General features: G+C 42.1%; 1 long non-coding RNA gene across 2 annotated transcripts; it reads right to left on the bottom strand.

Moving 5' to 3' along the window:
* Positions 1-61,240: 61,240 nt before the first annotated feature.
* LOC115088783 lies at positions 61,241-109,699 on the bottom strand. Of its 2 annotated transcripts, XR_003855873.1 has the most exons (4): positions 109,633-109,699; positions 76,261-76,345; positions 62,819-63,102; positions 61,241-62,665 (listed from the first exon to the last, which is right to left on the bottom strand). It is a non-coding gene; the product is annotated as an uncharacterized LOC115088783 (long non-coding RNA). The 2 variants fall into 2 exon arrangements; XR_003855874.1 differs by lacking the exon at positions 76,261-76,345 and having other exon boundaries at positions 109,633-109,697.
* Positions 109,700-144,179: the final 34,480 nt, after the last annotated feature.

Here is a 144,179-nt window from a genome sequence, read left to right as displayed (position 1 = left end):
TTCCTGGTCTTTGTTCCTGTGTTCCTGCCCATTGTCTTGGCAGTTCCTGGACTTCTTCCTAAGGTCTTCATCTTCATCCAGTGGTTAGTCTTCAGTTCTTCGTCTTCATCTTGTGGTCAGTCTTCAGTTCTTCAGTGTCATATCCTGCCTGCCTGTGCAGTTCCTCACCTCCCTGCCTGCCTTTCCATCCAAACTTTCCTTGGATGAATCTCTGGTTTTGACCATGGCTTGCTCAACTCTTGACTATGACTGAAATCTGCCTGCCTCTGACCACTACCAGACTATCAACCACGCTTGACCCTATCCTGCTCCACACTCTGGCCTGTGACTCGCCCATCTCCAAGGACTTCCACTCATCAACAGAGGCCCACGCCTAAGTTATGCCAGCCCTGGCATTTGAGGGCTCAACCTAAAGGGAAAGAAGGCTGGTATAGATGAAGCTCCAGATGGACCTCTGCCACAGCCAGCTCCGCCAGCCGACGGTGGGGACCTGCAGAGCTCCTCCCTGCAGGTTGCATCAACTCCACCTCAGTACAAGGATCCACGCACGCATCACATTGTACCTGCTGTTATGCAGGTGCAAAGCACATACTATAGGTGAAAATTACATGCCCATGTTTTGTGTGTGGCAAGTGCAGGATTTATAGCAACAAAGAGAATTTTTTATCAAAATTGAAGCACAGAACTTTCAATTTAGGAAAGGAACATGTCTGATATATTTAATTAATATTGTATTACCATCATAAGCACACCAGTGGACTGCATTAATTTCTTGAATGACTCACGTCCCCAGTGAGCATAGTGAGTGAAATCATAGGCCATAACAGAAAATAAATTGCTTTTTCATGGAACACTTGTATTACACTGTCTTTCAACTTGTGCCGAGAAAAATAATTTTTTGAAATTTTTAATATGCAAATAAAAATCTTAGCATTAAGCTTAGTTCAGGGAAAAAAGCATAAGCACTTATCTGAAAAACTCCTGGCATTTCTGGCATATGAAGATGAAATTCATGGAGGATATGCTGGAAAGTGCTGTATCAGAGCCATACATGATCTGATGCTGCAATGTTTCTAGAGAGTTTTCTCTGTCTCTCTGCTTCAGGGATCAGAAAATCTCCAAGTATCATCCTTCATTATATGTAATCCATAACTGGGGCAATGCTTCAACTCTAAGTAGAAAAATATAATATTCCTTCCTCTGGCAACAATGGCTGGTCTTGGTTAAACCCAGACAGTTAGGTCCAGGACCCTTGTCTTCTTTTACGGGGAAGAAGGGAGGAAGTAATGGGGTTGTACAGAGCCGTGGAGACCCAGGTTAGCTTTTTTTGGGAATGGGAGGGGGTTGTGGGAATGGGAGAGGGTTGTGAAGGCTTGTTTCAGTTTTTTTTGTTTTTATTTTTGTTTTGGGGTTTTTATGGGAGGGGTTAATGTTTTATTTGTTTGTTTTTTTTAATGAATCGAACAAAAAAAAACCCAACCCATTAAACAGAATGAATAAACAAACCACTAGTACTAACCTGGGGACCCCATCTACTTCTCAAAACAGCAGCACTAGCAAGAAAGTCAGAGAAAATGAGAAGTCTATTGCCTAAGCTGATGCCCCAGCCCCTTCCTTCAGTGAACAAGCAGCCACCAATCCTATATCAGTGGCAAGCCACCATGGAGTGGATGGGGTGTTTTATAACACTACTTTCCCATACTAGGAGGCAGGCAGCATCAAAGGTAGTGACATGGTGCCCTCCCTGCATTTCAGAACTATATTGGGCTGTTTCACACTCTGCTGCCTGTGTCATACCTATGGACTGTTAATAGCAGGACTTCATAGTACTTTGCTAAACAGATATATAGGCATGATGTAGTCATGGGACTAGTGCTCTCATCGACAGGATTGCCGCTTCCATATAGTTGTGCTTTGCTCTTTGTGTTCACCTGTCCATTTATAGATAAGATCACATGCTTGCAATGTAACCTTTGTTCAGTAGGCCAACTGTGGTAGACTGTATCCGTTTTCCCACCATTAAGGCCTAAAGGTAATCTTGGCTTTTGTCACTGATCCTTTATCTGTATGGTGTTCCTGCAAAGAATCAATGTTAACGTCTTTGTTTTTAGAAATGTCTGACAATAAAAACCCTCTTGTTTTGTACTCTAATCTGTGGTCTGGTATGATTTTTTTTTTTTTTTAGTGATAACGAGGTTAATATTCTAAGCCATTTAGAGAGAGAACTTGTGAATTTTCCATCTAAATGGATAGTTTGGAATATTATCCATTCTTAGCCAACTTAAAGTAAACTAGATAAGTCTGTACATAGCTAAGAAATAGCTGAATAAGAAAGGGCATGCTGGGGGCATTCTGGAGCATGGCAGGATTAGGCAAATAATTATGTGACTAACTCATGATATTGGAAGTTAGTCAGATATTGTATTACCCTAACTAGAGATGTGCCCAAGAACAGGTCTAAAGTTATTTGGGAAAGTGTTCTTAGATCACTTTAGTCTTAACCAGCTATATTCCAAAGAATTTAGGTGATTAAGACGTGATTTGAAGGAAAAAATAAAAATGGTGCGGGCCTACTGGTCCCAACAGGCCCCCCTCCTTTCCCCTCAAAGTCCAAAGTCCAAGCCTGCATCCGCACATTAAACCCCTCCATCCCTGGAAAATAAAAAATAATGATGCTGGTCTCCCATGCTTCCAGGCCCCACCTCTGCCTGACTTCTCCCAGGTCAAGCAATTTATTAAGATAAAAAGACCTCCAGGACCCCAATCCAACCCCCCCCCCCTCCTCCAACCCTAACCCCCCTACCCTCCTGGTATCTACTGGCTAAAAGATCTTCAGCCTGGATTGTGGTAGCAGCCTATCACAACTTGGGCTTGGAGCTTCTGCAGTTGTAAAGGGAAATATGCTGGGAGTGTATTGTGGAAATATTGCTTCAACAATAAGGTTGTAATGAGTAACGTAGAACGGAACCAGACATTGCATGTCTCTCCATGCAACACCTTGCTTGTACTGTGTTCCTATATCTTATATCAACTTGTCAACTCCTACTTTGCCAATCATCTTTGATTTTCAAATGCTGAAGAGCTTACTATGTACTGAATCTCTAGCTACAGCACACAGAGATGGTGGTGGATGCCTGGAATGCCCTTTGAGAAGTAGTGGTGAGAAAGAAAACTAAATGAATTCAAAAGGGCATGGGATAAACACTGTGGATCCCTAAAGACTAGAGGTTGGAAATGAAGAAAAGGTTGCATGGGGATAACCTGCATGAAGCAGCAGACACTACACTTCACAGAAGGTACTTGGATTACTACCCTTAACAAATTAGTGTTGATGCTGTGATGCAATTGCAACATCACTTTCTGCGTCAACAGCAGGGGGAAAAGGAGAATTGGATTCAGAAGCAGCCAATGCTGGGCTCTGACTTTTATGGTCCTGGCTACTGATACACAGATATTAGGGGTAAAGCACAGGACTGTTTGTACAACCAAGTCCAAAAGCAAAGCACATTCAAGCAGCTTTGTTTGAATGATCAATTATTAGCAATAATTTTGTTATGGGTTTGACAGTTGCTTGATTTTGATTGTAAATATTGCTACCCTTATCCTAAGCCTTGGGGGTAACAAGCATGGCATGACAGTTACTAACATTAACTTAAAGCTTGGGGAAACCTGCATGGAGCTGCAGTTACTACCCTTAACAGAACACATGGGGTAACCTGCATGGAGCAGCAGTTACTACCATAAGAAACTTGCTGGGCAAACTGGATGGGTCATTTGATCTTTTCCTGCCTTCATTACTACTGTACGATATAACAATGAGATTATAGAGGCACATGTGTTATACTGATCACACAATAAAAGGGTTGCCCCGCTACATTAGGACCAGCTCTGTGTGCTGACTCTAATGGCCCTACTCACAACAACCTTTAATCTGTATATTACTCTGACAAAATAACAAATGTGGTAGATTATTGGCCAATTATGTTCAGAACAAATGGGAGCGGACTAGAATTTCTGTGATTAATTATGGTTCATCATTTCAAGCACTCAGGGATATAGATATATTGGAACAATTTAGAAAGTATTATACTGAATTACACTCTTCACAGAAGAGTGGTAATTTCCAATCTTTATAGACTTTTTTGTCCACCTTAGAGCATCCCATTTACCTGAGGCTGATAGTGCCTATTCTGAATCTTGTCTATCATGTGAGGAGGTCACAAAGGCTATTTTTATGCTACAGATTGGGAAGTCCAGTCATGTTCTCTGTCAAGTATTACAAGGCATTTCCTTAACCTTCAAGACCTTTTTATATAAATATCCTAAATGGATCCTACACAGTCAGATTGACTGAGGCAAGGATTATAGAGCTACCCAAGCCTGGTAGAGGGCCAACATGTGTTTTAAATTACAGAGCTATATCTTTAATTAATGTGGACTGTAAAATTATGATGGAAGTATTGCCCCAACATTTGGAGCTACATCTAGCCACATAATTAGTTGCTAGGATGAAGCTGCATAAAACAGGAGCAGGCCAGGGCAGGCAGGAAGCATTTCTGGGAGGAGCGGAGTTAGCTGAATAATTATGTGGCTTACTCTCGTCGGGCTGTAGGGCTGTCCTAAAGTTAGCTGAAATGTTGAGTCAAGTGGCACGTTATAAACTGACCTATTTATGAAAGCATGAGCTTTCGAGGACATAGTCCACTTCATTGCATCCGACAAAGTGGACTCTGTACTTGAAAGCTCATGCTTTAATAAATTGGTTAGTCTATAAGGTGTCCATCATGTCAAAGTTATACATAACTGGCTAACTTTAAGATAGCCGGGTATATTCAGTGGCACAACTGCACCATCAAATATACCCTGCTAGTTAGACAGATATGTTTATCCAGCAAACTAACTGGGCTGCACAATAGCTGAAAATGTACCCCATGGTCTATGTCCATTATTCTGCTTCACCTTACCAGTTTATGTGCTTGCGACTGGTTCCTGTATAACTCACTGTATTGATTATTGTGTGTTTTTGCTGTATTTTTCTTTAAAAATAATAAAGATATATGAACTTAAAAAAAAATAAACCTTTAATCTGTAGCTGGGATAGGCAGTGAAAGGGATTTCTTTATTTTATTATTATTTAGCCATTTTATATACCATCATTCCAAATGAAGATCACAACAGTTTACATCATGACATACATAATATGAATTGATAAATATATTCACTTAAGGTGTTAATCTAACATAAAATTTAAAGATAGGCATATATGTTGGCTAAAGTTCTCATGGACACATTCGTTGACTAATGTTAGGGGTGAGGAGATATGCAGGGATGAGCTAATATTTGGGGTGGATTGGAATGAGATAAGGTATAGAGGGTTGGAAAGTAAGTGTTATTGAGTTTGCTAGCTAGGTTCTTCAAGAAATTTGTCCATGTAGGAGTAAGTACTAATATCAGAAAGGATTAAGTTATGTTATAGGCATTTTGGAATAACCATGTTTTGAGATCCTGTTTGAATTTCTTTGTTTCTGGAGACAGTCTAGGGTCTCAGGTAGAGAATTCCATGTGCATAGATAGCCTCCTTAGGCACTACATATTATAGCTGATCAAATACAAACTTTTCTTCTAGCCATATGCCAGAAAGCCTTAAAACAGAACACTCAAAGAAACAAGTATTAAAGGGTCTTATCCAGTAGCTATCCATCGCCGTACCTTCCATCCTCAAAGTTCTGCCAAATAGCCAGGCCTTGCAGAATATCGGCATCATGGGTGGTCCCCAGGAATCTCACCACCACATTGAGGATATGCATGTGTTCATTATACATAACTTGCATGCTGAGAGAGTAGAAGAGCTTGAGCTTGCAGTAATACTCTTCCCTCTCATTGAGAGCCATGTGTGCCCCTTCTAGGGAACAGTGCTACAGCATAGACATCCATCTTCACATCCTGTAGTTCATGCTTCTGTGGGAGAAAGACACCTATTAAACCTTGTTAGTGATATGCCCCCTATAACACTGACAGTTGTTTGGAAGGAGCCAGAAGTCATGAAATGCAGGGAGCTCAGTTTAACAAGGCTTGGAATGACATGGAACCTGGTTATGGCAAGGTCCAGTTCATCTTTCAGATCCTCATATAATGCTACGATGGCGTATGAGTTCAAATGGTACCTCCTGATCACCTCCTCTTCAGGAAGACCAAGCAATGTGGTACAGATATGAAATATTTGCTCATACCAAGCCTGGCATCTCCTCCTATGTGGTGAGAGAGAGCTGCAGAATCCTGAGGCCCACCTGTCCCAGTTACTCAATGGCCTCTGTGTGGCTCATATATGAATGCCATTTCAGACTCCCTGGCCTCTCAATGATGCAGGTTTGTTTCCCTCAGCTGCTATGCAGCCAAAATCAAGCTATATTGGCCAAATATTTTCCCAGAAGTAACTAGGCTAGCTAGGAAGGGTTTTTTTTTTATTGGTCCAGAGCTTGGTTGATGGGGCATGAGGGTGTGGACCAATAGAAACACAGTGAGATAAAAGTGATTTCTGAGCAATATTTTATGTCTTGGCCCGAACAACAAAAAATCTCATAGAAGAAAAGTTAAAGTTTGGATCTGATTAGCTATAATATGTAGTGCCTACAGAGGCTATCTATTTACATTCCCTTCACTGCCCATCTCAGCTAAAGATTAAAGGTTACTTAACTCTGGCAAGACTACAGTGGAACTTGGGTCTTGGCCAAGACAGCAGCATCGCGCTTGGGCCTACACTGAATCCCCTGCTTTGGGCCTCAACCTGTGCCCTAGGTGATTCCCCGGCCTCAGGCCATAGCCTAGACTTAACCGGATGTTTTAAATGAATTACACAAATAAGGTTCATTTCATTTGGGGGGACCTCAATTCATTTTAGAGCCCCCAAATAAAACAAATTGTCCTTATTTGTCACATTTTCCAAATTCTCTTAAAATGATTGCATATCCTTACTAGTCAGACCATCCATCTAATTTATCTAGCCCTTACAATTCCCATCACTCTCAGAGATATCCTACATTTATCCCATGCTTTCTTAAATGTATATACTGCTTTTGCCTTCCCTACCTCCACTGAGAGTCTGTTCCATGCATCTGCTACCTCTCTATAATGGGAGATGGGATAATAGCAGGGCAGGTATGTTCCAATGAGGGTATTTTGAGGAGTGGTGTGATCACAGCATGTCTGAAGAAAGTAAGAACAGTAGTAGTGGAAAGTGATAGATTGAGGATGTGACAGATGAAAGGGATGACTAGCATTGGAATCAGAGGTGAGAAACTGGTTGGGCAAGGTGCCAGATGAACAAATACTGAGTTTGAAGGAGGAAAGAAGATGGGCAGTTTCTACCACTGTTACTTCAGAAATGGAGGAGAGAGTGGTAAAGGCTAAAGAAAGGGTAAAGGAAGAATGTGAGAGATAGAGGTGACCTTATTTAGAACTCCAGACTAATTTATTAAATTTTGGCATGAAAGTAATCAGCTCTAGTCTGGGCAGAGAGTGAAGAGGAGGAAGGAGACAAAGGAAGTTAGAGGAGGGAATTGAGTGTGGTAAAGTGACAGTCAGGGTTGGATGCAAGAGATTTTGTCAGATGGACATAGTAGTCTTGTTTGCCAAGTACAGTAGCAGACTGGAAGGAGGTCACTCAGCATGAATTAGAAATGGATGACTTCAGTATGAGCATGGGATTTTAGCCAAAGATTTTCTGCGGAGTGGGCCCAGAATGTAGGAAACAAATTATAGTAGTAAGCTAAGGCTGGTGTGCCTTATATGATATGTAATGGGAGAGGCATGATTGTCTAATGTTGGAGGAAGAAACTGATTTGTCAACAGATTCAGAAAATGTAGTGGAGAAAAGGAGAGATCAAACAGTAATGGAAAAGATACAAGGGTCTACAGTAGAGATGTGAATCGGAACCGGAATCGGTTCCGATTCACATCGTGAACTTTTTTTTGTGCGGCCCGATCGGGTTTAGTTTTATCGGCTGCGCCCGAACCGATAAACAAAAAACCCACCCGACCCTTTAAAACATCTCCCTTAGCATCCCCCACCCTCCCGACCCCCCCCCCAAAAAAAAAACCAAACCCATTTTAAATTACCTGGTGGTCTAGTGCTGGTCTCTGGAGCGATCTCCCACTCTCGGGCTGTCGGCTGCCACTATTAAAAATGGCGCCGATGGCCCTTTGCCCTTACCATGTGACAGGGTATCCACACCATTGGCCAGACACTGTCAGATGGTAGGAGCACTGGATGGCCAGCACCATTAAAGATGTGTGCTGTTTTTCCTGCCCTCCCCCAAAATGATAAGAGAACCCCACGAACAATTTCGTGGGGTATTCCTATCGATAGCCTTTGCCCTTACTATGTCACAGGGGCTACCTATCGATAGCCTTTGCCCTTACTATGTCACAGGGGCTAACGGTGCCATTGGTCGGCCCCTGTCACATGGTATGGGCACAAGATGGTGCCAGTCGTCCATTGCTCCTACCATGTGACAGGGACCGACCAATGGCACCGATAGCCCCTGTGACCATAGTAAGGGCAAAGGCTATCGGCACCATTTTGAATACCGGTAGCCGATAGCCTGAGTGCAGGAGATCGCTCCAGGACCCCCGCTGGACCACCAGGGACTTTTGGCAAGTCTTGGGGGGGGTCAGGAAGGTGGGGGGTTATAGTAAATTAAATTTAAAGTGTTGGGATGGAGGTTTTTTTGGGAAATTAATACATATGTAACTAATGAACAGATCGGGGTCCCCCGAGAATGGATGCAATGGATTTGGGTCCCGACAAATCCGAATACCAAATGGGACGAATCCGTCCCTGCTGCACATCCCTAACATTATCTCTGATTTTTGATAGTGAAGTTATCTGCATATTGATATTTTAAGTTAAATCATATGCTTTTTTGAAGAGCAATGTTTTCAATTCATGTTTGAAAATGTTCTTTCTGTTATTAGATGTAACATGTTTGGTAAAGAATTCTACAACTTGGGACCTGCTATAGAAAACATTCACTGTCTTATTTGTGCTAGATGTAGGCACAGTTAATAGCCCTTTGTTTTGCGATCTTAGGGCTTGTTGCAGAATGTATGGATGAAGTGTCACTCCTATTAAGCAGGGGTTTATGTCATTGATGATATTAAAAATTAGTGTTAATACTTTATAATGAATTCTGGATTGTACTGGCATCCAGTGCAGTGCTATCATTGAGGGGGTGATGTGGTCAAATTTCCTTGACACCCTAATAAAAGTCTTGCTGAGGCATTTTGTAATAACTGTAGTGGTATTAATAGTCTTGAAGGTGATCCTAGTAATAGGGAGTTGCAGTAAACTATGTTTGAAAATATTAGTGTTTGTAAAACAGTGAGGAAGTCTTGTAATGTTAGTAATGTTTTCAACCAATGTATTATTCTCAGCTCGGAGTATCCTGTTTTAATTAATTTACTTATGTGCTTTTTAATTGTAGGTCTCATACTTGATCTGAGGGTGTAATGTTAAAATTGCACAGGTCTAGAGATGGCAGGTTGACAATAGAGGAGTTTCTCCTTAACCACACAATTTCAGTTTTTTTCTTTGTGTTTAGTGTTAGTTTCAGCTAAGATCGTTCTTGTTAAGAACATAAGAACATAAGAAAATGCCATACTGGGTCAGACCAAGGGTCCATCAAGCCCAGCATCCTGTTTCCAACAGTGGCCAATCCAGGCCATAAGAACCTGGCAAGTACCCAAAAACTAAGTCTATTCCATGTAATCATTGCTAATGGCAGTGGCTATTCTCTAAGTGAACTTAATAGCAGGTAATGGACTTCTCCTCCAAGAACTTATCCAATCCTTTTTTAAACACAGCTATACTAACTGCACGAACCACATTCTCTGGCAACAAATTCCAGAGTTTAATTGTGCGTTGAGTAAAAAAGAACTTTCTCCGATTAGTTTTAAATGTGCCCCATGCTAACTTCATGGAGTGCCCCCTAGTCTTTTTACTATCCGAAAGAGTAAATAACCGATTCACATCTACCCGTTCTAGACCTCTCATGATTTTAAACACCTCTATCATATCCCCCCTCAGTCGTCTCTTTTCCAAGCTGAAAAGTCCTAACCTCTTTAGTCTTTCCTCATAGGGGAGTTGTTCCATTCACCTTATCATTTTGGTAGCCCTTCTCTGTACCTTCTCCATCGCAATTATATCTTTTTTGAGATGCGGCGACCAGAATTGTACACAGTATTCAAGGTGCGGTCTCACCATGGAGCGATACAGAGCCATTATGACATTTTCCGTTTTATTCATCATTCCTTTTCTAATAATTCCCAACATTCTGTTTGCTTTTTTGACTGCCGCAGCACACTGCACCGACGATTTCAATGTGTTATCCACTATGACACCTAGATCTCTTTCTTGGGTTGTAGCACCTAATATGGAACCCAACATTGTGTAATTAAAGCATGGGTTATTTTTCCCTATATGCATCACCTTGCACTTATCCACATTAAATTTCATCTGCCATTTGGATGCCCAATTTTCCAGTCTCACAAGGTCTTCCTGCAATTTTTCACAATCTGCTTGTGATTTAACTACTCTGAACAATTTTGTGTCATCTGCAAATTTGATTATCTCACTCGTCGTATTTCTTTCCAGATCATTTATAAATATATTGAACAGTAAGGGTCCCAATACAGATCCCTGAGGCACTCCACTGTCCACTCCCTTCCACTGAGAAAATTGCCCATTCAATCCTACTCTCTGTTTCCTGTCTTTTAGCCAGTTTGCAATCCACGAAAGGACATCGCCACCTATCCCATGACTTTTTACTTTTCCTAGAAGCCTCTCATGAGGAACTTTGTCAAACGCCTTCTGAAAATCCAAGTATACTATATCTACCGGTTCACCTTTATCCACATGTTTATTAACTCCTTCAAAAAAGTGAAGCAGATTTGTGAGGCAAGACTTGCCCTGGGTAAAGCCATGCTGACTTTGTTCCATTAAACCATGTCTTTCTATATGTTCTGTGATTTTGATGTTTAGAACACTTTCCACTATTTTTCCTGGCACTGAAGTCAGGCTAACCGGTCTGTAGTTTCCCGGATCGCCCCTGGAGCCCTTTTTAAATATTGGGGCTACATTTACTATCCTCCAGTCTTCAGGTACAATGAATGATTTTAATGATAAGTTACAAATTTTTACTAATAGGTCTGAAATTTCATTTTTTAGTTCCTTCAGAACTCTGGGGTGTATACCATCCAGTCCAGGTGATTTACTACTCTTCAGTTTGTCAATCAGGCCTACCACATCTTCTAGGTTCACCGTGATTTGATTCAGTCCATCTGATTCATTACCCATGAAAACCTTCTCCATTACGGGTACCTCCCCAACATGTATGTTGAGAGTATCGATGCAGTTTTGTCAAATGATTTGGCGAATGGAATGTAGAACTTTATATTGTCTGCATATAAAAAGAAGTTGATTCCTAGTTCCACTAGTAATGTATACAGAAGCAGCAAATAAATGTTGATTAGTGTTGCTGAAGGTGCTGAACGCTGAGGGACACCTGTCTTGATTGGGAAGGTGTCAGATATGTGATTGCCCAGTTTGACTTGCAATGTTCTATCTGCTAGGATGGAAGAGAGCCATTTGAGAACATTTCTGTCTATTTCAATTTTTCTCAACTGATGGCATTGCAGGGTATGGTCTACTGTGTCGAAGGCTGCTGTTAAATCAGTTAGGATATAAGATTCATCATTGTCAAAACCCCTGTAGTACAGGGTCCATTAAATAAATAAGTACAGTTTTTAGTGAATGATATTTTCTGATTCCAAATTGGTTTGGATATAGAATATTATTGTCTTCTATGTGGTTTTCTAATTATAACACTGCTTTTAATAGGACTTTTTTGATAAAAGGAAAGTTGGATATTGGTTGATAATTGTCCCAATCATCAATTCTGTCAGATTTATTTTCTAGGATTGGTTTAATCACTGCTTTCCTTGCCCCGGCAGGGGACAATCCTTCTGATAGCAAGTGGTTGATTATGGTTGTGATTGTCAGAGTGATTATACTATGTACTATTTTCAGGGAACTTGCGGGGATTGGGGCCAGTGGGTGAATAGCAGGCTTCATTTTTGTAATGATTTGATTAATTTTGAGTTTAGTTAAATGTTGAATGTGTTCCATTTTCCTGCCCATGTTTTTCTTCAGGTTCTTTTGTTGGTGAGCAAGTGGAGCATTGTATTTTTAACCTATTGATTTTATCTAACAAAGAAGTGGTATATTATTCATTGCAGGAATTCTTTGAAAAGTAGTAGTTATTCAAGATGGAGGAAGATGGGTTCTTGATTAAGTTTTTGATGGTTTCAAAGAGTAATTTGGAATTAAATATTACACCATGGATCTGTTGAGTATAGTAATCATTTTTTGCTTTATTGATTTGTGCATGGTATTTTGTTAGGCGTGATCTGTATTTTCCTAGAGATTCTGCGAATGGGCATTTCCAGTTCCACCATTGTTTCTGTTTTTCTCAGTGTCTGTTTAGTGTGTCTAAGCTCTTCGCTGTGCCATCGTTTCTATTGCTTAGAGGTATTCCATTCTTTTTAGAACATTTTTGTCTGAACTGGGCTTAGGGTATCTGCTATCTCATTGTCGATTTTATCCCATGAGTCAAAAACTGAGGAGGCATTAGCTTGGTTAAAATCAATTAACTTATTTTTAATTGATTCTTCAAGAACTTCCGGTTCTATATTTTTTCTAAAGGTGAAAGTTTGATTACTCTCTGAATTTGTTTGTTTTGTGTTGAGGAGGGTCATGTCCACTTTTATTAATTGATGGTCAGGCCCGGGCAATATTTTATGGCATGTATTGATTATGTAATTATTGTAATTGGCAAATATTTGGTCAAGCATATGTCCTACTTTATAAGTGCAGTTGGTTACAAATTGTGACCATCCCATTGCTTCCATTGTATCTAAAGTCTCTTACAATTTGAGTAGTGGCAGGTGAAGGAAATGCTTTAGTGAATAATTTGATTAGTGGTAATCAGAAAGATAGTTGGGTAAATAGGCAGATGGCATGGACCTCAAAGGAAGAAAAAAGTAGGACTGAGGTAGTAGAATGGGTTGAAACCTATGGGAGAGGGAGAGCAGCAGTCAACACCTCCACTGTGGCCCACTGTGCAAGGGAAATGGGAGAAAAGATAATCTCCATGACAGAGAGCAGCAACTAAAGCAGAGTCTGCAGGAGAAAGCCAGGTTTCAGTTAAGACAAGAAGATGAAGAGTATGAGGGATAAAGAGTCAAACTTGTTGGAAATAGAGTAGGTTTTCTACAGTGAAGATGAGTATGAAAGATTGGAGGGATAATGATTTGCTATGCATAGATGGGGCAAGATTTGCTATGCATAGATGGGGCAAAATTTGCTTTGGAGGGCAAACATTATGATTGAAATCCCTGGCTGAGAGTAGGAGGAGGAGCAGAAGAATATATAGAGTTGTGAAAGCAACAAGGATGAGATGCTGTTGGGGAAATTGTGGATAGCAGGATAAGACGAGGAAAACTTTGAAGCTGAAGAGCAATGGATAATTGCAGATGATAGAATGGCAGGCGAGATAATGAATGTAGGAAAAGGAGAAGGTGATCTTGGGGTTAGAACTTTACAGCAGGGAATAAGAGTGAGGAGGATTAACATTAGGAAGAGACAATGTAGTAGAGCCATAAGAAATAAAGAGAGGCCTGCAACCTTCCCTGGCCATCTGCTCTGGGAATTTAGGGTGGGAGCAGCTTAGGCCAGAGGTGGGTTGTGGTGTGGTAACTTCCAGAGTTGACTACCAAGGCAGCTGGGAGAAGTATGCAGAATGGCTGTAACCTAGGATTCTGGCTGTGTTGTTCTGCCTCTATTATTCCTCAGCCTGCTTCTGGCCCTCTCAGGATCCCTTTGAGAACTCCTGCTACTGCAGGTATTGTTTTGACCTTTTCACAGTGCCTTAGAGTATTTAAGTCACTGTACTCACTGCCTTACCCCTCACTCTATGCCTTGGGGTTTTCATACTGCTATGCTGTTTGAGTTACTTCTTATTCTATACCTTGTGGATTGGATGCCATTGTGTTTGCTACCCTACCCCTTATTCTGTTCCTTACGGTGTTGATGCTACAGTTCTCTTTGCCTCAGTTTGTTTATAATACTGTGCTTGCTGACTTACCCCTCACTCTATGCCTTGGGGTGATAACACTGTGTTTGATGCCTTAGTCTTACTCTATGCCTTGAAGTATATATGCCACTTGCTAGCTGCCTTACCCTTCACTCTATGCCTTAGGGTGTTTATGCAACTATTGGTGGGACCTTACTCCTCTTTTAGTACCTATTTTTTATGCTGGTTGCTGCTTTTAAAAAATAGAAACATAAAATATGCTGGCAGATAAAGATGTGGTAATTCCCTGGTCAGCTACTAGATGGCCCTAAATCCCTTCCCATAGATTTTAACAGCTTAGTAGGGGACATCAGTCATGTTCAACCCCTCCTCTCAAGGCTGGCTGTGAGTGATTGTCTTAGTCTACTTGGGGAGGCTAGATTAAGAAGATGTATGTACATTTTTTCGTACTTGGTTATTAAAGAAATGTTATTTTATTATGGAGCTTAATTTATAAATGTACTAGTTGTCAGATTAGAAAGGTTTGGCTATGATATTGTATTTTTCTTTTAACTTTCTATCTTTTATTTATCGTATTTTATTTTATTTATTTATATTTCATTTTTAAATTTTCCGGTTTTCTGGTCTATTTTTTTTGATTGATTGACTACTATAGTTTTTGCTATTTTATTATTTTTATTTTACTCACTTTTGAATTTTAATCCATTCTTATCAATTATATATTGCTATTAACGGTATAGAAATATTTAAATAAATAAATACATTGTAAATTGGCTTTCAAAGAGTGAAGAGCCATTTTGAATTCCCTCTGCTGAGTTGGGCCCACTAACCCAACTTAGTGTCTTGCATTTTAGAGGAGATTTCTTATCAATTCACTCCCTGCCTGAAAGGTTCTGCCTCCGTTTTTTAAACAAGGGTTCTCAAAAGTCTCTCTTCAAAAGCTGAGGCAGAACCTTTCAGGCAGGGAGTAAATTGATAAGAAATCTCCTCTAAAATGCAAGACACCAAGTTAGGTTAGTGGGCCCAACTCAGCAGGGGAAATCTATAAGAAAATCTACAAAAAAAAATCTATGAAAAAAAAAGTTATTTTGTACTGGGGAAAAACCCTGGACCCTTTGGTGAAGGAAAAGCCCCAGGCCAAGAGGCCAGGGTCTGAAGATCTGTGAGCCAACCTTCTACCCCACAGAGGAGGCAAGACCAGTGACAGCAGCACCCAGGATTATATTTTGACATGGAAATATTTTCTCCTTTTTGCTTGTGAGGAGGTTTGTATCCAACCCTTCTCATGTTGAAGCCAGGGCTGCAGCAGTCTGGTTCTTATTGCAACATCAGACTTTTCCTTCAGAGAAGTTACATCGATTAGGAAGATCAGAAGACCCTCAACAGGATTGCCACCCTAAGGGTGAAAGAGACTGAATTTCCAGGACTAAGGAGATCCTCTCACCTGCAGGATTTCCGTGACCCACTGGAACAGTTCATACACTGAGAAAAGAAGTGATAAGCTCCATCCCAAGAACCTGAGATACAGGGCACATATTCAGAGGAAGCGAGACCATTGTAAGAGATACTCCCTTGTACATATACACCAATATTGGACATTCATTTGAAATTTTAAAAGAATCATAAATTTATTTCGAATACTCAATGCAGTGTCCAGCCTATTTGCCCAGCAGCATCACGTCACATCTATAGAGAGATTGAGATACTCACTCATGTAAGGGAAAAGCACACCATTGCCTGGGCGAAGAAGGACTGCCTTCACCCTAACAGAAAGAACCCACACCTTTGGGATAGTGAAGAGGGGAAAAAGTGTTGTAGGGACAGTCTAAGAGATAATTTTTTTCTGTGCCCTTGGAACAGTGCAAATCTATGATAAAGGGTTACAAAGATCTTACGGCCTATCCATCAGCTTCATAGTTCTCTTTTGGTGCCATAGGGTGTTCTTTGCCATTGTTGGTACTGGTTGGCCCCTTTCATTGTGCCTTTGGATAGTCATGCCACTGTTGATGACATATGCTATTTCTGTTTTAGTTCCTTGGGCTATTTATGCCACTATTGGTGCAGCTTTTCTCCTCTTTTAGCGCCATGTCTTTTCATGGCACTGTTGTTGGCACCCTTTGCCCCTCTTTTTGTACCTTAGGGTGTTTTTGACACTATGAGCATGCCATTGTCCTACTCATGGTGCCTTGGTCTGTTTATGGCACTATTCGTTCTGCACAGTAATTCTTGAGACAGCACCTTAGTATATAGATACTACTCTTGGTGTTTTGGAGTTCTGATCCTCTGCTGTTGATGCCTACCTGCACATTTAATTAAAAATAGGGATAATTTGCCCAGTTTTTCAAATTAATGAACAGAAACCATATTGATCTGCAATCTGACAGTGTCCTTTTGACTCAATTGTCTGTGATTTTAGACTGAGGATTGGGCATCACTATTCATATTGCCGAGAGACATATTTGGTCATATAGAAGGCCAAATGGAAAGAAAACACTAGTGGTAGAATGAAAAATAGAATTCATTGCTTCCCTCATGGAGGTGAATAAATTGGTATAACAAACTGAACTGAACATTTATCTACAGACATCTCTAATGCTCATCTTGAGTCCCTGTTTATTCCTGTCTGTTTCAGTTTGTTCTGGCCTTAGCTTGCCTCCCGACATGTCTCTGCCTACTTAAATCTGTTTGTCTAGAATCTCAGACTACTCTTCAGGCACTAACCCTTGCCTTATTTGACTATATATATATATTTTTTTTTGGGGGGGGGAGGATCTGTGTAATATTATGTTTTGCTACTATCAATCCATCTCAAACATATCAGAGTTAAGCAACCAAACAAAGATGGTAGATAAGTAGCAAACAGTCTGTTTGATTCTTCTTGTTTACACTGCTCTAGTTAGGGTTCTTTTCAATTGTAAACCATACAAGCATGACTGCCTGCAGGATATCATTATATCTTATTCAAGTCCTTATTCAAGCTAAGTTTACAAGTTCATTTTTGCAGTTAACTGTTATATGACTAGTTCCCTGTAAAGCGCTAATGTGCCAAGTTCATGTTATATGTTAACCTATGTGATACTCCGAGTGTATGTCAGTATATAAAATTTTCTAAATAAATAAATAAACAAAGTCTTCTTTTGTTTTTTTTACCTGTCTTTGTAGGTCTTCTAGGTAGAAGAATATGCAACTTTCTGTACTTAAACCAAAAAACATGTCCCACTTTTCCAGAGCAAATTAGGCCAGTCCTAATTTTGCGCTTTTCAAAGTAAGAATGTGTAGAGAATTTTCCCTCTGACTCTTTATAAAAGCTAACAGTCATAGAGTGGAATAAAAAAAGGCAAAAAATAAAAGTAAAATAGGCCTATAGAGTGAAGGAATTAAGGCCTGGCTTTATCAAAATGCAGTAAATATTGCATGTGATGGGAAAAGGGGTGTGTTTTATGGTAATAGGGAGTTTATTACAATTATACCTATGTGAAGAGCTAAGTTACCATGAATTGTGATAACTTTTTTGCACTTTGAGATAAGTGCCAGAATGTGGTATTTCCTACATTCAACCACTGGGGAGGACCATGTTTACTGAGAGAAAGAGAGAGAGAGAGACTAACCCAGCCATAACGCCATCACCTTAGATACGTATTTATATCTCTATGAGAGGCCCACCTAATAATGTGAGGTGAGGTTTAGGTATTAGTGTAGGGGTTAGGGGCCACTTTGACATTCAATGTGAGATGTACAAACAGAACAGTGCTCTCTTTTGAACATCTGATGACCTTCAGAGTGCCGAAACTCACCCAAAGATGAGATTTGTGCAATGTTCTCTCAACCTAGCTTGATGTTACCCAGGTAGCGCATCCATCAAGCTAGGTTGAGAGAACATTGCACAAATCTCATCTTTGGGTGAGTTTCCTCACTCTGAGGGTCATCAAATATTCAAAAGAGAGCACTGTTCTGTTCGTACATCTCACATTGAATGTCAAAGTGGCCCCTAAACCCCTACACTAATACCTAAATCTCACCTCAAGTTACTAGGTGGGCCTCCCATAGAGATATAAATAAGTATCAAGGGTGATTGTGTTACAGCTATGGTTATGGCCTGCTCACACTCCTAGGTGGATGCTCTGGGAGCTTCAAACTGTCATAATACAAGCTATCACACTCCTGAAAAGTTGTAACTAAAATCAGCAATAGGGCTTTACCAACAGTAAGCCCACCCCTAACTCCTTCTCTTTTTCAGATTTGCATCACACCGTATGATATGGTGCTTTCGCATGCATTAACAGGGATTTTTCGCATGCGATAAGCCCTTAACACATGCAAAAACGCCTTAACACATTTTTAAAACGAGGGGGTAAGTTAGGAGAATCCCAGTGACAGTAAGATACTAATGATTACTCATTAAGTGTTTTTTGTCTTGTTTCTTCAACATCTAATTATTCTCTGAACTCCCATAGATTTGATTTACTGAAGATTTCTTCCCAGATAAATGGATGTTAAGCCTTCTATATGACCAAATATGACACCCAGCAATGGGGCAGATTTTCAAAAGGCCTAGTGGCGCGCATAAAGCCCTGGGATGCACGTATGTCCCAGGGCTTGAAAAAAGGGGCAGGGCGTCCGGGGTGGGGCGCTGTGCCTGGGATCGCGGGCCAGCCTGGATTTTATAACATGCGCGTGGCTGCACGTGCATGTTATAAAATTGGGCGTAGATTTGTGCGTGCCGGGTTGTGCGCTCAAATCTACGCCCGCGCGTAGCTATTAAAATCCAGCCCAATGTGAATAGCGATGCCCATTTCTCAGTCTAAAATCACAAACAGACAATTGAGTCAAAAGGATTAGGTCAGATTGCAGATGTAGATGGTTTCTGTTCATATATTTCAAAAATTGGGTAAATTCTCCCTATTTTTAAGCTTTCACTTCAATCTAAAAATGATGGGGTTGAACATGTTATACATGTAATAGAATTGAATTATCACACATTTTAAATTTATGAGCATTACTGCCAGTTGTAAAGGCTTCAGCCCTGGTCACTATCCATGTATGCATCTGTCATAAGCATTCTTAATTCAATTACCTTAAATGCTAAGTATCTATAAAAAGAAAAGTACATCTTTCATTCACTTACGTCAAGCTTGGATCAAACTAAATCCAACAGAACTGATAAGCTTTACTCTGGCATTATTCTGCTTCCCCTTCTCCTTGACCCTACTATAGTTTACAAATAAATAGGAATTTAAAATTACTATAATATAGCAAAAGGCCAGCTTAGACAGTGGGAATGATCAGCTACTGTCAATTTATCAGCTCATTAACCTTCTCCTTACAGTCGAACATAGACTAGTGTTTTGGCAGGCGTTGAACTCATTTCGGTGAATCTATTTCTCTTTTGGGCATTCTGTTTTTCTGCGGTCTCCTTCCATGCACACAGATCTGTTTATTCAAACTTTTACATTAATTCTTTTTCCCATCTGAGTGCAATGCTTTCCTTATACTGATTATTTTTTTCTTTTTTAATCTTTTACATCTTTGGAAAAACTAGCTCAATCTACCACTATTCCCACAAGAGAAAGTAAAGAAGGATTTGAATGAGCAGCACTTTCACTTGGACCCATCTTTAAAAGAAAGGCACAGCAGAACTAGAAGAACTGAAGAGGACAGCAACAAAAATGATAAAGGGAATGGAACAGCCCCCCACCCCCCCACCCCCCCAGAGGCTACGCAGGTCAGGGCTCTTCTGCTTGGAAAAGAGATGGCCAAGAAGGGCTTGACGTAGATTTATAAAATTATGAGTGGCTATTTACCCATTCCAATAGTACTAAAACAAGGGGACACTCCGTGAAACTAACAATACAGCAGATTTATAATAAATTGTACTTTTTCACTCAAAGTAGAATTATGCTGTGGAAACTGTTGTCAGAGGTCTCAGCCAAGGTAGCAATAGTGGCATTTAAATGGACAAGTTCCTGGAGGAATGGTACATAAAACATTATTAGCCAGGTAGACTGAGGAAGACATTCCTATCTACGGGAATCAGTACCAAGGGATAGATCTACCTTTTGGGATCTGCTGGTACCTGTGTTTCAGACTGACCATTGTCAGAGACAGGACGCTGATCTCAACAAACCTTAGTCTGACCCAGCATGTAATTTCTTAAGTTCTTAGGATTATGATGTTTCCAATATTTCCAAATATGTTTAACAAAAATACTTAGGATGCCAACAGTCTTCTACAATCCACAATCCACAGACTTCCACAGTAAACGTTTAGACAGAGAGTGGCAAAAAAAAGTGTAACTACCAAGCAAACTCTTTATTAAATACTGACAAGATCTGGTTCAGTATATTTGTAAGAGCACAGATCACTCATTCAGTTCTTGCAGTTTAGTTAAATGATGAATAAATTCTTCTGTAGTCCACATGATTCCTACCAAGGGTTCCTCTAAAAAGAAGGTAGGATATAAAGCCAAGGAGTAGAGTAACTGATTTACTCCCCCCATGGGAAAAAAAAAAAGCTGTCTCCACTGGTTTCTGCACTAGGGTACAAGGCAAAAGTGAACAACTCAAGCTAAGAAAAAAATAGACAAAATGGACATGTATTATCTGCAAATGTCACCTTTATACCCAATAGATGTCACTGCTGACCTCAAGGCTTAAATGCACATAGGGGTAGATTTTTAAACAGCGCAAATAGGCCTACTTTTGTTTGCGCTCCAGGCGCAAACAAAAGTAGGCTGGATTTTAGTAGATACGCGCGGAGCCACGCGTATCTGCTAAAAACCTGGATCGGCGCGCGCAAGGCTATCGATTTTGTATAGCCGGCGCGCGCCGAGCCGCGCAGCCTACCCCCGTTCCCTCCAAGGCCGCTCCGAAATCGGAGCGGCCTTGGAGGGAATCCTCTAACGCCCTCCCCTCACCTTCCCCTCCCTTCCTCTACCTAACCCACCCACCCGGCCCTGTCTACACCCCCCCTTACCTTTCTCCGGGGATTTACGCCTCCCGGAGGGAGAAGTAAATCCCCGCGCGCGAGCGGGCCTCCTGCGCGCCGGGCCGCGACCTGGGGACGGGTACGGAGAGCGCAGCCACGCCCCCGGACCGCCCCGGGCCGTAGCCACACCCCCGTACCCGCCCCCAAAATGCTGATGACACGCCCCCAAAACGCCGCGACGACCGGGCCCGCCCCCGATACGCCCCGACACGCCCCCCTCCGAAAACCCCGGGACTTACGCGAGTCCCGGGGTCTGCGCGCGCCGGTAGGCCTCTTTGAATGTAGGCATGCCGGCGCGCAGGGCCCTGCTCGCCTAAATCCACCCGGTTTTGGGCGGATTTAGGCGAGCAGGGCTCTAAAAATCCGCCCCATACTGCATACATGTGAACCAAAAATGAACCACATTGTCTTTACATCTTCGAATAGTGACAGTGCTTGCTTCAATGCTTCACCAGGAAAGATGTATTTTTGTTCATCTCTTAATTTTCCCATTTCTCATATATTTTTGGCAAGGTAGAGGACATTAAAATGTGGAATTGTGGACAGGTGATTTTGGCATCTTGCCCTTAATTTGAACTGAGATCACAACTGATTCATATGTAGATTACTTTCTCTGCCCAATCCCAGATGTTCACAACATCTGGTGAAGGATGACGAGGCTCATCCATATTCTAAAGAAGCCAATAAGGAATTACAAGATGACTGTGAAAACCTCTTATTCCAGCATTGCTGAGATACATGGGGTCTCTGAGCCCAGCCTTTCCTAACTGAAAGAAAACTTGAATTTAGGTGAATCAAACCTTTAACTGATTTAACCATGAGGATGACAAACTCATTAATGTGACTTAACAGTGACCTGTGTAAACTGGCTGCCTGCAAACTGCCTGTCTTCCATATGGGTACAGTATACCGTTAGCTGTATTTACACAAAGCATTCCCAGGGGCTTGTTTTGGGCAGGATCAGAAAATAACTCACTTGGGGTGAATATTCAAAGAGCTATTCAAGTAAAAATTGGCATATATAATAAATATAAGCACGTATTTATGCTTTTGTGTGTGAAAAGGATGCAGTCTAGGGGAATTCTAGAATGGGGCCAACATTTACACTCATAAGCAACTATTTTAGAAAGACGTGTACATTTGCTAACTTCCTTACGTAATTTTACATAAGTGATGTTAAACATGAATATTGTATATTATTGACTGGATAGGAGGTCTGGGTGAACTGTGAGGAGTTTGCGCTAAAGAACCAGACCAATCTTGATGATGTGGAGAAGGACAAGGCAAACTGGTGATGTAATTAGTAAACTGACAATTTCAATTATGGGTATGTTTGTTAAAATATTCTGACTTACATGCATAAATCCTGATTTATGTGCATAAAACCTACTTTATTTTCATGTGTAAAATATACGTGCATATATTTTTTAATTACATAGGAAACGTACGAGCATTCAATGCACTGAATGTATTCATGTTGAAGCATACATATGCATGTATGTTGTGGGATAAAGATATGCATATTTTATAATGTGCATATCTGATATGTATAAGTTGTAAAATACTATCATAAATCTGTGGATGTGACCATATACGTGTATATATGCCGCCATGCGTAGTTGCTTGAAAGTTGTTCTCACAGATTGCAATTTCAAGTCCATGGACATTATTTTTCATGCAATGTCTACATGTACAACAAAGCAGGTGCAAACGTCAATGAGTACTTACTACCCAAACCGATTTTCAGTGGGAAAATACATATGTCCTTTCTCTTTGAAATTTGATACAAAGCCTGCAGGTAAATAGTACCTAAGAACCTTTCCCCAAAGATCCCCTAAAATATTAAACAAGATTTAACTCTTATTTTTATGCATTGTTTGCAGTAAAGACTTTCTCTCACTCTAGCATACAGCTTGAAAATATGTTCAATTACATTTGATGACATACTAATAAGAGAGAGAAGGGAACACTATCTTTAGAAGATTATACAGAACTAGTATTTATATATTTTTTAATTTGATTAATGAAGCCTGTCAGCATTACTAGTTTGACATAAATCTCAGTGAAGACTTAAGGGAATGTTTTCAGACTCAGCCTCATAAAAGTCATTCTTTTACCGGTTGCTGTGAAAAATGTACAAGTCACTGGGTCTTTTCTAAGCACCAAGTATTACACAATGCTCACCAGGCTGCCTTGCCTTCAACTTCCTACTATAGAGATTGGATTACTGATGTGCATCTCTGGAGAGCTAAATAATATATTAAAACATGAGTTTTCCTGGAGAAGGACAGCAACAATGAAACTATTATGTAAAAACATTATGGTATGAATGCATTAATGTTGCCATGTAAGACATACTGCCACTCGGATGACGACCAAAGGTTATCAGAAATAAGAACATAAGATTTTCCTGTCCAAGTCATACCAAAAGTCCATCAAGCCCAGTATCCTGTTTCCAAGAGTGGCCAATCCTGATCACAAGTACCTGGCAGGATCACAAAAGGTTGCTATTTCCATGCTGCTTATCCCAGGGATAGGCAGTGGATTTCCCCAAGTTCACCTGAATAATGGTTTATGGACTTTTTTTCCCCAGAAATGTGTCCAAATCCTTTATAAACCCAGCTATGCCAACAGCTTTTACCACATCTTCTGGCAACAAATTCCAGAGTTTAATTATGCATTGGGTTCTGTGTGTCAGTTCTGGTCACCACATCTCAAAAAAGATATAGCAGAATTAGAAAAGGTACATAGAAGGGCAACCAAAATGATAAATGGGATGGAACAATTCTCCTATGAAGAAAGGCTAAAGAGGTTAGGACTATTCAGCTTGGAGAAGAGACATCTGAGGGGAGATATGATAGAGGTCTATAAAATAATGAGTGGAATGGAATGAGTAAACTTTAATCAGTTGTTTACTCTTTTGAAAAGTACAAAGTCCAGGGGACATACAATGAAGTTAAAACTAAGAATAGAAAATATTTTTTACTCAATGCATAATTAAGCTCTGGAATTTGTTGCCAGAGGCAGTGGTGAAAGTTATCAGTGTAGCTGCATTTAAAAAATGTTTGGACAAATTACTGGAGAAAAAGTCCATAAACCATTATTAAGGAGGAATAGCAGAAATCCACTGCTTATTCATGGGGTAAGCAGCTTGGAATCTGTGTATCCCTTTGGCATCCTGCCAGGTACTTGTGATCTGGATTGGCCACTGTTGGAAACAGGATACTGGGCTTGATGGACCTTTATTCTGATCCAGTATGTCAAGTCTTATGTTCTATGAGTAAAAAAATATTTTCTCTTATTTGTCTCAGATGTATTACCTAGTAACTTCATTTTGTGTCCCCTAGTCTTTGTAATTTTTGAACTGATTTGCATTTACCTGTACCTATTTGCTCATTATCTTATAGACCTCTGTCATATTTCCTCTCAGGCATCTCTTGTTTTATTGGGGAGAGGTTTTCATCTAAATTTTCTTTTGATCGGAGGGAGGGAGGGAGGGGGGTTATCATTTTTTTCTTGTTTTTTTTTTTTCTTTTCAGCAGGATGTTTTCCATTTCATTTTCAAATGAATTCACATGCCTACTATTCTGTATTCCTTTTCTCCATTTACTTTAGCAATGGAAGGGCAATGTTCAGTACTCCCAAGGAACTTTCACATGAGAACCCTACAAGCTCATTTTCCATTTAAAAGTTTCTCACCCAGCAGGGACTGCAGGTACATAAGTTTGTACATGGAAACTCCCCACCAGGAAGCACACATGAGTAATTAAAATTAAACTCTTTGTATGTACTTTGCAAAGACAGGCGCACTCCTGAGATGACGTCATCAGTACCGGATATATAAGGTCTTAGAAATCGCTAAACTAATTGAGTTAGCAAGGACCAGTTTCTCACTCTCCAAGCTGCTCTGCCTCCTCGGACTTACCAGGGGTACCTGCTCCTCGGGGCCTCGCTCTCTGTTTTTCAGGTCACAGTCAGGAACCGGCACTCGCTCCTCGAGGGCCCGTGTTCCCAGACTGGTTGCTGAATACTTACTCTGCCTGGAGGTCATTGCTGCCTACTACACCAGTGAATTATCATCTCTCTCTCAGAGCTTTCCCTGGAACCAGGTACTCGCTCCTCGAGGGCCTAACTCATTCCAACACCTGGACTACTTCTAGAGACTATTGTGTGAGTGTTACCATCAAGGTTCTGTTCCTGAACTCTGCATACTCTGCCCACTATATTCTGTTTCTCTACAGCTCAGTTATCCAGGATCGCTGTTCCAGTACCTGAGGGACTACAGCTCTGCCAGGCACCTCCAGCTCACTACTGCCACCTCTGGTGGTTCAATATACTGTTTAATAAAAGAACTAGTGTGTGTCTGTCTCCATATTCTGAGCCTGACCAGTGGTCCCTCTCGGGATCTTCCCCCGGGGGCATGGTCATCTGCCACCGGCCCAAGGATCCACCCACAACTACCTCAAACACCAACAGGATTTTCTCATGGAAGTTGTTGAGTCATCTGTTTTCCAGCCTGGAGAACTCAAAGTAGCCACCTTCCCCTATGAAGGTGAGAGTTTAGCACAATGTATAATCTTTGAACCTCATTCATGGATAATGAGAGCATCCTATATCAGGAATGGATTGGTGGTAGCAGTGGCAGGCCTGGCACTATTTTTCAGCCAACTCTGATGAATATTCCTGAAATGGCTGTTTAACTTTTCTTTTGGAGGATGGAGTCTGCAGGCCTTGTATGTTAGTGCCTATACCAGATGTAGAGCCTGCTTGGGTTTGGGCCCAGCTCAGGTAAAATTGGTTGCCCTACTATCCTGATGTTTCATGTAATAAAGAGTGGTTATGTTTAAGGTACATTGCAATGCAACATTATGTAATGTTTTCTTATGTATGCACACTTGTGAAATCTGTGCAAGAGTCTCAGTCCATTGTCCAGATTTGAAAAAGTGGGAGGGTGGTGTAGTAGACACAACAGTCACACTACAATTAAGTCCTGGATTCTTAGGTGTCAGCCAGCTTAGTGTAAGATGGAATGAAGGGGGAGGCTTCCATGCAATTTCAGCCCCTCCCTTTGAGGAGTCTGCAGTGGCCATCACACTGGTGAGCATATATAGCAGTGCTCTGGCTAGAGTTTGTGAGGCAGCCCCTTTAGGCTTGCAATGAGTTTAGTGGTAGATATAGGCACTTATCTTTTGTTGTTTTACAAGCCCAGACAGAGATGCCAGGCAAGCTCTGTTTGGTGGTCTTAACCAGGACCAGGAGGGGTTTTCCTTTCCAGTCCACTCTCTGACTGGTTTGGATTTTCTCTCTGGGTACATTGGAGTTTAATATTTTTAGTGGTAGGATCCTTGCAAGTTCCTGTGCACCACCTGGGCCCAGAGAAAGGGAACATTGTATCTGGGGCTCTGCAGAATAGGGAAGACCTGCCCCTGAAGTGGTGGTGACCTGCAGCAATGATACACTCTGGTGTTATTCTCAGTTTTTGGAAGATTTGGTTTCAGGATTCAGGAGGAAGTTCTGGCTGCCCTTCCTTCCTTCCTTCCTGCTTCAGGGGATCCCTCCCTTCAGAAATCAATACCAGAAGATGAAAGAAATGTATCAGAAACAAAGAAGACAACTAAGTGCAATTCCCCCCACCCCCACACACTCGACAATGGATCCAAGCCCTGAAAGGAAGAGTGAGTGTTCAAGCTAGCCTGAGAAGTTTCCAGCCATGGTAACTCAAATACTTTTATGGCCCTATTGGGTAGCAGTCCGCATACAGGGATGGGGTTACATAATATTTATCAGTTGTGGGGTTATTGATTCCAGTTCAGGTGTTTACTAAACAATACAAGCAGTAAGAACAGGAAATCTTTTCACTTTGTTAATGTGCAAGTAGTGTGAAATCACAGTGTATCATATCATTACTCTTTTCTTATGCGCTTCTCTTATGGTATAGAATCTCTCAGTTTCTTTAGAATCCCTGTAGGGTTTTTTCCACCCATAAACACTGTTTTGAGAGATACTTTGCTTTTAGTCACAGTCAAATCTTAAATCTTCCTTTCTTATAATTTTCCAGATTTTAGTGTATCCAATGCATGGTCATGACATCCCATTTCAAACTTTTAATTTTTTAAATTTTCAGCACCTTGTCAGATGACTACGATTTATGAGTGGGAAAACCATCAGATATTTAAAATAAGAATACTTGAGCAACTCTAAAATGATATAAACACAAAAAAATAAAAGTTATCAAAGATGCTTTCAATTAGCATTTTCTGCCATGAGTGTTACTACACAAGATAAGTTGTTGGACTATTATTTGATTTGAGAAATCAGTATTTAGTCTACATTACATTTTTAAATTGCATAATATTAAAAAAGAAAAAAATAAGTGTTACATTTTGACAGACCAATGATTATATATAAGCTGAAGACAGTTAAAGTGTTTGATTACATTTTCCTGATGACACCTAATATGATGTTCTAACTTATTGTTACCAGAATAAACAAAGAGGTGGATAACTTAAGTATAGTGCTCATTTTCCACTCATGCCTCTTTGCTTTGGGAAGGTGGTTTTTGCATAATTTACACTTTCTGTATTTGTGTTAGGACCAGATTGTCTATAACTACTGTCTGTGGAAGCTACAGGCTGGAGCTCTCCAGGGAGACTCATGCTGGCTGTGAACAGTTGAGGAAGCAGTATTAGTTCTATCCTCCAGGAATTAGGGGGTGGCAAACACTTAGGGGCGGATTTTCAGAGCCCTGCTCGCCTAAATCCGCCCAAAACCGGGCGGATTTAGGCGAGCAGGGCCCTGCGCGCCGGTGAGCCTATTTTACATAGGCTCACCGGCGCGCGCAGAGCCCCGAGACTCGCGTAAGTCCCGGGGTTCTCCGAGGGGGGCGTGTCGGGGGCGGGCCCGAACCGCGCGGCATTTAGGGGGCGTGCCGGGAGCATTTCGGGGGTGGACCCGGAGGCGTGGTTACGGCCCGGGGCGGCCCGGGGGCGTGGCCGCGCCCTCCGGACCCGCCCCCAGGACGCGTCCTGGCGCGCAGGAGGCCCGCTGACCCGTGGGGATTTACGCCTCCCTCCGGGAGGCGTAAATCCCCCGACAAAGGTAAGGGGGGGCTTAGACAGGGCCGGGTGGGTGGGTTAGGTAGGGGAAGGGAGGGGAAGGTGAGGGGAGGGCGTTAGAGGATTCCCTCCAAGGCCGCTCCGATTTCGGAGCGGCCTTGGAGGGAACGGGGGTAGGCTGCGCGGCTCAGCGCGCGCCGGCTATACAAAATTGATAGCCTTGCGCGCGCCGATCCAGGTTTTTAGCAGATACGCGCGGCTCCGCGCGTATCTACTAAAATCCAGCGTACTTTTGTTTGCGCCTGGAGCGCAAACAAAAGTAGGCCTATTCGCGGAGTCTGAAAATCCGCCCCTTAGTGAAGTCTTATTGGCCCAAAAGAAGACCTATCTTAACACACTCATGTTTAAACCCCTATCCAGCAGAGAGTCTCTGTTGGCATAATGAATCCCTAATTCACTAGGGTTGGGTTGGGTAGGTAAGGGCTGTTCTGAATCTGGTTTTGGATCTCACTCTTCACTTGCCTGGAAAGGAAGAACTCTTGAATACTTTCTGTTTCTCCTGCATTTTGTAAGGCAGGAAACAATGTAAGGTTTGATATGTTTCTTTAAATAAAGTTGTTTGCTAACTGTGCCTGTTGTGTCGATGCCCTGACCAACCCTGACATCTTGATGGGTTGCCCTCTAGTTGTTAGTAGAACCTCTGCATTCCACTAGTCCCTGTAGCCTGAAGGATAGCAGAAGCCAATGGAATGGTTCTGTTTTTATAGAAGAGTATTGTTAGAGGTAAAGTTTCAAAAAGGTTACTGAGTGCTAAGGGACCTATAGAATAAAATTCATGCTAAAATAGTTTTGCATGGGCATGAACTGACTCATTAGTTTGGATACTTGAAAAAAATGTAGCATGCAAATTTAAAAGCCACTTACCTAGCGATGCAAAAAAGATTTAGAGAGTAGGCACAGTAAAAAGTGTCCCCAGTAGAATAGTCTGACAAGTCTTGCGAATGGAAATAAAAAAAAAATGCATTGACTAAATAGCATGAGCTTGTTACTTACCTAGGGGAAATAGTATGAGCATGTCCAGTTTTATTTTTTTCTCTTGATTCCACCCACTGGTTTCCAAAGGGTATAAAAGAAAGCCAGGCACATGTAAGTTGTTCGACAGTGAGGAAAGAAAAAGAGGGAGAACTAGTATACTCTGGGAGAGGAGGTCAAAGGGGAATGGGCGTTTTATCCTGTATATTGTGGCACAGTTGTACTGCTAAATATATTCATTCATCTTAAAATAAATTTTAAATGGCTAACTTTAGGATAGGTTTCTGGGCTGACCAGAGTTAGCAGGATAAGTTATCTGGCTAGCTCTGAATACCAGAATTAACTGGATAACTTATCCCGCTAATGTAACTCCTCCCAGTTACATCCCTGGAGTGCCCCTAACTGAGCCAGCCAAAGTTTTGCTAGACAAAAAATTAACCGGCTAGAATTTAGCCACATAAGTGCCCAAATATTAATTTAGCCAGATAACTTCTGGATTATCCAGTTAAATACTTCTGAATAAGGACCTCCATATGTCTTATGTGCCAGTAAGACTCAATGATTAGTGGTGTGAAAGGATGTGATTTGGGCCAGAAGGAAGCATCCAAGAAGGACACCCAGGGAGGAATCTGGCTGCATAAACTCTGGCTTGCATTTGACCTATCCCCCCCCCCCCCCCCACTGACCAGCTTGTAGTATCGGTACCACAATGACTGCATTATGCTGTCCGCTATTGCCTCTAAGCTCACAGAAATGAGTACTACACTCAGCTTGACCTCTGGCCTTTGCCGTCCTGTCATACATATTTTTGTATTTCACACATGACATTCATCAGTTTTCAAGTTTAAACGTAAGACAGATCTAGACAGAAAACAATTCATTATAATACATTTCCACTCAGTCATTATGGTACATTTTAAAATTACATGAAACCTAACTGGTCAAAACAGAACCCTTTAAAATCAGCAATGCCATTTCTGCCCACTTTCCCTGGCATCTAAGCAGAGAGTTTAAAGAAGAATTATTTATTAAATATTGGATGCCACTTGCACTTTTTTTCAATGGGTTATGCATACATTTTTTCTTTATCATAGATTTGCATTAGGATTCCAGCAAAAAAAGAAAGAAGTACAGAAGATTCCTGATTAATAAGTATGAGAATATATGCAGTTATCTCCTGCTCCTTCAAGTGAAGTGGAGTATTCTAAATCATGTCAAGTAGACAGCAAATTATTTTAAGACCTGCAGCAGTAAATGGGAATGTAATCAGCAAAGTGTTTGATGAACCACGATACCGCATTATGGACATGATTTCTCCAGTTTCATATTCCTTGAGAAGCAGGAGTAATTATTGGAACAGATAGGTTTTTCTTAGAATCTGCTTTCTAATTGTCTATTTCTGCATCGTTATTTTGTTCACCATTCAGTTTTAGGACTTTTTTTTTCAGGTTCTAGAAATCAAAGTAAATCAGAAATGTTGTGGGAAGCATTTTCACAGAAAAGACTGTGCCTAAACATGCCAAATTAATAGACTGCAACGTTGACATTTCCTTCCTAAGCTCATTTCTCTTTAAATATCACATATTAAGACTACTGGGATCAAAATGTTTGTGTTCCTGTCTGAAGTTAAAAAATAAGGAAGTGAAGAAGAATCCCAATAAATGTGTCTCTACTTTAAGCCTACCCCATTAACCAGTGAGATTTTGCTTTCCAAAGCTCATCAGTGAAGTAAAATAACTTTTAAAATGAAGTTTTGTAGGGGGCGATAGCAAGCTTGCCGCTTAGAGGAGCAAGCCAAAATTCAGTAAACCCTGCAAGTCAAATTTGCTACCTCTTCCAAATACTTAGGGTGAAGTTAAGTTGGGGGAGACAATAACATGCATAGTTTTACATTTTCAAAACTACAAACATTTGTTTTTAAAAGGGACGTCCTTTGGAGGTCTGGTGCAAAGCCCAAAATAAAAAGTATCTGCAAACTTTGCACTTGCTTGTGGAATTTTGAAAATCACACTGAAAATGATTGCTAACAAGATAACGGAAACAGAAACCTCCCTTACTATGATCATGAAGGAGTTGCATTCCCCAAAGGTAATAATGATTGAAAATAATGATGGAACTAAAGAAAGTAAAATGGAGGTGGCTTCTCTCAGAGCACAATTCTCTTTATGTCAAAAGACAGCAGACCAATGAAATAATTTCCTCGCTTGAGAAATTTAAATATTTCAGAGGTTTCTATGCACAGAAGATGAACTTCTTTCAATGGAAAGGAGGCTCTAGAATGAATCATGGAATGAGGGTGAAAAGGGGTAGACCCAGGAATAATCTTAGGAAATATTTCTTTACAGAGAGGGTGGTAGATGTGTGCAGCAGCCTGTTAGTAGAAGTGGTGGAAACAGAAACAGTATCTGATTTCGGGAAAGCATGGGATAAATACAGGGGATCTCTGAGAGAGTGGTGGAAATTGTAAAGCTGGTTGGAAGATTTTGTGACACTGCTGAAAGACAAAGTCAAAATCATTGCTGAATTGAATAAGGGACTTCAAGTATGCAAATAAAACCATTTGAGAAGTTTGGGGGACTTCCTGAGGGAATGCTCGATGGTGATCAAGTGAAATTTAACGAGACTATTTTGGAAAGTTAGTTAAAATTTGATATTGAAGAACTTTGATAGCACACTTTCCAATAACACCAGTGACAAAAAATAACCTAGCGACCAATATATGTTTTTATCTTGTGATACCTTCAATTATTGGAAATCTTGGCATATTGGTGTATCACACAGTTACTAGCTGACATGGTACTAAAACGGCCTCTGGTGGATAAAGGTGAACCGGTAGATGTAGTATACTTGGATTTTCAGAAGACGTTTGACAAAGTTCCCCATGAGAGGCTTCTAGGAAAAGTAAAATTCATGGGATAGGTGGCGATGTCCTTTCATGGATTGCAAACTGGCTAAAAGACAGGAGAGAGTAGGATTAAATGGACAATTTTCTCAGTGGAAGGGAGTGGACAGTGGAGTGCCTCAGGGAACTGTATTGGGACCCTTACTTTTCAATATATTTATAAATGATCTGGAAAGAAATACGACGAGTGAGATAATCAAATTTGCAGATGACACAAAATTGTTCAGAATAGTTAAATCACAAGCAGATTGTAATAAATTGCAGGAAGACCATGCGAGACTGGAAAATTGGGCATCCAAATGGCAGATGAAATTTAATGTGGATAAGTGCAAGGTGATGCATATAGGGAAAAATAACTCATGCTATAATTATACAATGTTGGGTTCCATATTAGGTGCTACAACCCAAGAAAGAGATCTAGGTGTCATAGTGGATAACACATTGAAATCAGTTCAGTGTGCTGCGGCAGTCAAAAAAGCAAACAGAATGTTGGGAATTATTAGAAAGGGAATGGTGAATAAAATGGATAATGTCATAATGCCTCTGTATCGCTCCATGGTGAGACCGTACCTTGAATACTGTGCACAATTCTGGTCACCGCATCTCAAAAAAGATATAATTGCGATGGAGAAGGTACAGAGAAGGGCTACCAAAATGATAAGGGGAATGGAACAGCTCCCCTATGAGGAAAGACTAAAGAGGTTAGGACTTTTCAGCTTGGAGAAGAGATGACTGAGGGGGGATATGATAATGGTGTTTAAAATCATGAGAGGTCTAGAACGGGTAGATGTGAATCGATTATTTACTGTTTTGGATAGTAGAAAGACTAGGGGGCACTCCATGAAGTTAGCATGGGGCACATTTAAAACTAATCGGAGAAAGTTCTTTTTTACTCAACGCACAATTAAACTCTGGAATTTGTTGCCAGAGGATGTGGTTAGTGCAGTTAGTATAGCTGTGTTTAAAAAAGGATTGGATAAGTTCTTGGAGGAGAAGTCCATTACCTGCTATTAAGTTCACCTAGAGAATAGCCACTGCCATTAGCAATGGTAACATGGAGTAGACTTAGTTTTTGGGTACTTGCCAGGTTCTTGTGGCCTGGATTGGCCACTGTTGGAAGCAGGATGCTGGGCTTGATGGACCCTTGGTCTGACCCAGTATGGCATTTTCTTTCTTAAGTTCTTAAGTTACTTAATGTCATGTGCTGCTTTATCTGAGCGTGCTCCAGTGTTAGGTCACTCCATGGAGGAACTGGAACAGACAACATCTGCTCTTTTAGCAAGCTGCCTTAAAAGTCTTTAGCTCTGTGAGGAGCATTTGGATGCTCCAGGGAGGGTAGTGCCAGTTAACTTGTTTTTTTATTCCTCCTCTTGAAGCAGGGGGCAAATCATTTGTGCGTGAGTACCATGGGCTTACATCAGCTCCACTAAATGTGAATTTTTGGGACTGAGCAGCAAAGCCTGATGCTATATTGTTGAATTGCATCAGACAGTAGGGATGTGAATCGTTTTTTGACGATTTAAAATATCGTCCGATATATTTTAAATCGTCAAAAATCGTTAGGGCCACGATACAATACCAATTCCCCCGGTTTATCGTCAAAAAATCGTAAATCGGGGGAAGGGGGAGGGCAGGAAAACCGGCACACTAAAACCCCCTAAAACCCACCCCCGACCCTTTAAATTAAATCCCCCACCCTCCTGAACCCCCCCAAAATTTTTTAAATTACCTGGTGGTCCAGTGGGGGGGTCCCGGCGTGATCTCCCGTTCTTGGGCCATCGGCGCCATTTTGGCCTCCACTAATATAAATGGCGCCGATGGCCCGATAAAAAAAAAACCACCCGACCCTTTAAAATGACCCCCTTAGCCTCCCCCACCCTCCCGATCCCCCAAAAAACCCTTTTAAAATTACCTGGTGGTCCAGTGGGGGCGCGGGGAGCGATCTCCCGCTCTCGGGCCATCGGCTGCCACTAATAAAAATGGCACCGATGGCCCTTTGCCCTTACCATGTGACAGGATATCCGTGCCAATGGCCGGCCCCTGTCACATGGTAGGAGCACTGGATGGTCGGCGCTGGACCCCCAGGGACTTTTGGCCAGCTTGGGGAGTCCTCCTGACCCCCTCAAGGCTTGCCAAAAGTCCAGCGGGGGTCCGGGAGCGACCTCCTGCACTTGGGCCGTATTGCCAGTATTCAAAATGGCGCCCACGCTACCTTTGCCCTCACTATGTCACAGGGGCTGATGGCTGGCCCCTGTGACATAGTGAGGGCAAAGGCTAGTGGCTGCTAGTACTGAAAATGGCGCCGGCGCTAGACTTTGCCCTCACTATGAACAGGGGCCGACCGTCGGCCCCTATGACATAGTGAGGGCAAAGGTAGCGCCGGCGCCATTTTGAATACTGGCAATACGGCCCGAGTGCAGGAGGTCGCTCCCGGACCCCCGCTGGACTTTTGGCAAGTCTTGTGGGGGTCAGGAGGCCCCCCCAAGCTGGCCAAAAGTCCCTGGGGGTCCAGCGGGGGTCCGGGAGCGATCTCCTGCACTCAGGCCGTATTGCCAGTATTCAAAATGGCACCGGCGCTACCTTTGCCCTGTCACATGGTAAGGGCAAAGGGCCATCGGCGCCATTTTTATTAACGCAGCCGATGGCCTGAGAGCGGGAGATCACTCCCCTCGCTCCCGCTGGACCACCAGGTAATTTTAAAACCTTTTTGGGGGGTTCGGGAGGGTGGGGGAGGGTTTTTTGATTATCGGATCGGGCGCAGCTGATAATCAAAACTCAAATCGGGCTGGGCGATAAAAATTTTAAGATTTGGATCGGAACCGGAACCGATCAGATTCCGGTTCCGATTCACATCTCTAATGACCATGGTTAGTTGGTTGCCATCTCAATTGGTATTTTCTAACACAGAAGATATTTTTAAATTAGCACTGAAGCTATATGTTGTTAATAATAATGTCATGAAATATGTGTTGAGCGATGGACGATTAAGCCATATATTGATGCTGCTTTTACTAGTTTACAGCTAAATGTATTGTGTGTCTACCATCAATTTACTTGACTGTTGCTAATTATATGTGAATCTGTCAGAGATGTCAGGCTTTTATTTTTATTTTTTTTTTGGGGGGGGGGTAACTATTAACCCATGGTTACTAGCTGATATAGTACTAAAGCATCCTCTTGCAGAATTTGTAATGTTTTGTGCTGTCTCCCCCCCCCCCCCCCCCCCCCCGTTTATTCTTTAAGTTTTAAACCATTTACATGATACATAACCAAGGAAAATCAGAAAGAAATAAGAGGGGGAAAAAAAAGTTATTTAAATTTACATAAAGCACCTAGAAAGAACGCTTATCAAGTCCACATCAAAGGGGGGAAAATAATAAGAAAAAAATAAATAAATAACCACTCTCAGTAATATCCATTGATACCCACTCAACCTAAAGGACAGGTAATCACTGAGATTTATCAACTAATGAAGCCTGCAAATGAGCAGGAGCTGCAAATAGATATCTGTTCCCTTGGTATGTTATTAAACATTTACAGGGGAACTTTCAGAAAAAAAGTAGCCCCCAGGGCTAAAACCTGTTGTTTAAGCTGAAGAAAATGTTGCCTTTTTTGCTTGCGTCTCCATGGAGAATTCAGGAAAAATATGCACCTTTGACTCACAAAACAAAGTTTATTTGGACTTAAATTACTGAAAAAAATGAAATTTCAGTTTCAAGAGCAAATGTATCAGAAAGGTAGCTCTAGGTGATAAAATATCATTAGATGTGTGAAGAAATTGAGAGAAATCTAGACTGGAGATAAGCTCAAAAACAGCAGAAGCTCCTTCTACAGAACCAGAATTCATCTTCCTATTAGGCAAATAGTAACTATTGGATAAAAGAGAGGATTTCTCAGGGGAAAACAGGAGCACATCAGTAGCATAGCATTTTAGTAATTCAGTCCCAGGCAATAAACACACTTTTGGGAAACTCAAAAGCCTAAGATTCCTAAAACCTAAGTCTGTTTTCAATCCTTTCATCCTGAAAGTGAATATTCAAGTTACAGTATCTTTAATGTTTGCCGTCAAAGAAGATTGTAACGCAGATACTGCAGCAGAATGCGTGGTCACCTGGAAGTCAAGTGCCCCCTTTCTGTGATCTAAATCAGTCAATTCTGATGGCATTCCCTAAAGAAAATATACGTAACGCAGTCACAGTATTCGTCAAGGAATTATCAGTCATTAGTTACAATCCTCCACATACCTTCTAAAGTAATCTCTTCAGGTAAAGGCACATCAAGCGCCATTGAACTTGTTCTCCAAGGTGAAGGGACTGGTACAGGCTCTTGGGACAGGAATAATAAAGTTCTGCACAAGAGCTCAAGCTGATTCCAAAGAATTCCTGGCCACTCCTTCTAATTGAGTCACATCGGGAGTGGGAGGTGGGGAGGAGGGGAGGGGCAACATACAGGTGATGGTGAAATATGAAGTCCAGAAGATAAAACTTCAGATACTTTTATAGCTGTAGGACTAACACAGCCCTCTGCAAGCGCCTCAACCTCTCTTACCCCCCTGATGATTAGAAGGCATTGAAGTGAGGGACACGGACCTCAGGACTCGGGGAGGCTTCGAGTATCTTGCAGTAATGAGTTGGGTTGGAGCACATAGTCATCCATGGGATACCAAGCTCTCACCCTTCCTTTTTTCCTCCCATTCTTCAGCTTTATCTTAGAATGATCCGTTGTTAATTAGGTCACTCCATGGAGGCACTGAAACAGACATTTGCTCTTTTAGCGAGCTGCCTTAGAAGATTTCAGTTTCCTGTAGAGCATTTGGAGGCTCCAGGGAGGGTAAGGCCGATTAACATGCTTTTGCTTTCTTCCTGCTGAAGTGGGGGAGGGGCACCACAAATCATCTGTGCGTGAGTACCGTGGGCTTACATCAACTCCACTAAATGTGAATTCTCAGGACTGAGCCGCAAAGCCCGATGCAGTATTATTAAACTGCAGCCGACGTTGTTAACATCCCCTGATGTGCTGGTAGCTTTGGAACTCTGTCGAATGCAAAATACCCTTAATACCTCTTAATTAAAACCTGTACTTTCTGTATTTCTTCCTGTGTGAGTAAATAAATGAGACAGTTGGACTTAAAGTGAGTGAATCCTGTGGTTTTCTTTGGAGTCACATGGAATTATGGAGGGTGGAGAGACCGGGATGGAAAGTATGCTCAAAGCATATCCCCTTGCTGAATTAAACAGATGTAATAGTAGCAGGTTATATTGGCCCCTGTAATGTTGATAAATAAGATAATTTTGATTGCTCTCTGTCTAAATAAAGATTCAACAGGGTAAAGGAAGACATTCTGGATACATTGAGATCAATAAAAATAAGCAAAAGCATGGGGGATTTGGATTTTTTCTATTCGGCAATGAAAAAAGTCACTGTGAAGTGGGTGGCTATCAAATTTTGAAAAGTCTTTACTCAAATAAATATGTATTTACTTGGGTAAAATGGCATAAATGAAGATTGCCCTCTTCAAATGTGGTTAAAAGTATGTACAAGTTCCATAGCGTGCATTCTTTTAGCCTCATTAAATTGAGACACTCCTGCAGTCTTTTTTAGGCCAGTGGAGGAAAACAGGCATGTGCTGTATGCAGATTCAGCTTTCAGATGTATGCACACTATTCACACACACGCACACGCACACACACGCACACACACACACACACTCTCACTCCTGCTGCCTGCACAAACAATAGATAGCTGCAAAGAACGTGGATGTTTTAAACGCACACTTGATTCTCGTTAATTTTCAAAGATAATTCTTTGCAGGGCTAGTTTCTCTTTGAAATTTTTCTCAAGTGCACCTGTTAAAGTGCCTTCATTATTTGCAACTGCCTGGATTCTTTGAAAATTGCCCACTATGGTGCCCATTTTCAAAGAGATCTAACTGCAGAGTTTATATACCTAGATCCCTGGCAGAGAGGCTAAATCTCGCCATATAATTTTTACAATGCATCTACATTTAATTGCTTTGCAAGTACGCATTCCAAGGGATGGGTGTGTGTGGGGAGGGGGGTCGGGGTCAGGGTGAAGGAGTACAAACATACATAGGAATGTATTTTCAATTTTATGCGTGTTATTTCTGCCCTGGAACCCTGTCCACAGAAGCACAGGTGAAAAGTAAATGTCACTTTGTACTCATGTATATTTTAAGTTATATAAGTACAAAGTACTACTACTATTATCATTTCTAAAGTGCTACTACACATACACAGTGCTGTACAAACACACATATAGAAACATAGAAATGATGGCAGAAGAAGACCAAACGGCCCATCCAGTCTGCCCAGCAAGTTTTGCACTTTTTTTTTTTCTCATACTTCTCATACTTATCTGTTACTCTTGGCTCTTATTAACCTTTTGTTTCTATTTCCCTTCCACCCCCACCATTAATGTAGAGAGCAGTGATGGAGCTGCATCTAAGTGAATATCTAGCTTAATTAGTTAGGGGTAATAACCGCCGCAATAAGCAAGCTACACCCATGCTTATTTGTTTACCCAGACTATGTAATTCAGTCCTTGTTGGTTGTTCTTCATTCCCCCTGCCATTGAAGCAGAGAGTTATGCTGGATATGCATAAAGTATCAGTCTTTCTTCCCTGCCGTTGAAGCAGAGAGCTATGCTGGATATGCATTGAAAGTGAAGTATCAGGCTTATTTGGTTTGGGGTAGTAACTACTGTAACAAGCAAGCTACTCCCTGCTTTTTTGTAAATGCATATCCTTTTTTCCACATTTCCTCTTGCCGTTGAAGCTTAGAGAAATGTTGGAGTCGCATTAACCGTGTGCATGTTTCTTGAATAAGGGTATTATCTCCAGGTAGTAGCCGTCATTCCCGCGAGCCACCCACTCTTCATTCACGTCCTCTTGACTTTATGGATCCACAGTGTTTATCCCACGCTCCTTTGAAGTCCTTCACAGTTCTGGTCTTCACCACTTCCTCCGGAAGGGCATTCCAGGCATCCACCACCCTCTCTGTGAAGAAATGGTGTGGATGTCATGAAGCCAATGACTTGTAGGAAATCCCATGCTGTGGGGCGAAGTTCGCTCAACAGGGTTCAATAGCTAAAGCCAGAAGAATGCTGGGCTGCATAGAGAGAGGAATATCGAGTAAGAAAAGGGAAGTGATGATCCCCTTGTACAGGTCCTTGGTTAGGCCTCACCTGGAGTACTGCGCTCAGTTCTGGAGACCGTATCTCCAAAGAGACAGAGACAGGATGGAGGCATTCCAGAGAAGAGCGACCAAAAAGGTGGATGGTCTTCATTGAATGATTTATGAGGAGAGATTGAAGAATCTAAATATGTACACCCTGGAGGAAAGGAGGAGCAGAGGTGATATGATACAGACTTTCAGATACTTGAAAGGTTTTAATGATCCAAAGATAATGACAAACCTTTTCCGCTGGAAAAAAATCAGCAGAACCAGGGGTCACGATTTAAAACTCCAGGGAGGAAGACTCAGAACCAATGTCAGGAAATATTTCTTCACGGAGAGGGTGGTGGATGCCTGGAATGACCCTCCGGAGGAAGTGGTGAAGACCAAAGCCTGCTGGTGTCTTATTTTGGTTTTCTTTGGTAAATTTACTCTAACGCTGTGCGAGTGTGCATAGAGTCCCTAACTGCTATGGAGATAGTAAATACTGAAGAGCTGCACTTCCTGCAGGGGTACATGCACTAGGGCTGACGTCAGACCGAAATCCATATGAGAGAGTACCTGCTCCATGGAGCATACTATCTAGTCAAGAAAAATTAACATGGAAACAAAAGTCTGTGAAAAGTATAGTAATTATAAAGAAGTGGTTTGGATTTAAAAGCAGCTTCAGAAAGATGAGTTGCTCCTTACTCAAAAATTTCCCCAAGACCATAGCATTTGAAAATCCTGAAGAATTATAAAATTAGGAGGATAATTTTCAAAATATTCTAGCTGGCTACTACAGAAAATAATCTAACTGCTGAGTGACTAAATAGAGCCACAATCTTTCACGATGCAGCTTTATTTACAGTAACTGGGTTAAACAGTGGGTACTCTGGCAGTGGGTAGGAGGGATCAGAGCAGAAAATTATGGGCTGGATTTTAAAAGCTTTACGCGCGTAGAGTGCCTTACACGCACAGGGCCTATTTCAAAAGGCCCAGTGATGCACGTAAAGCCCCGGGATGCGTGTAAGTCCCGGGGCTTGCAAAAAGGGGTGGGGAGGGGGCGGGGGGGGCGGAGCAGGGTCAGAGGCTCCCGGCACAGCTGCTGTTTGCTGCGGTGCTGGGGATCGCACGCCGGCAGGGCTGAAGTAAGTTTTAGAACAAAAGCCCAAAAGGGTAAAAGGTAGGGGGAAAGGGCGGGGGGAGGTAGGGGAAGGGAAGGTGTGGTGTGGGGGTTTTCCCCTCATTGCCAGGATTCCCCTCCTCCTCTCCTGTGTTACCCTAGCTAAATCTGGGAATACCTGCACTATTTTTCCAAGAAACTCAACTCGCATATATTGGAAATAATTCCTCATTATCATGCTAAGATCCTGTTCATAAATAAAAGACACTAAGGGGTAGATTTTATAATTTTGCGCGAGCGGGTACTTTTGTTCGCGCACCAGGCGCGAACAAAAGTACGCTGGATTTTATAAGATACGTGCGTAGCCACGCATATCTTATAAAATCCGGGGTCGGCGCGCGCAAGGTGGTGCACATTTGTGCAACCTGCGCACGCTGAGCCCGGTGCGCGCTGCCTGTTCCCTCCCTTGGAGGGAACTTTCTTTCCACCCTCCCGCACCTTCTCCCCCCTTCCCCTACCTAACCCACCCCCCTGGCCCTATCTAAAACCCCCCCCCCTACCTTTTGTTGGCAGATTTACGCCTGCTGAAAGCAGACGTAAATCTGCGCGCGTCAGCGGGTTGCTGGCGCGCCATCACCCGACCCAGGGGCTAGTCCGGAGGCCTCGACCACGCTCCCGGGCCGGCGCCACGCCCCCGGTCCCGCCCCAAACTGCCCCCTGACCCCCGGACACGCCGCCTCCCTCCCCGCCCCTTTTACGAAGCCCCGGGATGTATGCGCACTGGCGGCCTATGCAAAATAGGTGCGCCGGCGCGCGAGGGCCCTGCGCGCGTAAATCTGGCCGGATTTACGCGCGCAGGGCATTTAAAATCCGGCCCTAAGAGAGTAGACCTCTCTATTATTTCAGGTGTTGAGGTCTCAAGGAAAGCTGTAAGATTTCCCTTATCAATTGACTGAGGTGCTGCTTCTTCTCTAGATCTTGAGTGAGGTAGAAAATACACTTTATTAAATGCTGGTATATTCTCTGGAGCAATCTGCAATATTTCAATCATATATTTTCTAAGTGTGGTCCCAGGCTGTTCCCCTAATACCTTAGGGAAATTTAAAAACCTAAGGTTCAAGTGTCTCATCCTGTTCTCTATTTGTTTCAGCTTTCTATTCAAGATTAAACGGTCTTGAACCAAAGCAGACTGTGCTTCTTGCAATTTCTTTTCTTGATCTTCTATTAACTGGATCTTTTGCTGCTGTTCAAAATATTTAATATTAAAATTCCAAGTTATTTCTTCTATTTTTGTTGAAAAAGAGACTTCTTGTTGAGCATAACCCTGTATTGCAGTTCCAAGATTAGCTACCAGCTCCCACAGGGAGTCCAGTGTCACTACAGATGCTTTAGGAAAGGGAGCATTCATGGCTCCCAGCCCAGCTACAGTCACTGGAGTTAAAACATTTAAAGAGGCAACAGAAAGAATACCTTCTATGACTCCACCTGCTGCTTGCATTCCTGCCATGCCTTCCCCTTCCGTGCCTTGATCACTCCTCCCGGTTCCCGCGGTGGGTCCTGCGTTCGCTAGGCCTGGCCACTTCGGGTCCGCTTCTGCGCCCACCAGGCTCGACACCTCCTGGGGAATTGGCACAGGAGGTGTTCGTGAATCTGGAGGGCTCAAGCTGGTTTCCCCTGAGAAGGCTGCTGCTCCTCCTGTGATCATCTCCGCGGGGCTTAGCTCCTCCACCTTAGCATAACCAGCAGCCAGCTCAGTAATAGTACGCTGTCCTGGAGGTAAGGGGGTACCGCGGGGTACACCCAGACCTTGCCTTTCCGTTTTCTGGGCCATAATAATCAGAAGAATCAAAAATTCAAGAAAGCAGGGACAGCGTTCTGAGCCGTGCTGCTATACCGCCGCCATCTTGGCTCCTCCCCGCTCATTTTAGAGAATTTTTTATTTCCTCAACCCCAGATATCTGAATGAGACTAAGAACAATTGAATTGATAAAATTCATATAAAAACATTTTAAAAAGTTATTATCAGATGTTGATCAATATTTTCTAAATGTTAAGATTGCTTAATGGATAAATACCATTTATATTAATTTAGGTTAACCTAAATCTGGCCTGGCATATTTGTATTTGCAAGTTCTTTGTGTGGACAATATACAAAGTCCTCTAGGAATACTGATTTCGTGATATCAATATTTCTGTTCTCAGATGCTCCTATGAGTATAATTAATTACTTTTCTGTACTTCATGCAACTTTGTTATTTGAATTTGGATTACTTTGATCTCACCCTAAATTAGTTTAATTTAATGTAAAATAAGGATTTTGGATTATATTTTTTTTCTATTTTTTTGGTTCTAGAATTTTATTGGTGTAAAATTGTTTCCATACATACTATATGCTGTCTTTGGTGCTTATTTAAGAATGGTCAAAAATGTCAAAGTTCACAAGAGCATTGATTGCAAAAGCAAATATTTATTCACAGCTTTGGATGGCACTGCAAGTTTAAGAAGAGTCTTACATGGTCCCCCAACAAAGAACCATGTGTCGACATGCTGCATTGGGAGGGACTTTTAAACCGAAAACAATAGCAGCCTTGACCTGAGGCTCCCTAGGTCTCTTTCTAGTCTCTAGGTCTATCTGCCTTGCCTTTTTAGCCTTCAGGCTTTCTTGTTCTATGCTCTGTGTAGTCCTCATCCTGGTTTGTCCTGTCTTGTTCTATTCTGCCTTGCCCTAGTCCCTGTTTCCAGAGTCCTACTTCCATGCATGCTTTCACTCAGTTCCTGTCTGTTCCAGTATTCCAGTTCCATGTATACCTGCCTTCACTCCACTCTTTCCTGCACCCAGATCCAGTCTGTTTCTGCTGTTCCAGTCCACGCTTACCTGCACTCAGTTCCAGTCTATTCCTATGGTTACCTGCACTCTGCTTCAGAGCTCCATACCAGCCAGTGCCTCACTCCTGAGCTCCATTCCAGCCTTACTGGACTGCCCATGCTTAACCTCAAGCCTTGACTCCCTGCTTCACTAGAGGAGGTGCTGTCTACAACATCCTATCGACAGCTGTCCTTCACAACAGTCATATACTTGGATGACTTATTGATCTTTTCTCAAACCCTGAATTTCCACTGAAGAGAAGTCTGTATCATCCTGCAATGCTGGTGAGAGAATAATCTCTATGCCAAACTGGAAAAATGTCTCTTTGAGCAAGTTGAGCTCCCTTTCCTGAGGTATATAGTTTCACAAGACTGGCCATGCCCCATGAGCACTGGACCTCACAAAAGTTCTGGGAATTTGCTAATTAATACTGTCATTTTATCCCAAATTACTCCTCTGTGGCAGCCCCCCTTACTGCTTTTACCCACAAGGGCGCCAACACAAAAGATTGGCCACCAGAGGCCATAGAGGCATTTAAGAAGTTAAAAAATGTCTTTGCCAGCAAGCCTTGCCTGTGTCACCCAGATTCAACATGATCCTTCATCTTAGAGGAGATGCCTCTGTCCTGGGGGTAGAGGCTGTCCTCAGCCAATGCACTAAACAAATGGTACTTCAACCATGTTCTTTCTTTTCTAAGAAGTTCTTTCTGGCCGAACACAATTATAGCATTGGAGATCGAGAACTCTTGGCCATCAAACTAGCTCTTGAGGAATGGTGTCATTTACTCAAAGGAGCACAACACTGTATCACAATATACATAGACTACAAGAACCTCAAACATCTATATCAAGCTCAGCAGCTTAATGCAAGACAAGCCTGCTAGTAATTGTTATTCACCCATTTTGATTTTGAATTATGGTACCACTCTGCACTCAAAACCAACTGGAAAATGTCCTTTCTTACTCGTTCTAGGCAGAGGATATCCCAAAGCCTCTCAGGCACATCATCGATCCCACTAAGATACTTCTAGTCACTATGGTACCCATCCTTCCTGGGAATATGGTCGTACCTTCCAGACTACATGAAAAGGTAATAAATGGGTCCATGGCTCACTTGTCACAGGTCACCCTGGGTGGGCAGGAATCCTTGAATTGCTTCAATGACACTACTGGTGGCCCCAAATGAAACAAGATGTCAAGGCCTATGTTAACTTGTGCCCCACTTCCACACAGCAAAAAGCACTGCATGGCATACCCTGGGAACTGTTAAAGTCATTGCCAGCCCCCAGGGAGCTCTGACACACCTGTTCATAGAATTAATGGTGGTCCTCCTCATCTCTAATAGTGCCATTGAGATTTTGGTGGTGGTTGATCAGTTCTCGAAGATGACACACTTGTCCTATTATCAGGTTTTCCTTTCCACACCCAAATTAGTGCTTCTCTTCACTCTCCATGTCTTTCACCTGCATGGCCTCCCTCAGCATATACTATCAGATAAAGGAGTTCAGTTCACCACTGGGTACTGGAACTCTCTTTTCAAAAAGTTAATTATCACCCTTGACTACACTACTACAAGAAAGTCGGTATATAAAAGCCTTTAATAAATAAATAAATAAATAAATAAATAAATAAATAAATAAATAAATAAATAAATAATACTACCTATCACCTGCAAAGCAACGGACAAGCACAGCATACCAACAGTACTTTCAGACCTTCCTCCACTCCTGCATCAATGAATATCAGAATAAATGGGCCACTCTCTTACCTTGGGTCAAATTCTCTCATAATGTTCACATCAGCGCAGCCACCAATTCCTCACCTTTTCAGCTGGTCTATGGAAAATAGCTCTATTTCCTTTACCTTTGCTTGTCACAGTCCTGTCTCCAGTAGCTCAACTCCCCACCCAGAAATTGCATGAACTATGGGAACGGACCAATCAATTTTTTGAGAAAACCACTGCCAGAGCCAAGAAGAGAGCAAATGCCCATAGAAAACTGGCTCCAGACTTTAAAATAGGAGAAACGGTTTGGCTGATTACCCACCACTTATGCCTTCAACTCCAATCCATGGTTTATTAGACTATTCCCTGTGTGCGACAACTTGTCCCTGTCACATATCAGCTATGGTTACCACCCACATTAAAAGCCCATAATGTGATTTATGTATCCTTGATTAAACCAGTGGTGCTTTCATGGCCCTCCAGAGTCCAGCCTAAACCTCAGCAACTCTTTGCTGCTGGAGATGGCATTTACAAAGTCTAAGAGATCCTAGAATCCTGCTGGAGAGGAAAGAAAGTTGAGTATCTAATATCCTGGCCAGAAGAAAACACTTGGGAGCAATCAATAACAACCTCTTGAAGAAATTCCAGCAATAGTACCCCAGAAAGCCTAGGACCTCAGGAAGGTGGCCTTAGGGGGGTACTGTTATGTTTGGTGGTCTGCAGGCTGTCTCCTTGAACTGCTGCACTTACCTCCCCAGCCGGGTCATTCCTTACAGGCCCCAACATGGCCTAGTACCTCCAACGCAGCAGAACTTCGCCAACACTCTGACATGGCAGGATGTTTACTGGCTCCATTCAACTGTGCTCCTCCTTAGGCATGAGTGCACCTAACTTTACCCTATCTAAAGGGCCCTTGTGGGAAAGTCCTGATGGTGCCTAATGATGGCATCACACGTTCAGGCTTATAAAAAGCCTTTGCTGACTTTCTTTCACTGCCTCAGCAACAGGTCCAGCTATGTTTCATCATGTGTGTTTCTTCTCAGGGTCTTGTCCTTGTTCTAGCCTTGGCCAGTTTGTCTTCAATTCCAGTCCAGTACTTGTCCATCTTGTCTTCATTCCAGTCTTGTCCAGCTTGTCTTCTGTTCCAGTCCAGCTTGTCCGCAGTTCTAGTTCAGTTTGTCTTCTTTTTCATTATCTGCCTCTTCTATTCCTTGCCTACTTGCTTTGCCTATCTGTCCATCCTGTCTTCCCTCGGATGGATACCAGGTTTGACCTCAGCTATGGACATCCACTATGCTTGACTGTGTTATGGTTTGAGTGGATTCTTGGGTACTGTGGCAGATGACCATGCCCACGGGGAGGAGCCCCGCAGGGAGCCACAGTACTGGGCTAGACTCAGGATCCACAAACACAGAGTTATGTCATTTATTGTACAGCTAATGTATACCACCAGAGGTGGCAGTAGTGAGGTGATCCAGATGTAGCAGTCCAAGGACCCTCGGCAGAGGGGACCCATCTCACCAAGATGGTATAGGGATATCCAGGTGAAGGTTTTCCAGCACAGAAGAGCTGTAGATGAGACAGACTGAGAATTAGAATTACTCACTAGATGGTAGCTGTAAGGTTGATGATTCCACCAGGCAGAAGTAGATGGTAACAGTCACCGAGGCAGGGAGAGCAGGCCCTCGAGGACCAAGTACCTGATCCCAGTAAGGCACCTGAAAGAAAGAAAAGAGCCCCCGAGAAGCGGGTACCCAGGTTAAAGAATACCCCGAAGGGCAGAGAGAGCTTCCAGCGGCAGCAATGAAGCGGCAGAGTAGCTTAGACCGGACAATTCCAATCCTTGCTAACTCAACGTGCTAGCAAACAAGCATAAGCTAAATACCCGGATGGTATGACGTCACTCAAGGGGGACGCCCCCGAGGTTCCCGCCATGACATGGATAAAGACGTGGGTCGCATGCCCATGCGCACCCTAAGAGGCCCTTAGGAGAAACATGGCGTGAGGCTTTGCCATAGCCGTTCCAGGGACGCTGGAGAATGCGGCTTGCAGTTGCGGCGGTAGCCATCTTCCCAAGGCTAGCAGGGAGAGCAGAGGAAAAGGTGAGGCACAAGGGTTGAAGCCATCTGAGACCGACGGACGCAAAAGACTGCTGCCTGTCTCTGACTAGTGCCAGGACCTCCAATACGCCTTTCTGCTGCCTGGACCTCGGAAACCTCTGATTGCTCTCAGCCTATGATCAGCTTATTATGGACCTGTCCTGCTATCCACAGAGACCTCACTAAAGTCCTGCTGGCCTCGGCACCCAAAGGCTCAACCCGAGGGGAACTTGGGCCAGTATAGATGAAGGCCCTGATGGGTCTCTGGTCTGCCTAGGTCCACCTGCCAATGGTGGGGGCCTGCAGGGCTCCTCCCTGCAGGTACCTAAGAACATAAGAACATAAGAAATTGCCATGCTGGGTCAGACCAAGGGTCCATCAAGCCCAGCATCCTGTTTCCAACAGAGGCCAAACCAGGCCACAAGAATCCTGCCTCGGCCCAAGGGTCCACAAACATAACAATGATTAAACAGAAAACAACAATTTTATCTCTTTATTGGAACATTCTTCATACCTGGAATTGTAATTATTCCTCACTAAGTTAAATCACAAGAGGTCCCTAAAAAACAAGGATAGCTCAACTAGGTATATAATGCTCAACAAATGAAAACCACTGACCAGCAATAAGAGAGTTTGGTTTTAATGATGTATCTATCCTGTTAGAGTTCTGCAGTTTTTATTGCAAGCTTTTCAGATCCCAGAGCTATATATGCTTGTGAAGTGGGAGGTAGACTGCTGGTATTAACAATGCTTACCTTGAAAAGAATGCTTAAAAGTCCATTAGTTGGCAGAGAATTTCAAAGATTACTGTAAATTATTCAATTCCAAAACAGAAGACTATGTGAGGTTACTCAACAATGAGCATAAAAGTTAGAAATGGAATACAATTATTCTGCATAAGTAGCTACTTAAAATCTAGCTACTTTAATGGAATATTTCTGCAACTTAGACAATCTAAATAATAGAACTGTTCTCTTCAATAGCAAATTCAAATAAGCATAGAAAGTTTGGAACCAGAATCAATTCTATAACTCTGACTCTACAATTTCACTAACTTTTTCCAATATTGTCCCAGATTTCCAGTAAAAAAAAAAAAAGTCATTAAAGTCTAGAATTGTGCTAGTCATGCTGTAGACACCTGCCCTAAATATGAGCTTTAATAGTATCTACTAGCAAACTAACTTCAGCTTTCTTCTTTTGCTAATATAGAGAATGTCTAAGGCACATTATATATGAAATTACTTTTAATATAGAAAAAAAACAAACCTAGTATCTTACACTAGGTCACTATCACTGGAGTTGATGTAGTAGTGGTTTAAGCTGACTTCCTTCTTACTGCACTGAACCTCATTATGATCTCTTCGCATTAACCAACCTTTTTCTTTAAATTGTCAAAGCACTGATTATTACTACCAGTAGTTATCATTATAGCATTATACTACCAGTAGTAATCATTATAGCACTACCTGATGCCCACAGCACTTTACAGATACACACGAGACAATCCCTACTTCACGGAGCTTATAATCTAGTCAAGATGAATAGACAAGATGAATAAGATTGTTTGGGGAGTTTCAAGGTTCATATTTAAAGGTAAGTTTGTAAAGGTACACCTGAAAGGTATACTTACTAGGGATGTGCAGGAGAAAAAAATATGTTTTCGTTTTCGGGAGGTTTTTTTCCCCCACAAATTTTGGTTTGTGGATTGCTTGATTCATGTTCATTCGTGTGAAAAAAACAAATAAAAAAATTAACCCCTCCCCAAAAACCGGTCTAAAAACAAAAATCGAAGCCTCCCAGGGCTGCCCGCCCGCTCACTTGAAAAAATGCAGGGGCTGGGATCCCCCTGGGCCCCTCTTACCTGGTATGGTGGGGATCTGCTGGCTTCAGCCTAGGCCCAGGCCATAGCCTTGGACTTGCATAGGCCGAAGGCACAGTAGGTCAATGCGACCTGGGCCTATTCAAGACCAAGGCTTTTGCCTGATCCAGACGCTGGGATACTGAACACCTGGGCCTCAGCCTAGGCCAGGCCTGGACCCGGGCCTGATTCCGGGGCCTTGGCCCAGACCCGAAACCGCAACCTGGCCCGGAGGCTGGGTCCTGACACTGGGGCCTTGGTCCAGATCCAGGCACAACGCCATGATCTGACCCAGAGTCAGGGTCCTGACATCAGGGCCTTGGCCTAGGCCAGGTCCTGGAGGCAAGATTTCCATGCTAGGGCCTTGGCCCGGACCCAGTCCTGATGCTGACAACCTGGCCCAGAGGCCAGGTCCAAACACTAGGGCCAAGGCCTAGACCCAAGCCCAATACTGGGGTCTTAGCCAGGAGGCTGGGTCCTGATTCCTGGAGTCAGGCCCAAGCTTCAGACCCTCTTCGTGGTCCTCTTCATTCTTCAGCACTTGCAAGCCATATGACATCTTCGGGCTATGTCTCAGCATCAGGACTGGGTCTGGCTTAGGCTCCTGCATCGAGACCTAGCTTTCGTTAGATACCTGATGGATAAGTTAAATTTTTTGGGGTTTTTTTGTTTAGTTTTTGAGGGACTTGGCCAAGGCCCCAGTGTCATCCCATGCCTCTGCTGAGACCCCTGCTTCTCACTCAGGCCTAGGCTGTGGCCCCTGCTTTAGGCCTCAGCCTTTTCCCTAAGCAAGGCCCCAGCTTCAGGCCTAGGCTGAGGCACCAGTGTTGTGCTTGGGCATAGGCTGTGGCCCCTGATTTGGCCCTTGGCCCATGCCCTAGGCAAGGCCCCAGCTTATGCCCTAGGTGAGGCCCCAACTAGGCCTTGACCTAGGCCCAAATCATTAGTTTAAAATGAAACAAATGAATAAGATTTGTTTCATTCAGGGGGGCCCTGATTCATTTTGGGACCCCACGAATGAAATGAATTAGTCTTATTCATCACAGTTTGCAGTTTTGTTTTAAACAAGTGCACATCCCTTAGCAAGATATATGTGTAAACCAGGTCATGTGAGGATGAATACTGCTGTTGTGCCTAAGGTTGATTTGAAACAAATATACAGGCAGATACAGTACAGTGCGCTCCAGCACTGTACTGCGCTCCAGCGGAGTGCACTGTTAACCCGCAACTGGACGCGCGTTTCGATGCGCTAGCTTTAACCCTTATTCAATAAGGGGTAATAGCGCGTCGAAAACGCGCGTCCAACCCCCTGAACCTAATAGCGCCCGCAACATTCAAATGCATGTTGATGGTCCTATTAGGTATTCCCACGCGATTCAGAAAGCAAAATGTGCAGCCAAGCCGCACATTTTACTTTCAGAAATTAGCGCCTACCCAAAGGTAAGAGTTAATTTCTCCGGGCACCGGGAAAGTGCACAGAAAAACAGTAAAAACTGCTTTTCTGTGCACCCTCCAATGATATTAAGTCGGAGGTCCCGAAAGTTAAAAAAAGTTTTAAATAAAAAATTTGAAATCGGCCCGTGGCGTTCGCCCGCTCTCCCTTGACTAATACTGTATCAGCCTGATAAGAACATAAGAACATGCCATACTGGGTCAGACCAAGGGTCCATCAAGCCCAGCATCCCAACAGTGGCCAATCCAGGCCATAAGAACCTATCAAGTACCCAAAAACTAAGTCTATTCCATGTTACTGTTGCTAGTAATGCGGTGGTTATTATCTAAGTCAACTTAATTAATAGCAGGTAATGGACTTCTCCTCCAAGAACTTATCCAATCCTTTTTTAAACACAGATATAGTAACTGCACTAACCACATCTTCTGGCAACAAATTCCAGAGTTTAATCGTGCATTGAGTGAAAAAGAACTTTCTCTGATTAGTTTTAAATGTGTCCATGCTAACTTCATGGAGTGCCCCCTAGTCTTTCTATTATCCGAAAGAGTAAAAAACCTATTCACATCTACCCATTCTAGATCTCTCATGATTTTAAATACCTTTATCATATCCCCCCTCAGCCATCTCTTCTCCAAGCTGAAAAGTCCTAATCTCTTTAGTCTTTCCTTATAGGGGAGCTGTTCCATTCCCCTTATCATTTTGGTAGCCCTTCTCTGTACCTTCTGCATCGCAATTATATCTTTTTTGAGATGCGGTGACCAGAATTGTACACAGTATTCAAGGTGCGGTCTCACCATGGAGCAATACAGAGGCATTATGGCATTTTCCGTTTTATTCACCATTCCCTTTCTAACAATTCCCAACATTCTGTTTGCTTTTTTGACTGCCGCAGCACACTGAACCAACGATTTCAATGTGTTATCCACTATGACGCCTAGATCTCTTTCTTGGGTAGTAGCACCTAATATGGAACCTAACATTGTGTAACTATAGCATGGGTTATTTTTTCCTATATGCATCACCTTGCACTTGTCCACATTAAATTTCTTCTGCCATTTTGATGCCCAATTTTCCAGCCAATGTCTTCCTGCAATTTGCTTGTGATTTAACTACTCTGAACAATGTTGTATCAGCTGCAAATTTGATTACTTCACTTGTCCTATTTCTTTCCAGATCATTTATAAATATATTGAAAAGTAAGGGTCCCAATACAGATCCCTGAGGCACTCCACTGCCCATTCCCTTCCACTGAGAAAATTGTCTATTTAATCCTACTCTCTGATTCCTGTCTTTTAGCCAGTTTGTAATCCACGAAAGGACATCGCCACGTATCCCATGACTTTTTATTTTTCCTAGTAGTGTATTGACAGGTAGAAAGTATTCTGATGTTATTTGCCCACAATTTAATATGCCCTTCCCTCAAGAATATGTGACCCCATGAGATCAACAAATCCGACAGAGCAGATAGAGATTGAAATAATAACAAATTAATTTTTATTCAGAACATTATTTATGTATTTATTTATTTACTTACTTACTTATTTAAACATTTTTTTTATTCCACAACTTCTGATACTATGTCCAGTGCAGATTTCATAATAATATAACAACATTGTCACAAACACAACAATAAAATCACCATAGACATAAAATCTAATTAAAAGCCATCTTAAAATAATGAGTCTTGACCATCTTACAAAACAATTTTAGATCCCTCTGAGATCTAATTTCTAATGGAAATCATTCCATAATCTAAAGCCAATAGAATAAAAAGCACGTTTGGAAGAGGTCTGTAATTTATATAACTCCACAGCAGATAAACTAAGCACAAACAAGCTGACACAAATCCCGAACTGGTACATATCAGTTTAGTCGACATGCTCTGTTATTTTTCGCACAAGTTATACAGACCCAATTCTCTATACTTGCTTCACCCATTTTATGTTTATCCAGATTATGTTTTTCCAGATTATTTCTACCCTGTTCATTGTTTTATCCAGGTTATTTCTACCCTGTTCATTGTAAAACAAGACTGTGTCTCTGTTATTTTTGCTGGTTTTAATGTAAACCAAAGTGATAATTAATCCTGTTAATTGAACCTCGGTATATAAAAATTTATAAATAAATAAATAAATCCCAGCTCTGCATACAACAATTTGTGCAAAATCACAGCTATCCTAAACTGAATCCTCCAACTTATTGACAACCAATGCAATGAAAGAAGATTGGTGAAATATGATGAAAATGTCTCTCTCCACTTACTGTTCTAGCAGTAGCATGCTGTACTAGGTGTAAAGCTCTGAAAAGTTTATTCAGATGACTGACCAAAAGACTACCACAATAATACAAATTACCCAGAACTAATGCCTGCAAAACTGTTCTGAACAATTCAGGTTTCAAGAAATACCTCAATGGCTTCAACATTTTCAATGTATCAAAAGAACTTTTAACAAGATACTGTATATGAGGCTTAAATAATAGCTAAGAATCCAAAATTGCACCTAAATTCAGAACCTCTGTATGTAAAGCCAATGTGGTAGCCGATCCAGTGAGCTGTGTAACAGTGACGACAATAGGAATCGGATGATAACAAGCCCTTTATTAAATTGGGCAATTTAATAAAGGGCTTGTTATCATCCGATTCCTATTGTCGTCACTGTTGTAAAGCCAATGTTACATCATGATACTGAATACTTTTCTGATTATTATCTTGGGTCTTTTTGGTAACTTAAAGATTTGTAGTCTACTTGATATTCAACAACAATCCTCTACTAGTTAACCAATCTTTGACAGTAACAATACACTTTTCAAATAACAAAAGAGGGAGGGAACCATCTATTCCACAAGGAATGTGTAACTGATTATGATCAGCATAATATAAAGTTGGACATCTAGAAAATCAATTAGCTTACCCAAAGGGGCCATATACACAGACAGTGTGGAACCCTCTGGTACAACTCCCTTCCAAAAAAGACCTAAACCATTGTAACACCACTGACCTACCCCAAAACTTATAAACTGAGAAATTAACATCTGGTGATTTAGAGTATCAAAAGCAGATGCAATGTCCAGATATACCAACAAACCAGACAAGCTCTTATTGAGTCTTTGATATAACACATCCAGTAATGAAAAGAAAAGATGTTCCGTGATATAAGCTTTATGGAAGCCAAACTGGTTTTTATCTAAAATTGAATTATTCTCAACAAAATCTTCCAATTGCACCAAAACACATTTTTCAATCACTTTCGACAAGTTGCAGTGGGGTAATAGGCCAGTAATTATTTATGTCCAATAAAGATCCCTTCTCATACTTAACTAATGGCTTCACAATAGCTTCTTTCAACTGACTTGGAAGATGACCCCCCACTAAAGAGGTATTAACAATCATTCTCAAAATTCCAAAGGTTTGTGATTGTACATTTTTTTTATCAGAAAAAAAGGACATACATAAATACCCAGAAGATGGTTTTAACTCTTCTAATAACATCTGATAATTCCTTTCTGATACCTCCCTAAAAACAGACTACTTAATCAAATGGCTATCTACCCTCGGGAATTTCACAATCTACTCTAGGCTCAGTTAATAACATAATATCTTCAATCTTTTTTTCCAAAAAATTCCGCAAGCCCTCACATGTTGGAAATGTCAATTTATCTATGCTTAAACAGCTAGTTAATTTACATACAGTTTCAAAATGATTCAATGATGACTTAATGCCAATTCAATCCTCTGAGAAATGTAGTTACTCCATATCCTTTTATACTTTATCCTAAAATATATTTTACTCAACAATTATAGCTATAAACTCACATAAATTATATTGCATGCATATATCTTTTCACATATGTCTCTGACCTCACTAAAACTGCACTTCCCCCCATGCCTGATGATGACACTCAAGCTAAATGTGATGACCTCGCACACTTTTTTAATGACAAAATCTCCAATCTAATGCTACGCTTTCCTCCCACCACCCAGCCCACTAAACCACTCCCTATTACACCTCACGTTACCCTTAACACATGTGAGCCCACTTCATCCTCCAAGACAGAAGCTATACTCAAGAAAATGAAACCAGCACTGCACCCTTCCAATACTATCCCCACCAAATCCCTCTTATGCATCCCTAGCATAATAGCTCAACCTATTTCCGATATCATTAACTGCTTCCTCTTCCTCGGAATTGTTCCTGCTCCCTTGAAACAAGCTTCAGTCAAACCCTTACTCAAAAAAACTAAACTTGACCCTACTGACCCTGCTAACTTTCGGCCTATCTCAAACCTATCCTTTCTGGCAAAAATACTTGAAAAAAGTAGTAAACTTACTAGGGAGTGTAATCATTTTTTGACGATTTAAAAAATCGTCAGATATTTTTTAAATTCGTCAAAAATCGTTAGAGTCGCGAAACAATAGAAATGCCCCCGATTTATCTTGAAAAACTCGGAAATCGGGGAGGGCGGGAAAACCGGCACACCAAAACAAACCCTAAACCCACCCTGACCCTTTAAAAATGAATCCCCCACCCTCCCGAACCCCCCAAAATGTTTAAATTACCTGGTGGTCCAGTGGGGGGGGGTCCCGGCGCGATCCTCCCGCTCTTGGGCCATCGGCGCCATTTTGGCTGCCACTAAAAAATGGCGCTGATGGCCCGATAAAAAAAAAAAAACCCACCCGACCCTTTAAATTGACCCCCCTTAGCCCCCCCCCCCCCCCCCCCCCCCCCCCCCCCCCAAAAAAACTTTTAAAATTACCTGGTGGTCCAGTGGGGGCACGGGAGCATCTCCCACTCTCGGGCCATCGGCTGCCACTAATAAAAATGGTGCCGATGGCCCTTTGCCCTTACCTTGTGACAGGGTATCCGTGCCATTGGCCGGCCCCTGTCACATGGTAGGAGCACTGGATCGCCGGCGCAGCCAATAACAAAAAAATAATCGAGCCGGACGATAAAAATTTTAAGATTTTGAATCGGAACCGGAACCGATCAGATTCCGGTTCCAATTCACATCTCTAAAACTTACAGCTATCTGACCACCTCAAAAAACATAATATTCTCTCCCCTTCCCAGTTCGGCTTCCACAAATTCTTTAGTACTGAGACTCCTCCTAATTTCACTCACAGACTCCATATTAAAAGAGTCACTCTTACCTACTTGCATTTCTAGACATATCCTCAGCCTTTGATACCATAAACCACAACATCCTACTAACCCGTCACAGAAATTGACATATCTGGAACCCCCGTCAACTGATTTGAATCATATCTAGACAACAGACTCTACAAGGTCAGAATAGGCAAATGTGAATCCAAACCTATCAAGCTTTCCAGAGGCTTTCTTCAAGGCTCCTCCCTTTCCTCTACCCTCTTCAATATCTACCTGCTACCCCTTTGCCAACTACTCTCCGAACTGGGCCTCACCCACTATATATATGCGGATGATGTCCAAATCCTTATCCCCATCACAGACTCCTTACACAATGCCCTCAAAACCTGGGAAAATGCTCTATCTTCAATCAACAGTCTCCTCACTAACCGTAACCTGGCCCTTAACACCTCCAAAACGGAACTTATCATCTCACCCCCTCACAACTCCATAGACCCCCAGCCCCACGTGATAACTTTCTCACAGCATGTAGGAGGACCTTGGCGTCACCATAATAATCACCTTAAACCTAAAAGAAATTATCAGCTCAACCATGAAAGATTGCTATTTCAGACTAAACACTCTGAAGAAACCTCAATGACTACCGCACGGTCCTCCAAGCCACAATATTCTCCAAAATAGATTACTGCAACTCCCTATTCCTAGGCCTCCCCAAAGCCGCTATTAAACCCCTCCAAATGCTACAAAACTCCGCTGCTAGAATCCTTACAAATACCCGCAAAACAGATCATATCCTCAGAGATCTCCACTGGCTCCCTATCTACCACCGTATCATCTACAAGATGCTCACTATCTTACACAAAACCCTAAAGAACCAGAGCATGATCTAGCTAAATGACTCCATACAATTCCACACCACTAACAGGCCAACCAGATCCTCCTACAAAGGTACTCTTCACATACCCTCCCCTAAGCTTACCCATCTTACTACCACGAAAGAATGTGCACTTTCTATGCTGGTCCCTCAATCTGGAATTCCATGCCTCCTGATCTGCGGCAAGAACAGTGTAACCCAGAAATTAAAAAAAAAAACTAAAAACCTGGCTCTGCAAACAAGCCCTCTTTTCTTCCTATGCATTCTTCTCCCCCCCCCCCCCCCCCCCCCCCCCCCCCGACTAGCACCCTGGAACTGCTCATCATGCCGATCTTGATTCTAATGTTGCTATTATAACATCCCTGTTGTGTTACCATTCTTATTGTTAATATACTTTATTACTCTTGCTATTGAATTACCGTTCTCTTGTATTAGTTACTACTTCTTAGTTTCATGTATTTCTCTTTCCTTGTTAATACAGTTCAATGTAAACCGGCATGATGTACATACGAATGCCGGTATATAAAAATCTTTAAACAAATACATAAATAAACAAATAAATATCATTTAACTGTTCTGTCTTATAAAGTTGTGAATATATTTTTCTTTTCTTTTTAGAAGTTCCATTTGATAAAGCAGAAATCAAATATACTGGAACTGCAGCATAAACTCTATGGGGCAGATTTTAAAACATACGCGCGGGCATACATTTGTGCGTGCAACCCGGTGCGCACAAATGTATGCCTGATTTTATTACGATAAGTTTTTTATTTCTTTGTTGCTTGTTTTATTTTTTTCTTTCCTTTCTCTCTTTCATGTGTCTTTCTGTTACTTTATATCTGTAAGCTCTGACCTGGCTACTTTTTACTAGTGTATGCACTTATCTATTTTCTTTAAGCTTTTATTTTCTCACTTTCTCTCTCTCTCTCTCTTTGCAATGTAGCTTTTCCTCGGTGGCAGTTCTATTTCCTTTCCTTCTTCTTCTTTTCCTCTTCTCTTTTTACCTAGTAATCTATGCTTTAACCAAATCAATTAAAAAAACCTAACTCCCTTAACTGATATTATGATCTTCCGCAGACTATGTCAGTCATGTTCCCTCAGTGTATGTGCATCCACGGCAACTTATTGTAACTGTAATAAAACTTAACTATAGAAAACAAAATATAATTAAGTGACCCTGAATTAGAGAAAGTAATAGTTTTTCTCCACTCACTCATATTTCTGATCTTTTCTTTTCTAATTGTTTCTGCTTCTTTTCTATCACAAGTTTCTTTTGAGATTAATACTAGGCAAACCTGTGGCACGCTTTTGCTGGTTCCTCCTTGAATTATTCCTGGGCATGCAGCTTATCTTTGACTGGATTTCCCTGGCTGTTATCATCAGCATCAATTTTACACTTAGGGAGGCTTCTTTAAAACGCAATATCTTTAGCTGTTTATTTCTTTTTATCAGCACTTATCGTGTGTACCACACGCAAACCTCTCAATAACAGACTCTGCTATACTAAAATAAACCCCTCTAAACTCCTTGCAGCATTTTCTATATTAAGCTTATTCTACCCTAACAATGTCCCTTACCTTTTCTAGAAAAGCTATTTAAAACAGCCTCACACACATCACATATTCATGCTCTGATACTCAATTGCCTGTTCTTTTTCTTTCTGGTGTTTGTGCGTCCTTTATTTAGGGCCTGTATGCAGAGCACTATGACAGTAGGTCTGCTCAGCTCAAAGTCAGCTCTCTTTCTGTTGGGTTCTATAACTATCTTTAGCTTTCATGGGGTGCGATATTCTTGCTCTTGCTGATGTCATTATAGAAAATAGTACCTGGAGCTAGCTGACAGATGAGTTAGATGGTTATCCTAAGGTCCCTTTCCTGTCTGTTTCATCTCTTCTTTGGATGGACTATTTTTGATATCCTTAAAAATCTTTACTAATGTCTTTACTTTTCTCTGTGGCTCTGCATTGCGACTGGTGTTAGCATAAGATGTGCCAGCCTCATTACAGGTTGTCAGGGGAGCCGTCGCTAAGCTACCATGCTTATGGCTTCGGACCTCGGACTGGTTGTCATGGCGGTGCTACTTTCACAACGAAGCCTTGGGTTGTACTAATCAAATTAGGGGTGGTCAGAAGGTACCATTAGGGTAAAAACTTTAATTATTCTCTGAACTAAAGCCCCCCAAATTCTTTCTTAAAAAAATTCCTTATATCTATTTATGTCATTTTTTATTAGCATTTTTCCTCAAACGATCTCTCAACTCTTACTATCAGTGCCAACATTTATTCCTTTTAAAAGTATCAGTTCCACAGCCTGACCAATGTTTGGGAACTCAGGGTCCTTTTTTGTGGTCACTACTCCCATTTCATGAGTTTTTGGGTTTTTAGGAGTTTTTATCTTTTAAATACCTCCTAGTTCCAACAGGCCTTGTTACAATTTTAAAGCTGGGGAGGTTGGGTTGGTCAAGTGACCAGGGCCCTCTCACCTGACCACCATCTGTGTTTTGTTTAAATTTTGCTTCATTTCTTTTATTTTAAATGAAATGGCGGCCCTCTCTCCGGGGCTTCGCTGGTGTCTGCTGATATCACTCTAACGTCAGTATACTGTGTCCTGGGGCTTCCTCAAGAGCCATACAACACTATTCTCAGCGTTAAAAAAGAAAATTAATTAATTAATATGGCGGCACACTAGGGCACTCACCGGCATGGCTATGGGTTGATTACAGTAAAGGCACGGATACTCTTTTCTTTTGCCAGAGCTTGCTCTTACCCTCAGTACTGGATCCAGGCTGACTTCAGCCACAGCAGCGATCTGATCCTGATAGCAGCTCTCTCCTTTCTTTCTTTTTTTCCTCTTTGTGCTCTCTCATAAAGGCTCTGTGCACAACAGGAAGACTTTGCCAGCAAAGGCAGTGATCTCGATCACAGTTGACCACTCTGAGTTAGCAGTTCCCCCCTGCACTTTATCTGATGCTCTCTGTGGCCTGGTTCAGTGTTACTGCTGTCACTGTGGGACTCCTTCAGTGTTGTTAGGGTTAGTGGTGGGACGGCCAGCCCTCACAGTGGCCCAACATCACTCTGTCTCTGGTTTTTCCCTTTCCTTGCACTCCAACACACTACTGCCTCTTCTGGCAGAATGGCCCCTCTCTCCAAAAAGATTTATCACTTCATCATATTGTAGCTCCTCTTACCTCCTCTATGCTGCCACATGGGCTCACATTGGGAGGACCAGCTTTTGCAAAGACTCAATGCCTCTCTGCCTGTACAGGCTCCTCCCCTCATAAGCTGATCTACCAACTGGTGTCTTCGCAGCTTTCTTTGGCATCGTGGCTTAACTCTGCTGCTCCCTCTAAATTGGCCTCTTTTCTTCTTTGCTCATGGCTTGTTGCTGCTACTGCCTTCAGTTTTCTCAGCTTTAGTGCTTCAGGTGTCCATAACCCCTGAATTAGCCTTTCTTGATGCACTCAAATTGCCACAGGAAAGGCCAGTGCTGATCCAGCTCGACGCCATTTGTTGTGCTTTGACTCTTTCCCTCACTCAGTCATTGATCCTGCCACTACCATGGTAAGGGTTGCCTCGAGTGAGGGTTAGATTTGTGTCAGCCTGATGCTGCTTTCCCTTTCTCAAGGCACTTTTGCATCCGTTGGTCTCAGACGGATTCATCCTCTGTGCCTCACCTTTCTTCCTTCTCTCTCTTCAAGCCTTGGGAAGATGGCTGCGGCCGCGTATTCATGCCGCTCTCTCCGGTGTCCCCGGATCGGCAACGGCGACAGTGTTCGCCATGATTTTCCTGAGGGCCTCCTAGGGTATGTTCGCGCACGCCACCCACATCTTTATCCACGTCATGGCGGGAACCTCGGGGGCATCCCCTCCAAGTGATGTCATCTCATCCTGGTATTTAGCCTGCCCTTCGTTTGCTAACAAACTGAGTTAGCAAGGATTGGATTGGATTGCCTCTGTTCTAAGCTGCTCTGCTGCTTCCCAGCTGCCGCAGGAAGCTCTCTCTGCCCTTCGGGGTATTTCTCCACTAATCTGGGTACCCGCCCTTTGGGGGCCCTTCTGCTCTATTTCAGGTACCTATCTTGGGATACCGGGTACTCGCTCATCGAGGGCCTGCTCTCCCTAATCTGGTGCCTGCCACTGAACTACGTCTGCCTGCCAGGACCTTCAACAACACAGCTTTCTGCTTCAGTGAATACTAACCCTTTCAGTCTGTCTCATCTTCAGCTTCAGTGCTCGGTTTCCACATCCGGGACCTGTTCCTGCTATGCCACTCTGCCTATCACCTACTCGAGTGTGAGACTGGTCTCCTCTGCTGAGGACCCCTGGACTACTTCTCTGGGTTACCTTCACTGCTGCCCGCTCCCCCGGCAGTACCATCGAGCTGTACAATAAATACAACTTCTCTGTGTCTGCGTATATGGAGTCTAGCCTAGTACTGTGGTTCCTCATGGGGCTCCTCCTCGTGGGAGTGGCCATTACCGCAGTACCCAAGAATCCACTCAAACACCTCAAACCCTAACAGGCACAATCATAGTGCTCAGTCCCCAGGTCTACCTCTCATCTGTCTTGGTCATGGTACTTTTTATTACAGCCAAATGCTGCTGCTATTGCTGCTTCATACCACTGGGCATTTACAATTTAGCCTTCGGTGGCCAATGGTAGTCATGCAGAGAGTTGGCCCTTGCTCCCGTATATCTTCTGTCACTGCTCCGGCTTCACTAATTCATGCCCCTTCTCTTAGGACTGTTCTGAAACATCAATTCTCTTCAAGTTTTGGAACATAGGTAAGTTTTAACATTTTTTTATTTATTTTGGGTACCCCCCTTTACATATGCTTTACTTTCTTTATTTTTATTTTATATATATTCCTCCTTTCTATGCTTAAATACTGAATATATTTCACAGAGACAGCAATTAACCTCTACCCTTTTATATAGTGTACTGTAAGATAGAAAATGCAGGTGTGTGTGTGTGATATCTCAGGAGATAAAAGCAGGAAGCTGATTGTGAGAGGTGGAATGAGTAAGATGATCTTGAACTTAATTGTCAAACAAAAATGTTATAGCAGGATGTGAATTGGTAGAGCATGGGAGGCTGACAAGCTAGACCTTTGATACACAGAATACAAGAAAATGTTTGAACGGCTAACCACAGATGAAGATTCTTTTCTTTCAAATAACATAGAATATTGAACTGTGTCTGATGCCATGGACAGGCAACCAATCAGATTTGAAATGAACTCTAGCCAATTAACAATGAACTTCTGATGTTGCAAAGTATCCTTCTGATTGCCAGAAAACTCAGTCTTACCAAATGAGATATCTGGAAGACTTGGCCACATGATGCTAATCAAGCGGATGTCTATGAATTGGTTAACCAATGATAACTGGTTAGCAACCAAATAGCAGCCACTCATGGGCTAGATACCAATGATGACAAGTTAAGCTCTGCCTATGATGAATGCATAAAAAACCACCAGCACAGAAGCTGAAACAGGAAGATCTCAACAGACAACAGGAAGTGCTGAATGCATAAGACATAGCAGAGGTTTCTGATTACACTGAGACTCGCCCAGCTAAAGACTTCAATTTGGCCAATGACTTCTAAAGCAGATAACCTTCAAGTGATATAAATCTTAGCTTGGGGGGTTAAGATTTTCTGTTTAGAGTTATCTGACCAGTTATACATGGTAAGTAATGAAAGTGTTAAGCTTGTTGTATAATAAACCTTACATGATTCCATATTGTTTCCTCTTCATTCTGGATCCAACAGATTATGCCCAGGATTGGAGGGAAGCAGTTCCCTAGGAGCCCCAGTATACAAATTAATAAGTCAATTAATTAATTAAGATATCAGATCTTTTTCCCTAATTTATATAAGAAAAGCAGAACATTGAGTGGGTGCGTAAGGGGTAGATGATATGATTGCACATGCATTTCAAACTTTCATAGTTCATACATTGTCTGTGTAAAGTTGTGTGTCCAATATATGCTGTATTCCTTTTTGAATTATTTTTAAAGTGATTTTTCACCTGTCTGTTGTTATATTTCATTGTCCCCATATTCCTCCAAGCACAAAGAAAGCTTCTGAAATCTGGTCATCTCCGCTGACAGCTGCTCTGAAATGCTGGAGTTGCTCAGGCATATACAAGCTAAGAACATCAGTAGCAAACGAAGCCCATGTGCTCAGAAACTCAGTACTGATCCATGCTTGTGTTTGACAGTTTGGATTTCCTGAGATCTGTTCATTCTGGAACATTTATAATGATTCTGCAATATAACATTTGGATTTAAATTAAAAAATAAATCAACGGCACCCATTTCTACTTCATAGATGCACTAAAGAGACATTAACATTTGGAATTCTAGGTTAAATTAAATAGGCAAAAAATAGATGGAGCTATCACACTTAGCAGCACTCACATATTTGTGAAGTCAGAGTGTTTTTCTGAATTCCTATTGGCTTTTGCTGCTTGCACTTTTAGACCAATGGATGACCTTGCATCCGATAACTTGGGCATTCTGGTTTCTCATTCTGAAGACATGGTTGGTAAAATGTGGTTGAAAGGCTTTGGTACCAGAATCCTGTGGTTCCTCCTTAGTGAGTTCATCTGCCATATCATTTATGTACCTTGATAGCTTCAGCGTCATTGAGACAGGCTCTTTAAGATTATTATTTCCATGGGTGGACTTGTGGCTCCAAAACCCTATTGATGGATACATAGAGGTAGATTTTAAAATGCTTGCATGTGGCAAAACTTGGAGATACACGCATGACTCAGCCACTTGGCTTCTCCCTGCAGGATGTGTCAACTCCACCTCAGCCTAAGGGTCCACATCCACAATATAATGTTTTGAAAATTCACCTGAGTTTGTATCTTAATACTCAGACTCCTTGAAATTTCTGATTGTACTACTTTCTCCCATCATTAGATATTTGCATGTGGTCCCCTTGACTGGCCAGTTCTCAAATAATATGTCTGGTAAGCACTGAATTCCTTCTGGGGCTTTTAATCAGTTTGTCGATCTGGTTTTACTTTTTATCTCTTGACTTCATGATTTGCCTACATTTTATATCTAATTTTACATCAAATGTTTCAGTCTCTTTGGGTAAATGCATAATTATAAAATTATGGTTATTAGTAATTGGGTTCTCTATTTTAGCTTAGTTTTTATTATCTGTGTTATTGTAATGTCGTTTTGCTTTATGGTTAGTGCCTCTATGAATATATTGAAGCCCATATTAATTTATTAAAGGATTTGTCCTGCTAACTTTTGGCGTAAGCCTGACAAACCCCAATAACTCAAACTCCCTTTCCACCCTCACCCCCGCCAATACTCAGTGCTTAAATTTTGTCCATGCAACAAGCTACCTGGACCAAATGTATTCAGCTACATGGTAGTGGTACTGCAGATGTTCCCAGAGTGCAGTTTTACTTTTTCCTGGGCAGCACCGATATTAGCGCTGCCTGGAAAAATTACTTAAATTCTATATAATAGCTTTGTTCTAGTTAATTTACACTGGATATTCATCAGTGCAAATTCAGGTTGAACATCTGGATAAAGTTAACTATACAGAGTTTTCTGGGTGAGTTTATCTGACAACTGATGGCAGAATATGGACCACTATATTACTAGCCAGGATCTTTTGAAGATGATGCCTCTTTCCTTGCCAGAAGACCAGAGCTGTACAGCACATATTGACATGAAATTTGTTATATTCTCATGTTTTTGATGTGGGGCCAGTGTGAATTTATGTAGTTTCCCCCCCCCCCCCCCCCCTCAGTTTAAGCAGCAATTTTCCAAGACTATCTCAGATCTGAGTTATTTGAGCAGCTTTTATTTCTTCATATGTCTCTGCTTCTTTGCAGGCGAAAGTGGTTTATATGGATGCATCATTGTCAAGCTGTTAGCAGAGTTTGACCAGTAGCTCCAGTCTCCCAGTAAGGCAGCAGAATGAAGCATCCTGCAGTGAATAGGACGTTCAATGACAAGGGGTGTGATATGAAGCTGTTAAGATTTCACCTGCTATGCAGTCTTATCCTACCTTCATGATTCCTCTCCCACCAGCAGAGACACTCAGAATACCTCATCACTATTGCCAATTTCCTCCTCACTGCCCTTGCCTCACCCAAGTCCCAGCCCTATGTAAACCCTGCCTTGGCAGAAGCTCCGTGTCTTCTCATAGTGTCACTTTTGGCTCTGTGACCTGCCTCTGGTTCTTGTCTTGCCTTGTGGCATACAGGCCTTCTGTTTTGCCTTGTGGCCTTTGGGTCTTCTGACTTACCTTGCCTTGTCTTATGGCCTAGGGTCTTCTGCTTTGCTTTGCCTTGAGGTCCTCGGAACTATACTGTCTTGTTCCCTGATTTGAGGCCTTTGACCTATCCTCTCTTTATCCTACCTAGAGGCCTTTGGATCTATTCTGTCTGTTCTAAGTCTTGCTGCCTTCAGGCTTCTGTGTTTCCCTTCTCTGCCTTGTCTAACTCCTGTCCTAGTCTGCATTGTTGGTCTTGTCCTTTCCATTTCAGTAGCCTATCCAGTCCTGCCTGTACCAGAGTCTTATACTGTCTGTTCCAATAATCTGTCCAGTCCTGCCTGTTCCAGAATCTTGTTCTTGCTTTGCCTTACTTGTGTCTTGTTTAGTCCCAGGTCCTGCTCAGTGTTTCTGCTTGCCTTGTTCTGCCTACCAAGCCAACCTGCCTTGTCCAAGCCTTGTCTCCAGTCTTCCTTGTCCAAACCTTGCCTGTGTGGGTTCACCATTATGATATACTGCTGCCCCAGAGATCTACTGGCCCCCAGAACGCAAGGGCTCAACCTGTGGGGGAGTGGGGGACTAGGCAGAAGGCTGACCCTTGTCTTTCTCCAAGTTCTGCATTTCAGTCCCATGATGCTCCCCAGGTGGATTTCCCAGATTCTGGGGCCCATTACAAAAGCAGAAGAGAAGGAGACTCAAACGAATTTGAGAAAACATTTTCAATGAGAAGATGGTAAATACTAGGGATGTGAATTCATTTAAAATGAAAGTGCAAAATGTGACAAATATGGCTAATTCATTTCATTTGGAGGGCTTTGAACTGAATCAGGACCCCACAAATGAAACAAACCTTATTCGTCATTTTATTTTAAACTAATGCATCAGGCCTAGAATTGGGTCCAAAACTGGGGCCTTGCCTAAGACATGGGCCAAGGCCCAAAGCAGGAGCTATAGCCTATGACTGAGCGCAATGTCAGTGCCTCGGCCTAGGCCCGAAGCTGGGGATCATCTAGGGTCTAGACCAAGGCCTGAGCATGACACTGGGGTCTCAATGAAGGCATGGGCTGACATCAGAGTCTTGGTTGAGACTCCCTGCAAATTAAAAAAAAACAACTTTATCTGATTTGTTGGGTATCCAATGAATGCTGGGTCCCAACACCAAGATCTCAGCCTGGACCCAGGTCCAACACCGCAACCCATCCCAAAGGCCGGGTCCCAATGCCAGGGCCTCAGTCTGTAGACCAGGTCCTGATGCTGTTACCTGACATAGAGGCTGTTTACCGAAGCAGAGGCCTTGACCAAGGCTGGAGCCAGAGCCCAGGCCCAATGCCATGACCCAATCTGGAGACCGAGTCCTGATGCCAGGGCCTGGGACCAGACCCAGGCCTGATGCTGCAACCTGACCCAGAAGCCAGGTCCCAATGCCAGAACCTCACCCTGGATTCAGGCTCGATGCCGCGACCTTGCCCAGAGGTAAAGTCCCAACACCAGGGGCTATGCCTGGAATGAGGCCTGATGCTGGAGTCTTGGCCAGGAGGCCAGGTCCTGATGCCTGGATTTCAGCCCATGGTCATGCCTAGGCCTCAGAGTCCAGGCCTAGCCATATATCAAAATGGCTATGTCAGCTGGGGTGAATGCTCCAGGATTAATTAACTCCAACACGACCCCAGTGGATGCCATCATTTGGCATTGAAGAGACAAAGAAAGAAGAGAACCCAAAGAGAAGCTCCCAGGCCATGGCTCCAAGGCCTGGGCCTGAGTCTGGGCCAGGGCCTTCAGTATTGGGACCCAGGCTCCAGGTCAGGTCATGGTGTCAGGCCTGGGTCTGGTTTGCAGCATCGGGCCTGAGCTTGGGCTCCAGCCTTGGCCAAGCCTCGGCCAAGCCTCAGGCATCAGGACCCAGGCTCCTGGTCAAGGAACCAGCATCAGGCATGGGTCCTGGACTAGGACCAGGTGTCAGGATCTGGTCTCTGGGTTGGGTCACATCTTCTGGCCTGGGCTCAGGCTCTGGCCTATGCTGAAGCCCTGTCATTGGGCCCCATCCTTTGGGTAAGGTTCCAAAATTGGGCTTGCGTCCAGACTGAGGCCCTGAAGTTGGGACCTGGCCTCCAGGTCTGATTATGGCTTAGGGCCTGGGCTCGGGATAAAGCCCTGACTTCAGAACTCATCCTCTGGGTCGATTCACAGTGTTGGGCCTGGATCCAGACTTCAGCCTAGACCAAGTCATTGGCCTTGAGTAGGCCGAGGCTTCAGCCTAGTTTTTGCCAGTGGACAGGGCCGGAGGAACCACTAGGCAAACTAGGCTTGTGCCTAGGGCACCGAGACATAGGGGGTGCTGCGGCAGGCAGCAGAATTTTGAAACAGCAAAAAGTTCCCTTTCAAAATTCTGCCAGCCCCTGACTCGCCCTGCCTCCCCCCCCCCCCCCCCCAGTGCCACCCTCCCGATGCCTCCCTGGTGGTCCAGCGGAGGGCCCGGGAGCAATCTGCCGCTCCCGGGGCCTCGGCTGCCACTAACCAAAATGGCACCGGTGACCTTTCACCCCTACCATGTGACAGGGGCCAACCAACACCAGTAGCCCTTGTCACATGGTAGGGGCTGAAGGCCACTGGCGCCAGGGGCGGATTGGCCTATCGGGAGATCGGGCTTCCCCCAGTGGGCCGGTCTAGCAGATCATGTGGCCGAAGTCTCCGGCTGCGCCAATCTTCTTTCTGTGTATGTGTATGTGTGTTTCTGTGTGGTGTATGTGCTGTATATGTGATGTGAGAAAGGAATGGAGCTTCTGTGTGGGTATATGTGTTTGTATGTGAGAAAGGAATCTGCCAGTTTAAAAAAATGAAATGTGATAATACATATACCTCAACGTTTGTGCTGGTAGCACAACTTTTGAAAAGTTGGATGAAAGATAAAATTACTGAATTTTAAGCATCCCTCTTCTGGAAAATAAAATTTAACTTAAAGTGGGTAGAGACAAAATGTAAAGCAAAAAAAAAAAAAAATTAAAATATTTAAAATGTTTATCTCAGCAAAATCACAAATTTAAGATACTGTTGCCAGGTGGGGTTTGGTTTTTTTTTTTTAAGCATAATTTAAGCATGAAGACTAGAATAGTTCCAATCTGAAACAGTTTTGATTTTTTTTTTTAAGCCTTTAGAAAATGTATATTTTTAAATGACTAAGACTGGAATCTTCCCATTTAAAAGGGAAGCTGACTAAGGATGTCTTTCTGTTCCATATCTCCCACATGAATAATCATACGACTGATAGTTTGAAGAAAGACACTTGCTTTATTACCTGAAAGCGTAAAACAAGAGAAGCTGTACGGTGTGGGTGGCTGTCTCTTGGGAGGACAGACCTGAAGGAAGGGTGTCATTTTGCCTTCTAATAGGAATGTGGTTTTCTTATTTAAGGGTTGGGAGCATCACTTTCACTTTTAGTAAAAGTGAAAAATCATGCAAGTCTGAAAGCAAGGTGTTTCTGTGAGAGTGTAATGTGTTTGTGAGACAGGGAGGGTGCTTCTGTATGCGTGTGGTGTATATGTGAGTCAGGGAGGGTGCTTGTGTGTGTCAATGTGTGTGTGCGAGAGAGTTGGAGCATGTTTTTGACTGGCTTGTAGCTGTGAGAGAGGGCATGTGTGTGATTGAACCTGTTTGTAAGTGAGATAGAACATGTGTGTGATTGAGAGCTTGTGTGTAAGTGAAATAGAGAGAGCATGTATGTGATTGAAAGCCTGTGTGTAAGAGAGAGCGAGAGCATTATGTGATTGAGAGAGTCTGGCCAGAGAGGTGACATGTGTATGTGTGAGAAAGACTGATCAGGTAGATGACTGGTGTATGTATGTGAGAGAGAGAGACTGGCTGGGGAGATGATTGGTGTGTGAGAGATAGAAACTGGTCCTGAGTGTGTGACTGGTGTGTGTGTGTGTGTGTGTGTGTGTGTGAGAGAGAGAGAGAAGAGACTGGTTGTGGTCCCTAAGGAAGAGGACTGTGAGGACAACTTCAGCAGCTACTGCTGCTTCTGGTATGGCCTGCAAGGGAAAGGAGTAGGAGAACTGCTGGGGAGGGTAAGTAAAGGTGGCTTTTTAAGTTCATTTTTCTTGATTGACTACCATTTTAATTATTGGGTAGTATGTGATGTGTCTGCTGTTTGAAATATTTTATTGGTGTTTGGTAAAGCTTACAAAATTTGCATGAGTCTTTATTATCGGATATTCTATTCATCAGCTGTTTTGAAATTATTTTATTTGTCTGATTTTATAATTATGATTAATGATTTATATATCTTGATTTTATTGATTTGTTTCATGAGGAATGGTGAAATTTTTGTTTTTCCATTGTTACACTGTATAGAGTCTGGTGTGATGCATTTTACAGTTCAGTTTTTGTCTGCACGTTTTTTTTTATATTTTATGAGGCTTTATTCTGTATTTGGTGAGGGTTTGTGTTCTCCATGCAAAGACTGAGATGAAGCATTCTTTTAGCATGTGGTTTTTCTGTAGGGATCTGTAGTAGCTTGGCCTGTTCTGTTTTCCTGATAGGAGGTGTATTGATATTTTAGATTCAGTTGTAATATTTGTAGTATTCTTTATCATAGGTGGGGTTGTTATTCTTTGAGTGTTGGCAAATAGTACTGTGTTGATACGGGAGGACCATGCCGAAATATATCACATTAGGTATGATGCCATATGAATTCCAAGATGCAAAGTTTTCTTGTTGGCATCATAACAGTGCATGGAATTATCACAATAACTTGTATATTAATTTTACCTCAGAATGTCATTTTTCATGTAAAATATGATATAAATACATAATATAAAATTGTGTATGGGGAGGGGGCGCCAGACTGTAAGGGCCTAGGGTGCCTAATACCTTGCACCAGCCCTGCCGGTAGATCCTCACTAGACCGGGTAAGTGTAGGTCAGGAAGGATACTGGATCCGACATTTTTCTGGGAGGGTAGGAAGGAGGATTCACTTTTGTTTTTTGGCTGGTTTTTTTTAGGTTTTTAATTTATTGCTTCATTCAAACAAATCAAGCAATCCACAAACTGAAATTCAGTGGGAAAAACACCTCCCAAAAGTGAACCAAATAATAAAAACATTTTTTTCCCCTGCACATCCCTAGTAGATACCTGGAATGATTTTCTTTAGAGGTGGTGGGAGGCAAAGGAGTAATTGACTTTAAAAAATGCTTGGGGATGCTTTATAGGAAGAATGAGTGGACCAAGTGCAGACATTTTCTGTGTAATAGATCCTGATTCCATCTGAAAAATAAGCATGTTGTGTTCACTTTTCCTGTAAATCATTATTACATAGCAATGTGTGTCCTTACAGAGCAAAATATTGCTGCACAGCATATCAATGAATTGTTGTGCTTGGAAACCTGTCAGCAGTTGATCTCTTCTGGAGACAGAATGAGTTGGGGAAGGGTAAACGAAAATAACTTCCTCACATTTGGGTAAGTAGGTAGAAAACTTTGGAGATAGACCATGAGCAGACAGAGCAGAAGGCTTGCTAGCTTTACAGTTCTATGTTGTAAGGGGACAAGTTTCTTATCCATTTATGCAGCTAAATAATGATTGACCTGGGTAAATTGGCCTGACTGAAAGTTGTCCTCACTCAATCCGGCTAAAAGCACGAGCAGGGTGATACAATGTGCACTTTTAGCCTCATTTGTGGGAGGAATTCCTGGGGACATTTTTTGGGTGGGGTTAGAAAATGGCATGCGTAGATTGTATCTTCAAATCTTCGTATGTTATTTTAGATAAAAATTCCACCGACAAAAAAAAAAAAACAGGTGCAAATGTCTATGAGTAGGTTGTATTTGTGGCAATTTTTTTTTTACCATGTGACAGGGTATCCGTGCCATTGGCCGGACCCTGTCACATGGTAGGAGCACTGGATGGCCCACGCCATCTTATGCTCCTACCATGTGACAGGGGCTGACCAATGGCACCGGTAGCCCCTGTGACATAGTAAGGGCAAAGGCTATCGGTGCCATTTTGATTACTGGCAGTCGATGCCCTGAGTGCAGGAGATCGCTCCCGGACCCCCGCTGGACCACCAGGGGCTTTTGGCAAGTCTTGGGGGACCCTCCTGACCCCCATAAGACTTGCCAAACGTCTAGCAGGGGTCCGGGAGCAACCTCCTGCACTCGGACTGTCGGCTGCCAGTATTCAAAATGGCGCCGATAGCCTTTGCCCTTAGTATGTCACAGGGACTACCAGTGCCATTGGTCAGCTCCTGTCACATGGTAGGAGCACAAGATGGCGCTGGCCATCCAGTGCTCCTACCATGTGACAAGGTCCGGCCAATGGCACGGATACCCTGTCACATGGTAATGGCAAAAGGCCATCGACGCCATTTTGATTAGTGGCAGCCGACGGCCCGGGAGCAGGAGATCGCTCCAGGGACCCCCACTGGACCACCAGGTACCTGTAAAAAGATTTTTTTGGGGGGGTCGGGAGGGTGGGGGAAGCTAAGGGATTAGTTTTAAAGGGTCGGGGTGGGTTTAGGAGTTATTTTTGTGTGCCGTTTTTCCCGCCCTCCCCCAAAACGATAAGAGAACCCCCACGATCAATATCGTGGGGTTTTCCTATCGTTTTGGGGGAGCCCCCGATTTCTGACGATTTTGAAAATATCGTCCGATATTTTCAATCGTCCGAAGCCCAATTCACATCCCTACTGGTTTCACTTCCAGAGCACTTCCTGGAACTTCCATAGTTCTTTCTTTCCTCCTAATATTTCACCTGGTTCTCCTACCTCATTGAGAATGATTGATTATATTGGGGTGGATTTTAAAAAAAAACAAAAACCCTTATTCTGAAGTACAAAATAGAGGAATGCGTAAAAAAAAAAAATGCTCAGGATTAACCATGTTGTTGTTCTGAATGGGATAACAGAATAATGTGAGAGATTTCATGCAAAACCAGAAAATCAGGAGAACTACCTGAGATAAGCTAAATAATATGGGAAATGGTTTCTAAATAAAGCCATCACTTTCCATGAAAACCACAGCACAATCATTAGAGACACCATTGCCGTGTCCGGAATGTGATCTAATTTTCATTTGGAAAATCCTTTCTACAAAAAAAATTGAAATTCCCACCCTGTACCCTGTGGGTCTTTATGCCTCTCAGCCTAGCTGCCATGCCTAGTTCTTTCAACTTAGAGTTCTCTTTGACCACTGCCTTGCTGTCAGACCCCAGACCTAACACCTTGCCAGTTGGGGTTGGGGGCTGGGAGCTCTGCTTGGCACCTCTCATAATGCCTTGGAGTCTTCAAGCCACTTTTTGTGCTGCTTGACTCCTTTATCAGTGCTTGCCTTGCAGGTTTCACTGGCCCCTTTTCTGCTTTGTTCATTCTTCATGCTGACATAGGATACTAATTCCACATTGGCTGCCAGTTTGCCACTTGAGATGCCATCAAGGGTTCAAGCCTTGGGGTATTCTTCACACTTTTTCTTCTTCTTTGCTCCTCTCACAGTGACTTGGTTAAATCCTGCCAATGCTGGCACCTCTTTGCCCCTTTACGGAGTCGTAAGCAATTCATACCACTTTTTGTGCCACTATCCAATTTCACATGTCTTTCCCTTTCTGTTGATTTCGTCCCACAAGTTTTAAGACAATTTAATTAGAAAACCACTATTCTGGAGCCCAATATAGGTTGGAAATTAACTGCCCCTATTTGCTTTCAGGCCGATTCTGTAAAAAGTGCGAGAGAGCCGGCGCTCCGTGTTGAGCGACGGCTCTCCTGGCGCGCGCCCAGGCACCCCTCCTGGGCACGCAATACTCCATTCAAATTAGGTATCACACCAATAAGGAGGCGCTAGGGATAATAGCGTGTCCCTAGCGCCTCCTTATTAGCGGAAGAGGCCCATGCTGAAGGCAGTCCACACCCGATGTAGTCAGTTACTTCTGATCTGATGGATGACTTAGGTAAAGTCGCCCCCCAAGGAGGCCATCACCTAGCAAAGCACTGCCGCTTGCTGTCTGCACCACCTGGCTGGGAAGAATGTGGGAACCCTCGAAAGGAGAGGAAGGAAATGCACCAGCGCCGATGAAATGTTTCAACAACAACTCAGCAAAAAGAAGACGAAGCAGATTTGTCATGCAAATGAGGGCGCCTGCTACAGGAGAAGTCTTGGCAGAGGGTGGGGGAAGGGGGTTGCTGGTCATGGAGCAGGATTGCTGTGGAGTGGATTTTACAGTCATTTGCAAAATGAACATTGCAAGGGAACTCTTTTTTTAAGCTATTTTATTTTGCAACTGTTTGGGTTTTTTTTGGTAAATGGACGACAGAGGCAGCTTGCCCCAGTTAATGTACAGTATAGAGTAGGCAGGTGTTTTTCTACACCCAAATCCTTCTTCCCAGGCACACTAGTGCCCCTGTGTCTCCTGAGCACAGCCTGATGTCGTTCACGGTGAGATGCTCAGATTTCATGATGGGGACCTTCCTAGCCGAGCAAATGCATCCGCCCTTTCGCCTGGTCATACAGGGACATCATACGGGGGCATTGCCTGGGCCTCAAATACTCACGTTACACATCTAGCTCTGATGGATGGAAGTGGCCACATTTCCCAGTCCAACTGGTCCAGCCATTCCTGGCAAATATGACTTAACTGAATGGCTGCTTCTAAGGTACACACATTTTTTTTTTTTTTTACAGAGCGGGATACTTCTGCAACTTCGGGTCACTTAGATCTTAATGGCTGCCCTTGGGCAGGTGTTAATTTCTGAGAGTAAAATGTGCGGCTTGGCCGCACATTTTACTTTCTGTATTTCGGGTGACTAACCAATAGCCTCATCAACATGCACTTGCATGTGATAAGCACTATTAGTTTCGGCGGGGTTGGCCACGCGTTTTCCACGCACTATTACTCCTTACAGAATAAGGGGTAATAATAGCGCATCTAAAACACGCAGCCAAACGGGGGCTAAATGGTGCGCTCGGCCATTTAATAGCAAATGAAAACGAATTAAACAACATTTTTTTTTGTTTTGTTTTGAAGCTAAAGAAATTAATTAGGGTCCCAATGAAATGGATTTTCAAGTGAAACAAATGTTTCCTGCTGCACACCCCTAACACATATGAAGGGACCTTTACACAGATCAAACTGAATTTGGAATTTTCTATTGAACATGGATGTCTCAGTGAGAAAATGTGCTCAAGGCAACTTATAACCATTGATAGAGTTCATAGTGAATTCTTCTCTTTGGAACACACATACAGAGTGCCCTGTTTGTTTTGCACTGGCGCTGGTAACTTACAGAATTAAGATTAGAGAGAACACCTGCAGTCAATACCTTTAGTCTATGCTCTGGGCACTACAAGTGCATCCCATCACAGGACTTTCTCTAGACTTAGGCCTGAGAATGAGTGTTACCCTCCCAACTTCATAATGCACACTAGAAGAAGGACTACATTAGCATATGTTTATTGTATTGGATTATTATTTTATTTTGTAATATTTACTGAATTTTGAATCACCTACTGTGTTGTATAAATTATACTTTATCTATTGTATTGTAGGCAATCTTTTGGGATTTTACTGTGTCTCTGCTTCAATGCAATGAGACTGCATCTGTAGTTAATCACAGCCAGCCAGCATTTATTCCATGTACAATCTCAGATATACTTGAAATATATTTTGGTAGCTAAAATAATTCAAAAGGAGGACATTATACCTAGAGCACTCATGTATAGCTATTGGCTTCAAAAGAGGAGGTTGTGATGCTGCAACAAAAGACAATTTCACTCTCTGCAGGTTTCTAGGGTATATTCAGAAGGCTCTAATTGAAGGCATGCTTCATTTACCTGGACTATAAAAGAAGTTACATTTGTTTAAGATAATGTCTCAAAATGACCTCATAAAATGTACTCTTGCTTAAGTATTTTACAGGTTATTTAATGGGGATTGATTTTTTTTTTATTTTGCAAATTTATTGAATTTTATCTTTCCCAGGCTTTCTGTATACTGGATGGATTTATAAAACCTACAGAGTTCAATATTCAAAGAGCATTCAAAGCTCGATAGCTGGTTAAGTCACTTATCTGGTTATCTTTTAGCTGGCCAATTTGTGGGCAGGCAATGGGCGGATCTGGGTGGCCTACATATCTAGGTCAACGCAGATCAGAAGGAAAAGTTTCTTGAACCTTAGATCTGATGTAGAAGCAATTGCTGCTAAAATGATTGTAAAGTTTCCTTGTCGATGTGAGATCTTTTTCTCAAACCACAAATATGTTTTTTATGAAGTATCTCAGCTCCAGAAGTTCTTGAGCTCCCACACCCCAGTTAGCACAGATTAGTGGTTAGAAGCATGTATTTAGTTAAGACTCAGTGTACTCTCCATTTTCTTTGGATAACAGTATAGTCTATATTTGATGTACCGTTTGATTTCTGTTAAATAGCTTGTGGATTTCCTATGTTATGTACAGGCAATCTATTTCAGGGTAGAGATTATTATAGAATTATGTAATTGCTTTAAATGCTTGTAATTCTAATTTATAATGTGGTGAGGGGAGGGGTGGAGGGCAGACTATGAACGAGATCATGGGGAGGAGGAGAGTTGCACCTGACATGCTTGTGGGAGACAATCCTTAGTGAATCATGCCCAAAATGGGAAAAACAACCCCTAAAAATCTTTACTACATCATCTGCAGAGTAACTTTCTCAAAATCACAAATATCAGTGGGAGAAATGTGAATTGAATGCCAGTCATCAGGTTTCTACCTATTACTCCAACCACAAGACCAAACTGTCTCGCCACTATAGTTGAGGACTATGTTATGCAATACTGTAAGAAACAAAATAATTTCCTAGAATGGCAAATAGTATCAACAAAGTTTCAGAAATGTAAAAAATAAATGCAAGGTAAACAAAAAAAGAATAGATGCCTTGATCTTTTCCAAATATTTATTAAAGTAGAGACGTATAGATGTATTCATAAAAATGCCCGACTCAGGCCGAGTTTCGCAGCTCAACAGCCGCTGCCTCAGGGGCTTGGACAATCAAGAATCTCAGATGAGTATAAAATCATCAAGGGAAGGTCACTGTGAACCAACACTGAAAGATAACTTGCAAAACGCCGTCATGTATTCAGTCTCTAGAGCTGCGAAACTCGGCCTGAGTCGGGCATTTTTATGAATACATCTATACGTCTCTACTTTAATAAATATTAGGAAAAGATCAAGGCATCTATTCTTTTTTTGTTTACCTGACGGCCAAAAATAAATACAATACAAAGATTCAAAACTAAAAAGCACAAAAAATGCATTAGATTAGAAACATGCAAAATGTCATTATATTGTCATTGCCAAGTATAATTATTTCACTGAAGACAGAGGCAAGAAGGTTAAAGACAAAACTTAATGGCAGTGTTCAGTAATATGATGACTTTAATTGCCCATTTATAGTTCATAACTATATCATTGAGGCCAGAGTAGCTATAATTTTTAGCTTATTGTATTGTATATGCTGAAGTATAAGGAAGAACCTTGGGTGCAAGGGTCAAAATGTGCAGATATTTCCATTCTTGCAGTCTGTTTAATATTACTTCACCTTGTAAACTAAAAGAAGGATCAGTGTAGAAACATATGCAGAGAATTTATCTTACCTTTTCAATTCCACAACCTCTCCTGGTAACTGTCCAGTATTCATCCTCTGTCATGACCCTATTCTTCTTCTGCCTTTCCTTCATCCTAGAAGGAAATACCCCTTTCATTACTGTTGGGGACTTTAACGTTCATATTGTCAACTCCTTTGCCTTTCATGCGGCAAACCTCATTGTCTACACCTCCTCATCTTACCTCTAGTCATGCTCTAACTCCTGCACTCACTAGCATGGCCACTGTCTTGGTCTAGTCATTTTTTCCAAATTCCCTATCTCAGGCATCTTCATCTCTGCTCCACACTTAACCACCTTCTTCTATAGTCATACTCCAGCTCTTTCTACAACTCAAGAGGGAGGAGGTCTTTGGGGCAGGTACCCATAACATGCAGGGAAGTAAATGGGAATGGGGGTTCTTCAGGGCACCTCCTCAGGGGAGGATTACTGGGCCATAGCCAGTTCTTTAGCCATTGGGGGGTGGGGGGTGGGGGTAGGTGGCAAATATCACCCATGTATTGCTGCTGACTTCAGCATGACTGTAGTAAAACTGCATTATCCAGGTATTTACTAAACATTTTTCACTCTTTTGTAAATCCTAATATAAAGGTGCTGTACTGAATATGGACCTCATAATTTTCTAAAGGGCTATTTCTGCAGATAAAGCATTGCTTTACCCTCAGAAGTCCTAAATACTTTTGTCACTCCCTTCTTAAACTACAGCAACCAACTCCTCACAGGACTCCCACTGAACCATTTTTCTCCACTATAGTCTTCAAAACTGAGCTGCATAACTATTCTTTCTCCAATGGCATTTCAATCACTTAACCCTTCTTCTGAAGTCATTACGTTGCATCTCCATATGGTTCTACATAATTTCAAGCTTCTTCTATTCACCTACAAGTACATATCTAGCTCCACAGTATCTCTCCTTTCTTATCTCACCTCACACTCCTTTTTACAAACGTTGTTCATCAGGCAATCTGCTCTAATCTGTGTCCTGCTTATTTTTCTGTTGTGTCCGTCAGTCGCAGATGGCTGTGACCTCTCTGCCTCACCTCTCTTCTACCATTTTCCTCCTCCCTGGGAAAGATGGCTGCCTCCGGTGCTGATTGCCGAAACCCTCAGCATTTCCGACACATCATGGGTGTCCCCTTCCGCCATGTTTCTTCCTGAGACCTCCTAGATGCACGCGTGCATACCACCTACGCTTTTGAATACGTCATGGTGGGAACCTCAGGAGTGCCCCCACCGCGTGACGTCAGTACCTCTGGGTATTAAAACCTCTGCTCTGCTTTAGCCCAATAAATTAGCAAGGACTTCGGTTTTGCTACTCTGACCACCTCTAAGCTGCTCGCTTGGATTCCTCTCTACTCTCCGGGGTAACTCGCTACTACAGAAGCTCTGGGTACCCGCTCCTCGGGGCTCCTCACTTCTATCTGCACTTCGTGGTTCAACTACCTAACATAGGACACCCTCTCCTCGGGGGTCCTATCTTCTTTCTTCCAGGATCCTTTGGCACTCCTAGGTACTTGCTTCTCGAGGGTCTATCCTACTCAGGGTATCCTGTACCTCGGACCTCAGGTCCCTCTCTCCATTCTTCTACCAAGGAAGTTACCACCTCTGCCACTCTGTGAGTATCGCTACGCTCCAGCTCTCCTTATTCCGGCCGTACGGCAACACAATTCGAGTGCAGGAGGTCATTCCCGGACCCCCGCTGGACTTTTGGCAAGTCTTGTGGGGGTCAGGAGGCCCCCCCAAGCTGGCCAAAAGTCCCTGGGGGTCCAGCGGGGGTCCAGGAGCGATCTCCTACGCTCATGACATCGGGGGACAGGAAGCAAAATGGCACCGGCGCCACATCTATCAACACACCCGTGGCCCGAGAGTGGAAGATCACAATGGGACCCCCCCACTGGACCCCAGGTAATTTAAGACATTTTGGGGGGGTTCAGGAGGGTGGGGGATTTATTTTAAAGGGTCGGGGTGGGTTTTAGGGATGTTTTAGTGTGCCGGTTTTCCCGCCCTCCCCCGATTTATGATTTACACGATATTTAAAAAAACAAAACCACGACGATCCGATTCCCTCCCCCCCCAGCCGAAATCGATCGTTAAGACGATCGATCACATGATTCACATCTCTATTAATTAGAATCCCCTACCCTCCCGACCCCCCAAAACTTGCCTAAAGTCCCTAGTGGTCCAGCAGGGGTCCCGCGAGTGATCTCCTGCTCTCGGCCTGTTGGCTGCCAGTAAACAAAATGGAGCCTGTGGCCCTTTGCCCTTACCATGTGACAGGGGCTATCGGTGCCATTGGCCGGCCTCTGTCACAGGAGCAATGGATGGCCGGCATCACATTAAAAAATAGCACGGGCCATCCATTGCTCCTACCATGTGTCAGGGGCTGGCCAATGGCACTGATAGCCCCTGTCACATGGTAAGGGCAATGGGCCATAGGCGCCATTTTGATTAGTGGCAGCCGACGGCCTGAGAGGGGGAGATCACTCCCGGGAACCCTGCTGGTCCACCAGGGACTTTAGGCAAGTTTTGGGCGGGTCGGGAGGGTGGGGGATTTTAATTAAATCTGAAGGGTTGGGGTGGGTTTAGGGTTTGTTTTTTTAATGCCCTTTCTCCCCCCCCCCCCCCCCAGAGAACGATAAGAAAACCACACGGAATTTTGTGGGTTTTCCTATAATTTCAGGGTCCCCCTAACCGTGATGAAATAGGAAATATCATCTATATTTCATATTTTGTCGCAAACGAATGCACATGCCTAAAAAGCATTGCAAGAGGACCGAGCCTTGGGGGACTCCGCACATGAGGTTTGAAGTTTTGGGTGTTTATTGGCCTAACTGACAGACTGAGTTCTGAAAGACAAATGATTCAAACTGTTTTAGGATAGTACCTTCAATGTTGATGTGGCATAAGGTTTAGATCAGAAGTTGGTGGTCAACTATGTGGAAGACAGAAGAGAGATCTAGCAAGACAAGGAAGGAATCACTATCATGATCAGCATGCAAGTGGATGTTATTAGTGAGGGCTAGTAGAACAGATTGAATTATATGGCCTTTCCTAAAGCCAGATTGTTGACAGTATAAAATGTTATTTTCCTCAAAGTGGTCAAGAAGTTGGAGATGAACTACTTTTTCTATTAGCTTAGATAGGAAGGGGAGGTTAGAGACTAGGTGATAGTTGTCTAATATTTTTTGGTCGGACCCAGGTTTCTTCAGAATCAGTTTGATGATTGCACTTTTCAGTGAGTGAGTGAAGGTGCCTTGAGATAAGGTGCATTTACAATAGTTATCAGCTAGGACAGAGGTTTCCAAACCTATCCTGGAGGACCCCTAGCTGGTCGGGTTTTCAGAAAGCAGGCCTCTGGTGTTGTTCAGGTTATGAAGCAGGCATCAGGCTAAAAGATCTCACAGAATGCATCCCCAGATCTGTCCAGGGAGTGGGAAATACATTCTGAGTAGCTGAAGATTCTCTTACTGGCTGCTTTGTTCTACCAGTGGGCACTGTTGTAGTGAGTCTCTGCAGTGCTCGGTAGGTTAGCTAGTAAGATCATGAGCCAAGTTTTGAATGGATATCATCTACCACCTGTTGGGGAGAACACAGAGAAGAGCATAGTTAGATATCCTTTAGTGTTGGGCAGGGGGTAGATTCTTGGTTGAGATTAGAGCAGTGCTTCCTGGCCAATGCTGTCAGTCCTCCTAAATATAAGGGAGAACAAAAGAAGAGGTTAGGTACAATGTGGTGGTAATGGTAAGTGCATTCCTATCTAGCAGCCAGCCTTCTTAGAAGCAATCATAAATTCCTGACTGTGGAAATCTGGGCACAATATCCAAGATGATGCCCTTGGTGTTGTATACCACCTGCATACAGAGGGCGTGGAACCCACCTGATAAGGGGAATGGAACAACTCCCCTATGAGGAAAGACTCAAGAGGTTAGGACTTTTCAGCTTGGAGAAGAGACGACTGAGGGAGGATACGATAGAGGTGTTTAAAATCATGAGAGGTCTAGAATGGGTAGATGTGAATCGGTTATTTACTCTTTCGGATAGTAGCTTGGAGAAGAGACGACTGAGGGGGGATATGATAGAGGTGTTTAAAATCATGAGAGGTCTAGAACGGGTAGATGTGAATCGGTTATTTACTCTTTCGGATAGTAGAAAGACTAGGGGGCACTCCATGAAGTTAGCATGGGGCACATTTAAAACTAATCGGAGAAAGTTCTTTTTTACTCAACGCAAAATTAAACTCTGGAATTTGTTGCCAGAGGATGTGGTTAGTGCAGTTAATATAGCTGTGTTTAAAAAAGAATTGGAGAAGTTCTTGGAGAAGTCCATTACCTGCTATTAAGTTCACTTAGAGAATAGCCACTGCCATTAGCAATGGTTACATGGAATAGACTTAGTTTTTGGGTACTTGCCAGGTTCTTATGGCCTGGATTGGCCACTGTTGGAAACAGGATGCTGGGCTTGATGGACCCTTGGTCTGACCCAGTATGGCATTTTCTTATGTTCTTATGTTCTTTTGGTAGGTGGTCTCATCTTTCCCTGGTGCCTTTATAGGGACATAAATGCAATTGATAGCCCCCAGATAGAGAGGAAGCATGCAAATTGGTAGAAATCAGTAATTATTTGCTGTTGTTGCTGTCTGCTCTGGGTGCAAGCACACATACACTGGAATTTTAAATTGGCCATGCAAGTGTGCATTTATAATATAAAATACAGCTAGAGCATGTATATGTGCTCCTAATTTTAAATGGTTACATGTATAAACGTTATCAACGTATCTTTCCTTAGGACTTGTCGGCTTTTACAAGTGCAAGTGAGCACATTTTAAAACAGCGCGAGAAGGAAATAACCAGTTTGACCACTTAGTCCAACTAGTTTACCCAGTCTATCTCTAGGTCATCAAGACCCCTCAGGTTCTTCAGCCTGCACTCCCCCCAGATCCCTCACCCAGTCAGTCTGTGCTATAACAAATTTTATTCTGACTTACACATGAAAAAAAGTAGAAGTAAATATGTGCAGGGAACAGCCTCATGCACGCTGCATTTACTGGTTTAAAAATCAGGATTTAAGCACATAAATGTTGGCCCCAGCCCAGAACACTGTTTTCCAATTGCTAACACGCCTCTTTTTTTCATGCGTTCTTTCACTCACACAAGCGCATATATGTGCATATTTTGCTACTTTTCAAATAGGAATTGTTTGTGCTCAGCCCATATCCTCATATATATGGGCTTTTTTACTCAAGAAGCTTTTTAAAAATGTACCCCATATTGCACAGTTGAGAATTGTTTGCTCACTGCTAGATCCTGAATATATATTCACATATATGTATGTATACACAACACTAAGATTATTTTAAATCTTCCTATTCCTACTTTGCAAGCACATGCTCTCAGCTTTCAGTCCCTTGGTTATTTTATTAGTTTTTAGCATTCACACATCACTTTTAATAATCATTTATTAAGGAAAAACACTTTTAGACTACATTTATAAGTAGAAATATAGCATATAGAAATGATATACTTTATTGACATCTTTTTATATTTTATTCATGTTTAGAAACACACAAAAGGATTTTTACTCTGTGAGACCTTTTTTTTTTTTATCAGGCCTTCACATAGATTTTTATTTTTAGTTTATCTTTTTAATCTTTCTAATTTTATTTTACACCCGACTGCGATGTGTGTCCATTTAATTTCTATCATCCAAAAAAGGAAATATCAACTCAACTATTATTCAACTAGAAGTGCCACTCACCCAGGCTATATCAAATATTACATTTTTTTTGTTAGATTTTTTAGTTAAATTATTTTGCCGCAGCATCAAGCCTGACAGTGTGCCCACCTGACATTCAAAACGGGGGGCTTCCCGGTCTTCTAATCATCTGCGGTAACAGTTTTTTTCTCTTTTTGTTTCTATTTTTCTTTTCTTTTCTTTTTTTTTGTCATTTATTTTTATTGAAATTTTCAAATAGATTGGCAAATATACATCATTACAAGGTCTCATTGCACTCACCATGTAACAAAACTCAGCCACAAACATCAAACATCCTCCTAGAAGGAAAAAAAAAGGACTAAGAATATACATACAAGTGTAAAAGACCAGGTACGACCTGTTGTGACATACCCGTCTGATATTGTCCAGTATGCACATGAGCTTTAAACAATAGCAAAATTCGCCAATATTTGGTATTATATAATAGTCTGAACATCATTGAAAATCATTAAAAATCATTGAAAACCCCAAATTCCCAACCTCCCCCCCCTCCCTTCCCTCCCACAAACCCTGTGTGTGTGTGTCAATGAAAAAAAAAAACTGAGAACTCAGCATCCCTAACCTGCTTTACCAGATTTGAAAGCCTACCACTAATCCAGAAACAAGACACAGGCACCCAACATAGATTCATAAACCTAACACAGATTTGTAAACCTAACACAGATTTATAAACCTAACCCATTGGGGTGGATTGAAATGTCATGTCCAGCCATCTTAGTAAATCCCTCAAATTATAGTAGGGCGTAGGTATGTCTCCAGCGGTTTCCACGTTTCTGCCAATATCCTCCTCTTTGCTGGAGAGGCATTATGACCACATGTGTATTCTAACGTAAATAGTTTAATCAGTAGTCTAAACCATTGGTCGTGCTGAGGTGCCTCGTCTGACACCCAACAAGCTAAGATGGCCTTTTTACCTGTCAGGCTCACTTTTCGTATAAAACGTAGGTCCGATGTATCTGTACTTGTAGAAGGAGCTTGTTCTAGTCCAAACAACCAGAGAACAGGATCTACAGGTAAATCCTTGGAGAGTAAGGAACTACAAGTGCTGATTAATTCCTTCCAGAAAGAGTAAATTTTTATACAAGACCAAAAGTTATGCGTGTAGGTGCCCACCTCCAGTTTGCACTTAGGACAAATGGGGGAATCAGCAATATGAGCCATAAATGCTCTATCGGTCGCCATATAAAACTTTCTTAGAAACTTAAATTGTAGCTCCCTGTACAGAACATTCTCTGACCATTCAGGTATCTGCTCAAAACAGGACCCAAATTCCTGACTGGTTAGTGTGAACTCTGGCCACTTTACCCAATGCTGCCAGCCACCAGATGTGGTATCAGCTACTATGTTAGTGATAATTGTGTTGCTAAAAGCCGCAATAGTAGGCTTTTGTACCTTATGCACAGACACAATGTTGTGAATAGCCCAGAATTGGGTGGTAACCAGAGTAGACAGCTTTTGCAAATGACAGAAGTTCCGCAGTTGTAAATAAGCAAAGTGGTCAGAGGAGGAGAGACCATATTGATGTTGGAGGTCAAGGAAGGAATACGGTTGACCAGTTTCCCTTGAGAAGCACTGATACACCCAGGTCAAACCCTTATCCTTCCGTCTGTGAAAAATCGATGTAGCAGTTGCTGGGGGAAAAAGTGGGTGACCGCAGATAGTTAACAGCGGTGTGAGTCGCGAGGGTAGATCAACCTGCAGGCAAAGATAAGCCCAGGTTTTCCTGCAAATTTGTATCAAAGGTTGGGCCAAGAGGCTGGCAGATAGCATAGCTCTCGGGAGTTGGAGCAGAGGGTTCAAGGTCTGCTGCTTCCACCAAAATTTGAAAAGTTTCAAAGGGGTATAGTGGGAAGTATCCCCCAAGAATCTTTCACATGACGAAGAAGGCATGCCTGGTTGTGTCTATGCAGATTAGGGCACCCCAATCCCCCTTTCTTTGGCGGTTGCATCAGAATTGATAATGGTATGCAGGCCCTACGTCCATTCCAGATGAATTTTCTAAATAAAACATTAATTTCACTACACTCCTTCCCCGATAGCCAGATAGGGGACATTTGCAGGACATAGAGCCATCGAGGCAAGATCATCATTTTGAGTAATTGTATTCTACCGGATATCGATAGGGGGAGCCCCTGCCACTTTTTTTAGCTGTAAGGCCGTATTCTCTATTTTTCTTTTAAAACAATTTGTTGCATGCATGATCAAGGTAATTAATGTGTATTATTCCTCACTTTCAATGAACACACTCAGTTCACATTTAAACACAATTGAAATCAAATGTTATTACTTCATTTCAGCTTAATATTATTTCTTCAGCTCTGAAATCAAATGTTAATGCTTCAGTTCAGCTAATTTATTATTTCTTCAGCTCTTATTTCTTCAGCTCGACAACCAGCCGATGTTTCGCAGAAAAACTGTTTCATCAGGAGCTGCAGTTCTTAAAGGACCATTTTTCAATAATGTGAAAATGTAACACCACTCCATGCATATTCATTCAAATTCCTTTCTAATATAAATTCCTGTATAACAAAGAATCACTGTCAAAATATATCTTTGACTATTCTTATATTACTTATCTGGTGTTGGCATAAACTCGAACCTTCAAACAGGAAGGCCATCATCTCGAAACGTATTCAAACAAAAGGAACAGAGACCATCTTTACGTCAAATGTCAGCTTATAACCAAGCAACGTCCAATCACAGTTAAGGCAACGCCACTTCTCACTATGATGTAGTCGCCATTGTTTCTTCAAAGTAATACATTTAATTCAAGCTCCGCATTTAGACCTTCAGGATGTAAGCGTTCGAATCATGATAATAAGACACATCAATGCCTACGCACCAGAAAATAATATATCCTAAGACTCTCAAACCAAGCTTGAAACATAATACATTACAACTAAGATAATATTCAGTCTCTCCTTCATCTATTATGTTATAAGTTATTTTACCCATGTATTCTGTTCCAAGTTTTTAAGAACCCTGTTCTATGTAACTTGCACTCTTCTTGCATGTCTTTTTCAGTTACAATGTAAACCGAGATGATATGCAAATTCTGCATGAATCCCGGTATATAAAAATGTTAAATAAATAAATAAATAAATAAATGTAATGTGTCTAAAAAATGTATCCACTTTTATTCTGCCTGTATTAGTTTCTTATTCATATCTCCTCCCCGCCAATGTGGTAAAACTTGTTCCAAAACACACACTCATAGTTCATCGAATACATGGCTCTTCACAAGACAATGTGTAACAATAGGTGCATTCAAACGTTGTGTAGACAGACTAGAGCGATGTTTAATCACTCTAGTTCGTAATTGTCGCGTAGTTTTTCCGACGTACGTCATTTCACACGGGCACTGGATGATATACATTACTCCCATTGACTTACATGTAGTGTGTTGTCTCAACTTAATAGAAAGTTGTGGATTTTTAAACTGAATCTGAGTAGTGGTTAACATATTTACACAAACTGAGCATGACCCACAAGCTGTATGTGATGCATCACTTTGTTTCAGAGAATACACTGTCGAATCGGAATGTACCAGCTAATCTTTTAAACTAGAGCCTTTAGTGTATGTAAATCTTGGTCTCAACTCGAATTCATCATAAAGTTGCAACATGTGCCAATTTTGGTAAATCACATCTTTGAACACTGATGCCATGGGAGAGAAAGGTACTACACAAGTCAGCATTTCTTTTACTGTTTTTTCTTTAGGTAAAAAACAGCCAATCTCGGTTAGTAAATTTGACTCTGAGATATGCTCGTTTGACACAACGTTTTGGGTATCCTCTATTTAAAAAACGATCACTGTAGAAATTGGATGCTTGATGATGGTAGTCTTCTTTTGACGAGCAGAGATGTCAGACCCTAAAAAATTGTCCGGTCAGCAAATTTTCTTTGAGGCTCCGGCGTGTGTGCACTACTGAAATGTAACAAAGTGTTGCTACTCACTGGTTTGTGATAAACGGAGGTTTTAAATCCATTTGGTAATTTATCAATTGTAATATCCAAAAAAAGTGATTCTATGTGTTTGAAAAATTGTTGTAAACCATAAACATGAATTATGTGTGTTTATCCAGACCAAAAAATCAGTAAAATTCTGAGTTCCTTGCCATAAAATCAGGATGTCGTCTAAATAATGTCTCCATGCAAAAATGTGTTGAAAAAAAGGTTGAGTGTCATTGATCCACGTTTGTTCGAAAACACACATATAAAGATTAGCTAAATCCGGGGCTGATAAGGGCAGGAAAATTGTGTTATATGGACAGAATTCAATATTCAAATGAGGTACATCATCAATTATCGAATACTGACTTTTATAGTCCTTTGCTAGAAGATCCCACCATGGGTTTATCAAAAGAAATTGAATATTTAGTGCGAGAGGGAGAGAGACTTGGTTTTTTGACAACTAAAGAGATCAATTTTCTGATTAAGAAATATCCGGTTGTTCCAATTTTCTACCTCCTGCCCAAAATTCATAAAAATATTGAAAACCCACCTGGGAGAACCACCTGGGAGAACCACTCTCGAAATGTGTTGATTTCTTTTTAGCTCCCTTTGTGCCGGCATTACCTTCATATATAAAAGATTCACAACAGATGATTTGTTTCTTGGAGGATATTCATTGTGATACCAGTGGACTGCATCTAGTAACTCTCGATGTTGAGTCCCTATATACATGCATCCCACAAGAAGAAATGATGGAGTTTGCCATGACTTATTTTGAATCTCGATCCTGCCCACAATTTATCCCTTCTGAGTTTTTGCAATCCTTATTATACATTGCTCTCACCAAACATTTTTTTGCATATGAAAAAATTTTTCTCAACAGATATGTGGCAATGCAATGGGTGCCACTATGGCCCTGGATTTAGTTAATCTGTATATGGGCGTTTTCGAACAAATGTGGATCAATGACACGCAACCTTTTTTTCAACACGTTTTTGCATGGAGACGTTATATAGAGGACATCCTGATTTTATGGCAAGGAACTCAACAGAATTTTACTGATTTTTTGGTCTGGTTAAACACATGTAATTGATGTTTACAGTTTATAGCAATTTTTCAAACACATAGAATCACTTTTTTGGATATTACAATTGATAAATTACCAAATGGATTTAAAACCTGTTTATCACAAACCAGTGAGTAGCCACACTTTGTTACATTTCAGTAGTGCACACCCGTGGAGCCTCAAATAAAATTTGCCGACCGGACAATTTTTTAGGGTCCGACGTCTCTGCTCATCAAAAGAAGACTACCGTCACCAGCAGTGGTGTTGAGTGATCATTTTTTAAATAGAGGGTACCCAAAACGTTGAGTCAAACGAGCATATCTCAGAGCCAAATTTACTAACCGAGATTGGCTGTTTTTACCTAAAGAAAAAACAGTAGAAGAAATGCTGACTTGTGTAGTACCTTTCTTTCCCATGGTATCAATGTTCAAAGATGTGATTTACCAAAATTGGGACATGTTGCAACTTTATGATGAATTCGAGTTGAGACCAAGATTTACATACACTAAGGGCTCTAGTTTAAAAGATCAGCTGGTACATTCTGATTCGACAGTGTATTCTCTGAAACAAAGTGATGGATCACATACAGCTTGTGGTTCATGCTCAGTTTGTGTAAATATGTTAACCACTACTCAGATTCAGTTTAAAAATCCACAACTTTCTATTAAGTTGAGACAATACATTACATGTAAGTCAATGGGAGTAGTGTATATCATCCAGTGCCCATGTGAAATGATGTACGTTGGAAAAACTATGCAACAATTACGAACTAGAGTGATTGAACATTGCTCTAGTCTGTCTACACAACGTTTGAATGCACCTATTGTTTTGTCTTGAGAAAAGCCATGTATTCGATGAACTACGAGTGTGTGTTTAGGAACAAGTTTTACCACATTGGCGGGGAGGAGATATGAATAAGAAACTAATACAGGCAGAACAAAAGTGGATACATTTTTTAGACACATTACATCCTAAAGGTCTAAATGCAGAGCTTGAATTATTAAATGTATTCCTTTGAAGAAACAATGGCGACTACATTATAGTGAGAAATGACATTGCCTTAACTGTGATTGGACGTTGCTTGGTTATAAGCTGATGCTTGACATAAAGATAGTTTCTGTTCCTTTTGTTTGAATACGTTTCGAGATGATGGCCGTCCTGTTTGAAGGTTCGAATTTATGCCAACACCAGATAATTAATATAAGAATAGTCAAAGATATATTTTGACAGTGATTCTTTGTTATACAGGAATTTATATTAGAAAGGAATTTGAATGAATATGCATGGAGCGGTGTTACATTTTCACATTATTGAAAAATGGTCCTTTAAGAACTGCAGCTCCTGATGAAGCAGTTTTCTGTGAAACATCGGCTGGTTGTCGAGCTGAAGAAAATAATATTGAGCTGAACTGAAGTAATAACATCTGATTTCAATTGTGTTTAAAAGTGAGCTGAGTGTGTTCTTTGAAAGTGAGGAATAACACACATTAATTACCATGACCATACATGCAACAAATTGTTTTAAAAGAAAAATAGAAACAAAAAGAAACAAAGAGAAAATAACTGTGACCACAGATGATTAGAAGACCGGGCAGCCCCCCGTTTTGAATGTCAGGTGGGCACACTGTCAGGCTTGATGGTGCGGCAAAATAATTTTACTAAAAAATCTAACAAAAAATTTTTAATATTTGATATAACTTGGGTGAGTGGCACTTCTAGTTGAATAATAGTTGCGTTGATATTTCCTTTTTGGATGATAGTTTTCACTAGTGGCCCTGGAAATGAAGATAAGTTCTTTTCATTTGTGTGTCCATTTAATTTCTGCCATGAATCCACCTGTAACTTTAATGAATTAGCAAGCACCTCATTCACACATCGTTAATAGGCCTCAAGTCTTTCAGTAAATATATGCTGTCTGCTCTGTCCTATGGGTAAGGCCAAGTCTATCTATAGCTCCTAGAATATACACGGCTTGGGACCAATCCAAGCCACAAGGGGAAGACCAAAATGACAGAAAGGAAGGATTGGTGTGTTGCTTTACAGATATGAAAGTGGTGAAGAGGTGGTGAAACACTTTTTGACATGTCACACATGAAGTTATTGTTCTTGTTCTCCTGAGTTTTTGATTTTTGTTCATAGGCACTTTTTTTTTTTTACGAACAATATCATAGCTTCAGCATTGTACTTGTTTTTCTAGACAAACAGTGCTACAAGTTACATAAAGATGCTGAGATACAAGGTCAGAGAACATTTTTTAACAGATACGAGGCCAGTTGACATTCCATCTAAGGTTATAGCACATTTTTTAACAAAGACAAAGCCTGTTGGCATTCCATCTAATTGCAAGCCATAGATAACATCATTTATAATATTTAGATAATATTTAGATATATGTCCATTCAGATTATTTGTTTATAATAGAAAACCAATCATAGAAATGTTAGCAATTATGTAACCTAGTTTAATGGTGAATGAAACACAGGTTGAAATCCTATAGCTAGTCCTGCTATCAGAAAAATCACTTGAAAGAGAGTGCTATATTGGTACTTTACATGGCACACTGCCTCTCCCTTCAAGGTGTAATTATATTATTTCATAGCATTTTAATAAAAGAAGTTTGCTGTCTTCACAGCTGTTGGCTTTAAGCATCACAGCCTGTCTATTCCCTCTTTATCTCTTCATCAAGTGAACTCGGGTCCTTGACCTGGCCATCCTTGCTTTCCTTGCCTTTTGGCCTACCTCGACTTTCTGCCTTGCCTTGTGATCTACCTTGGTCTTCTGGCCTTCCAGGTCTTCCTGCATTGCTCAGCAGCCTTCCAGGCCTCCCTGCCTTGTTCTATGGCCTTCTGAGCCTCTCCACCTTGCTCTATGGACTTCCAGGCCTCTCTGCCTTGCTCTGTGGCCTTTCAGGCCTACCTGCCATTCTCAGTGGCCCCTTAGGTCTTCCTGTCCTACCTTGTAGCTTTGGGCCTTCTAGGTTCACCTAGCCAGCCTTATACCTGTGTGGGTCTTCTTGTTTATTGTTGCTTGTGCTAGTCCTGTGCTTGTCCAGTCTTTGCCTCCAGGCCAGTTTGCCTTGCCTGCTTCCAGACTGGTATCCAACCCTTGCTTGTCTCCAGCCCTGCCCGATTCCTGCCTCCAGCTAGTTCCCCCAGCCTGTGCCTGCATTATCATGATATTCTTTAGAAGGAAAGTCCTACCAGCCCCCAGAGCCCAAGGGCTCAACTTGTGGGGGAGGGGACTGGCTAGGCAGAAGACCGGCTCTTGCCCTGCCTTGTAGTTCTGTGTGGCTTCTGCGAGGGTGATCTCAGATTCTAGCCTGCTTGATCATGACAGTAGTCAGGTTCCAAATATTTTAAAACCAGGCAGTGGTTCGCCCATTGAAGAAAGATGTACTCAGATCAGGAGTCAATTAGATTACTTATCATTTTATTCCAAATTTGTCAACGCTTGCTAAGATTTTAAAAAAGGGGGTGTCTACAGTTGAATCAGCTGGGCTTTCAGAAACATTGTGGAACTGACACCTTGTTAGTATCCCTTTTGAACCACTTGCACTGTGAGATGGATTTGGGTCGCTCAGTACTCCTTGTTCAATTAGATCTTGCTGCAGCCTTTGACTCTGTTGATTTTGATATTTTGTTATCTGATCACAATCTATTGGGATTTCCTCCTCTGTTCTAACATGGTTTGCTTTATTCTTGTTCGGTAGAAGGCAGCAGGTAGTGTTGGGGATATGTGCTCTTCCTGTTATTGTCTTGTGTCTAGTGAGCCTCAAGGGTCTTCCTTCTCCTCTACTCTTTTTAAAAATTATTTGTATATCCAAGAGGCCACCTTTTTCAAGATTGAATTCAGTTGGTATACTGCTGGTGCAGCGTTTTCAAGTATGCATGGAGGCGGTTCAGAATTGGTTAGGTCAATCAAAACTAATTCTGAATGTAAATAAAACAGTAGTACCTTGCTAAGCATAAGAGGACTGGGCCCAAATCTGGGTATGATTCAGTTTAACGATTATGTGTTTGAAGTTTCCAGTTGTAGCTGAGGCACAGACTATGCTGTCAGGGCCGGTGCAAGGGTATTAGGCGCCCTAGGCGAAACGTCAGCTATGCCGCCCCCCCCCCCCCCCCGCCTCCACACACAATTAACTTACATTGTGCATTAATGAAAATAACGAAGTCTGTATTTATAACAGAACACTTATTTGACATTTTTATGCCATGTAAACCATTGAGATGATTTGTCTTATCGACGGTATAGAAACTTTTATAAATAAATAAATAAAAATAAATAAAATAAACATAAACCAAAGCTATACTTGTTGCTCAAACAAAAAAAGCAGACACATCACATAATATTAAATAATTAAAATGGCAGTCAATCAAGAAAAATAAACTTAAAAAGCCATCTTTACTTACCCCCTCCAGCAGCTCTCTTACTCCTCTTCCATGCAGGCTGTAGTACACACCAGAAGCAGCAGTAGAGGCTAAGCTCTATACTCATGGTCCTCTTCCTTAAGGCCCATGTCTCTCACACACACACCATATCAGTCATGCCCCCATGACCAGTTTCTGTCTCTCACACACCAATCATCTCCCAAACAGTCTTTGACAAACACACCAGTCACCTTCCTGAACAGTTTCTCTCATGCCATACACACACAGGCTTCCCACTCCCGTGTTCCACTTACATATATGGGCTTCTCACTCTCATAATCACTTTCTCTTTCTCACACACACTCACCAGTCTCTCACTCCCATGCTTGTTCTCTCCACATGCACAGGCTTCTCATTCCCATAATCACTTTCTTTCTCTCACACACATACACAAACATACACACCAGTCACCTGATCTCTCTCATGCATACACACACACAGGCTTCCCACTCCCATGTTCTCTTTCAGATATACAGGCTTCTCACTCCCATGCTGTATCTCACACACTCCCAGCTTTCTCACTCCCATGCTCACTCTTCACATGCACAGGCTTCTCATTCCCATAATCACTTTCTTTCTCTCTCACACATACACACATACACACACCAGTCACCTGTTCTGTCTTACATATACAGGCTTCTCCCTCCCATGCTGTGTCTCACACACACCCAGGTTCTCACTCCCATGCTCACTCTCTTCACATGCACAGACTTCTCATTCCCATAATCACTTTCTCTCTGTTACACACACACACACATACACCAGTCTCTCTCTCATTTCCATGCTCGCTCTCCAGGTGCACAGGATTCTCATTCTCTGAATCACATTCTCTCTCTCTCTCTCACATTCACATACACACCAGTCACACCGTCACCTTATCAACCAGTCTCTCTCTCATACATGCACACACACACAGGCTTCCCACTCCCATGCTCTCTCTCACATAATCAGGCTTCTCACTCCAATGCTTTCTTTCACATACACCCCCACAACACCAGGCTTCTTACTCCCATGCTTTCTCACATACCCAGAGTTCTCACTTCCATGCTTTTTCTCTCTTTCACACACACACACACACACACACACATCAGTCACATCCCTGACTGTCTCACACTCTCACACATCAGTCATCTCCTTGAGCAGTCACTTTCATTGTCTCTCACATATACACATACATCAGCTCTCTGACCAGTTTCTCTCAATCACACACACATGCTCTCGATCAAATACATTCTCTCACTTACACACAGGCTCTCAATCACACACACATTCTCTCACTTACACACAGGCTCTCAATCACACACAGGCAGGCTTCTCTCACTCACTTCCTCCCCCCCCCCCAGCACAAATGGTAGCTGCAGCAGCCTCCTCCTCCAGCCCCCGCAGGCCAAAAAGGAAGAATCCCATCGGCCGCGGGAGGCTCATGCTGCTGACTCCTTTCCCGATTACCGGCTGCTTCAATTGGTCGGGGGCCGATGCTGCTGTCGCCGCTATTTTTTTCATGCGGCACCGCTCTTTCTCCTTCCCGCGCATCACTTCCTGTTCTGGGTCAGGGGGGGGCGGGAGGAAGAAAAGGGCAGCCGCGGATGCCACAGCTTTTTTTTTTTTTTTTGCACTGCTGCCGTTCCCGCTGGGCTTGAACGTGCTGATAGCCTGGCGGCAACGGCAGCAGGGAAGAAAGAGCAGCGGGAGAGACCGGAAGAGACCGGGAGCACGCGAACCGCTGGGGGAGGTCAGATGGGTCTTTTGGGGCGGGCTGCCGGCAGCGGCTCTTTTATTTTTATCGGGGGGGCGGCGGCTTAATGCAGCTCTTTTCATTTTACCGGGGCAGCAGCTGAGCGCAGCTCTCTTAATTTTACCGGGGCAGTGCCGCCCCCGGGAAGCTGGCGCCCTAGGCGACCGCCTAGTTCGCCTAGTGCTTCCGCCGGCCCTGTATGCTGTGCTCCTTGATACAAACAAAAGATTGAAGCTGAAGATAGCCTCAACAGTGAAATCAGCTTTCTTAAATTGAAGAATGGTAAGACAGTTGAAACCCTTGGTTTCTGAATCAAATCTGCACACAGTAGTACAAGCTCTCATAATAAGCAAACTTGTCTACTGTAACGTCCTTTATATTGAGTTTCCCAAGGTACAGAATGGAGCGTCACGTATTCTGACTGGGGAAGGTTATCATGACCACATTATGCCTGCACTTGAATCACTACACTGACTACCTGTTTCCGATAGAATTCATTTTAGATGTTGACTTTACTTCATAAGTCTCTTTGTGTTGATGGCTATCCACTGGCTGATTTGATCCATAGCTTTATGTTCTGCAGGGAAGAAATTATTGTGTGTTCCCTATTTTAAAGATTTTAAAGAGACACGTAATAGGACATTCTTAGTTGTGGGCCCTTGCATGTGGAATGCTTTGTGCGGACAATTGATGGAAGAGGAGGAATATTGTTTTTACAGAAAAAAGTTAACGGCTAATATTTTTAAGCAAGTTTATATGAAAGGACTATTGTATTACTAATGTTACTGTTTGTTTTGTGCAATTTGTGTACGTTGATTGTACTCCTCATCTATCATATGCTTGGAGATAGATTATAAGTGTCATAAACAAATACATAGATATTGGTGTGCTCTGGAGCACGAGTCCAGCAAGCATAAGGTGAGTTTGTCCTTCTTTGTGGGTTTTCCATAGATTTGAGAAGGGTCTAAAGACTGGCTGCGATCACTTCCTGCAACAAATGCCCACTCCTTCTGGGGATAAGAGAAGGCCAAGGCGATGGGTCATTTTGGTTTTTATCTGCTGTCATTTATCTTTTTACTGTATAAAATCCTGCACAAATTTGACATTAAACGCATGCATAAGTGATTCCAGTTTTCAAAGCAAACTTATGTGCAAAGGTATGACTTTCAAATTACCCCACCAAAGCTCTCTGCACACAATTACACGTGCTTTATAGGCAGGGAAAGCTTGGAAATTTTACACTCATACATTTGAAAATGCAAAGGCATGTGCGTAAGTGCAAACACTTCCCCCACGAGCGCCTTCATATTGTCCAGGTAAATATACAAGTATATGGGGCGCAGGCACATGTTTATCCACATCTAATAACAGGCCTTTTCAGTGGCTTGCACACTGTCTTGCTGGTGGAAATGACCTTGAAAATGATCCTCCCCAGAAATACTTTAGAGCATTGGTTCTCAATTCCAGTCCTTGGCAACAACAACCTGGTTGGCATGGTTTTCAGGCTATCTAGAATGAACACACACATTTGCAAATTATATTCAAACATATAGTATGCATGTTAATTGTGGAAATCCTGAAATCAGATTAGTCAGTGGGTCCAGAGAAATGGGGTTGGGAATCATTGTTCTAGAGCAGAGATGGGCAGATCTTGTCATTGAGGTTCGACAACTAGGTGGATTTTCGGGATACCCCTAATGAATACACATGAGAAGGATGTGCATGCAGTAGAAGAGGACCAGAAGGCTCATCTGCATACTGGTCCCAGCATCCCCCGGGAGAGGAGTCCAGAGGTCACGCAAGCGATCCAGGGATTGAATTCCAGAGCCCCCACACCCTTTGCAGTAGAAGAGGACTGGAAGCGCTCTCTTAACAGCACAAGAATCTCAAACCCTTCAATTATTTGAGTGAAGATCAATTTAATGGTGGTTAAAAAGGATTGATACGTTTGTAGAAAGATGATATAGTGGGATATATTCTTTAGAGTTTGTGTGTGTCTGAGGTAATAAGCAAGCCAGAGATAGTTAATTCTAGTGTCTGTCTTTCCCACCCACTCAAGTAAATTCACCTGTAAATATAATGTACTCTAATTCCAACTCCCTTAGTATCCTAAACTTAACTAGGAACTCAATAAAATTAAGATGAAGGCAGCAATGCAGCAGCAGGAGGGGGGCTTTCCAGTCTTTTGCATTGAGTGCCACAAGTATGATTTTTTTTACCCACCGGTGAGAGATTGTATGTGTGCACTCAGTGCAAAGAGCTCCTGGCTTTCAGGGAAAGAGTCCGATCTCTGGAGGCTAGAGTAGCAGACTTGGAGGAGCTGAGGCAGGCAGAGAGATACATTGATGAGAACTTCAGGGACATAGTAGCCAAGTCCAAAATCCAGTCTGGCAGCCCCAGTGCTGCCTTGGATCAGAAAGGTTTCCCAGTAGAAGAACATCACCCTGGTATAGCAGGAAGTGATCCTGAAGCAAGGACCTGCTCTACAGGTGATGTATTGCCGTCTCGCACTGAGGACAAGTCTCCCAGGGCTACTGCCCAAGAGGGAAGGGTTAGGCTGTAGGGGTGTGAATCGTGTGATCGATCGTCTTAACGATCGATTTTGGCTGGGGGGGGGGGGGGGGGAGGGAAATCTTATTGTCGTGGTTTTTTTTTTTTTAAATCATTAAAAATCATAGATCGGGGGAGGGCAGGAAAACCGGCACACCAAAAAAACCCTAAAACCCACCCCGAACCTTTAGAACAAATCCCCCACCCTCCCGAACCCCCCCCAAATGTTTTAAATTACCTGGGGTCCAGTGGGGGGGGGTCCCGACGCGATCTCCCTCTCTCTGGCCATGACTGCGTTGAGAGAAATGGCGCCGGTGGCCCTTTGCCCGTATCATGTGACAGGGCAAAGGTAGCGCTGGTGCCATTTTGGTTCCTGGGTCCCGACGTCACGCGTGCAGGAGATTGCCCCCGAACCCCCGCTGGACCCACAGGGACTTTTGGTCAGCTTGGGGGGGGCCTCCTGACCCCCACAAGACTTGCCAAAAGTCCAGCGGGGGTCCGGGAGCGACCTCCTGTGCGCGGGCCGTATTGCCAATCTTCAAAATGGCGCCGGCGCTACCTTTGCCCTCACTATGTCATACAGGCGACCATCGCCCGTATGACATAGTGAGGGCAAAGTTAGCGCCGGCGCCATTTTGAAGATTTTGCCCTCACTATGTCATACGGGCGACCGTCGCCCGTATGACATAGTGAGGGCAAAGTTAGCGCCGGCGCCATTTTGAAGATTTTGCCCTCACTATGTCATACGGGCGACCGTCGCCCGTATGACATAGTGAGGGCAAAGGTAGCGCCGGCGCCATTTTGAAGATTGGCAATACGGCCTGTGCACAGGAGGTCGCTCCCGGACCCCCGCTGGACTTTTGGCAAGTCTTGTGGGGGTCAGGAGGCCCCACCCAAGCTGGCCAAAAGTCCCTGGGGGTCCAGTGGGGGTCCGGGGGCAATCTCCTGCACGCGTGACGTTGGGACCCAGGAACCAAAATGGCGCCGGCGCTTCCTTTGCCCTGTCACATGATACGGGCAAAGGGCCACCGGCGCCATTTCTCTCAACGCAGTTATGGCCAGAGAGAGGGAGATCACGTTGGGACCCCCCCACTGGACCCCAGGTAATTTAAAACATTTGGGGGGGGGGGGTTCGGGAGGGTGGGGGATTTGTTCTAAAGGTTCGGGTGGGTTTTAGGGTTTTTTTGGTGTGCCGGTTTTCCTGCGCCCTATTTAACGATACAATACAAATGCCCCTGATGATAAATCGGGGGCATTTGTATTGTATCGTGCACTCTAACGATTTTGGACGATTTTAAAATTATCTGACGATAATTTTAATCGTTCAAAAACGATTCACATCCCTATTAGGCTGGCCATCATAGTTGGTGATTCAAATATTAGAATTGTAGATAGCAGGGTGGCTGGTGGACATGAGGAACGCCTGGTAACTTGCCTGCCTGGTGCGAAGATAGCAGATCTCATGTGTCACTTAGATATGATTATAGACAGTGCTGGGGAGGAGCTGGCTGTCATGGTACATGTGGGCACCAGCAACATAGGAAAATGTGGGTGAGAAGTTCTGGAAGCCAAATTTAGGATTTAAGGTAGAAAGCTGAAATCCAGAACCTCCAGGGTAGAATTCTCTGAAATTCTTCCTGTTCCACGTGCAGGTCCCCAGAGGCAGGCAGAGCTTCAGAATTTCAATGCATGGATGAGACGATGGTGCAGGGAAGAGGGATTCAATTTTGTAAGGAACTGAGGAAACCTTTGGGGAAGGGGGAGACTTTTCCAAAAGGATGGGCTCAACCTTAACCAGAGTGGAACCAAGCTGCTGGCACTAACTTTTAAAAAGGAGATAGAGCAGATTTTAAAGTAGAACAAGGGGGAAAGCCAACAGTCACTCAGCAGTGCATGATTTGGAGAAATGTATCCTTCAAGGATGTTAATGAAACAGGACAGTTAGGGCATCCCAACAGACAGGTTCCAATAAAAGCAAAGTCCATGTGCTTATATGTAAAAAGTCACCTGAGCTAAAGATGTCCAAATTATCTCTAAGAATTGAAAAGAAGGTTGAATAAAAACAAAAAACACACTTTGAAAAGTCTGAATGCCAATGCCAGAAGTCTAAGAAGTAAGATGGGAGAGTTAGAGTATATAGCAGGAAATGATAAGATTGACATAATTGGCATCACAGAAACTTAGTCGAAGGAGGTAAACAGTGCTATATCAGGGTATAAATTATATTGCAATGATAAGAAGTATCAACTTGTGGGGGTGTGGCACCTTATGTCTGGGAGGGTATAGAGTCCAACTGGATAAAGATCATACCAGAGACTAAATGCTCAGTATGGGTAGAAATCCCATGTGTGTTGGGTAAGAGTATATTGATAGGAGTATACAATTGTCCACCTGGACAAAATGGTCAGACAGATGATGAAATGCTAAGAGAAATCCGGGAAGCTAACCAATTTGGCAGTGCAATAATAATGGGAGATTTCAATTACCCCAATATTGACTGGGTAAATGTAACAGTCCAGGTGTATTCCATGCATTAAGAAAGGTGGAAGGAAGGCAAAACGATTACTGGCATGGTTAAAAGGTGAGGTGAAAGAGGTTATTTTATAAAAAAAAAATCCTTCAAAAATTGGAAGAAGGATCCATCTGAAGAAAACAGGATAAAGCATAAACATTGTCAAATTTATAAAGCATAAACATTGTCAAATATATCCGAAGCAAGAAACCTGTGAGGGAGTTGGTTGGAGTGTTAGATGACTAAAGGGTTAAAGGGGCTCTTAGGGAAGATAAGGCCATTGCAGATATACCCTAGAGTTCTGAAGAAAATAAAAAATGAAATTTCAGATCTATTAGTAAAAATTTGTAACCTATCATTAAAATCATCCATTGTACCTGAAGACTGGAGGATAGCTAATTTAACCCCAATATTTAAAGAGGGCTCCAGGGGCGATCCGGGAAACTACAGACCAGTTAGCCTGACTTCGGTGCCAGGAAAAATAGTGGAAAGTATTCTAAACATCAAAATCACAGAACATATAGAAAGACATGGTTTAATGGAACAAAGTCAGCATGGCTTTACCCAAGGCAAGTCTTGCCTCACAAATCTGCTTCACTTTTTTGAAGGAGTTAATAAACATGTGGATAAAGGTGAACCGGGAGATGTAGTGTACTTGGATTTTCAGAAAGCGTTTGACAAAGTTCCTCATGAGAGGCTTCTAGGAAAAGTAAAAAGTCATGGGATAGTTGGTGATGTCCTTTCATGGATTACAAACTGGCTAAAAGACAGGAAACTGAGAGTAAGATTAAATGGACAATTTTCTCAGTGGAAGGGAGTGGGCAGTGGAGTGCCTCAGGGATCTGTATTGGGACCCTTACTTTTCAATATATTTATAAATGATCTGGAAAGAAATATGATGAGTGAGGTAATCAAATTTGCAGATGATACTAAATTGTTCAGAGTAGTTAAATCACAAGCACATTATGATAAATTGCAGGAAGGCCATGTGAGACTGGAAAATTGGGCATTGAAATGGCAGATGAAATTTATTTTTTTTTTTATTTTTAATTATTCTTTATTAATTTTTTATAAATTACAATTAAGGATTACATTCCTCACAATCAGGTACATCATGTTGCAAAAAAGACTGTAATATTACAAATTTAATTCCCATAAAAAAGAAAAATGCCCAATACATCAATTTATCTGCAACATAATGTCTCACCTACATATACTATGAAACTGAAAGGGCCTATTCAATAGGAACATGGAAGCAAATTAACAATAAATTTATATCTTAGTATTAACAGAAACAAAAGGGTGGTAGGTTATTCCAATTTAATCACCAGTATTCCCAGATGTAGGGGTAGTATCACTTTTAGAATTAAGAAATTTCTCCAACTGATCTGGTTCCATAAAAGTATACTTAGTATTGTTTAATGTTAATAAACATTTACAGGGAAATTTTATTAAGATTTGTGCTCCCAGGGATCGGGCTTTTGGACATAAATTCAGGAATTTCTTCCTACGTATTTGAGTTGATCTGATAATATCCGGATACATTCATATCTTTTCACCCAAGTACATTTTATTTCTGTTTTTGTAAAAACTGTTTAACACATTATCTCTTTCTACTGATATATTAAATGTAATTAATAATATCCCTCTCCTCTCAATCTGTTCTTCTTGAGAGGTTTCTAGAAAAACAGATAAATCTTCTAACGGAGAAAATGTCTCCACATTTTGTCTAGCAATTTCTACATCTGTTTTCCTAACCCCTCTCTTACCATGTGAGACTGGAAAATTGGGCATTGAAATGGCAGATGAAATTTAATGTGGATAAGTACAAGGTGATGCATATAGGGAAAAATAACCCATGCTATAGTTACACAATGTTAGGTTCCATACTTGGTGCTACCACCCTAGAAAGAGATCTAAGCATCATAGTGGATAATAGGGATGTGAATCGTTTTAGGACGATTAAAATTATCGTCCGATAATTTTAATATCGTCTTAAACCGTTATGGAACACAATACAATACAGATTCTAACGATTTATCGTTATAAATCGTTAGAATCGTGAGCCGGCACATTAAAACCCCCTAAAACCCACCCCCGACCCTTTAAATTAAATCCCCCACCCTCCCGAACCCCCCCCCCCAAATAACTTAAATAACCTGCGGGTCCAGCGGCGGTCCAGAACGGCAGCGGTCCGGAACGGGCTCCTGCTCCTGAATCTTGTCGTCTTCAGCCGGCGCCATTTTCCAAAATGGCGCCGAAAAATGGCGGCGGCCATAGTCGAAAAAGATTGGACGGCAGGAGGTCCTTCCGGACCCCCGCTGGACTTTTGGCAAGTCTCGTGGGGGTCAGGAGGCCCCCCACAAGCTGGCCAAAAGTTCCTGGTGGTCCAGCGGGGGTCAGGGAGCGATTTCCCGCCGCGAATCGTTTTCGTACGGAAAATGGCGCCGGCAGGAGATCGACTGCAGGAGGTCGTTCAGCGAGGCGCCGGAACCCTCGCTGAACGACCTCCTGCAGTCGATCTCCTGCCGGCGCCATTTTCCGTACGAAAACGATTCGCGGCGGGAAATCGCTCCCTGACCCCCGCTGGACCTCCAGGAACTTTTGGCCAGCTTGTGGGGGGCCTCCTGACCCCCACGAGACTTGCCAAAAGTCCAGCGGGGGTCCGGAAGGACCTCCTGCCGTCCAATCTTTTTCGTCTATGGCCGCCGCCATTTTTCGGCGCCATTTTGGAAAATGGCGCCGGCTGAAGACGACAAGATTCAGGAGCAGGAGCCCGTTCCGGACCGCTGCCGTTCCGGACCGCCGCTGGACCCGCAGGTTATTTAAGTTATTGGGGGGGGGGGTTCGGGAGGGTGGGGGATTTAATTTAAAGGGTCGGGGGTGGGTTTTAGGGGGTTTTAATGTGCCGGTTTTTTGATTTTTCGATTTTTCAATTTTTAACGATTTTTAACGATTTTTCACGATATTTTACCCCCCCAAACGGCAACAATACGATTCCCTCCCCCTCCCAGCCGAAATCGATCGTTAAGACGATCGAGGACACGATTCACATCCCTAGTGGATAACACATTGAAATCTTCAGTTCAGTGGGCTACGGCAGTCAAAAAAGCAAACAGAATGGTGGGACTTATTAGAAAGGGAATGGTGAATAAAATGGAAAATGTCATAATGCCTCTGTATCGCTCCATGGTGAGACTGCACCTTGAATACTGTGTACAATTCTGGTCACCGCATCTCAAAAAAGATATAATTGTGATGGAGAAGGTACAGAGAAGGGCGACCAAAATGATAAAGGGAATGGAACAGCTCCCCTATGAGGAAAGACTAAAAAGGTTAGGACTTTTCAGCTTGGAGAAGAGACGGCTGAGGGGGGATATGATAGAGGTGTTTAAAATCATGAGAGGTCTAGAATGGGTAGATGTGAATCGGTTATTTCTCTTTCAGATAATAGAAAGACTAGGGGGCACTCCATGAAGTTAGCATGTGGAACATTTAAAACTAATCAGAGAAAGTTCTTTTTCACTCAACGTACAATTAAACTCTGGAATTTGTTGCCAGAGGATGTGGTTAGTGCAATTAGTATAGCTGTGTTTAAAAATGGCTTGGATAAGTTCTTGGAGGAGAAGTCCATTACCTGCTATTAATTAAGTAGACTTAGAAAATAGCCACTGCTCTTATTAGCAATGGTAACATGGAATAGACTTAGTTTTTGGGTTCTTGTCAGGTTCTTATGGCTTGGATTGGCCACTGTTGGAAACAGGGTGCTGGGCTTGATGGATCCTTGGTCTGACCCAGCATGGCATGTTCTTATGTTCTTAAGTTCTTAAATGAATTCTTTGCTTCCGTGTTTACTAATGAGGATGTCCGGGAGATACTAAGGGTGATGAGTTAGATGAACTGAATCAAATCATTGTGAACCTGGAAGATGTAGTAAGCCAGATTGACAAATTAAAGAGTAGCAAATCACCTGGACCAGATGGTATGCATCCTAGGGTACTGAAGGAACTAAAAAATGAAATTTCTGATCTATTAGTTAAAATTTGAAACCTATCATTAAAATCATTCATTGTACCTGAAGACTGGAGAATGGCCAATGTAGCCACAATATTTAAAAAGGGCTCTAGGGGGTGATCCAGGAAACTATAGACCAGTGAGCCTCACTTCAGTGCCGAGAAAAATAGTGGAAACTATTCTAAAGAACAAAATCGGAGAGCATATATTTATTTATTTATTTAATTTCTTTTCCTATACCGATGCTCAAGACTAGGTCTTATCGTACCGGTTTACAATGTAACTGAGGGGAAACCAATTAACATCAAGGTAGAAAGTAAAGTTACATTAAACAGGGAGCATAAAACCTGGGCAATGGAAGACAGTACAGAGTTTAAACTAAGAAACAATTAGAGAGAGATAAATATATAAATCAACAAAAACTGTAAGATACAAAAACATAGGTTATCCTAGGCAGTTATTAGCCTGGTATGTCCAGGGGGAGAAGGAAAGGGTGAGGTTGGGTGGGGGGAAGGGATTGGGGAGGGATGGGGGAGTGAGAGACAGTGATGGTTGAGGAGATCCTTCAGCGGTAGGCTTCTGCGAAAAGCCAGGTTTTCAATTTCTTTCTGAAAGTTGAATGGCATTGTTCTTGGCGTAAGTCTTGTGGAAGTGAATTCCAATGTAGTGGACCTGCTGTTGAAAGAGCTCGCTTGTGAATAGTGTTGTGGACCGATGATTTGTTGGGGGGGGCCTTGAGCGAACCTTTGTAGGCAGTTCTGATCGGTCTTGCGGAAGTATGTAATTCAAGTGGGAAGGTGAGTTGGAGAGTGGATTGCTGGTAGACTTATTTGTGGATGATGGTGAGAGCCTTGAAAAGTATTCTATATTGGATGGGCAGCCAGTGTAGAATTTTTAGTATTGGTGTGATATGGTCGTTGCGACGAGTGTTTGTAAGGATCCTAGCCGCTGCGTTTTGCAGCATCTGAAGAGGTTTGGTGGACGAAGCGGGCAGACCAAGTAATAGAGCATTACAATAGTCGATCTTTGAAAACAGTATGGCTTGAAGCACCGAACGGAAATCCTTGAAGTGCAAGAGCGGTCTAAGTTGCTTCAGGACCTGTAGCTTGAAGAAGCATTCTTTGGTTGTGGCGTTAATGAATTTTTTGAAATTCATTCTGGAGTCAAGGGTGGCCCCAAGATCTCTGACCTGGTTTGCTAATGGGATGCTAGCATTATTTGCGAGGGGGTTGTTGTCACAAGGGGAGATAACCAGTAGTTCCGTTTTGGACGTATTTAGGACCAAATTGAGACTCGAGAGCAGAAGGTTGATGGCGTGTAAGCAGTTGTTCCAGAAATTTAGAGTAGAGATGGGGTCTGAGATGGGGATTATGATTTGTACATCGTCCGCGTATATAAAGTGGGTGAGATTGAGACTATTGAGTAGCTGGCATAAAGGGAGTAGATATATATTGAACAGGGTAGGGGAAAGAGACGAACCCTGAGGTACACCTTGGTTTGATGGAATGGAGTGAGATTCTTTGTCATTTATTTTGACTTTGTAGTGTCTGTTGTTCAGAAAGGATGTGAACCAGAGCAGTGCAGAGCCGGATATGCCTATTTCCATTAAGCGGTTAATGAGGATATTGTGGTTTACCGTGTCGAATGCGGCAGAGATGTCGAGAAGGGCTAGCAGGTAAGATTGTCCCTTGTCAAGGCCCATCAGGATGTTGTCCGTTAGAGAAAGAAGGAGGGATTCTGTGTTTAGGCGTTTCCTGAATCCGAATTGAGAGGGGTAGAGAATATTGTGGGAGTCAAGGTAGTCTGTGAGTCGGATGTTGACAAGCTTTTCCATTAGCTTGGCTATAAAAGGTAGGTTTGCAATGGGGCGGAAGTTTGCAGGGTCGGCTGGGTCCAGGTTGGGTTTTTTAAGTAAGGGTTTAAGTGAAGCAATTTTTAAGGAGTCCGGGACTGATCCTTGATTGAGGGAGCAATTTATGATGTCTGCCAGCGGTTTAGCAATGGTGTTAGGGATGGTGAGAAGTAGTTTGGTCGGTATTTGGTCCAGAGGATGAGTGGAAGGTTTCATTTTCTTGATTATTGATTCAATTTCCAGGGAGGATGTCTGTTCAAGAATTTCTAGTGACGGTCTGTGGATATTTGGTGGAGGGTTATTAGTTGCGAGGCTTAATGGTTGCGAAGGGTTTGGAGCCATGTTAGTTGAAGCCAGGGGGGCAAGAAGGTTTTTGATTTTGTTATCAAAAAAGATAGCCAACTCTGTAGATTTGTTCTGGGCTTCTTCTTCTGGGATGGTGAGGGGCATAGGTGTGGTAAGGGCAGCTACATATGAGAACAGAGTTTTAGGGTCATATAAGAAGCCGTGTATTTTTTTGGCGTAGAAATCTCGTTTGGTGCGGGTAATGGATGTCCTATAGTAGCTCATTGCAGTTTTGTACGAAGCAAGTGAGGAAGGGGAGGAATCTTTCCGCCAGCGTTGTTCTTTGTGTTGTAGATCCTGTTTGAGTTTCCTTAGTTCGGTTGAGAACCAGGGTTTCTTGTTCGTGCGGGCTGGGTTGATAACTTTTGTTGTTACAGGGCAAATTCTGTTAGCTACTGAGTGTGTAATAGTTTGCCAGGAGTTCATAGCGGTATCCGCATCTGAGAAGTCCAGTTTAATTAGTTCTTCGGCCAGGCTGTTGTTGAGAGTGTCCATGGAACAGGGTTTCCTGAACTGGATCGAGGATTTAGTAACAATAGGGGTCAATTTTTGTTTTATATATAATTTTGTAGTTATCATCGAGTGATCTGACCAGGGGATGGGAGAGCAGGAAGGAGGGGTGATGGGCGAGATGGTTTCGTTAGTGAATATCAGGTCAAGCGTGTGGCCTGCCTTGTGTGTGGGGTTGTTTATAATTTGTTTGAATCCCATAGCCTGGAGAGAAAGGAGAAGAGCTTCGCAATTAGATGATAGGGTAGGGGAGTCAACATGGATGTTGAAATCTCCTAAGATAATAGCCGGTGAGTTAGTGTTGATGTGTTTGGCTATGGTTTCGATGAGTGGAGAAGGGTCGGATTCTAGGAGCCCCGGGGGGGCGTAAATAAGGCAGACTTGAAGCTGGGAGGATTTGAATAGTCCGATTTCTAATTTGGTCGTCGATTTGAAGGCTTGTTGGGACAGTCTCAGTTCTTTTTTTGCTATTAACATTATTCCACCCCCTCTTTTTTTAGGTCTGGGGATAGAGAAGATGTCATATTGTTGTGTTGGCAACTGGTTAATAATGGCGGTGTCTGTGTTTTTTAGCCATGTTTCTGTAATGGCACAGATGTCCGGTTGGGTGTCCAGGAGGAGGTCGTTGAGCAAATGAGATTTTTTTGAGAGTGACTGGGAGTTGAAAAGGGTTAAGGTGATTAGAGATAATCCTAGGAATTGTGTTAGAGGGGAGATCATGATTGGAATCAGGGATCTCTTTGATCGTGGATTGAGCACGGGTGTATTCGCTCTGTGGGTGAGTAGGTGAGGGATGATCTGAATGGGGAAAGTTTGTAGCATGCTGTCTTTTTACGAAGAAATTGCAGGTGGATAAGATTGTTGGATGACTACTGGGTGTTGGAGTGGCTTGATGAGTGCTAGATGCTGGATTGACTGGAAGAATGCTGGATGCTGGGGTGACTAGAAGATTGCTAGAGGGATGGTGGAGTGACTGGACGAATGCTGGTTGCTGGAGTGACTGGATGAGTGCTGCTGGAGACTGGATGAGTGCTGCTGGAGACTGAATGCTGGGGTGACTAGAAGATTGCTAGAGGGATGGTGGAGTGACTGGACGAATGCTGGTTGCTGGAGTGACTGGATGAGTGCTGCTGGAGACTGGATGAGTGCTGCTGGAGACTGAATGCTGGGGTGACTAGAAGATTGCTAGAGGGATGGTGGAGTGACTGGACGAATGCTGGTTGCTGGAGTGACTGGATGAGTGCTGCTGGAGACTGGATGAGTGCTGCTGGAGACTGAATGCTGGGGTGACTAGAAGATTGCTAGAGGGATGGTGGAGTGACTGGACAAATGCTGGTTGCTGGAGTGACTGGATGAGTGCTGCTGGAGACTGGATGAGTGCTGCTGGAGACTGAATGCTGGGGTGACTAGAAGATTGCTAGAGGGATGGTGGAGTGACTGGACGAATGCTGGTTGCTGGAGTGACTGGATGAGTGCTGCTGGAGACTGGATGAGTGCTGCTGGAGACTGAATGCTGGGGTGACTAGAAGATTGCTAGAGGGATGGTGGAGTGACTGGACGAATGCTGGTTGCTGGAGTGACTGGATGAGTGCTGCTGGAGACTGGATGAGTGCTGCTGGAGACTGGATGAGTGCTGCTGGAGACTGGATGTGCTGCTGGAGGCTGACAATGGAACACAGTCAACCTGGATTTACCCAAGGGAAGTCTTGCCTAACAAATCTGCTTCATTTTTTTGAAGGGGTTAATAAACATGTGGATAAAGGTGAACCAGAAGATATAGTGTATTTGGATTTTCAGAAGGTGTTTGACAAAGTCCCTCATGAGAGGCTTCTTGGAAAAGTAAAAAGTCATGGCAATGTCCTTTCGTGGATTACAAACTGGCTGAAAGATAGGAAACAGAGAGTAGGCTTAAATGGACAATTTTCTCAGTGGAAGGGAGTGGAAAGGAATACAACGAGTGAGGTAATCAAATTTGCAGATGATACAAAATTATTCAGAATAGTTAAATCACAAGCGGATTATGATAAACTGCAGGAAGCCCTTGTGAGACTGGAAAATTGGGCATCCAAATGGCAAATGAAATTTAATGTGGATAAGTGCAAGGTGATACATATAGGGAAAAATAACCCATGCTATAGTTACACAATGTTAGGTTCTATATTAGGAGCTACCAACCAAGAAAGAGATCTTTCTTGTGGTATAGTGGATAACACTTTGAAAACATTGGTTCAGTGTGCTGTGGCAGTCAAAAAAGCAAACAGAACTTTGGGAATTATTAGAAAGGGAATGGTGATGGTGAATAAAACAGAAAATGTCATAATGCCTCTGTATCACTCCATGGTGAGACCACACCTTGAGTACTGTGTACAATTCTGATTGCCACATCCTAAAAAAGATATAGTTGCGATGGAGAAGGTACAGAGAAGGGTGACCAAAATGATAAAGGGGATGGAACAGCTCCCCTATGAGGAAAGATTAAAGAGGTTTTGTCTGTTCAGCTTGGAGAAGAGACGGCTGAGAGGGGATATGATAGAGGTGTTTAAAATCATGAGAGATCTAGAACTGGTAAATGTGAATCAGTTATTTACTGTTTCGAATAATAGAAAGACTAGGGGGCACTCCATGAAGTTAGCATGTGGCACATTTAAAACTAATCAGAGCAAGTTCTTTTTCACTCAACGCACAATTAAACTTTGGAATTTGTTGCCAGGGGATGTGGTGGTTAGTGCAGTTATTGTAGCTGGGTTTAAAAAAGGATTGGATAGGTTCTTGGAGGAGAAGTCCATTATCTGCTATTAATCAAGTTGACTTAGAAAATAGCCACTGCCAGTGCTATTACTAGCATCAGTAGCATGGGATAGAATTAGTTTTTGGGTACTTGCCAGGTATTTATAGCCTGGATTGGCCACTGTTGGAAACAGGGTGCTGGGCTTGATGGACCTTTGTTCTGACCCAGTATGGCATGTTCTTATGTTCTAATGGTATGCAAATCTATTTTATGTGTTATTTATTAGGGTTGCCATGGAAACCCGACCGCTTGCTGGCCCTCAAGGGTTGGAGTTCCTCACCCTCTCTAGAATCACCTTAATACTCTGCAAAAGTGTGCTCACGTTTTGTCTATCAGATGCAGCTTCCCATCCACAGTGCTTTCCTGAGCTGCATCTATGTGATACTTTGGAAGGCAAAACCATTGCGGCTCCTCAATCCTTAAAAATAATGGAATGTTCAAGCTTTTTTCTTGCTAATAACAATAATGCGGGCAATCTTCTATGCCACTTGCCTGGGTATATAAATTGGCCTGTCCAAAAATTCTCTTCCTCTAAGTGGCCACAAGTTTGCATGGGCTTTTCTGTTGCGCTTGCTTTAGCCGGGAGAAAGAGAGGTATTCCCGCAGTGTGCGTAGGTTGGAGGAGTGAAGCATGGAACAAACATGAGATATTCAACTGTCTGCATGCTGTTCTAGCCCACACTAATAGGAGGCACAAAGTATGAGGATGTTTCTATAGCAAGTTCTTTTGAGTAGCTTCACAGAGAAAATTAGCTTCGTGATAAAAGTTTCCAGGGCTTTGCAACTATGGGGGCTACTCAGGATTGTCCCCAATATATTAATTTGCGTCAGTTTTGCAAGTTAGTTTTCCAGGAAGCATCTGGGTTTGTGCTTTGTTTTTCTTTTTATTAATAATTAGAATTTATCTTGCCAAAGACTTTGACGCTCATCAAATTTGTCAATACCTTGCTTTTACACTGAACAAAAAAGAGTTCTGCAAATCAAAAGCAGCTTATCTCTATCCCTGTGGCTTGCGCGGTTATCTTCACCAAGCAGAAGTATTTGAAGTGCGCCTCTGCTCACTCAAAGGCATTTCTGTGTGTGAATTTTAATCAGATATTTATTTTCCCAACACAGATACATACTTTGATATTAAGTACTTGATTGAAAGGATTAAGCTGGGCACAAAAAGCATCTTTTGCTTTCACTTAATGCTGTGCAAGACTCAAGGAATGGCTTGTATTTATATATCTGGTGGACCAGGCGGTCCCTGCACACATACATCTCTCTTGCTAATTACAGCATTTGGTATATGGCAAGCTCTTTACATTTAGCCTAGTTTCCTACAGGAAAAGTAGCCTTCTAAAATTATCAGGTCCATGTTGCTCTATCTCCCCCCTTGGTCTTCCCCCCCCCAACCCCCCATCAACTATTCATCTAATTGCATTCAAACTTTTTCCCACGGATAGAAGAGCACCCGGGATCCCCAAGCTCAACATTTGTGCTCAGTGCAATAGTCCCACCACCACCACCAGCCTGATGCTTAGAATACCTTTCTCTTTGCATTTCCTATAGGGAGAAGGCTGGTATACTGTTGTTGTAACCTCAGGCAGGAGAGGGCACAGTGTGATGTCACTGAGCATTTTCAAAGCTGCCCTGCAGTTGGTGAGTGCCTGTGGTCAGAGAAACCAGGCATCATGCAACGTTCCCACATCTTGTTCAGACTTACAGATGAAGAAAGGTATTAATATTTTGCCCTGTACCATTAAGAGCCTGCATATACTATCAAATTGCCAGATGTACTTACCTTCAAAAAATGCTAAACTGCACTTTATAGTCTTCAGTTGAGATAGTTACCTTTGGTCACACAGCCTGCTGACCTCTGAAGTGGCAAATTTGTGGATCTCGGTGAGGTCAAGCACAGGCTCCAATGAGGACAGGATTGAAATAGAGGACAGGATGCGACCTGGGGAAAAAAATATAAAATTAATTTACTTGATGGAGAGGAGTGCACTCTGCCCTGGATTGGCACAGTTGGTGGGTGCAGCTGACCAGCAGGCTAATGGGAGCCGAAGCGGCAGGAAGAGTCAAAGGCTGTTTGCAGCCGGTTATTTGCTTTGCTTGGGCCCAGATCTGGAGGTGCTGAGGACAGAGGAAAGCAGCAGAGGTGGTGTTCTAGGGGTTATTACCCTTTTAAAGTTTTGTTTTGTTTTTTTTAATGTACCTTTTGCTGTCCCTGGAGATTTTCCTGTGGGTGGTGCTGGCATGGGTAATGCTGATGGAGCTGGGTCGATGCTGTGAAAGTCTTTTTTTTGCCACAGCCTGGGTTCGATCCAGACTATAGGCAGAGGAGCAGTTGTCAGTGGGATAAGCAGTGTTATGCTGCAGAGCCTCAGAGAATTTGCTGTGGATGGCTTTGCTTTCGTCTTTCCCTTACAAATCTACTACCTGTGGTGTTGGAGGCCAAGGTGAGGCCTAGGACAGCCACGGCAGGATTTTCAAGGACCTCCTAAGGCTGTTGGTTGCTTTGTGAGGGGGCAGAGCAAGCAGGAGAGGGGAATCAGCGGCATCGTTGTGCCATTCCTTTAGGCTGCAGCAGCAGCGCAGGAGGACTGTGCCATCATAATTTAGCTGTCTGAAGGGTTTGAAAGCCTCTGGGGTGCTTGAGAAGGCCCCCCAGCACTGTGGCCCATTGTAGGCCGTGATTGTTTTGCTGATGTCAAAATGATGGCATTTCTGGGCTGTGGTCCCAGTCTGGAAGGATTTAAAACAAAATATAATTCAGTAAAATCGATAAAAATAAATAAGAATAAGATAAGAGGGCATGTGGTTGTGACAGCGCAGCCCTGAGTAGATCCCCTGTGAATTGCAAAAGCAAAGAAAATAAAAGGCTGAATCAGCGCAGATACAGCAAATTATATTAAAGTTAATAAGAGAAATGAAAATAAGGGGACACATGGTGAGTGGTCCAGGTTTACCCAGCCCAGCTCAGCTGGTTTGAAAGCTGATATCATGGAAACACAGCAAGCCTCGTGGCAGGCTTGGGAAGACAGCTAAGGACTGGCCCTTGAAAGAACACAAGGGGGTGTAATTTAATCAATACCCCTGGGGGTTAAAAGCAATTTGGGACCAATTTAATGGTATTAAAAGTATTCTGATATTGTCCTCACCTGCAGCAGGGCAGTGGCATCTCCAGATGTAATCAGGAATTTTTTTGACCCTGTATGTGTGAAAGCCACATTCAGCCTGACCCAGAAAGCATTAAGGTCATGAGAAGGGAAATGTTATGGGTAGCGCCGAAGAGGCAGAAGCCAAAGGGAATTGCCCACTTGCGAGCCATGAGCTTCTGGAAGTTTGGTCTCTACTTTACCTTTTTCTCTTAAGGTCTGTAATTCCCACGGTTATGGAAAAAAGCCGTTATGGCAATCTGGTTTTTAAACCGTTGTCTCTCACCTTTTTCTTGTTTTGTGTCTATGTCATCTTATTCTTCGGTTCCTTGTGGTCTTTTAAATGTTAGGTTTTTGGGATCAAAGTTGTCTCATATCAAGAATCTTATGATGTCACTTAAATTACAAGTATTACTTATGATGGAAACTTGGTAAGAAAAGACCAACTCCTTTTGTCTTACCCTAGCCTCCTCTCAAAATGTTTTTTTTGGGGTTTTTTTTTTTTTTTTTTTTATAAATGTGGAAATAACCAGATGGGTGATGGGGGTGGCTCTTATTTTCAATAAAAAACTGTGTTGAACAGAACTTTCTTTAAAGCCTTACCCTTATATAGATTGATACAATCTCACTGCTCACCTAAACTCTCCTTTCCTTTGGTTTATAACCCTCTGGATTCCTCCTTAGTTTCTCTTACAGAAACAATGCAGCTTATGGCTGAGGTTTCTACTTTACAGCAGAACTGATTCTCAGAGATTATAAAGTCAATTTCCATAATCCTGAATGACTATCTGACAAAAACCTTGAGTTGTTAATAACAGAACTTGGCCAGGAACCCCCTGCTAACTTCCCAACACACAATGCTGGTCATTCTTTAGACCTGATCTTTTCTTTTAAAACTCACTCCTTGCTGTCAGACTTAATTTCCTCAGTCAATTTTCCTTGGCTGATCATTTACTGATCTTATTCTTATTCAACTAGATTACTCCAAAATCCTCTTCTATTACCTCTCATACTTACAAGTATAAGGACCTGAGAAATATTGATATCAATTAGCTAGAGATGTAGACAATCTCCATCACAACCTTGATATCATAAGAACATAAGAAGTTACCATATTGGGTTGGACCGAGATTACATCAAGCCCAGCATTCTGTTTCCAACAGTTGCTAATCCAGGTTACAAATACCAAAACATTAAATAGATCCTATTGCTACTAAGGCCAGTAATAGCAATGGCTATTCCCTAAATCAACTTGATTAATAGCAGTTTATGGACTTCTCCTCTAGGAACTTATCCAAACCTTTTTTAAACTCAGCTACACTAAGAGCCCTAACCACATCCTCTGGCAACAAATTCCAGAGCTTAGTTGTGCATTGAGTGAAAAAGAATGTTCTCCAATTTGTTTTAAATGTGCTACTTCCTAACTTCATGGCGTGATCTCTAGTCCTTTTATTATCTGAAAGAGTAAACAACTGATTCATATTTACCCATTCTAATCCTCTTAAGATTTTATAGACCTCAGCTGTCTATTCTCCAAACTGAATAGCCCTATCCTCTTTAGCTTTTCCTCGTAGGGTAACTGTTCCATCCCCTTTATCATTTTGGTCACTCTTCTATGTACCTTCTCCAGTACAACTATATCTTTTTTAAGATGTGGCAACCAGAATTGCACACAGTACTTCAGTGTGATCTCAGCATGGAGCGATACAGACGGGCCCAGAAAGCAAAGCGGAAACCGATCAATGTTGCAGAAAAGCAGGACAAAAGGAAGGATCAGTGTGGTAAGGGATTCTTTATTGGAAAATGCCCGACTCTGGCCGAGTTTCGCTCACAACTGAGCTGCCTCAGGGGCTACTGTGAAAAATAATACAATAATAAAATGACAATAACTTAAAAAATTTTATATGTATTTACACATATTCAAGTTTGTCCAAATTTTTATATATGTGTTTTTTAAGTTATTGTCATTGTATTATTGTATTATTTTTCACAGTAGCCCCTGAAGCTACTGTGTATGTATGTATGTATTTATTTTTTATATGTATGTATGTATTTTTTATATACCGCGGCACGTTCGGAACATCACCTCAGTTTACATGTAACAGTAATGCAGCAACAGTCTTTACAAGTAACACATAAGGGAAATAATGTAGCAACAGTCATAAGGGAAAGAATGTAGCAACAGGCCAAGTGCAAGGTGAAGCATATAGGGAAAAATAACCCATGCTGTAGTTACACAATGTTAGGTTCCATATTAGGAGTTATTACCTAGGAAAAAGATCTAGGCGTCACAGTGGATAATACATTGAAATCATTGCTCGGTATGCTGCGGCAGTCAAAAAAACATGCAATATTAGAAATTATTAGGAAGGGAATGGTAAATAAAATGGAGAATGTAATAATGCCTCTGTATGTTACCGTCAGAAAAGAGGCCCCAGATAACTGGTCCGAAAAGAAAGACTTTTATTGCATGCAAGACACAGCTGAGAACAATGGCTCAGAAATCTGCGTGCCCCTCCCCTTCAGGAGCTGGCTTTTATACATTCCACATTTCTTATCTTTTACACATGCGTTCTACGCATTGCTGAGCAAGCATATCCCGGCTGAGGGGCTACTGACCCCCTCCTTAGACAACCTGGAACCTTCGTGAAACTTCTGCAGGAGAGGCTGTCGGGACTTGCAGTTCTGGAAAGGAATTTGCGAGTCTGCAGCAATACAGCCCTTCACATAATACATCCATTGTTCTAATCTAGGTTACAGCAGTGAAAGCTTATCAGAGAATAAGAACAGCGAAGCCAAAAATGAAAATGTGCAATGTGCTGACAGAGAGTTTCTCAATGTCCTAATTACAGTTGTATTGCAGACTGTAAGTAAACCTGTCATGAAGCAGGGAATTCTGGTACATGAAGTCCTGTTTGGCAGGAGTTTCAGGTTGTCCTCTGTCAGGTTGAAGTCTTCAGCCCCCTACATGTATCGCTCCAGAAAAGCAGGACAAAAGGAAGGATCGGTGTGGTAAGGGATTCTTTATTGGAAAATGCCCGACTCTGGCTGAGTTTCGCTCAGGAGCTACCTCAGGTTAGGTTGAGAGGGGAGATGTTGTGCAGGGCCTTGTGTATCATCATAAGGGCTTTAAAGTGAATCCTGTATTTGATCGGCAGCCATTACTATGTTACTATATATATTTTCCATTCTCTTCCTAATAATTCCTAACATTCTGTTTGCTATTTTGATCTCTCTCTCTCTCTCTCTCACTGAGTTATCTTGAGAATTACCCTATCCATGTCCCTTTTTTTTATCACAGGCACTATTCTTGCAAAATTTATAGCAAAATGATAAATCTAGGTCTAAGATTGCAACAGAGTGGACCACCTGAAGGAGTACTGAGAATGAAAAATGATTTAAGAAAAGTTTGAAGAGTGGTCAAAGACTTTGACTTTGACTTTGACCATTGAGTCCCAGCTGTCAAGACTTGACAGCTGGGACTCAATGTTAAGATGTGCAGATTCATGCATCTGGGTTGCAGTAATCCAAAAGAGCTGAATGTGATGGGGGTAAAAGACTAATGTGCACAGACTGGGAATGCAACCTTGGGATGATAGTGTCCAACAATCTGAAGCCAGCGAAGCAATGTGATAAGGCGCAATAGCTAAAACAAGAATGCTGGACTGCATAGAGAGAGGAATAACCAGTAAGAAAAAAGAAGTGATAATGCTCTTTTACAGATTATAATTATTGGTGAGGCTTTATCTGGAGTACTGTGTTCAGTTTTGAAGACCGTATCTGAAAAAGGATAGAGACAGGATGGTTGAGGCCCAGAGAAGACTCACCCAAAATGGTGTGGGTTCTGTACTGTACGTCTTGTGAGAAGAGGCTGAAGGATCTGAATATGTATACTCTGAAGGGAGGAGGTGTAGGGAAGATAAGATACAGACCTTTAGATACTTGAATCGTTTTAATGATGCATGTTCTTCAAATAATTTCCAGAGGAAAGCATACAGTAGAACTAAGGGTTACAATATAAAACTTCAAGGGGGATGACTTACAACCAACATCAGGAAATATTTCTTCATGGAGAGGGTAGTGGATGCCTGGAATGTCCTTCCGGAGGAGATGGTGAAGACAAAAGCATTAAATAAATTCAAAAAGGCATGGGATAAACACTGTGGATCCCTAAAAGTTAGAGTTGGAAATTAAGAAAGGGGTACAAGGGGGGGGGGGGGGGTGAGGGGGAGGTAACCAGCTTAGAGTGACAACTGCTTCCTTTAATAGAAGGCATGGATTACTACCCTTAACCAATTAGCATACATGGTTTTTTTTACGTAACTGCAGCATCACTCTCCACTTCAATGGGGGGAGGGGGAACAGCAGAAAAGGGGAATTGGATTCAGACAACAATAAACACTGGGCCCTGACTTTGTTGTTTAGGTTTAGGGTACTGACACATAGACATTATAGGAAAAAAGCACAGGACTACTTCTACAGACAAGTCCAAAAGCAAAGCACATTCAAACAGCAGCATTGTATGAATTATCAGGAAGGGCACTCTCTTTGTAAAAATATTGCTATCAATAATTTTGTTGTGGGTTTGACAGTCGCTTGGTTTTGATTTTTAGTATTATTACCCTTAACATAAGGCTTGAGGGTAACAAAAAACGGAGCAGCAGTTACTACCCTTCACAGACTCATGGAGGTAACCTGCACAGAATGGGAGTTACTACCATATGAAGCTTGCTGAGTGGACTGAATGGACTATTTGTTTTTTTCTGCCGTCATTACTATGCTACTATGAAGGACAGGACTTGAGCCGCTGGCCTGCTTCTTCGATATAGGGCCTTATTTTCCAATATCGCATTGGTAACGCATTAGGGGGCGTTACCAATGCAAATGAGGCTTCTTTCGTGCAGTGGGGAAAAATCGCGTGCGGCGATGTTTTTGCCATTCACGAAAACAGCGCCACATGCGATGTTTCCCCAGTGCACGATATTTGCCGGTTTCTTTTATCGCGGTGCATGATAGTCCCAGAGAGAGAGAGAGAGAGAGAGAGAGAGAGAGAGAGAGAGAGAGAGAGAGAGAGAGAGAGAGAGAGAGAGAGAGAGAGAGAGAGAGAGAGAGAGAGAGAGAGAGAGAGAGAGAGAGCGCCTTACTATAGTGCCTATGCCCTACATAGGTATTTTAACCCCTATGGGAGGGCCACCTACTAAGTCAGGGTGGGGATTAGGTATGAGCGTCGGGGGTTGGGGGCCACTTTCGCATTCCACATGAGACCTACGGACAGAACAGTGGTCTCTGGTGCAGATTTGCTGGCTGTCGGAGTGAGGACGCTCACTCCAAGAAGTGGTTTGGGCAACGTTCTCTCTACCTAGCTTGGACACTCTACCTGGGCAACAACATGCTAGGTGGAGAGAATGTTGGCCAAATCTCCGCTTGGAGTGAGCGTCCTCACTCCGACGGCCAGCAAATCTGCACTAGAGACCACTGTTCAGTCCGTAGGTCTCATGTGGAATGCGAAAGTGGCCCCCAACCCCCGACGCTCATACCTAATCCCCACCCTGACTTAGTAGGTGGCCCTCCCATAGGGGTTAAAATACCTATGTAGGGCATAGGCACTATAGTAAGGCGCTCTCTCTCTCTCTCTCTCTCTCTCTCTCTCTCTCTCTCTCTCTCTCTCTCTCTCTCTCTCTCTCTCTCTCTCTCTCTCTCTCTCTCTCTCTCTCTCTCTCTCTCTCTCTCTCTCTCTCTCTCTCAGCCTGACTGGGACTATGGTGGTAATCCTTTTCAGGCCCGTAATGCAGTCCATAACGCGAGGTTGGAGTTGTAGTTATTAGCCGCGATAACACTGCGGCCGTTTCGCCACACAGGTTTCCGCTTTACATAAACTCCGCCCCCTGACTACCAAATGACTGATTTGCGAATTTATCGCACGCGGTAAAGTGCTTGGAAAATGAGGCCCATAGTGACTAAAATTGAAGAAGCCAAATGAAAAACTATTTTCTTCTAAAATATATGGTGTGAGTAACAGACAAAATTCAGTTGGGTGGCTCTCTAGCATCAGGAAAAAGAGTGTAACTTTGTTCAGCATGGAAATCAAAAAGAAAAGTCTATTAAAACTTAGGAATTACCAAAAACCAAACTAGAGTGAAGAAAATAAGATATTTGTAAAAAGAGATTTCTAAACTCTCTACAGCTGCTTAAAGGAGCTGCAACGGTAAAGACACGTCGAATGATTGCCTCAGGTAAAAGTAGCTTGATGATATCCCTGTTTCACCACGTGGCTTTCCTTGAAGAACTCCACCCCATTTCATCACATGTCAGTCATTTTTACTTCTGCCATCAAACAATGATCAGAGCAGTATCCTTAAGTGTGAACACAAACTCAAAAAAATCACAGTTTAAAAAATGATGCCTCCAATGGTAGTCATAGCCAAATGGTGTAGGTATCCTGATGAAGAACAGTTTCGAAATATTGATGTCAGGTCTTGCACTGTATGAAAGCCTTCTACTTGTTTAAGAATGCCTACTCTGGAAGAAGTTTAGTTCAAGTTGCCTATTTTGGGAAAAGTTAAGTAATTGGATATAACTGACATAGGGGGCATCGTTTTTGAAATTTTGATTTTTTTTTTAGTTTGTTCCTCTACTTACGGTGATCCTCAGCACATAGGAACAACCCCAGACTGCTGACATTCCTGGTATCTCATTCCACAGTTTGTTTTTTTGCAGCCATGGACCTCTTTCTGGACTTTCTCAGGAAGAATTCTGGGTACTGATGGAGGATCTTGATGAGAAGAAGTTCATTCTATCTGCGCTAAGTCAAATGTTGCAAATAAATCTTTCTTGGGTGAGCCATTGGCTTTCTGCCTGTGATGCCACCTACATATCCAGATGTTCAGGTTACTGAGGAGGCTTCCTCACTCTTCCTTCCATGTCATCCTTCTCCTTTCTCTTCACTCCCTTCAAACCCTCCTCTTCTTTCTTGATTTCCTCCATCTCATTTTTGTCTCCTTCCTCTCCTCTCCTCTTTACTCTTGAACTCCCATATCCACACTCACGTCTTCTTCCTTCTGTCCTCCCCTGTTTCTCACTTCATCTCCTACTTACATTCTTGTCAATCACATGGTCTTGACAGATTTGTAGTTTTTTTCACTCTTGATTCTCATACCACATATGTGCACATGCCCAGCTTTAGCATTACAAAGACAAAGACGACCAACAAGACAGGCAAAGATAAATCAAGAGAGACTTTCAGACACACAAGCATTCCAGCAAAGACAAGCTGAAAGGAAGGGAAATAGTAAGGAATTAGACAAATAATACACAGCATACTCAGAAGTTAATTATTCCACTCCATTTTTCTCTAATCTTCTGCTTCTGGGTTCAGGAGCTGTCCACATCATCCTCACGACACTAACAATATGTGACTCTGAAGGCCTGTCTTTTATACTTTTATTGAGCGGGGTTTGATATTTTGTGATTCTTTTTGTGGTTCCTGCAAAGTCATAGTACTGTATTTATTTTTAATCATGATAAACAGCTATTTCATCTTATTTCACAGTAGCTATGATGCTAAATGTTAATGTGGTAAAAATGCCATGTAGTATTTTTGCTTACCTTCTTCATATATCACATGACATTGAACATTTTTGTGTAAGTAATAATTTAGCACAGTAACTTACAAAAAAATATCATACATTAGAATATTTTACTCCAATATTTCTACTGAAAATGCTGTTTTGTTAATTTAGATCATGGCTTATAGAGGAATTATATTTTTAGAATCTTTGAAAGCAATTGTTCTTTCTTTACATGTTCTTCCATAAAGCAGTTCTTGAAGATCATACTCTGTGACAGGAACCATGAAAATACCAGCAATAAACCATCTCTATGATTCGTTTGACCTATCTCAACATGATCTGATAATATAGCCCTCTTGTTACTGTCTTGTGCTATCTGTTGCCTGTCACAATCTGGATCCTTCAGAAAATTCATAATCAATGAGGCATGGTAACAAGTGGTGTTGTCATGGTAATTTAATAAGAGACAGACATGAGGAGTAATGCAGAATTTGTCCAGACTGAAGTAAGGATGTTTAAGATTAAATTTATAGCTAATAAGGCTTGATATTATCCTGTTTCTTTTCCTGTTCCATTTATAGCTTGAAACTGTAAAATCAAATCAGTACATCAGGACCATAAGCCAATTATTTGGAAAAGGGAAAGTGTAGAGTTTTTATTGATACTTTGAAAAAGTCGATATATGCTATTAGACATGTTTATTGACATGTAGTATTTTTTTAGAAATACTGTAAATCTGCAAAGCTGTTATTTATTTATCTGTTCCTCTCCAGCTAAATCAAATTATTTATTGAAGGATAATATAATATGGTGTTTAGAGAAATTTTTATAAAGCAAAGATAGACATTTAGGAAGATAAAATATTAGAAGGGTTTTTTTTTTTTTTCAGTACCAGCAGCTTCACTACAGAGGAAGAATTTATGATGAATTAATCCAAAATTTGTCATCCATGATCCAGGATTTATGATGGAGCCTACTGATATGGAATTCAATTTCCTTTTTATTTTGATTTGACTTTGTGATTAAGATTTACATCAAGGATCATAAATTGGCTTTCAAAGCGGGGATGGCTATTCTAGCTCTGCCCTTCAAAATGGGGGAAGAGACTTTTTTTTTGTTCAATGATCTGTAAGAGTTAACTCCCCTCAACAGGCAAAGAAATTGAAAAGAATACAAGGTATAATGAAAGAACTCTGTGAATGAACCAACTAAAAAGCTGATGATAAAACTGTACCTTATTTACTGTACCTTATTTACTTATTTACTGTACCTTATTTAGTTTTAGATGCTGCCTTCACCGGGACGTTTTGCATTGAAAAGGAAACCAGGCATACAGTCTGAATAATGTACCAGCATGCAAGCCATTGGGATTTTATTTTGGTCCTGAAGGCAGAAAGCAGGTGGCATCTTGAGCTTAAGACAGGAGTTTGTTCCAGAGAGCAGCAGCCAGGAAAGAGGTTTGGACAGTGAGAGTGTGTGTATCTGTTCAGAGGACCAGCTCCATTTATGTCCCATAATACCAAGACTTTGCCCAGGTTTCCAGGTCTGTGATTTTGTTAACACAACCTTGATTATTTGTGCACATGACTTTCCAAGATAATGTTCCACCTCCATCTCTATTTCCTTTTGTTCTCTTCTTAATTTTTCATTAACTACTTTAGGAGCTATCTACTTTACTTTTGATTGCTTTCAATTGCAACTTATTGCCCAATTCATAACCCCTATACCACTTTCTCATTGTTAAAGATAAAGTTTTCTTAGTTTGTACAAAGTTTCTCTTTCTTTCTTTCTACCTTTTCCTCCATAGCTATTTAGTTCTTTTGTTATTATATATAATCTCTGAATGTTTTTACGATACTTATATCCTACACCATTTACGTTTAACTATGACATGTTATTCTGTTCATTGTATTTTCCTCCTTTCAGTTCAATGTAAGCTGGTATGATGTGCCTCACGAATGTCGGCAAAGAAAAGTCTATAAATAAATAAATAAATAAATACATTTATTTAGGGTTTTTATCTCTTCAATGCTTACTTTGATTCCTTTTGCTTATGGAGTATATACATTGGTACTGAGTATCCATAAGACAGTATCTTTATGGATATCTAAGAAGCCATTGTCACAAAATTTATCAGATTTGACTTTGGGAGATGTTACTATTCCTGTAGTTGAGGAGACCACAAGTCTAGGTGTTCAGTTAGACTTTGGATTGACAATGAGGAATCAGATTAAAAGCCTAGGTCTGCATTTTTTTAAACTGAGATTACTGAGTTTTCATATTTTATCGGAAGATTTTAGGACACTAGTGCAGTTACTTGTGTTGAACAAATTAGACTATTGCCATGGGCTGTATTTGGGCCTTCTGATTGCTTTGTTACGAGTTCTTCAACTAGTACAGAAAAATATGGCATGCATTAATGCTTGTGCAAAGGTGAGGGATAGAATTTCATCAAAACTTCAAGAATTACATTTGTTCCCAAACACAGTTTAAGATTTTAACGGTGATCCATAGAGTTGTTTATACCTATAACCCTCCCAGCCTTGCAAGGTTGTTAGAGAGGGATGTTCTTCAAAACACACTGTGCTCTTCTGGACAGATTCTACCTGCTTTATCTTCAGTGCATGAACATAGGGGTAGATTTTATAAATTTGCGCGAGGGCGTACTTTTGTCCACGCACTAGGCGCAAACAAAAGTACGCTGGATTTTATAAGATACGCGCGTAGCCGCCCGTATCTTATAAAATCCGGGGTCGGCACGCGCAAGGGGGTGTTGGTTTGAATACTATTGTTTCCACAGACGTATTCGGTAAGATTGGTAAGATTGCATGATGGGTTAAGTAGTTCGTGATGGGGTTGATGAACTACAAGCTTCCGGTGACATATCCCGGGAAGGGGATTTAAATTTGATATGTGTGTTTGGGTAGGTGATTGAGACGTTGAAACACCATGTCGAGATCCTGAGAGACGTTTAGCTTTGTCCCGGTAAGCTTTACTGTTTTTTCTATTTTGTTTAAGACATCTGTGAATTTGTGTGTATGGTTATAAGACATCTGCGATGCAATAATGATATTAAAATTGCAGTAAATTTCTTTGTTGTGTTTAACTGGTGGTTTGAGGGTAGAGTATCTCTAGAAAATATGTCTGTGTGATTTTTATGCTTTCTTGTGTTTTTAGGATCTGAGAATATTTTGCCATCACTAAGAAAAAGATTTGTTTCCCCTGAAGAAGACTTTTTACAGTCGAAACATGGCCCATGTCGGGTTTGGGTTCTAAGTGACCTTCAAGTTGGCTAAGTATTCGTTTAGCAAATGGTTTACAGTAGGCTGATACACAGCAGGTTGAGTAGATGCTTTAACAAAGTAAATTTTAGTGGTTTAATAAACAATGGAATAAGTTGATATTGGGTATTAGGTATATTATGAGACATGAGACAATAAATGATTATATGAATATTGCTCATAAGGCTGAAAACTTCCTGTGGCCCATTGCGGGTAAGAGACAGCAGATTAAATTACTTTGAGCATGCGCTGATGATATTGTCACTAGTCTTATAGTAAGATTTGTGGTAATAGGTTTGTATACTATTTCCTTCTCTAGTTCGCTTTGATTAGAGAGATATATCCATGCCAGAAATGATATTCAAAGGTGATAATTCAGAAGAACTGAAACAAATCTCAGTGAACCTAGAAGATGCACTAGGGCAAATTGACAAACTAAAGAGTAGGAAATCACCTGGACAAGATGGTATGCATCCCACAGTGCTGAAAGAACTAAGAAATGAAATTGTGGACATACTTTTGGCAATTTATAAACTATCAATAACATCATCTATGGTACCTGAAGACTGGAAGGTTGTCAATGTAATGCCAGTTTTTAAAAAGGGATCAGGGGGTGATCCAGGAAATTACAGACCAGTGAGTCTGATGTCTGTACCAGGCAAAATGGTAGAAACTATCATAAAGAACAAAATTGCTGAACATTTAGATAAGCATAGTTTAATGGAACAAAGTTAATATGGATTTAGCCAAGGAAAGTCTGGCCTCACAAATTTGCTACAATTTTTTGAAGGCATAAATAAACATGTGGATAAAGATGAGCCAGTTGATAAGTATATATGGATTTCCAGAAAGCATTTGACAAGGTCCTCATGAGAGACTTTTTAGGAAATTAGAAAGTCATGAGATAGGTGGCAGTGTCCTATTGTGGATTGCCATCTAGTTAAAAGATAGAAAACAGAGAGTAGGGCTAAATAGTAAATTTTCTGAATGGAAAAAGGTGAATAGTGAAGTTCCCCAGTGATCTGTTCTGGGAGCAATGTATTTTAATATATTTATAAATGACTTGGAAATGGGAACAACAAGTAAGATGATCCAGTTTATCAATGACATAAAATTATTCAAAGTTGTCAAACCACAAGAGGATTGTGAGAATTTGCAAGAGGATATTGCAAAACTGGGAGACCGGGCATGCAAATGGCAATTTAAATGTAATGAAGGCAAGTGTAAAGTGATACACTTGAGGAAGAGAAACCCAAATTATAGCTACAAAATGCAAGGATCCACATTAGGAGTCAACACTCAGGAGGATCTAGGTGTCATTTTTGAAAATACGTTGAAATCTTTTGCAGCAGCCAAAAAAGCAAATAGAATGCTAGAGATTATTAGGAAATAATTTCTGTATCGCTCCATGGTTCAACCTCATCATCATTACTGTGTGCAGTTCTAGTCAACACATCTCAAGAAAGATATAGCAGAATTAGAAAAGATACAGAGAAGGGAGACCAAGATGGTTAAGGGGATGGAACAATTCCCCTATGAAGAATGGCTAAAGAAGTTAGGATTCTTCAGCTTGGAGAAGAGACAGCTGAGGGGAGATATGATAGAGGCCTATAAAATAATGAGTGGAATGGAACGAGAAAATGTTAATCAGTTGTTTACTCTTTTGAAAAGTACAATTATTTGGGAACACACAATGAAGTTACAGGGTAATAAATTTAAAACTAATAAGAGAAAATATTTTTTTACTCAAAGCATAATTAAACTTTGCAATTTGTTGCCAGAGGATATTTATTATTTATTTATTTATTTAAAAACTTTTATATACCGGTATTAGTATGCATACATCATACCGGTTTACAATGTAACTTTAAAGGTAGAAATTACAATGAACAGGGAGGGCGAACAAGGAGGAGTATACAAAGAGCAGGAGGTGGAGGAATTAAAGCAATAAATAAAAACTGCAACGGACTATTTACAGGAATATACAAGGCGTAGGCAAGATATGCTGAAAGATGTTAGTATAGCTGTGTTTAAAAAGGGTTTGGACAAGTTCCTGGAGGAAAAGTCCATTAATATTTATTAAAGGAAAGTTGCAAAAATTCAATACTTATTCTTGGGATAAGCAGCTTAGAATCTGTCTATCCCTTGGGATCCTGCCAGGTACTTGTGACCCTGCTTGGCCACTGTTGGGAACAGGATACTGGGGAGTAAAACACTGATGTGCACAGACCATGAGAGAGACCTTGGGGTAATAGTATCTGGCAATCTGAAGATGGTGAAACAATGTGGCATGGTGATAGCTAAAGCCAGAAGAATGCTGGGCTATGTAGACAGAGGAATAACTAGCAAGAAAAAAAGAGATGGTAATGCCTTTATACAGTTCCTTAATGAAGCCTCACCTTGAGTGCTGTGTTCAGTTTTGGAGACCATATCTCAAAAAGGACAGAGACTGGTTGGAGGTGGTCCAGTGAAGGGTGACCAAAATGGTGTATGGTCTGTATCAGAAGACTTATAGGGAGATGCTGAAGGATCTGAATATGCATACCTTGGAAAAGAGGAGGTGTAGGGGAGATATGATACAGACTTTCAGATTCCTGAAAGGTTTTAATGATGCACAAATGTTGGACCTTTTCTGTCAGAAAGGAAACAGTAGAACTAGGAGTAACAAAATGAAACTCCAGGGGTGATGACTCAGAACAAACCTCAGGAAATATTTTTTCATGGAGATGATGGTGGATACTTGGAAAAAACTTCCAGAGGAGGTGGTGAAGAAGAGAACATTCAATTAATTCAAAGGGACATGGAATAAACACTGTGGATCCTAAAAGGCTAGAGGACAGATATGAAGAATAACCTGCATTGAGCTGTAGTTACTACTCTTAACAGAAGGCATGGGGATTAGTACCCTCAACCAATAGCCTTGATGCTTTTGACGCAACTACAATATTGCTCTGGTGGGGGGGGGGGGGGAGTTGGATATAGATGACAACCAACATGGGCCTTGACTTTTACAGTCTGGGTACTGAAATGCAGACATAAGGGAAAAAGCACAGGATGGCTTCTACAGCTAAGTCCAAAAGCAAAGAATGACAAGCAGCATTGTCTGAATTATCAAGAAGACTCCTTATCCAGTAATTTGTTAAGGGTTTGACACTTGCATGGTTTTGATTGTAAATATTACTACTCATCATAAAGCTTGGGAGTAACTGCATAGTTACTGTCCTTAAGAAAAACATGGGGGAGCGGCAGATACTATCAGAAGAAGCTTGTTGGGCAGACTGGATGGACTATCTGGTCCTTTTCTGCTGTCATTACTATATACTATGTAAATTTACTTCACATGAACTTTTCCAAAGTTAAGCACAGTGAGGTCAATATTCAAAGCTGGCTGTTTAAGTAAGTTGGCTGGATATAACTTATCCAGCTAAGTTACACAGTATATTCAGCATCACGGCTATGTCACTGAATACACACTTATATATCAATGCTTAGCTCTTTAAGTTACATTTATGTGACTAAATCACACTGAACTGTAGTTTGTATAATGACCTCAGCTAGCTAATCCCACTTACAGAAAATTAAAGAGCCCAGACCTTAGAAATGCAGACAGACTCTGGATTACGTTTTGTTTCAGTGTCTCTCAGCTCTCTGGCAGCATTGAGGAATTTATGGTAGCCAGTCTGAATTGAGATGATCTCTGTCTTGTGAGGAAAACAAAGACAGAGAACACTCAAGGTTGCAATGCAGAGAGCTACAATTACTGTGTTGTTTTCTGGAATCAGCAGGTCCATTGGCATGTGGATCCTGGTTCCTTTGTTCTCACCTTTTTTAAAGGCCTTAATTTGCATTTCTCAGTTCATTAATGCAAATTAATCAGCTACAAGATCAGCAAGAGTTGGTCCAGTCCACACAGTTTTTTTCCAAGCTGTTGGTCAGGTCCCTAGGAAGTGGACATTAACCTCAAGACTGCAAGAGATATCCTAAAGGTGAATTTGAATAAAGCAAGAAGTGGAGCATGACGCACCAAATTCAGGAAGACTATTCCAAGCATAGAGTGAAGCCAGTTGGAAAGCACAGAGTCGAGAGTTGACAGTAGTAGAGAAGGACATAGCTAGGAGTGATTTGCCTGATGAGCAAATCTCACAAGGAGGAAGAGTAAGAAGAGATCCTAGAAAAGATTTAGTGCAGAGCTGCTGAGTGAAAGCTTTTATAGGTGAGCAAGAGGAGCTTGTACTGCATGCAGAAATGGAAAAGAACCAATGTAGTGACTCGAGAAGAGGGGTTATATGCGTGGAGCAACTTTGGTGAAAGTTAAGTCGCACAGTTGAATTTTGGATAGATTGCAGTGGAGAGAGATGGCTCACTCAGAGACCAGTGATAAATAGGTCACAGTAGTCTATGTGTGAAGTGATGAGTGAGTGGTTAAGGGTTCTCTTAGTGTGTTCAGAAAGGAAGGGATGGATTTTGTTGATTTTATAGAAGAATAAACGGCACATCCCATATCATTCCTTTCTGGCATTGGATCCTTTCTCGAAAATAATAGATTTTTCCATTTTAACTGCCATTGTTCCCTGCTACATTTAAGGATAGGACCTTACTAAACTGGTTTTAAAAACAAGTTTCCTTAATAAGTTTTCCTGTTCTTCAAAACTAGGGATGGAAAGTACAGGAAAATGTGTTAGTTTTCCCTGCTGAAACTTGGCATCTGAATTTTTAACCTTTCTTGCAACATCCACACTGTTCACCAGTGCTATGCATTTTCTCCCCTACCTTTCTCTCACCTGAATGATCATTCACAGATTTGCCAGACTCTCTTCTATTTGAACTCTACCTTCTCTTTCTGGGATAATTACGGTTACATAGTAATGGAAATGTTCATGCCTTTGTAATGATGGGCAATGTTCAGACTCCTTTCACATTTCATTCACTCACTTTAACACCAGGGAAGGAGAATGCTTTGCTTTTGTTATGGACTAATGTATGCTTTGACTCATTCTGAATCATGTGGAGTTCATTTCTGACAGGATGAAAAAAAAGCTTCGTGTGGAGGCACACCTCTTTTTTTTTTTTAAGCATACTGATCTTGTTTTATCATAAGGTATCTGAATGGCTATGGTGTGTTGCTGTGATTTCAGACACCTCATATTTTTTAAAATTATCCATTATTAAAATGTCATATCATTGCACATCCTGTCAGCCTTTGCTTTGTGATTACCGCCACATTCACAGCTTGCAAGGAGCTCTAATGGTGTGATGGTCAGGGACTAGGCTGTCCTGGTTTGTGTGTATGTGTGTGTGTGTGTGTGTGTGTGGGGGGGGGGGGCGGTTATGTGTCTACAGTCACAAAGGAAAGGGAAGGTATGCATGTCACTGCTTTCATGTCTTTATAGTATCTTCATGATTAATTATGTTTTTCAGTATGCTGATGATTTTCCTTGCAAATTTAACATAATTGGAAAAAGTCTAGATTTCCTATCACAACCAGAATTATTAAGGGAATAATGTACTCTCTATACAGTTTGTGATTAGAAATGTGAGAATTACTGGAAGATAAACTCAAATTAGGAGCATTGCAACCTGATTCAGGTTTGATGGAAAATGTGTATATCTCTGTAGCAGGGTAGAGAATAGGGACGTGCGTTCGTTTTAATTGAAATAGACAATTGCAATGAAATTGTCAATTTCATCTCATTTCAGGAGCACCGTGAAATGAAGTAAAAAAAATGCCAACATTTCTTAAAATTTGGTATTTTGTGTTAGTGCACGCTAACTAAAAATGTTACCAATAAGTTAAAAAGTGTCAAATGTGAGAGCAGTTCGTTAGCTAGAGGTATGGTTCTGCATTCCCATTGGCTGTATTCTTAGTTACTTGTTTGTATTGCTAAGGTTTCAAGGGCCAGTGCCTAGTAACAAATGTAAACAAACAAATGATGTAATAATAGGATCAAGTTCTAGTCAGCAAAAGTAAAAACATGTAATGCAAATGCATATTTTGAATTCGCCAGTCCCTTTATATTTTAGGAGTTTTTTTCTTTCTGAAAATATGTAATTGTGGTCAAGCTTTAATTCTCAAATCAGTGATTCCCAAACTCAGTCCTTGAGGGACTGATATGCATGAGATCTATTTGCATACTCTTTTGCTCCTTTGCATGCAAATAGATCTTATTCATATTCATGGTGGAAATCCCAAAGACATGACTGTAGTGTGGCCATCGAGCACCTATTTAAAGATCCCTTCTATAAATGTATATTTAGTAATTACACAAATAAGGTGCCCCTCTCCCACCCAAGAAAACAAATTATCCAAATTATCCAAATTGTACTCTATCTAATCTAGAAATCAGAATATCCACTATGAATATGCATAACAAAAATCTGGATTTGCATGCATGTCTATTTCAAGAGTATTTATGATGGCTATCCCAATAATAAGACTGGCAAGGAGGTGCTTGAGGAATGGGTTCAGAACCACCGTGCTATGGCACATGTGAATAATTCTTATGTTGGTGCAATTAAAGCCTGCAAAGAATTCACAGGTAATTCTGAAACTCAATTAATATGCAGGCATCTGAGCCCATATCTAAATAATACTGGCTGATGGGTTTAGCATTCCTTATTTGTATTGGTATGCTGAGCATCATGGTTACATTTGTATATGATCCCTAGGGGTTAAACATGCCATAAAAAATGTAAGATTAAGTTCTGTGTGTCACAGAGCAGATCTGACGTGCCTGAGCCAAAGTCTTGTATTTCTAGCCGAACTCTGCCCTATAACTCACATCACAGCCATCTGTTTACAAATTAATATTCCGCAGAGTCCCCCATTAGGAAATGTGTGTGCATCAAGCAAGCATGTTGTGGCACAATGTAAGCAGCGCAGGAAATTCACAGATTTGTGTTTTGGTATATGTATATATAAAACAAGACCAGGCTGTTAAGCGCCATGAAATTTTATGCTTCTTACATACATGCAATGGGAAAAATAACTGTACCACTGGAATGATACTTCTGAACAGCTGGAAAGCAAGGATTTATTAAAACAATTGTTAGACTGACATCTGGATTAGCTTCCCACATGTACAGTGTTCAGTAATTGCACAGTTTACAGCCATGCGGGCACTCATTTCTCAGCTCAAATCTTTACTGTCGATGTGTGTCACCTGCACTGGGGGTTGTTGTGCACCGAATAGATGAAATTAACTACCCTAGGTGGTCAATTTTCCCATTATCAAAATGCAAATCTCTTTTAAGTATGAATTTTATGACAGCTCTACAGATTTGGAGCACCATTTTAGCTTAGCGTCTGCAAAAAGACTTGCATCAATTGAATCCAGTATTCCTTTATTTATTCATTCTCGCTCAATGCCAGAAAGCCAGACATCACAATAAAGGAGAAAAATAGGATGAACAGCTTTGCCAGTAAAAATGTCAGAACCTGGTGACTTCAATAGTGTGAATGGCCAGACAGAAGCTCCAGATATGAATGGCTGCAATCCCAGACCAGAAAAATATGGTAGAGAGTTGTAGAAATGGTACCAGTTGCCTTAATTGCCAACAGCCTAATTAAAAAGAGCTTCCAAGTGCACCTTGATTTGTTGCCCAGATATATTAGGGTGAATTTCAAAAAGCTTGGTCGGGATCTACACAGGTATAAACAGAGAGTTCATTTTAAAACAAGTGAGCGGGTGCTCATACACGCGTGTATGGGTGTGTGAGTAAATATATGTTGAAATTTTTAAATTTTGTGTGTATTTATGTGCTTAAGATTTAAAATATGTTTAGTGTGTGTAAGTATGCTCCTAATTTTAAGAGGTTACTCGAGCATACCTACTTTGCATATGTTCCATAGTATTTTTCTGGCATTAACATGCCCAGTTTGCCCAGTCTACCTCCAGGTCATCCAGACCTCTCTGGTTCTTCATCCTGCATGTCCCCCAGCTGACCCCGACCCCCTCAACCTGTCGTATAAGCCCCAGAATGCGAAATCTGCAGGCTTGCTCCTCCTCGGGAAAGTTATGCAGATAACAAGCCGGCACATGCTGCAGCCTCCAGTTTTAAATTAAAGAGTTAAGCACTTCACTCTTGGCCCTGACCCAGAATGCCCATGCCCTGCCTCCAATGTCTTCCCTTTTCCACTCCTTTTTTTTTTTTTTTTACTCATACACACGTTTATACATGCTGAATTTCTGGCTTTTAAAACTCGTATGGACTTTCTGATTGCAAGTACAATGGCAAATCTATTAGGTATTTTATTTATTTTGTTAGACTTTTTAACTATAAGCGTCATTGCTCCATGAGGTTTTTCAGCATTAAACATGGACATTGTAATTGAAGGAAGGCTCATTATATGACGTGTGGTTTATAATTTTTTTTGTGGGATTGGTGTGTTTTTGTTATATGTTTGTATGCTTTTTGTTTTGTCTTTTTGTGTTTTATGTTCTCATTGTGGGCCCTTCTGTATAGTGTACATTTATTTGAACATTATGAGTAGTTCAATAATTGTTTATAAAACAAGAATGCTGTGATATATTATGTGTTATTTCTTAGGTTGTGATTTTGCAAGTATATAAATAAAAACTTAGTATTGTATTTAAATGTATATTTGCATCTCTCTTGCCTAGTGCATTTATGTTTAGATGCATGTGTTTTTTGTAACCAGTTAGCTTTATCAATTTAAACTTTTCTCCACTTTCAATTCTAGCATTTGAATGCCGGTCTATGGCAGATTTTGTGGGTATGTGTCCGTGTATTGGGGAGGGAAGCAGAAGGGGATATTCAGCCCCACTCCCCTGCCCTGGCTAATCACAAATAGCACAACTGACTGATTCCAAGTGGTCTCTCTTCAGGAAACTGACACTGGAAGCAGAAGGATTTGGGAGAGGTAGTGCCAAAGCAGTTACGGTAGTTAGGAGACAGACCATCTGGGAACTCCTTTAACTATCAGTCACTTTGGCAACCTGGGTGGCATACATGCACAGCTATAAATGGAGTGCTTTCTTACTTCGAAAGGATGGATAGCGATGTCATTCATGAATGGCAGTTACCTTGGGAGGTCAGCAGCACCAAGGGGTTGGAATTGGCTTGGCACTGGTTCAATTGGCTTGGCACTGTGCAAACCCACATGACTGATAGGTAGTGTCATGCATTGCTTAGCGGTACCTGAAGGCTCAGTTGCACAAATTGGAAGCCTTGTTGGAAGCCTAGCAGGAACACATGGCAGGAGCCTGATAGGCAGATTCAGGGAGATGACCTGGCTAGTCCTATGGCGGCCATGTTGGATGAGAAGCAGAGTCTGCTCAACTGATTTTATGGTGAGCAGTTGGTTTTGAAGGTTCCTTCTGGCTCAGGTACATGCAATAAATTAATACAATTCTCTGTTCATAAAAGTTGCTGCCTTTTATTATTCCATCAGAGTTGCTTTGGTTTCTTATTCTGGTCAGTGGGTTCGGGGAGGTTCTTGGAGTATACCAGATATGCCAGAGCTGCCTTTATTATTAATTAAACTTAAAGGGGGCCATTTTCAAGGCCATTTACCTAAGTTAATTACCTTTCTGAAAGTTGCCCTATTTCAAACTGGCTAAAAGTATACATGGCATTTCATAGTGCATATACTTTTAGCAAGATGGAGAGGTGGCATTCCTAGGCATTTGTTTTGGGAGAGATTAGAAAATATGCACAACAATTGTATTGTCAAATCTACCTGCATTCTTTTCTATAGACATTTTACCTGGAGAATAATAATCAAGTGCAAAGTCTACACAGGGCTGACCTTAGGGGTGGTGCAAGCCTCAAGACAAATCAGCAGCAGTGATACCCTATAATGCTCACATGTGTAGCTCCGCCCCCCCCCCCCCCCCCCAGCTGGAAGGCATGTACAGTGTTGGAGCTGGGGTTACTAGCACAGTGCAGGCTCCCCCCCCCTCCCCCCCAAAAGCACAGAGCCTTGGCCACTTGCCCTTATTCACTCCTCCCTCCTCACCAAGGACAGTCCTTAGTCTGCAGGCCCTTATACCCATGGACAATTTTTATGAGTTTGCGGTTTACCAAGATTTAAATATACTAAATGGAAAGCACGCTTGTACTTCTCTCTTTGGAATTGTCTATCTGTGAACTTTGCACCTAGATGTAGAGATTTAAAATTGGCTCCACTTGTTATTATGGGAATGCCTGTCTATAAATTCTAAAAGGCATGCAGCGCCTTAATCAAAGTATTATGGTGCATGACAACGCAAACAGAAACATTTGCAGTTATTCAATGGCTTGGGTTGACTGGAGAACACAATGTCACAGAATCTGTGAGGCCTAGGATGGACACTTATTGATTACATGCATGTCCTTTAAGAAGTAAGTCAATCAATATCCTGTCAAGATATGGCAAATTTGCAAGTTTTAATTCTTAGGCTTGATCTTTCCACTGACTCCAAATCTTAAATCAACAAAATTTATGGATTTGCCCAGTTTGCCTTGGCATCAATTATTTTTTTTTTCTAAGTGAATTACCTCGGATTTTAAAGCAAGCTGTCTGATATTTTACCAGCTCATCAAGCAGAAGTCAGCTAATTATTACTCATATATCTCTCTCTTCCGTGATCAACACAAGTTGACTCAAAATAGGGAGTCAGTGCTAGATTGTGCTTAAATTGAAATTTGAAGGGATTACATGCTGTGGGAAGGAATTTGATCTGAGCCATCTCAGAACATCTCATTTGTGTTGTTTTTATACAGTTTTAAAACAAGGTTAGAATCAAGAAAAAAAAAGAACTGAGCCTGCTCATTTTGATACGTATACACTATTTTGTGTAGTGTCAAAGATCAATTTTATGCACAGATGCTATTAGTGCATAGACATTACTGAGGTTTTATTTTTTTCAGTTCATGGGCAAGCTAGTGTGTGTGTCTGTATGCAATTAAAACTATCTTTAACATAATGTGCTAAAAAGATTTACACTGCATGTTAAAAGTTTTAACAGCATTCACTAAAACAAATTACATAAATTTCAGTCTATAGGCCCCATTATATCATTACATATCTAAATACAAATCATATGTACTGACACAGTGGTATAACAGCACTTATCAGTTTAGGAAAGGAGAACTTGTAGCATTGCATTGTGTCTTCTCGCATCTGTATTGACATATTTCCCTGTGAGGGAGTATGCATTTTTCCTTGAAAGTATGGCATCTGGGCACTAGACAGCACACTGAACGAGACGGAAGAAAGGCTAGGGGTTCTGAGTGCTGAAGTCCAGGGAAACAGGATCTGTTGAATCCAGCTGCAGTTAATTAAGAATTTGAGTAAGGGATGGCAAAAAAAATAAAATAAAAAGTTGATTAGTAAGGAACCAGTCAGAGAGGCAGGGCCCTGGAAACTGCAAGGTCAGCAGGGCCCAGGACAACTGCCTGTGAGGCTGAGGCCAGCACAACTCAGGAGCAATCGTGCTGGTAAAGAAGAATATCCGGGCTAGAGGGCAGGAGAAGACAGCTGCTAGTGGTTTTAGAGGTTTGGCAGCGCACCAGAGAAAAGCACTGTTTTTGGCTGCTGCTGATGTTCTAGTACTTATAAAAATGTTGAAAAAGAAAAGTGTAAAAGTGCAATAAGTAAGCTTTGAAGAAGGAAGACGAAGATAATTTTAGCCTGACTACGACTAACTTGTGCAGCCAGGACTTTGTGCAGCTTGGTCCTCCTTACATGCACCTCCACTTCCATAGGAATAACCAAAATAACCGCAAACTTGTAATTGGGGTACAACAGCCACAGCTCTGTGGCTGTTGTACCCCAACCAAATCATGAGACCCTAGGTAGACAACCTGTATAAAATCCAAACTCTCCCCACTCCCCCAGTTCTCTGCGTGCTGCTTTCTCTTTTTCAACCCATCTGGGCTTCAGACAGGCTCCATGCAGAGGATTTTGTAATCCTTTTTCACTCAACGCACAATAAAGCTCTGGAATTTGTTGCCAGAGGAGGTGGTTAGTGCAGTTAGTGTAGCTGGGTTCAAAAAAGGTTTGGATAAGTTCTTGGAGGAGAAGTCCATTAATGGCTTTTAATCAAGTTTACTTAGGGAATAGCCACTGCTATTAATTGCATCAGTAGCATGGGATCTTCTTAGTGTTTGGGTAATTACCAGGTTCTTGTGGCCTGGGTTTTGGCTTCTGTTGGAGACAGGATGCTGGGCTTGATGGACCCTTGGTCTGTCCCAGCATGGCAATTTCTTATGTTCTTATGTTCTTCAGCACTATGGGTGCTGTTACATCTCCCCCCCCCCCCCCCCCCCCCCCAATATGGTCAGATAATAGAGAGTAAGAGGAAGGTCTAAGGCACAGTCCCACGGTTTCCCGTGGCAGCTCAGAGATAGATTCTCCGGCAAACGTGAAATTTCTGAAGCACATTGACCAACATTTCCACCTTCAAATTTACATTTTAAACAATAAAGTTGTTTTCTAACCTTGCTGATGTCTATTATCATTTATTTTCTTTTTATTGGGTGAGGAAAGGCATTGCAAGTATCAGTACAGAGAGGAAAACTAAGGGATGAGGTGAGAAGAGCGTGAGAGAATCAGGGATGGTGAGGGCGATAAAAAGAATGGGGTGAGGAGAAGTTGAGAGGACTGTGGATGAAAGCAGAAGAGTGAGGTGGAGAGAGGACTAGGGATGGGTGTAGGAGAGTAAGAAGGAAAGGAGGGGGAGGGAGACAGGACTGGGCATGGGAGACAGGGGAATCTCAGGGAAAGGGGGAGATCAGAAATATAGGATAGGGAAGAGTGAGGAAGGTTCTGGGATTGATTAAGGGGAGGAGGGAGTAGGAGAAGCTGGTGGTAGGGGTGTGCATTCGTATTGACCGCATATGTAAAACGCTACGCATATTTTGTTTTTAACTTAAAAAAGTGATGTGACATAAACGATCGGATTTCCCACATATCCAACATAGCTATGTTGGATATGTTGGAAATCGCGATTGTTGAGCCAAAATAAAAATGTAAACCCCCTCACCCTCCTTAATCCCCCCCCCCAGACTTACCACAACTCCCTGGTGATCGAGCGAGGAGTGAGGACGCCATTTCTGCAATCCTTGGCGAGAAGCATGTGACGTCGGCGCCACGTCGAGTGACGCGGCGTCACGTGATTCCCGGCGAGTTCGCGCCAGAAGGCTCGTTCGGCCCAAAAAGAACTTTTGGCCAGCTTGGGGGGGCCTCCTGACCCCCCCAAGCTGGCCAAAAGTTCTTTTTGCACAGTCCACCTGGTGGCCACAGACAGACATGACAATGTGACTGACTGACTGACTGTCACAAGCCTTTTATCTACAGTACATTTAAATTGTAGAAAAAGAAGGGATGGATTGGAGGACTACTGAAACCCACAGGAGCAAAAAAAAGGAGGAAATCATCCACATCCTCTTTTACTCCCCTTAATCAATCCCAGAACCTTCCTCACTCTTCCCTATCCTATATTTCTGATCTCCCCCTTTCCCTGAGAACGAGCCTTCCGGCGCGAACTCGCCGGGAATCACGTGACGCCGCGTCACTCGACGTGGCGCCGACGTCACATGCTTCTCGCCAAGGATTGCAGAAATGGCATCCTCACTCCTCGCTCGATCACCAGGGAGTTGTGGTAAGTCTGGGGGGGGGGATTAAGGAGGGTGAGGGGGTTTAATTTTTTTTTTTTTGCACATATGGACATATACCCAACTCATTTAATTTTTTTTATGTCCATATTGACCGCAAATGGGACCCCCTTTGGACATATTGACATATGGACATAAACTTTTGCTCTGCACATCCCTAGCTGGTGGGGTGGGTTCCAGGAACTGAGGAGGAGAATAGCCTGGTAAAAAGAAAGGGAGGATCCAGGATTTGGGGGATAGAATCTGAGAATAAAGAAGAGAGAATCTGGATGGTGATTGTGGTGGGTGTATGTGTGTGTGTGAGGGAGGCATGCCTCCCAAATGATCCACACCTAACTCTAACTCTAACTTCCCACCTAACTTGGCTTGCATACACACACACACAAATTCCCCCTCCACCCCACTCCAACACAGATCTCTTTTCTCTCACTCATATAAACATTGTCCCCACCCCCATTCCCCTCTCTCTCACACACACTCACATGCCTCCCAAATGATCCACACCCATCCCCCTACCACAAGCTGCAGCAAATAATAACAAAATAAGAGATTTATAAAAACACTAGCAAAACATGTCCAGAGTTTCTCGGGTTGTCTCTGCCATAACAGATGCAAATTTTAAAATTGAAGAAAAGGGACGATATATATTGTTTTGTTTTATTTGGTAATTATCAGAAATCATATAGAAATTTAGAGAACCTCGCTATAAACTACATTGAAAGTACAATAGATGTCTCCCATTACCATTGCCACAGCACTCTATCCCAAGGTGGCTGAAGACACCTGTAGGATGGCCACCGCAGATCTCATTCCATGGTGGCCAAAGAAGGCGAAGGTTGCCATTCACCCTACCCCACATCAATGAAGAAGGGGTCTGGTGGTGGCTGAAGAAGAGTCTCTGTGTGTATGTGAGTGTGTGATCCTGTGTGACTGTATGTGTATGTTTGGGAGCCTGTGTGTGTGGTGTGTGTGTGTGCAGGGGAGTCTGTGTATGTGTATATATGTTTGAGTCTGTGTGTGCCTTTCGGTATGTGCCTATGTGTGTATGTGTGACTGCCAGTGCCTATGTCTGCCTGTCCCCATGTACGAGAGCATGAGAAACAGGGCTTTGGAACTAGGGCATGTAAGCGAAAATACCCAGTATTGATCTTTCTATCTGATTCACAACTGATATAAATGTTCAAAACCAAACAAAAGTGGAAAATAAATATTATTTGATAAGAACATAAGAAATTGCCATGCTGGGTCAGACCAAGGGTCCATCAAGCCCAGCATCCTGTTTCCAACAGAAGCCAAACCAGGCCACAAGAACCTGGCAATTACCCAAACACCAAGAAGATCCCATGCTACTGATGCACACATTGTAGTGTGAACTGTAAGAGACGATTGTAGTGCAGCAAAGTTTGATGAATAAGACAGGCCCCAAGCCTGTTGCGCTGCTCGGCCCCACCTGATGTGGCCGAGCCGGCCTACCTTCCGGCTAGCTGCGCTCCTCACGATGCCGCGGGAGGGCGGAGTGCCTCCCAGCGTTTTGAGGCACCATGGCCTGCTCTGCGGGCGGGAGGCCTGGGAGACTGGTCTAGACGCTGCCGCTTCCTGGAGCTCCCCCTCAGGTTGTGCCTATGCGCGCGCGCGCTCTGTCGTAGGATACTTAAAGAGACCAGGGCAAGAGAACTGGACTCTGCCCCGTGGATGACGTCAGCTAGGGCAGACTATTTAAAACCTCCTTCCACCTTTTGCTCCCTTCTCAACACCACGCCTCCTCATCACCATGCTTCCTCACCACCACCATTCCTCCATACAAAAAAGACAGACAGACAAACTGAACTAACAAACAAACACTTTTACTCCAATGAAGAAGACAAAAGACAAGGATAAATGTAAACAGAGGATAACAGAAAACAAGACAACTCGCTCAGTAATCAAAAATCTCCTACTAACTCCAATAACCACAAACCTCTTCTCCTCTCTCAACCAGTGCTTGACACACCCTCAAAGAGGCACATGCAGAAAGGCAGTAGATTTACAGGGAAAAAATAACACAGTACACAGTAATTAACGTGAGCCACGATGTCGTCCCTTTTTTTATCACACTAGTTATTTTTGCAATATTTATTGCAAATTGATGAATCTAGGCCAAAGCTGGAGAAATTGAGCATCTCAGAGTAAGAGGTCTTGTTCTACCAGAGCCCGCTCTAAACCATATTTCCTGGGTTTTGGAATCCTCTGTGAAGCAGAGCATATTGTCTTTGCACAGTCCACCTGGTGGCCACAGACAGACATGACAATGTGACTGACTGACTGACTGTCACAAGCCTTTTATCTACAGTACATTTAAATTGTAGAAAAAGAAGGGATGGATTGGAGGACTACTGAAACCCACAGGAGCAAAAAAAAGGAGGAAATCATCCACATCCTCTTTTACTATATGTCCCCTGCAACCCCCTACAAATCAGCTACCAGCTTTAGTATTTGAACAGTAAGAAGACAACAAGCACACTGAGGCTAGTCAGATGAGCATCCACACTCCACTTCCCACCCGCTATGGTTCCCACAGAGAACTAGGAGGAGGAAGTGCCAGGCCTAGCACCATGTTCATCTCATCAGCCAACAACCAGCCCATTTGCCTCCTACTTATCCTGCAGTTTTAAATAAAATGTTGGGTGTTTGACCATTTTCTTTAAGAAAATGCTGCATTTTTTACCAAATGACTATCAATTAAAGACAAATTAGGCTCTGAAGAACCTTGTATGGTTTTAGGGAATGAATGGATCTTGTCCTTAGAGACACTCATTTAGAGGATTTTATAATTAAAGTACTGAACATATTAATAGACTTAGATTCAATAAATAACATTTGTTCTCTAGATAATTATGCTCGTTAGAAATAAAATCTGTTGTATTTGTGAAGTGCTATAAATTTATAGATTGCTAAGGAATTAATTGTTTTCAAACTGAAAACTGTAATATTTTGTAATATTTTACAATAGAATAGATATGTGTGTTTACTAGGCTTCCATTCCTGTGCCTTTATTACATTAAACAATTTGTGTTGCCCTAATATATTTTAATTGAATTATTGAAGGCAAGTATCAAAAAAATTATATATGTGTACATATAAGATAGATAGATATAAATATATATATAATATGAGTCAGGTTGTTACATCACCCCAATGGAAGAAGTAAAACGTAAACTGAAGACATTTTAGTTTCTACTGTGCTTGTAAGAGAAAATAAAAGATCAGAAATATCCCAAGGTCTCTCACCTTTCGTCATTGTATATCATTCCCACCCGCACTTCCTCCTCCACCATCCATCATGTACTGGCTTCTTGGATTTTTTGCACCCCAAATGCAAACATTTCTTGGATTGAATCTTGACTGTCAAGTGCATGACCACCCTTCAAGTTTTTTTTAGCTGGCATCTTATTCTGTCTAACCCGTTGGGTGCATCCATACTGTTGCAGATTTTAGTGTCATCAACAAAAATGCAAATATTTCCTTCTAATCCCTTCACAATATTGGTCTCTAAGATATTGATTAGAACTGAACCCTGAAGTACTTTTGTAGCTGGAATTATGAGAAGACATTCTATATATTCTCCATTTGTCTTCATCTTCCACACATATGATTCACTGTTTCAATGTTGTTTTCCAAAAGAGAATCCATACAATTTTGCAGCTCTTCAGGATCCTCAAATGTTTTGGTCATATTTTTCACAGTGACTTTCATCTAAATAGCAGGTCCATCAATGATCATAGTTAGGGAGATTATAGTATCAGTTTCTTTGTCTGCAGGCATTTTTTGTGGTGATGAAGGGTCCTGTTTGGACCTTTTGATTCCATGTGGCACTGCAAAATCTGCTTCAGTTTTACTCAGCTTGATGAGACTAAAGGCAGTCTTGTTGGTTTTTGATGATATCGCAGCATTTTTCACATAAGTGACTGTTTAATATAAAATACTAGTTAAGTCTGCATTAGTTGGCCTACAGCATTTTAATTGCAAACACAATTTTTTTTTGAAGAAATGGAACTGTTGAGACCCATGATTAAAGAGTGGAGTGAGTTGCAAGCTACAGTGGGTTAAGTCACAATGTCTTTGTTATCACTTTGCTCCCTTGTATGAGGGTCTCTTAATCTAATATGTAAGTTGGTTTTGTTTTTGTGAATGATTGGGGCATTTCACCCCTTGGTGGTTCTTGTAGTGATTTCTTAAGTTTATGGGCAGCAATTATGCCAGGCTATTATTATACAGTGTATTTCTGATTTTGATCATCCTTCATAAGGTCTTCTCATGTATTTCAAAAATGTACAGAAGCTTCATAGTCTGCACATCACCTATCTTGAATGTGTTCTTATCATGAAGGTAGCCCCATACAATAATAAAAAAGTAAGAACATATGAAATGCCACACTGGGCCAAACCAAATGTCTATCAAGTCCAGCATCCCGTCTCTGACAGTGTTATGCCCGTCAGTCGCAGATGGCTGCAACCGCGTATACTTACTTCCTGTACCGCTCCTGCCCTCCCCGGGGCTGCTCATGGCTCAGGCCAGCCTCCACCTTCACGATCCCCAGGACTACTCATGGTGGCCTGGGCGCCGCTGCCACCACCCTCGTTGACTTTGGGCCTTCCTAGGCGCGGGCGCCACCGGACCCTCCTTTGAAACCTCCTCGGCTGGAACCTCGGGGGTGTCCTTTTTTGATGACATCATTGTACCGGTGTATTTAAACTCCACCTTCACCCTCAGCTAGCTGACTTGGCAACAAGTTCCGTACATCTTTGACTACTGCCTATGTGTTCCTGTGATTACGCTATCGTGTCTGTGGACTTTGACCCTGTCTGGTACCCACTCCACGGGGGCCAGTGTACGAATTGGGGTCTTGCTCTCCTCGCCTACCCCGCTCCTTGGGCTGGCTCTGCGTCTTTCGGGTCCTAACCTGCAAGGTCTCCCGTTCCTCGGGACTACCTCTAGAACACCTCTGCTATCTGTAAGTTCTACAGTGGGGCTCCCCCGCTCCTCGGGGTTGTGCCTGCAGCCTGAACAAGACTGTCCGTACCTCCCGCTCCTTGGGAGCACGCCTATGTGTTTCTCAAGTGACTGCCAGAACTTCCCTGCTCCTCGAGGTACAGTTCTCCGGCTTTTCTGTGACTATCTACGCTTCCCTGCTTCTCGAGGTCGCGTCTATGTACTACATCAAGACTGCCAACACTTCCCTATTCCTTGGGGCTGTGCTTCGTCACCACTAGAGGCCTGGCTCAGGCTTCCCTGTCCTGTGGATTGGCCTATGACATTACATCATCATCTTCTATGCTGTGCAGCTCCTCCCCTCAGGGTTTACTCTCTGGAGTACCTCCTGCTTGGCCAGTCTCGTGCCTCCCGCTCTGTGGTCTGTCTGGTGCCTCTCCCTTCGGGGTCCCTGCCCAGGTATTGCCTCCAGCCTGACTCTCCTCAGGGGTTCTCTCCTGGCTCCTTGGGACCTCTCCATTGCCTCACACAGAGATCCCAGCTGTCTCCTACCTGGCCTCCTGATAGTGCGGACCTGTGGGATTCCTCCCCACAGGTAGTTACAACTCGCATCTCAGGCCAAGGGCCCACATACCCACAAAAGATAACAGACAGTAGCCAATTCAGTTCATAAGTACCCAGCAGGATTCCAGAAAATAGATAAGCCATTGCTTATCCCTGGTTATGAGAAGAATATGCTCATAACCAGGGATAAGCAATGGCTTTCCCAGTTCTGCATGGACACTAATGGTTTATGGATTTTTCCACAAAAAAAGTAGACCAAAATATATTAACAATTCACCAAATGAGCTAGTAAAGTGTTGTGGTTAATATCACAAGTGGTGCAATTTTCAGTCAAAAGCAGTGACTATACTAGCAATACTAGACCAAGTCACCATGGAAACTTAACAGAGCACAGCCTGCCTACAGAAGCGCTGTGCTCCCTGGCGCTGGTGTGCTCTGCTCTCCTTCATATCCAACCTAGCTGTTTTCATGGGTCCTGTGGCTGGAAGAGCTTTGCCCGCCCTCCTATGACATCATCAGTAAGGGATATTATGAAGCCCATGGCAATGCCGAAGGCACTGTTTGTCAAAAGAGCACATGCCCTTGGTGCATGCATGAAGGGGTGCACTCAAAGAGGCAGTCCTTTTGTGCACTCATGCAATCCGAGGGTAAGAGGGCGTTGTACTTGGAACTCAATTTGACTTTTGTTTTCTGCTTGGTATGCTTTTTGATTATTATATTTGGGTTTAGTTCTCCATTTTCTTTTCATTTGATCAGGAATGTCACCCAAGAGAACCTTTTGCAAAATATTGCAGTGATCACAGGTCAGAGACGGTATGGCAACTTACCTCAAAATAGACATAAATATTGGTCTATCAATAGATCAGCTTTTATCCCTTGTAACCAGATCAGTCAGTTTTGTCATACCCCCAGAGGATAAACATTTCATATTTGTTTAATCAATTCAAGATCTATTAGAAATAAAGTAGAAATATTCCATGACTTTTTAAAGGATTAAGAACCTGATGTCCTTTGCATCACTGAATCTTGGCTACTAGATTCTGATATTGCTTTACTTACACAGATCTGTCCTAGCAATTATGTCTTTTTTCTAACCCAGGAAATTCCGGAAGGAAGGTGGATTAGTATTCATTTCTAAAAAACATCCGTGTATGTCAGAACATTCTCTTCATATTGACCCCCCACACAAAGTCTTTTAAATTCATAATAAAGACTGGGGCCTATGTTTATTTAACTGTCCTCCAGGTGCATTAGAGTAAAGCTATATTTCCTTTATTGATACATTGTTAAAAATCAGGCAAGAGCTAATCAATATGATTGTGCTAGGTGGTTTTAACATTCATGTAGATGCCATGCCATGTTCCATAACTTGTGAAGGGTTCCTTTCAGCTATGAGTGCTTTGGGCTGGGAACAGAAAGTTGTTGGCCCCACATTTTGAATGAAAAGATGTTAGATGATAAGTTTGCTGAGATCACTAGTCAAGAACTTCCTATTACTGATCATTTCATGCTTACATTTTTTTTCTTCATCTTGATTAAATTTCTTAACACCACTAAGTGCACTACCTTAAGAAGAAGTCACTATGATATTGAGAAATTAACGGGTAGATTTTCAAAGCGTTACGCGCGCTGAAACCGGCATATATGCGTGTAAGTGACAGGGGCGCGCACAACCCAAATGTTGCATAGGGGTATTTATGCACGTAAATGACCCTGCGCGCACAACTTTACGCGAATAGCAAAGGAGCGTTTCGGGGGCATGTCGGGGGGCGTGTCAGGGAGGATACCAGACATATGCGCGTAAAACGTATTTTATAAGCGACATGCATAAATCCACTGGTGCGCGCTGCCTAGTTCATGCGCATATATTTACTACTGCTTTCCTGTGTGCGCAAGCTACGAGTGAAGGGTCTGCGGCTGCTGGCTGACGTCGCTAAAGGGCCAGACATCCTGGAGAAGGGCAGAAGGTGGAAGGAAGAGGTCGTGGGGGAGTAACCGATGGAAACTGGGACAGTAGAAGTGTTTTCCATAGCCACCATTAATGTCCATATAATGGTAGGAGAGAGCCTCAGGAGCGTCTAAAGTCAACAGCCATTCTTTGGTTATTCCTTGTCTACACATGTTCATAGCAGCAATATGGCTCCTGCAATCCATACGGCTCAGAAGAGAAAGAGAGAGGAGGAGGAGGAGGAGACTGCTGAGACAGAAGTGGTACCCTTTACATAGAGTCTACAGGACTTGCACACAATTTCTGGATCTGTCTGAGGAGGAAGTAATGCACCATTACAGATTTAATAAGGAGACCATACTGTCCATCTGCCGAATGTTAGAGGCTGACCTGCAACCCCTCACCCAAAGGGGCCATGCCTTGCCTGTACACATCAAGGTGACCACATTCCTGGCATTTTTGGCTACCCGCACCTTCCAAACACTGCTTGGCCTGACGTCTGGAATCACTCAGGATGCCACCTCAAGGTGTCTGGAGCAGGCCCTGGATGCCCTGCTGTGACACACACATGACTTTATCTCCTTCCCCATCGGAAGGGAGGAACAGCATGAAACCATGAGAGACTTCTACCAAATAGCACGCTTCCCCTCAGTCATGGGAGCTATTGATTGCACCCACGTGGCCCTAAGGGCACCAAGAGGAGATAAGGCCATCTACCGCAACCGTAAGGGATTCCACTCACTAAACATACAGGTGGTGTGCAACACCAAGGGCCTCATCACCAATGTGGTGGCCCGCTTTCCTGGATCCACCCATGATGCCTACATTCTCACCCAATCCGGGATCTATGAACAGTTCCAGCTGCGACATATCACTGGGGGCTGGCTCCTAGGTAGTACACTAACCAACTGCTCACATGAGCCCCCACCTATATTAGTAGAATCCCTATATTTAGGGTGCCACAGTAGGCATTCTGTTTGTAAGCCCTGTGAACTGTACCCAAGTGAAGCACAGACAGAATGTAACCTTCTGTTTTTCTCTATTATGCTACAGGTGACAGAGGCTATCCACTGAAATCCTGGCTCATGATACCCATGCAAAAAGAATCATAGGTAAAAACCTATCACGCTGATGTTAATGAGAATTTTTAATTTATTTTTAAAAAATACTGATCCGTTTTTTTATATGGTTTATAACTTCAACTTAATGCACCTACTTAATGTGAAATGTGTTTCAATGAAATAAACTCTGTAAAATGGAGTAATGAAATTTTAAATATTAAATATTA

The sequence above is a fragment of the Rhinatrema bivittatum genome, chromosome 3, assembly GCF_901001135.1.
Source record: "Rhinatrema bivittatum chromosome 3, aRhiBiv1.1, whole genome shotgun sequence".
NCBI classification, from domain to species: Eukaryota; Metazoa; Chordata; class Amphibia; order Gymnophiona; family Rhinatrematidae; genus Rhinatrema; species Rhinatrema bivittatum.
Note: the sequence above shows the minus strand (reverse complement) of the source record. Positions and strands in the feature narration are given on the sequence as shown.